Source organism: Rhipicephalus microplus, chromosome 3 (genome assembly GCF_043290135.1).
Source record: "Rhipicephalus microplus isolate Deutch F79 chromosome 3, USDA_Rmic, whole genome shotgun sequence".
NCBI classification, from domain to species: domain Eukaryota; kingdom Metazoa; phylum Arthropoda; class Arachnida; order Ixodida; family Ixodidae; genus Rhipicephalus; species Rhipicephalus microplus.
Window position 1 is genome coordinate 23,200,189 of NC_134702.1, and position 142,940 is coordinate 23,343,128.

General features: G+C 45.1%; 7 protein-coding genes across 9 annotated transcripts in view; 4 read left to right on the plus strand and 3 right to left on the minus strand.

The window, feature by feature from the left end:
* Positions 1–1,174: 1,174 nt before the first annotated feature.
* Positions 1,175–8,566, minus strand: LOC119180567 (NECAP-like protein CG9132). Of its 2 annotated transcripts, none has more exons than XM_037431674.2 (7): positions 8,408–8,566; positions 6,913–7,013; positions 6,095–6,199; positions 5,128–5,209; positions 4,387–4,498; positions 2,885–3,267; positions 1,175–1,503 (listed from the first exon to the last, which is right to left on the minus strand). In XM_037431674.2, exons 1-7 carry the CDS (start codon positions 8,491–8,493, stop codon positions 1,437–1,439), a joined length of 936 nt encoding a protein of 311 aa, XP_037287571.1. In that variant the 5' UTR covers positions 8,494–8,566; the 3' UTR covers positions 1,175–1,436. The 2 variants fall into 2 exon arrangements, with proteins under 2 accessions (XP_037287571.1, XP_037287566.1); XM_037431669.2 differs by having other exon boundaries at positions 2,885–3,270.
* A 3,371-nt stretch (positions 8,567–11,937) lies between these two features.
* LOC119163440 (innexin shaking-B) lies at positions 11,938–13,190 on the plus strand. Its single transcript, XM_037415437.2, has one exon. It carries the CDS (start codon positions 11,951–11,953, stop codon positions 13,073–13,075), a length of 1,125 nt encoding a protein of 374 aa, XP_037271334.2. The 5' UTR covers positions 11,938–11,950; the 3' UTR covers positions 13,076–13,190.
* A 12,593-nt stretch (positions 13,191–25,783) lies between these two features.
* LOC119163430 (carbonic anhydrase 2) lies at positions 25,784–41,913 on the minus strand. The gene is made up of 7 exons (XM_075889082.1): positions 41,466–41,913; positions 39,802–39,843; positions 30,317–30,496; positions 29,532–29,683; positions 28,498–28,590; positions 27,595–27,825; positions 25,784–25,982 (listed from the first exon to the last, which is right to left on the minus strand). The coding sequence occupies exons 1-7, from the start codon at positions 41,545–41,547 to the stop codon at positions 25,818–25,820; spliced, it is 945 nt and encodes a 314-aa protein (XP_075745197.1). The 5' UTR covers positions 41,548–41,913; the 3' UTR covers positions 25,784–25,817.
* Positions 41,914–60,618: 18,705 nt separating this feature from the next.
* Positions 60,619–86,660, plus strand: Ypel (Yippee-like). Its single transcript, XM_037431660.2, has 5 exons — positions 60,619–60,759; positions 71,086–71,379; positions 75,721–75,764; positions 76,278–76,386; positions 86,200–86,660. The coding sequence occupies exons 2-5, from the start codon at positions 71,278–71,280 to the stop codon at positions 86,287–86,289; spliced, it is 345 nt and encodes a 114-aa protein (XP_037287557.1). The 5' UTR covers positions 60,619–60,759; positions 71,086–71,277; the 3' UTR covers positions 86,290–86,660.
* Positions 86,661–95,578: 8,918 nt separating this feature from the next.
* AP-1-2beta (adaptor protein complex 1/2, beta subunit) lies at positions 95,579–122,138 on the plus strand. The gene is made up of 19 exons (XM_037431649.2): positions 95,579–95,794; positions 95,924–95,989; positions 96,253–96,358; positions 97,985–98,120; positions 99,186–99,431; positions 100,851–101,111; positions 102,262–102,416; positions 102,536–102,676; positions 104,139–104,304; positions 104,714–104,802; positions 105,081–105,183; positions 105,278–105,355; positions 106,303–106,583; positions 111,854–112,055; positions 113,438–113,581; positions 115,690–115,835; positions 116,511–116,640; positions 119,579–119,905; positions 121,701–122,138. The coding sequence occupies exons 2-19, from the start codon at positions 95,953–95,955 to the stop codon at positions 121,773–121,775; spliced, it is 2,823 nt and encodes a 940-aa protein (XP_037287546.1). The 5' UTR covers positions 95,579–95,794; positions 95,924–95,952; the 3' UTR covers positions 121,776–122,138.
* A 6,030-nt stretch (positions 122,139–128,168) lies between these two features.
* PIG-S (phosphatidylinositol glycan anchor biosynthesis class S) lies at positions 128,169–140,110 on the minus strand. Its single transcript, XM_075889084.1, has 14 exons — positions 139,954–140,110; positions 139,005–139,141; positions 138,215–138,407; positions 137,672–137,809; positions 136,827–136,936; positions 135,867–135,987; positions 135,154–135,215; positions 134,739–134,853; positions 133,661–133,750; positions 132,330–132,559; positions 131,397–131,525; positions 129,064–129,166; positions 128,874–128,931; positions 128,169–128,382 (listed from the first exon to the last, which is right to left on the minus strand). Exons 1-14 carry the CDS (start codon positions 140,006–140,008, stop codon positions 128,265–128,267), a joined length of 1,659 nt encoding a protein of 552 aa, XP_075745199.1. The 5' UTR covers positions 140,009–140,110; the 3' UTR covers positions 128,169–128,264.
* Positions 140,111–140,470: 360 nt separating this feature from the next.
* Zdhhc8 (zinc finger DHHC-type containing 8) overlaps positions 140,471–142,940 on the plus strand; it is a 27,633-nt gene continuing 25,163 nt past the window's right edge. For both annotated transcript variants that reach the window (XM_037431640.2, XM_075889083.1), the window contains exon 1: positions 140,471–140,860. In XM_037431640.2, coding sequence (XP_037287537.2) covers positions 140,769–140,860 — 92 coding nt within the window. In that variant the 5' untranslated portion in view covers positions 140,471–140,768. The remainder of the gene's footprint in view (positions 140,861–142,940) is intronic.

Here is a 142,940-nt window from a genome sequence, read left to right on the forward strand (position 1 = left end):
CACCATAAAGCCATGCTGTGAAGCCAACTTGCACACAGAAATTTGCATACAAGCTGCATTCAGACCTAAGCTCCAAATTTTCTTTATATTTCAAGCAGGTTATACGCAAGATAAGTGGTATTTGTGTCCAGGGTGTAGGGGGTCTTGATGTTTAGTAAAAAAGTTACGATGGCTCTTATTTTGCTCCCTTTTTCCCTCCCCCCACACCACATAAAGCCCTGCTCCCTTAAAGGTTGCAGAAGTAAGAATAAAAGGCTGAAATCAATATTTCTATCCAGAGTGGTTCAAACCTTCAAAAGTGCTCTATGTTGGTACATCACCTCAAGACACTCAAATATAAAGTGCATCTTGTTAAAACTATCTCCCTCAAGTTTGTATCAAACATACCAACGCTTCTAAGTCAAAACTATGGTTGTCCCCTTTGGCCTGCCTGCGATTTTGGCAACTGACAACTGAAGATACCTTGTTTGCTATACGCTACATCTTGCTTGATGTGCATACTTTTCAAAATGCCCTGTGAGCTTGCAGCTACATTAAGTGAAATTTTTACCTTGCACCAAAGCGTTCACCAAATGATCAAATGGCCACATTATCTCTGCCCAATGTGCTTGTACCCATATAACGTCTAACAATACGTGACATTCTCTTCAACAATTTCAGTGCGACTACATCAGTGAGAGTTTGGTTGGTTTTGGACCCCCGAAACAAACATTTTGAAGTAAATGACACACGAGACTTCTCGTTTACAAACATTTACTTCTCGTTGCACTCAAGTTGCCACTTACATGCGCGGCATACACGCAAAAACTGGGTTTCCTCTCTAAGCAATAGCTTTTTTTTTCTTAAGCCAGGCACAAACATGAATTCCGTTGTCTAACACGTGGTACACCTATCTAAGTACAGAGGACAATTTTTCTTTTCTTTTAAGCACAGGGAGGAAATAACGAACAAACATTTTGAGTGTAAAGACCCCTCTTTCAAAATGAACGAACAAGAAAAAAAAAACTGCACCATCAAGGCATGAGCTAGGCTTCCCACAACCCTTCTGGCCAGACATATCACATTTCCTTTTTTTTTCTAACAATAAGAGTAGGAAAATAACTCCTATATCTAGACTTCAAGGAAAAGCTAATAAGCAGCACGCGAGTTTTGTATACACCACAATATGTATATATATTTTTTATAAATATTTATAACTTATGTACAACAAACAACCATCCACAGATGGACTGGGTAGCAGGGAAGGAAGGGGGTTCTTTTTTTTTCTTTCTCTCCCTCTCTTTACAGTCTTAGCTGAACACTTGAGACGGGAAAACTGTTTGAAAGGAAGGAGACGACGTGGCCAAGACGGGGAGGAAAAATGGAATGTGCCTTGTAACTGCGGGTTCATTCGCATTCGCTGAAGGGTCGCCTTTAGTGGGCGTCGTGATGGCTCCTCAAAATTGAATCCAGGCCCCTTGACTTGGCGACTGCTGCGATGGCACGCTGCTGTTTGCCGGCGGTCTGCAAGTTGTGAGAAAGCGAAGAGAGGGTCATGTGAAAAGAGGGTTCTTAATGGTTAAATATTGCAATCGTGTAGTCAGCTTGACTGCAGTGTAGGTGGTAGCACCGACGAACCTCTACATAGTTCCCAAGAGATGCAAAGCAAGCTTGTTGGTGGCACACCTTCAGTAAGTTTCTTTGTAGTGCTCATACATTACAGGACAAAATGAAGGAACATATAGACGCATTGAGCGCTGTGTCCATCGATACGTGCCTTTATTTTGTCCTGTGTCGAATGTGTGCGACAAGCAAACTCTACAGTGATTACAAGTACGTTGAACACAAGTCTATTCAACTGTTGTACACATCAAACTGTGTAACACCACCTTGCAGAGCCGATGTACAGCAATATACAAAGCGTCTATTGAAAACTTTCACTATAACTATAAATATATCTTCTCAGAAAACTTTATGCGGCATAATCATAAAGTAACTGATGTCCCGGCAAAAGTCCTACAGTCTGTTTTATTGAACTTTTAGTGTGAATAACCATTTCTTGTGTTATATTCAATATACGTGTTTATTGTTACTAATATTGGTGGGAAGAGGATTGCTTTCTCTATGAATTAGTGTAATACACTTTATAAGACACAATATTAATTATAGCTAACATACAATGGTGTCAAGGAAAGAATAGGGGATATTATTATCATCATTAGTCTGTTCTAACTACTGTCATGTCAAACAACGAAATACATGCCCTAAAATTTCCACTTCTTTTCTACTACTACAAACTTTAGAGTGCCGCATGCTCTGCTAATAGGAGATAAAAAGAAATAATATTTATTTGGACCATCCCAAAAATGGCTAACTTATCACAGATATCAAAGTGTTAGTAAGTTTCCCTGCAATACTCTCGTATTGTGGTAAAGGATGCCAATACCATATACGTGCAGTAGCTTGAGGTTTTTATATGTAATTATTAATTACCATACAACAACCTGCTTTGTGATATATTTCAGGCATAACAGTGACGTCACCATGCCAAGTGCACTTGCGCGAGCGTAACATCAGAATAAATATTCACCTCTAATTTGGTCATGCAGATCTATATATTGCAGATTTTTGGATGAAACATTAATGCACTGGCATACTTTACAGGCTTGACCATCATATAAAGGTTCTGCCAAAGAGAGTATTTTTTGGCTAGAAAAAACGAAAATGCCAACAAGCGTAGGATTAATACCAGCACAGCAAAAAGCAATCAAGCATTGGGCACACTTGAGCTGGCTCTCTTACAGAGGTGAATGACAGATGCACCGCGGTGTTCCTGGCAAGGCTTGTACAAAACTATAAAGCTGTCACCACGTTTGAATCGCAAGTGAAGAAACAGCTTGCTTACGTGACGGGAGCACTGGCAAAGTCGCCCCAGGGGTCGGCTGAGGTGACTGCTGCCGGTGCTACCGATGCCGCATTGCCGGACGGACCGTCCCCGGACAGAAGCGGAGGGGCACTCTCCTTCGGTGGACTCAGGTCCAACAGGTTCCCCACTCCTCCGGCTGCTGCAGGCTGGGACGACGAGGAGGCGGGCGAGCAGGGGTTGCTGTTGCCCTCGGGCGTCTGAGCCGTGGCCGGACTCGACGGAGGCGGTCGGAGGCCACTGCTGAGCTGCGAGGTCGGCGGAGGCAATTTGACGCCTCCCGGTGGCGGCGGAAGCAAGCCAATGCCTCCTCCACCGCTGCCAGATGTGGGTGCCCTTGGTCTGCTCTTTCCCGAGCCGGATTTCTGCTAGGCATCAAGAAAAAACAAAGACGATGTGACTAGCTTCAAAGTCTGGCTTCAACTGCTAGTGCTCAAGGCCTTATCAAATTTCAGTATCTCTACAAATCCTCCGATTCAGTAAAGGGCGCTCAGACATCTGAAAACTTTCATGTTTAGGTTCTATCACAAACCAGACTGTAAGAAACATGACTGAAACATTAAGAGCCCTCCCACTGCCGTGAATTTGGATGCCAGCAAAATAAGCAACAGCTGCTTCACATAGTTTTCGTAGCCATTTGCACTTCTGTTTGCAATTTGAGTTTGAAACTGTTGAATTTTCAATTCCTTCTATTCTTCCTCCGAGTGAATGGCGCGCATTCACCCCATAGCAAGTCCAAAGGGCAACTGCTGATAGTAGTGCTAGCGCGATATCTAAGCCAAAAGGCACAATGATCGGTGAGAAATGTTGCTGCCGTGTATCCCAACACTAGCAAAAGAGGCATCAGCAGTGATGAGGGGTACAGCAAAACAATTGTTCCAAGCGTAGTTTTGTCTGCGGATGCAATCTGCCAGAACTTAAGTCATATACAGCTTTGCTGTAAAACGAAACGAGAAGTGCAGATACATGTTTAGCGTTATAATGGGAAAGTAACAGTCTCTTGATGTTGTTGTATAAGTTTTAACAGAGAACAAGGGGTCCACCATGGCTACAGCACCCATAGGCTATGCGCAACAGCCATGCAGGGACTAGCAGGGCGAGAATAAATGATAATTATGCCTATCGAGATCACAGACAGAAGTTTTAATTACTCAACAATCAATTATTTATAGTGGTATACCGTATTGAGAATCTTCTCACAATAAATAAATTAGCCAATAGCTGCTTCAGTATAGGAATGTGTTAACGCTTCAATCTGTTCCTCTGTGTTAGTCTGAGATTACTGCAGTTGCAAATCTGCACATGCTAAGGTACAGTGCGAGACGAAGGTGAAAGCTAATGTTACAGGCAAAGAAGTCAAACACAGCAAGCGCAAGAACCCAGATCATTACTACCATATAGCTAAATAAGAAGTTTGCTATCCGTGCCGGCAGCCAGATACCGCTCTCGCTCTTCCTCATGTAACTGAAGTGCCCGCAACTTACACCAATGTTCATGTTGATCTTGATTGTTTGGCCTTCCTTGAAGCTGAGGTCCAAATGCGGCTGAGCGGGATCACTGCCGCCTTTCTCCAATTCCTCAGTCTTCTCCAGCCACCTGAGTTATTCAACAATATGCCTATATGATGCACGATAGAACAAGCACCCTTTTAAAAAATTTTCATACTTCAAGTGCACTAAATGAAAGTTGGAAATCTTATTCAGAAAGAGTGTCTTTTTTTTTTCTGATTCTAAATATATATACACTCACTGAATGGTAAGCAGCTGTATCATGAAAATATTTTTTAGCACATACATTCAGTTTATCTCCTAAGGGGCACCTCACTAATTTCGCTTCTTCGAACGCAAAAATAAAGGACATGGCCAGACTTCCAGACAGTTGTTATCCTCAATGAAATATTCATTTTTCCATAATCTTGTTCACCAAATTAGAATTTACTGAAACTACAATTAGTAATGAGCCAAAATATTTGCTAAGTTCAGATTTCCTTATTTTACACCGAAATATATTGAACATAAACACTCTGGCAATCTGATTCTGTCCTTTCTTTTTGCACATGTGAAAGCAAAGTTACTGATAAGCTTCGTAAGCCTCAAATATGTGTATAAAAAAAACTATCTGGTGCAGCTGCCTAAAAACCTCCTTACTGTGGCATTAGGAAATGGTATATCACATATATGTGACAGGAATTTTTTAATAACACATGACAGATGAACACTACGTACTTGAAGTGGTCTTGAAGGGCAACATTCAGGTCGAAGGAATCGCCGCGGTCCGCGAAACCAATACCAATGAATGCTGCACGGCCTGCAAAGAGAAAGATCATCAATTAATTGGAGTACTTAAAATGCCATGTACAGCCTGAACCTTGCAGCAAATTCAATATGCCTGTGCCCAATAGCAAGCACAAGAGAAGCCCACATATGAAGGGCCGTATCATCTGTGTCAAGACAATCCATGTCTTATAGGCAATCCATGCACTCTTAAATATGCTGCAGTAATGTACCCCCTCCCGTAAGTTTGTGAAACGTGAGATTGCCGAGAAAGCTATTTTCTTGCTATGTCTGAGAATATAGCCTCCGAATATATGCCACAGCTTGTAATAGTTATTGGGACCTACCCATACATGGCATAGCGTAAACTTTTGTGGTCGGGTGTACACCAGGACGTAATTCTGACTCTGAAGAGAGGCTGAAAAATATTCATGCACCACTCTTGTTTTCTTCATTGAAAATTTTTGCTGTCCTTTTAACAACGCTGTAATACTGGAATTCCTCAAGACACAAGATATCAATTACGTCATCTTTCAGGTTGTCAATTACATAATGCATGCCAAATGGTATCATTCTAGTGTAATTGCACATGTGAATTGAATTAAATGAAAGCATTGCAGAAGCTGTTTGCTGATAGCTTTATTTTTGTGCAATGTATGTGCTTCATAAAGACTGGAAATAAACAATTGCAATGACATAGCACCAGACAATGCCGTGAGTTGCACCAACTTCCATTTCTCCAGAGTACTGAAAAATTTCTTTCACCTTTCAAAAAATTGTCACAGGAGCATCGTACAACTTTCAGGATGTAGTATGAATGATAGCGGTTGCTCAAACTTTTCTTACGAAAGCACAATTTTAAATCAAGCAATACAGCTGTGAAACTGTTTTTCAAATACATCCAAAGAAAGTAGCGTACCGTTGTCATCTTGCAGCCTAATGACAAAGTAGCGGCTTGAATCCATCACCGCCTCTACTGCAATACCTGGGTACTTGTCTATTGGGCACTTGGCAAACAGTTCACCTGCGAGAGGATTGTTTTTGGCATGATGAGAAAAGAACGTCACCCGCAACAGCAAGTGAGTGTGGACTTCTTTGCATTTTCGATTGTTGCTTGTGTAACCGCTGGGAGAAAAAAAAGTGAACGCAAAGAAGAGAAGGTTTACCAAAGCATGGTTCTATTCAAATCACAACTGTTGTTGAGAACAAAATATCACAGACAATGCAATGACTGAGAGCTTTTTCAAAGGACTTCATTCAATTGTGGCTAAAGATATAATTACAGCTATATTACTGGATTGATGTAAATAGCATCTCACACAAAAATAAGTTTGTTCCTTATAAAGCTTTATTTTTAACACTAAATCTATTGCAAGACTATTTTTTATTGACTTCATTGTAGCCAATATTTCGTTATATCCGGGTTCTTTATATCGAGGTTTGAGTATATACGAGAGCACCCATTTGGGCTTTAAATAAGCAATATAGAGCGTAACATCCATCTTGCCCTCCTTGTACGTGTTGCGTTGGATTGACCAGAGGTTAATCAGCTTATCCGAATAAGACTTGCTGATAAACTAAGTCATGAATGCTCACCCGAGTGCTCAGATTTGGGTGCACGTTAAAGAACCCCAGGTGGTCGAAATTTCCGGAGCCCTCCACTACAGCGTCTCTCATAATCATATGGTGGTTTTGGGACGTTAAACCCCACATATCAATCAATCAATCAATGCTCACCCGAAATCTTGTCCTCGAGCTTCAGAATGCACTCCTTTCCTTTCACAACTAATCTCATTCGCCCTTTCCATTCTGGAGCGTCAAGTTTCCAGTCTGCAGCCCTGTGTGAAGTGAGATAATAAGTTTAAGGTCAGTGCATCAAACAAGGGCTTCTGAAGAAAACACACACACGGCACTGACTTTGAGCAACATTTAACAGTGAAGTTATAACCATATACATATGGTACAGAGGCATGCATTGAAGTGGGTGGTCTTGTCAAAGACTATAAAACACAGACAACTGTGTCAAAGACTATAAAATCACAAATCACTTACTGCGTAGTCACTGAGCTCGAAGACAGTACAAAATTTAAAATTCATTGGGACACGCGATCTCTAGTGCGTGCAATATGCAATGTTTGCCTTAATCAAACATCCAATCTCGCTTTTTGCCACTCGTTAATATTGAAACTGTGCCTTCCCAGAACATGCACTGAGCTTGAAATCATATGGCTTTCTTTTGTGTAAAACAGAATTTTCTCTTCCATTTTTCTAGTACACTGAATTTGGGTCAACATGCAATTTGAAAAAATTTTAGCTTGATTTTGGAAGTTATCCAACAGAGGTGTAAGTGAAAGAACACTGAAGCCTTCTTTTCTTTTTCCACTGCACGTGAAAAGACCACGATATGATACGAGATGCGCGGTATCAGACGGCTGCGGTTGTATTTTGACAACCTGGTGTTCTTCACCGTGCGCCAGCACATTCAGCTGCATCTGCAAGTGCTGTGCACATAACTCAAGCAACGCTCCGATCTTTTCTTTTACAACTTTTCCGCGACACTTTGCGATTGCTGTACAGCGGATTCTCCTGCACCTAGTGCCGCAAGGTGAGATTATGTTTCCTCCAATCCACGCTTTCGCGGGGCAATTTTAGAGGGCACAGTGCGACATTAATGCTCAGGCATACGCATTGCGGAGTTGTGCTCCTGATTTTCAGTAAACAAACAAACACACGCATCCGGTGGGCGGATCGGAAATGTCAGCACGCCGTCTTCCCCCCCTCTACCGCCTGGCATTGTTCGGAATAGGCAAGTAGTTCAACACACAAGGTCCACAAGCTATACACGGACAGGGCGGTGCCACAACAAGGAAAGACTTCAACCAAAAGAGCTTCTTTCTGGAAAAATAATTTGCGGGCGGCTGGAGTACCGCATAACCGACGCAATGCCTGCAGTGTGGCAGTTTAGTGAACTTCCAGAGAACAGCGACGAAGTGCTTCGTTAATTCGCATTTCGTTCTGAATCGCACAATATGTGAACGAAGCCACAATAGCGAGCAACCGTTTCTATTGAACGAGCACACTTATTGCAAAACATATATCTGTCCACGAAGCAGAAAAAAAATACACCCACAAGTGCTGCCCGCAACTAGGCGTGCTGACAGCGCGCTCTCACTTATCAAGCTCAGTCCGTCACGAAACGGACGTGCGTGACTAAAGGATGCGCTAAACTGACCTGTAACCTCTGTTTGTCGTCCTTGGTGGTATTTTGTAGACGAAAACTTCGTTTTTAACGAGCAAGACGCTTTCGTAGTCTTCCATACTGTCAGCGATGGCAGTGGCGCCTGGCGGTGCGTCATGCGTACTATGTGGAACGAGAAAAGCGGCAAATTGAGAACCGCGTGAGTACGCGGGGAACTACAACGCTAGGCACCCTAACAACGATGTGAGTCGTTCATTCTTGGGCACCAAAAGTATTTGTTCCGCTGATCACCCGACAGATACAAATACTGATAGATGCATTCACCGGAGAAAGAGGGAGGGAGTATTTTGTTTTACAAAAATCGTGAAAGTTTCGCGCGTGCCGCAAGGGTGACTCAATGAATACGGCAGCAACAAATTGGATAAATCACGTTGTCGGGCTAGTTGATTTGGAAGTTGCTGGAAAATACCACCTAGGACAACAAACAGAGGTTATATGTCAATTTCGCGCATCCAACATATGCACGTTCTTTAAGTAACGGACTCCGCACGATAAGTTGCGATAAGTGAGAGTGCGCTGTGAGCACGGCCAGTTGCGGACAGTGCGTGCGGTGCGTTCGTTGTGGTCTCCTCGTACGAACGAACGCTCAAGCACCGTCCGCAATAAAAGGGGCATGCGAGAGGTTAGCGATGTGCAGTGATAGAAAACCGTAACGCAAATAGTAAGCGCGACATATGGACATGAACACATTGCTACCCCCCCCCCCCCCCACCTTTTTTTTTTCGACGTCGTTCCTTGTCAAGTCGGGCTTACACATGTTTTTTTTTATTATTGAACAGCTGTGGGAGTTTTTCTGTATCTCGTTGACTACTTCTCTACGTGTCTATAAAATTTTCTCTCTTTCTATTTCTTTCTTTCTCCTTCGCTCGATCTCCTTTTTTCTCTCTCTGTACTTGTTCTCTAGCCACTGTACTTGTTCTCTCGCTTCGCTTTTTATTTCTTTCCTTTCTCTATCCCTCACTGCCTCTATTTGTAGCTTTGTCTTGCTATCTTTTTTTCTTTTTTTCCCTTACTTTTTCTCACTCCCCTTCTCGTTGTATCGCCTTCTGTCTTTGCTCTCTTTCGTTATCCCTATTTCTTTCCCTCTCTGTTCTTTCTCTCTCCATTAAGAGTTATTGCATTCACCGCCGGACAAGTCGGCGCACTTGTTCCAGGAGCGAATCTGAAGAGGATGCAGATGAGAAAAAGGGCGAGGAGACCGCGTTCCGGTTTATGATGCTGATGATAGTTTTCGGATTCAGCAGACGCGCATTGCGCTCGGCCTGAACAGCTCCGCTGTAAAATAAATATAGGAATGCTATACAAGCTCAGGCTAGCAGGGATCGATTGATTCCCTGTAGGATCTGATCAGCCGTAACTCTTGACACAAAACGTTCGCGTGAATGCGGCCGCTCCAGTGAGCGAAGTGGTTTTTGCGCTCTGTCGCTTCAAGACGAAGCGGACAGCACTGCATCTACAGGGGTATGGCTTCCAACCATCCCGGTAAGCGGCGGAAAGGCTAAACTTTACCGCGACCACCCAGTTGGCCTAGGCCCGGTCGCTAATCTGCAGGTTTTAAATAAGTTTTGTCCATCCATCCATCCATAACACTTCCACTCATCTCAGCTGATATGGTGCGCGCAACCGTGTCGTTTTGATCAGATAGCATTGGCTGCCCGGGCAACGCGGCTGGCGCTAGCCTACCTTTGCGCGAGCCTACCTTTGCGCTAGCCTACCGGCGTGTTTCACATCCGCTTGAACCGCGCCCGTCTGCTGCCTTCGCAAGCTTTCGCTCACATATAGAACATATGACGCGCGGGGCGATGTTACCTATTTGTACTTTAAACGGAACATGACGGCAACGACAAAAAATGAGCCTCGAGTATCCCCGTTTTTGATATCGCAGTAAGAAGAGCAATAAACTTTATTTAAAATGAGCCGATGACGGAGTCGACCAAGGCATGGTCGGCTTCTATAACAATTCGTGGGCCTTAGCTGATAGCTTGGCCCTGTTCACCAGACGTCATATTTAAGGAACTCCCATCGTCATGTTGGAGTGTACTTGATGTTCACTATTCGTGAGAATACCTTTCTCTAAACAGATCCTCCATTGCGGGAACGGGACGGCATTATGCTCTCCCATAGTAGAGTACCAACTACTCTAAATCGTTAACCACTTTTTCTGAACACACTCTCATTCCGATCTTGGAGCGACTGTACACACAGCTGATATCTGTTTTCTCGAAGGAACTCTTGTTTCCCGGTGAGGAGGAATTCTTTTGGCACTGGTCCTGCCCTTTTGTGTTCGTCTGTGACGTGTGAAGCTTGTTTTCAGGCCTGCCTGGTTCTGGTAGGCTGATGTTTGTTTAGTACTGGCACAAATACCTTGTATATACCACGAAAATACGTAACATGTAAATACTTACGCTTAATTTGTGTGTTCTTCGTTTTCCATGTAATGTACATGTGTAATCATATCTTTTTGTAACAATATTTGGTGTGTATGTGCATGTTCTGTTCTGTCGCGATGTTCTGTTGCATTGTAATTGATGTTCACTGATCGTGAGAATACTTTTCTCTAGACGTATGTCCACGCATGGTCGTGGCGTAATTTTTGTCGACACGTCCTCCTGAAACGTGAGGCACACGGGACGGCTTTACACTCTCCCGTAGTAGAGTACCTAGTACTCTAATTTGTTACCCACTTTTCTGAACACAGGTTCCTCCACTGTGTCCACATTGCTACGGTGTACTAGAATAACCTTGCGCCGCATGTCATATGGCGTGGCAACGTGTTGGGTGTGCAAGAGCGTGCGCTCATTAGACTGAAATTTCATCAAATGCCACCATTGCCTTGTCACTGTGACTGAAAATTGAATACGCAGGTCTTTGAGAGCTTCAAAGCACGTGTTATATATCCCCGGCTTTCGATATTTCAAGCGAGAATCTCAAACATCTTATCAATTTATCGCCGTTCCCACCTTTGCACCAGGGCAAAAAATACACACGCGCACTCCCCGTTCCGACGCGTTGACTTTATTTCGGGAGGTCTCCGACCTTTCTTTGTGCGCTTGTGTTGCGTGTGTATATGTACTATCATGCACATGTGCAAACTGCTAAAGCGCCGAGAAAAAAAAAAGGGGGGGGGGGCATTCCCAAATCTCTTTTCTAATGTATTTACCTCGGTTGAGTGCTGACTGCTATGTATGTGCAATTATGATGTTTATCTTACTCTAATCTTGTGTGGAGAGCTTCGTTCGTAAATGGTATCCACGCTATGATCACAGCGTTGTGAAACCCAACGCGGCCAGTGCTCGAGCGCTGTCCATTTCTCGATGCGCGGTCGGCGTTCGTGCTGGCAAATGAACGGTAGCGTTGCACCGCGCGCGAGGGTGCTCTCTCTGGCGACGCGTTGATGCATGTGCTCAGTCACGTGGCGGTACTTCAATCGCTCGCGAACACGAGCCGATATACGCAGCAGTTCTTGCCTTCGACACCCTTTCTGCGCCGATCGAGAACTTCTGACTGTTTCGAAACATGCTCCACATCCTCGAAAACTTGAAGAAGCTCTTCAGGGTTAGGAAGGTACACACGGACGGCAATGTCTTCCGTCTTCACACCGTCGTCACGGTCGCCTTCCTGATGGCCTTCGGCACGATCCTCACCACGAAGGAGTACGTGGGGACGCCCATCGACTGTCACTGCCCGATGGTTCCCAAGAGCGTGGTCGACTCGTTTTGCTGGGTGGAGTCCACTTTTAGCTTTCGTGCGCTCTTCAACGCGTCTTTCAACGCGAGCGTCATCTACCCCGGCGCCGGTCACAAGCCTCCCAGGAGCGGACTCAGAGACCGGAAGTACCACACGTACTACCATTGGATCTGCTTCCTCATGTTCGCCCAGGCGCTGTGCTTCTACGCGCCTCGGTGGCTGTGGAAGGCCTGGGAAGGCGGCAAGGTTTCCGCCATCGTCGCCGCACTTGACATCCGTTCGGCTATGACGCAGAACAGCGCTGAGCTTTGGTCCCAGATGGTGGACTTTCTCGTGCTCAACATGAACCACAATCGCTACTTCCTGGTCAAGTACCTCCTGTGCGAGCTTCTCAGCGTCGCCAACGTCATAGCCCAAGTGACCTTCACCGACTACGTTCTCGGAGGAGGGTTTCTGACCTACGGCTGGGACCTGGTACGCTGGCATCGCGCTGAGGACCACCGGGAGTTCGTGAGTCCGGCCGTGATGGCCTTCCCACGCATCGCCATGTGCACTTTCCTCAAGTACGGTCAGTCCGGGACGATCGAGAACCTCGAGGCCATCTGCGTCCTCCCGCTCAACATCATCAACGAGAAGGTGTTCGCATTCCTGTGGTTCTGGTACGCGACCGTGCTGTCCGCTGGCGTCTTGGCCGTGTCCTACCGCGCGTTGCTGATAGTGAACGTGCCGCTCAGGCGTCGTCTGCTCAGCTGGCGTTATCCGGACAGCCAGCGTATCCCGGCCCTCGTGTCGTCCATGTCGGCCGGCGACGTCTTCCTGCTCAGTCTGGTGGGGCAGAACGTGGACTCGCTCGTCTTCAGCCAGTTGGTGACGGAACTGTGGCGCAGGACGATCAACTCGATCAACGGGGCGCCCGTTGCCGTCGTGGTGCCCACCGCTCCTGTGCCGCGCTGAAGACAGAAGTGAAATGTTTTTTGTCTGATTCTCATCTCTCCCGTAAGGTTGTACCGTGAGAGTACACGTGTCTTTCATTGTATGTTCTGGAGTGACTTTTCCCGCTTTACTTTCAGTTCCAGCTTTAAATTTTTTGCACCATTTTTCATGTGGTTGTGTTGGTATTACTGTGCGAGACAGCGAACGTCTCATCGGCATTTCGCGGCGGTGTGCGTTGGCTTCTCGAGCCCTCTGTGCCCACAAAAAATATTTTAAAAATGCATGACGTGGTAGAGGGGAGAGAAAGCCGGAGTCTACATAGACTCCCGGCACTGCCTCTGGATTCTGGTCATTCGGCCTATTTTCTCTATCCACCAGGCAATCGGAAAGGGCTACCAGGCAAAGGCTTGGGCAGGAGTAGTTGATATATTTCGTTTCAAATGCGAATGCAGTGCTTGTGAAGACTGCAGGCAGGCAGACAGACAGACCAATTTAACGGTGACCGGCCGCGGTGGTATAGTGGCTAAGGTACTCGGTCGCTGATCCGCAGGTCGCGTGATCGAATCTCGGGTGCATTTTCGATGGAGGCGAAAATGCTGTAGGCCCGTGTGCTCAGATTTGGGTGCACGTTAAAAAACCTCACGTGTTCAAAATTGCCGGAGCTCTCAATTCATTATCATATGGTGGTTTTAGGATGTTAAACCCCTTATATCAATCAATCAAATCGATTTAAGGGTGTCACCCCGCCGTGGTGGTCTAGTGGCTAAGGTACTCGGCTACTGACCCGCAGGTCGCGGGTTCGTATCCCGGCTGCGGCGGCTGCATTTCCGATGGAGGCGGAAATGTTGTACGCCCGTGTGCTCAGATTTGGGTGCACGTAAAGAACCCCAGGTGGTCGAAATTTCCGGAGCCCTCCACTACGGCGTCTCTCATAATCATATGGTGGTTTTGGGACGTTAAACCCAACATATCAAATCAAATTTAATGGTGTCATCCATTGGCGGATTCGCAGCGACGGACGAACCCTGCGCCGAAGCACTCCGACCACTCTGGTGGAGGGCAACTGAACGGAATCTACCAGTGGAGTACACGCTCTCCCTCTGGAGCAAATGGAAGGGTCAGAATGTATTGCGATGCGGGCTCCTCCCTTTTTTCATCAGTGTGCACACTGGACACGGCGACACATGCGTTAAAAAAACGCAAGCGCTGTAGATATAGTTCGACGTGAGGCGCGACAACGGTGTGGGCGCGACCGACGCGACCAGCGTCCGTTGGCGCGCCCACTGTAGGCACCATTTTAGGGCACGGGACGCTGGCGACTACGGTTGAATACGCCGCTTCTCGTGGAGCACAAAAAAAATGCCCCCACCTCCCCGAAGGCCGGAGTGGCCAATGGGCACTGGTTCGGCGGGCACGGGACGCAGCAGCGGGTGTTATAGCTCTGGACTGAGATTTCACCCGACATTTTACTATGATCGAAAAAAAAAAAGTTTCTCTCTCTCCCCGAAGCAAATCGTGAGTAAATGCGAAGGCATAGCGTAGCGTCCGTAGCGGTGTTTCGCACGTGAGAATTCACACAGCGTTAGACGAATAATGTTTTCTTTTATTTTTCTTAAACCGTGCAGCCAATAGCGCCGTTCGCCGCACGTGGCGTTTTTCTGTCGTGAGAAACGCGGTATGCGTTTCCAGCTCTAGTAGCTATAGTGTGCACGGTAAAAAACAAACCACGGTTAAGTGTACGGTTAAGTGAACAAACCAAACAGCGTTCTCGGCTCGGCGAGGGCATTTCACAGCGGTGTCTCGAGCACACATTTTCGGATGTTCTTAAGAGGCACTCAGCCAGCGAACGGTCGAGACTCGAGAGTGAAGTGCGAGTGGACGGGAAAGTGGGGCGCACGGAGGAGAGAGTGAACGGCGAGAGAAGGAGTGGCGAAGCACTAGACCTACCTTCTCCTACACTCTCGCAACACATGCTCCGGTTGCTAGGGGCGAGGATAAGCGCGCGAGCAACGCCGACTAAATTTCAAGGCCGAAAGGCTGCCGCAGTGACGTCAGAGGGTGGGGCCCAGTTACGCCACGAACGTGGCGGAAAGCCTGTGTTTTGTTCACGTTTTAGGAGAACCAACGCTCCCGCTTTCGCAGGTGCTGCGGCTTGATTGGGCCGAATAAAAGATGTGGAAAAAAAAAGTCTTACTGAGCATGCTCAGTTGGGCAACTGGGCCCCGAACCTCTGACGTCACTGCGGCAGCCTTTCGGCCTTGAAATTTAGTCGGCGTTGCTGTTGCTTGGGGGCTGCTGTTGCTTGGGAGAGGGCAGTGGACGGATCCCGATGGACGCCTGACATAGCCCGACTAAGAAATGCATTCGAATTTAAAAGTTGCTCCGTAAAGTAGATCTCGCGGCGTAGCTGCTCTGGATCTTTCAATGGAACATACCGGAAGCACTATCAATCCGCGTCTCGAACGGAGTTGCTCCGCGTGGCGCAGAAAAAGCGCTATCGGAAGTTCTCCAAAGCTGTCAATGGATGACATCAGCGCCGTTACGATAGAATCCCAAGTAAATGCGGTCACACTAATGCCGTGCCCTTCCTCTGAGGTTCAGAAGGACGCAAACGAAGTAATGATCTTGCAACTGTGAAATATTTGCGGTAATTGGAAGTTGTCCGTGAGAAAGCCGTTGTTTCTTTGTCCACCGAGTCTGCGCAGTCGTTGCAACTGTAACGAACGAAAAGAAGAAAACTCAGAACTATTGTTCAACCCCTTATTATAAAGATGTGGGAACATTCAGGCGATAGCCTTGGATGCTGCATCATCGCGAAAATTGGCCGTCAGTGACGTCAACACGAGTAAGGCGAAAGATATTGTTGTGACGTCACCATGACGTCACAGAGTGACAAAATTTGTGGCGTCGTCACATGACAACGTCGCTTGGTGAAAGGTGAGCTGTTCATGGAGGCAGTGCAAAAGCTGCGTTACGTGCAGAAGAACTTTTGGACGGGGGCGGTGGGAGGATCAGTACTTCGACTGGGAAGATAAAGAAGATTGCTTTCGCTTTCGAATCGTCTTAGGCGAATGCATAAAAGGACCTGTTAGTTTTTCCTTGACATGGTACGAAAAACTCAAAGAGATGAAATTCATTTGTTCTATCTCCATGCGTAGTTGTGTGTAGGGTTCTACACTATGTGTGAACAGGGCAGGGGGGGGGGGCAATGTAGGAGTAAGTGGAGTTTCACTAAAGCACCCCCTCCTCCCTTCCCAGCCCCCTTCCAGTAAAACCCTTACTATCACGATGCTGTGCAAGGATGAAGTACTTGAGAGGAAGGGGGGGTGGCTGTACAGCGTCTTTTGGATGGTCGCGTAGACAAGCTTGCTCAATTACCAGTGCCTCCGAGATGAACGCGTTCCTGCTGAATATGGTCCAGCGCATGGACTCCGTGTATGGCAGCGTTGAGAGTGAGCCGCGGTACGTGTAGAACTTCTACAGGTCCCCTTGAGGCATCAGGCTGTTCTGCGTCAGACCCGCAGTCCGCCAGGCGGCGCACCATGCATGGGAGTAAGCGCTGAAACCTCCTTGGTATCAACCCATTCCTTGTTCTCCTAACAGGTTTTCATCATGACACATTTCGCTTACTCGCGTATTGTCCTTGGCCGTTCTGTTTCGAACGGCCAAGTACCTACCAGCAACACACACACACACACACACACACACACACACACACACACACACACACACACACACACACACAAGCACGCACGCACAGAGAGACAGACAGACAGACAGAGTGAGAGAGGGTGGGGTTGAATATTATTTCGGAGGGTGGGATCTGGGTAGGAGTTGGGCCCTCACTTCTGGCTACGCCGATGGTTTCCATATGGCGCTTCGAAAGCTGTCCGCGCGGGCATTGAGCGTCCCCGGCATCCGCCAGAGCTGGCTTACCCGCAGTGAAAGATACTATGCGAAAAAGCCCACCTCAGCGTTCATTTACGTCTTGCAAGTTGCATCAGTGTCAAGTGGTCGCTTTTAAATCGCGATCGTGCCTGGTTCGGATGCATTTCTCAGTCGTGATTTTCTCCTTCGAGCAAGCTGAATATCCTCTGTTCAAAAAATATTACCTCGATCGGGTTCAATCGCGATCGCCAGCTCATCGTGGGACATCGGTATCACACGTATACGCAGTTCAGAACCTTGACGATAGAGTGTACGGGAATCAGAGCATCATTCATTGAATGAAATGGTCGCTTCCCTTAGAATACTTAGGGACGCTTTCTTCTGTCAGAAGTTATTTGAATGAAAAGCATGATAAGTTCGTGGAGATTCGTCGTTATAGCAGCAGCATAGCAATAATAATAATAATAATAATAAGAAGAAGAAGAAGAAGAAGAAGAAGAAGAAGAAGAAGAAGAAGAAGAAGAAGAAGAAGAAGAAGAAGAAGAAGAAGAAGAAGAAGAAGAAGAAGAAGAAGAAGAAGAAGAAGAAGAAGAAGAAGAAGAAGAAGAAGAAGAAGAAGAAGAAGAATTGCTGAATTTAGTAAGTTTTGCAGGTTGTGCAGATTATTTCATTGATCAGACACAATTATCTGCTGTAAAGGAGTTAACAGTACACATGAACAATAAACACAGCTTGCCAAGCCATGTTGCACAATTATTTCCGCAACAGAAGCTTTCATTGCAACGGCGTTCGACAGCACACAATTCTTGCTTGCCTTGAGGCCCCAAATGCCACAGCGTAACTTAAAAAAAAAAAAAGGGTTTAGCCGCTTCAGTGCACTAGAGATATTTAAATATGTGCTCGCGATAAGAAACGTGTGCGGATGGAGGAAGCCATAACAGCCATGCAGCGCGCATCGTTCAGTAGGGAAAAAGATAATAACGAAGCGTAGACGAAATGACAAGGCGGAAGGAAAATTTCTGCATACGTGTGGCTGGTCGACCAGAGAATATTATGAAAGACAATGCGGAAATCAATGCGTAGTTTGCACTATACGAAAGTTCAAACCTGCGAAGCTATATATAGATCTGATTCAACGCTACAGATGTAAAATTTATGTTTGCAAACAAAGACGTAATGCAGTAGAGAAAAGCGAGTGACTGAGCCAACTGTGTGCATAATATATTTTGCGATCTCTATACGTCTTTCTTGTGCGACGTTCTTCAGGTAAATTCTAGAGTATACTATGTATATTGCATACTGAGCAATATGAACAGACGATCATCATCATCATCATCATCATCATCATCATCATCATCATCATCAGCCTGACTACGTCCACTGCAGGACAAAGGCCTCTCCCATGTTCCGCCAGTTAACCCGGTCCTGTGCTTGCTGCTGCCAATTTATACCCGCAAACTTCTTGATCTCATCTGCCCACCTAACCTTCTGTCTCCCCCTAACCCGCTTTTCTTCTCTGGGAATCCAGTTAGTTACCCTTAATGACCAGCGGTTATCCTGTCTACGAACAGACGATAGTGCAATGCAAAACTGACAGCACAAGGGACCAGCATCGTTCAGCACTGGTGCACATACCGTGGACTGGATGTGTCTGCATATTGCATACTGAGCAATATGAACAGACGACAGTGCAATGCAAAGCTGACAGCACAAGTGACCAGCATCCTTCAGCACTGGTGTACATTCCGTGGACTGGATGTGTCACTATAGTGTTGTTCACTGGGTAGCCTGGGATCATTTTGTAAATGTCACTCAAAAAAAAAAAACACTTAAGGTGACGCGTCACTCGTTCGCCTGTGATGACAGCTGCCATCCACCAACTAGCAAGTCGGGCCGAAAAGCTGGTCTGGCAACTGTCCTCCTGCGCAGAACAAGTACGGACGGACTGCACTGGACGTACTATAGACTCGGTTACGACCTATATTGTAAGCTCTATCCGCAGAACCACGGCGCTCCTGCCCTATCATGTGTGGAAGACGGTCGTGCTTGCTTCTTCCCGCTTGCACCGTAGAGAGAGAGAGGGGAAACTTTATTAGAACTTGGCCGGCAGCTTGGTCTTGGTGGCCTCAGATGGCGGCGCTGAGTCCCTGAACTCGGGCGGCATCTTCGGCCTGCCGGACAGCCCAGAGCTGGTCGTTGAGCTCCGAGCTTCTGAGCGCCGCCTCCCAGCGGCGGCGTCGCCGACGGAGAAGGTCCCCCGCGGCTCCCGCAGACGGGACGGCGGCGGGAACGAGTGAGCTCGAGGCTTCCTGTTGCCTGGTATTGGCAGCCGCCATAGGCGCATCGCGAACGGCGGCCGTTTCTCGACCATTGTTGCAGCGTAACTAATTTTTTTCTTGGCTAATGTAAACACCACGCACGTTGACAGGTCCACCCTTATTAATTAAACTGTTACGGTTGGTGGTGCAACGATTACAGAATCCCTAACGAAATTTTCCAGGACGAAGTGTCCGACTTATAAAATCTAGCGGTACAAACGCATGCATGTACTTGAAAGTCAACTATTTGAAAAAAAAAACAACCTTGAGATGTGCGTGACGTCAAGAAAATGACTGCGCATCATTTGAGCACTTAAGGTTTTTTTCTATGGGAGGCAGAGTTGCCAGATGCTAACGAGCTAACAAGTTAATAATAATCACAAAAGAAGCGCAACTCTAATAAAGTTTCAATTCTTGAATATGACGCAGGATCCGAACCTGTGACCTTCGCAGGTTCGGATCCTGCCCACGGCAAGTTATCTTTTCACCCACTTTTCTTTCTTCTCATTTACCTTACAATTGGCCTAATAACTTCCCCTATACCTTCCTTGGCATTATTGTCTGTTAGATCTCATAAATATTGTGTAAAACATGAAAAACGAGCCCTTAAGTATACACTTGTTTCCCTTATATATATATATATATATATATTTAGTGAACAACAAACGTGCTATTGGTGAACGCCTTGATCATTAAAGTAACTATTTGCTGGAAATATGTCAGTAAGCCCCCAAAAACTCTCCAAGCGAGGGGAAAATTTTGCAAGCGACTCGGTGAAAAAAGAATCTCGTAGATACGCTTCTGTAAGCGGAACTGGCAACATCTTATGGGAGGGACGGCGACGGCTGAGGACAGAAATAACATTTTTTTCTTGGTTTGTTGGCGAGCATAGTGTGACAAAAAATGATGTGTCGCGCAATATAAACTGTTCACAATTTTCTTATACAGGGTGTCCCAGGTAACTTTAGCCAGAGTTTAAAAATATGCCGGCAAACGCGATTACGACGCGACCAAATTCATGGTGCTCACCGTTGCCTGGCCCTAGTCTGACTATTTTTTTGTGTTCTGAAATTTGGTTTAACTAGATATGTTTAAATAACTAACTTTTCAAGAAACGAAGATAGATAAAAAAATTAAGTGAGAAAGCTGTAGAATGGTTTGCAAACGTCCAATTGGACAGTTTTGAACTGTATATCTGTTAGGTTCTGCTAAATTACAAATGCCCGCGAAATACAAAAAAAAAATACCACGTGACAAACCCGCTCGTGCGCCAGTGCGCACAATGATTCTAGTGCTACCTAACGTTCCGCGTACGAACGACCAAAGCATTTGCCCCATTGTGCTGTCCCGGCAGGGCGGCAACGATGGTTGCTATCGTCCTGCTATCGGCAACAATAACGATAACCGCTGTGACTGCTTATCGCTGTCATAAACCTGTGCGAGGGAAGCGTGCCGTTCGTAAGCGGAACATTAGGGAGCCCTAGAACCATCGTGCGCACTGACGCGCGAGCTAGTTTGTCACGTGGTATTTTTTTTTTATTTCGCGGGCATTTGTAATTAGCATAAAAACACTAATAACCAACAGATATAAAGTTCAAAACTATCTATCTAGACGTTTTGCAAACCGATCTACAACTTTCTAATTGAAACTCTTTATCCATCTTCGTTCCTTCGAAAGTTAGTTAATTAAACAAATCTAATTAAACAATACTTGAAAACACGAGAAATAGTCTGATTAACTCCATGCAAAGGTGAGCAACATACATTTTGTTGCGTCGTAGTTACGTCTTCCGGCATATTTTTGAACTCTGGCTAAAGTTACGTGGGACACCCTGTATATCAACGTTATTATCACCGATGAATGAACTTCATACAATTATTTTTTTTCACTGAAATAATTAAAGAAAAAAGTTGCTGCTCTAAGTAAGAGAAAAAAAAAGTCAGGACATTGCATGCAAAAGCTTGAGATGACCTTCTGAATCGTCTGCAGATATGACATCTACTTGTCTGACAGCACATATCTTTTGAATATAAAAGTATGGCAGCTGTACAACAGAAACACGGGTTTATATTCTTCATCTGCTTACAATGATGATTCAGAACGAGCGAAGTGTACTCCATTCAGTCGCACAAGAAGACTGGACGTTTTCTCTTTTTCGTCCATATTAACTTCCTAGTTTATAGCTATACTTACATGCAGCCCATGCGGCTCTTTCTTATTTGCTACCTGTATTCTTTCACGAAGCTTGCGAACAGGTAAATATTAATTTTGCCTCTGCCAACGACAATGCCTTTTGTTCCTCAGAGCCACGCGAGATAAAGCTGCATAACCGCAAATGATAAATATAGATGGCACCTGAAAGCGGCGAAGGAGCGAGCATTTTCGTGAGCGGCTATTGTCGACGAAGAAGTTGTCACGCTCACTCTATAGGCTGCTTTTGATCACACGGAAGCCGTCGTTGACGCTGCGTCGTAGGCTGTGTACATATATATACCAATGGTTGCAACCACTTTAAGGGATGTCATGAAGCACAGGTTGCCGACAAATGATGACAGTGATGATAATGAGGGTGATTATGGTGATGATATTCTTTGAAATATTGGCACCTGCAAAGTCACCTGTTCACTCAGATTGATCGGCGAAAATTTCGGTGGACCGTTATATAGTCTGAAATATTTTAAACGCTAATAGAGGTTAGTGTCAATTAAAACGAAGAGTCCGCTGATGTTGATGGTGGCGGTGGTGATGGCGATGACGATTCTTGAAGACGCGGCACGCAAACACTATGAGGGATGAACCATCGAATAAGCAGTGGTGCACCGTGCCATTAGCTTTGTTGTTGCAGTTGTTACTTCTCTATAGCTGCGGTTTCGGTATGAGGTCTGATTCATTATTGATATGTGGGGTTTAACGTCCCAAAACCACTATATGATTATGAGAGACGCCGTAGTGGAGGACTCCGGAAATTTAGACCACCTGGGGTTCTTTAACGTGCATCCAAATCTGAGCACACGGGCCTACAACATTTCCGCCTCCATCGAAAATGAGCTGCCGCAGCCGGTATTCGAACCAGCGCCCTGCGGGTCAGCAGCCGAGTATGTTAGCCCGTAGACCTCCGCGGCGGGGCGTATGAGGCCTGTACCAGTGACCAAGCTTCTAATTTTTCGTATATCATTATGAAGGTCACAACGAGTTTATAAAATATGGTTCAATACGATAAGCGCGTAGTGTCAGACGAGATTGATTGGCGATTGAATATTTCGTGAGCTGTAAAAGAATACCCTCTTGTAGTGAGGAAAAGGAAGACGACGAGTCCGCTGTGGTTGCTGCTGTGCACCGGAGATCTGCGTTTCCGTCAGGTCGGCGCTACCGTGACTCAAAATCGTTGCTGCGTTCACAATAAATCGTCTTACGACATTTGGTGGAGGTGGTGTGTCGACATCCTTGCGAGTGATCCTATTGACCCGACGATAATCTACAAAGAAGCGTATACTGACCTGTCCTTGCATACCATCGCGACAGGAGACGCCTAAGGGCCATTACACCGCGCCGCAGCATATCCTCGATTTGCTGGCTAATTACCCGTCGCTTGGCAGCCGACACGGGATACGGGCGCTGGTGTAATGGAGGATGAAAACCCGTATGTCAATGGTGAAGCTAAGACTTTCGCCACTAGCTGCTAATCCAGCCTTCGTGGCGTGTAGGTCAGATGAAGATGAGCATATTTTTTTTTCTTGTCAACATTATGAAAGAGATGGTGAAGAATACTGCTAAATGCTCAAAACGTAGCGCATAAACTTGAGATAGATCGGCCACTCGCTGATAAACTGGTGCAAATAACGGTGTAAAAAAGAAAGCAAGTTGGTGTACATGCGCTTCTTGCCTTCTACCGCGGCCAACAAAGGTAGCTGGTATTGAGAGCTTTGTTTTGCTGCTGATTACACTTGTTCTTTTTTTTCTAACTCTCCACCCGCCATTCTTGATGTAATCCCCCTGTCGGCTTCTCTACGGGGTGCCACTATCAGGTCAAACCTGGTTGTCAGTCGTGGTAGCTGCAATCTTTTCAGGTGCACACCAGCAAGAACAAAGTATTACCGTTTTTTTTTTTATAACTCAATCGCCACTTTTCAATTGATGTGCTTCAACTCCTTTTTGGAGACTCTTACACTTTCTTCGGAATCTTGTTCCGAAGAAACACACACGTGCACGCACGCATCCGCACCCATACAAAAAAAAAAAAAAAACACCAGTGAACAGACATTCACAACAGAGGCGTAGCCAGGCCCCGCCGCGGTGGTCTAGTGGCTAAGGTACTCGGCTGCTGACCCGCAGGTCGCGGGTTCGATTCCCGGCTGCGGCGGCTGCATTTCCGATGGAGGCGGAAATGTTGTAGGCCCGTGTGCTCAGATTTGGGCGCACGTTAAAGAACCCCAGGTGGTCGAAATTTCCGGAGCCCTCCACTACGGCGTCTCTCATAATCATATGGTGGTTTTGGGACGTTAAACCCCACAAATCAATCAATCAGAGGCGTAGCCAGGGGGTGACATACCGTGCCCGTGCCCCCCCCCCCGACCATTTTTTTTCGCCATGGCAGCGAAAAAATGATCATTTCAAAAGTGGTGACCTCCCCCCCCCCCCAAAAAAAAAAAACATTTCTGGCTACGCTCCTGATTGACACATCAATAATTCAGTGAATACCACAGAAGACACAACATACATTTATTTATTCATGTACAACGAACAGTGAAATCACATTGACCTCGTAAAAGGAACTCTATCAGTACAGTATGGTAACGCGCTCACAAATGCCGAACATGCGTACATGTCGAAGTTTTGCACAACTGCGGAGAAAAAAAAAAAACGAAGTGCACATGGTTTTACTAACAAGTCGTGTGATTTTTCGGAAGAGCACAGCGTCCAGTTTATCAGCGTTGGCAGGATGAACCGCGTGGAAGCAGTTTCGAAGTACTTTTTCAACTTTACGCATCGGTGTCATTTGTGTCAGCGGGTGTTATTAATCCCATACCAAGACATTTCCCGTGGAAACCTTAGAATGACACTAAAGGAAAAGTGATATTTTTCGCATATTTCTCTTTGAAAGTACGAAACTGCATGATACTTGAGGCAGCATAAAAGCAAAACAAAAAAGAATAGTTTCAATGACAACTTCAAAGTTTTACAAGTGTTCGTGGCATCTTCCCTAAATGATTCATTGAGGCCGTACTTTCCCGCATAAACGTACAAAGAGGGCCTGTACGCAAACACTTAATTCTCGAGGTTTTCCTAAAAAAAAAAAATAGCGAAACTAGGAGAAACATTACATAATATCGAGCAATGATGCCGTTGGTGTGGCGCTTAATGGTGAAGCACAATATCAATTTCAGTCAAGGTGTATACAAATGTACACGCCAACTTCAATAGCACGTCATGCACCGCGTGTTTCATCAAATGGCTTAAAACTTAGCGTGCGAATTCGCGCAGGAATCCCTGAGTGGAGAACTGGTTATCATTTAACTTCATTATGCTGCGTATTGCTGCAGAGAATCACTTTGCTCGATACACTACCATGTTAGACTATTGTTTGATGTGACGCATTCCAGGACCGATGCGAAAAGTATTTTTTTTCCTTCGCTAGAAACAAATACAACAAAAAACGAACTGTGCATGCATTTCGGACGTAATAGTGGATACTTTTTATGCAAGTACTGATGCTGACTGGTGGCAAAAGAATTCGATAATTAGTCACACCCGCAGTAACTTTAATTACTAAAACTGACCCAAAGCAACGCTTCCTTTAATTTTATTACTTGGAATGTTATATTGAGTGCTTTAGAGTTATGCACGCGAATTCGACGCGTTTCTGACAGAGCATCATAATTCGTGACTGCAGCGCAGTATGGTGAGCTTCTCCTTTGTTTGACTCTACAATCAAACACGACTATATCGAACTCGGGTAAATTGAATATTCCTTTATATAGAACGATTAGTGAACACGAAACTGCTTTATTGTAGGGCTGCATCCAACAAGAACAGCCGGAACACTTCGCACATCGAACATCAGTCAGTGCGGAACTGAAGAAGTTGGCTTTTTCTCAGAAAAATATATTTTTTCTTTTTTTTTTCGGGGAAGAGGGCTCAGAAGCGCGAGCGGTGCCACAATGGGCTAAAAACTTCCGGCGCCCGACGTATATACAAAGCTCCGTATAGAAATATTTTCCAACCGCAAAGCGAAAAAAAAAAGAGAGAAAGAAAACGAAGGTTAAATTTGGAAAAATTCCCGCGTATTGCTGTGAAACAGCCTTCCTTGCAGTATCGTGAAGCAGGGCCGGGAAGCCAACTAAGCCATCGACATTCGCAATTGATTATACAGTAAAATCATTAAAAGTTGTGTATGAAGTTATACGACATATTGAACTACTTCCCGTTATTAATATCTTTCTTTCTTGCGAGTTCGATATATGTGTGTTTGACTGCAGCAAGTTACAATTCTTTCCAATGCGTCAGGGCTTGAGGCTACGATGATTTACCGATTAATGGCGTATTTTATTGTTCCTAATCATTGATTTGCCTTGACCACTCCTTTGGAATAGTCCGGGATGATGAGAAAGTTTCTGCTGACGTGTCGCCCGTGCAGTGGCATAGTTGGCCGGAAGTTGTTCACCAGAGGCTCGTAGTCTCCTTTGACCGCACTTTCAACTTCTAATTGACGAAATGCCTTCAACTGCAAAAAAATGAATAAATAAAAAAGGAATATTAAGTAACGCATCTATGTCGCAGGAAGGTATGTGGTCGGATAGTAGTGCTGTCTGATGCTTTTCATTTCATTTCATTTCATTTCAACCTTAAGGGCCCGAAGGCATTACATAAGGGGGGGGGGGGGGTCGTACATCCAGGTTGCAAGTTTCTAAGCAAGGTAACAATATGAGGGTGCACACAGATTACAATGAATAAGCGAATAAAGAACACAAGCGGAAATAACACGCATAACAAAACAAAAAGTATGATAGGCGATAAATAAACTCTGGGAGTACAGTAAAACAACTATAAACGCAAGAGTTAATGTGCTGTTAGGACACCGCATTTGGCTTCTACGCGCCTTTGCGTGTCCGTGTTTCCTTGTGCGTGACATCAAGATTACTGTGGTTGAAACTCACTTCCTGAAGGCGTGGCGGTGCGTTTTCACGGAGGAGTCATGACATATCACTTTGAGTTCTTCGAAACGTTTTAGTGCAGAAATAGTCTGTAAGGTTATTGAAAGAGCCCTGCACAACTTTTTTTTTCAAGTAGCCATGGAATGGATTCGGTGAAGGAGCTTATTGTTTCACGAATTCTCCACCGCAAGAATTTTCAGAATCCGTCCAGTACGAGCGGAGTTACAAGGATTTGTCGCACGCTGCAATCGCATTCTCTCTCCTCTCGTCCCGACGAGAGCGCTGGAAGCTAATCAGGGAGCGATGGCAAGGGGAAAGGAGATACGTCGCGTGCGCCTCGTGACCTGGAGCACTTTTTCTTTTTTTTTTCTTTTTCTTCGAACGCATGGCTTGTCATGTATGGCTCTATATCCATCATACATGGGTCTCGCGTTCGCGGGATGATCGACTACAAAAGCGCAGCGCAGCGCAGCGTTTTCTGGCCATGTCCGAACGCCCGGTGTCACCGAGCGTGCTCAAATGCGGCCCTGGAAGGTCTGCCGTTGACGTGCGAATTCATATGTGCCATTTTTCGATAATTAGTGGCTTTCTCGATCAGGGGTTCATCGACGATCGGCCGTTATTAAAATGGTTATCTGGTTCTTTATTGAGGCATTTTTTTTTGCATTGCTCGCTGGATACGATCGCGTGGCCTTCGATGTTCGCATGGCATTTGAATAACTAAAGTGTTGCGATGCTAAGGCACGTGAACGTGTAATTTCCGGCATAGTGGAAAGGAACAGTTAGGAAGGAGCACTGCATAATGCGATTGCCTGAAAAAGAAAGAAAGAAAGAAAGAAAGAAAGAAAGAAAGAAAGAAAGAAAGAAAGAAAGAAAGAAAGAAAGAAAGAAAGAAAGAAAGAAAGAAAGAAAGAAAGAAAGAAAGAAAGAAGAATGTAAAGAAGCCAGGGAGGCGCCAAATTTCGCTTGCCCCATTTTCCCGTAAAGGAATCGCTCCTGATTTTTTAAACAAAACCTCTTTACACGGCGTGCTGTGACTTCCAACGTGCTCACAAAAATGGGAACTGGAGTTACCTGATAGGCCTTTCAAGAATGTCGATATCATGGACACGATCAAGCAAGCGTAGTAGTTTGTCGTCTGCTTGTAGTGCGTAATGATGAGATTCGATCTATTGCACTTGCCTGTGTTTCGCTTATTTTCCCCTGACGCTTGAGAATAACCCACGTGACCGCCTCAGCGCAGGGCGGCGTTGTGAGGGAGCCCCGGTAGAAGTAGGCCTGCCTCGGGTTCCCCGGGAGTAGGTCCGCCAGCGAGATGGCCTTGGACAGCTTCGCTCGGTTGATGCGCTGCTTGAGCATGAAGTCCAGCGAGTGCACGACGCTGTTCAACGCCCGGTTGTCTTGTCGAGAGACCTGCGAAGACGCCGACTCTCTTGATCACACCTTCTCGTTGCACATTGTCGAATCTATCTATCTATCTATCTATCTATCTATCTATCTATCTATCTATCTATCTATCTATCTATCTATCTATCTATCTATCTATCTATCTATCTATCTATCTATCTATCTATCTATCTATCTATCTATCTATCTATCTATCTATCTATCTGCACATCAATGTTTGCCAGAAAGTAGAGCGGCAGATATGTTAAGGTAGGTTGTCACACACGCCCGTAGGAGACCTGGCCAATATTTTAATCCTTGTTTAATGTGCAAGATGCCCAGAAAGTGAGTACGGTCTGAGAACCACCTAAGCCAACACACACACACACACACACACACACACACACACACACAGGCGCGCGCGCGCGCCTGTGTGTGTATCTGTACGCGGTTGCATGCGCGTGTAGATGTACACGTGCGAAATATGACAGCTTCTGGGAGATCGGAGATGGTGAACCCCCTTTTATAACCCTCACGACAACGTACTATCCTTCTGTTTTGTCTTGCCAAGTGGACTTAGTATTGCCCCATAATAATAAAGTAAAGAAACACGTATACCTAGCTGACGAAGTGGCACCAATATATAGGTTCTGCTTATGAAACAGTAACGACAGCCAAGTATCACTTATGACGGCATACCGCGAAAAGCACGCCGATAACCAGGAGACCATCAGAATGTCTGTAGGCTTCCTCAGCCGTGGCGTATTTCTTGTTAGTGTGCACCAGATGCATCTGAAAAAACACAGGAGGTAAGCATCCATCTTGAACGATGACATACGTCTTGACAGATATATCTGAACTGGAACAGTGACAAAACGCCAACATGATGCAGTGCTTAAGCAAAGGCGTCTGAATATTGACTGTACAGAGTATCAACATTCGCGTAATTTATGCCACCATCTTAAGGCACTATAGCACGTCGAGAAGCTGTATTAAAGGAAAAACGTGAAAGCAGCTAGTACAGGCGTGTAAATTGTGCTAACCAACTTCCAACGTGAAACGCAAAGCGACGCACACGTGATGGTTTTGTGTAGTGAGGTTTCCATGGTCGCCATGTTTGGGTATACTATATATAGCATAATGGGCGGGTACTTCCGTGACATTACTTGCGATATATCCAGAGCTTGTAGTAAACAGTGATCGGAGGAAAGTCGAAACAGAACTAAATGGACAAAGGTACATACACACAAAATAAATCATTCAGTGGCTTTGATCGAAATTCCAAGTTTATTGATGCAAATGATGTTCATACGAGTGGTACCCTGCATGTACCTGCAGTAAATTCGGCCAGTATTTTGTTGGTTTTTTTATTTATTATTTATTTATTTATCTATTTATTTCTGTATCTCCAGGGCCCGAAGGCGTTAAAGAAGGGAGTGTATAAGAGTATATATAATAAGAAAAATAAGAGTGATCAAAGAAAAATGCTGCTAAGGGTAAACATCGCATTCAACAGCAGCCTTAAAAGCAGTGACATCGGTCAATTGGGCAACAGAGGAGGGTTTCAGTTTCAGCAGTTCACAGTTTTTTTTTTTGTTTTTTTTTTTTGCGGATATTGGGAGGTGTGGGCAGGGAGTTTCGCCGTTACATCGGGCAGTTCCAGGGGAGGGAAAGAAGAGGTCACACTTGGTCCCTGCCCCGAAAAGTAGTTGACGCCTGTGTGTAAAGCTCACCTCCATGGCATGGGCTTCGCCATCAATGTGGTGTTCGGTGCCGACGGTATCGTCGGCCCCCCAGTGGAAGTGGAACTGATTGAAGCTGTAGACTCCTGGTAGGCCTCTCCCAGTCACCGTTGCGCTGCTATTTCCCTTCGGGGACACCATCACTATGTTTATATTTTGAAAGAAGAAGACCACAATCGCCATTACAAGCACCGTCGTTATAGAGAACACGAGGCCTGCATGATTCGGTGCACGTCACGAAACTTCATCGACCGATAAAGGCAGGCTAAGAATTGCAACAATCGGGACGTTTTTAAACTGGGAAATTATGCTGTTTCAGAAGTCTATTGCTATTCAGTCTGCGGTTTAATCAGCAGTCAATACAGGTCGAACAAGGTCAAACGATGGGGTAAATTTTCTTCCCCGAATTTCGCACCAAAACCTGACCGCCGTCGCATCTGGGTGACGCCAAGAATATTTAGATGGACTTATCTTGTGTTTGGGGCATTTTTGTCACTCAAAAAATGTTAGAAAAACGTGCTTGGTTGAGTGTTTTTTTTCAATATGCACCCGTCAAACAACGGGCCTCGCGCTAAGCCCGAGGTCGACGTTTCCATCCCAAAACGAAGTTCCGGAGAGTTTTCTCATCAGTGGTAACAATAACGCTGCCAAAACTCACTATGTCCCGTAGAACAACGTACAGACCGGTAATAGATTCGTACTAGACTAATAAGCAGATCGCAACGACGTCGCACACTGCGTATATATAGGGCTTGACATATCGCATATATAAATACCTGTGTGGCCGTTATTCAAAACGTAGGCGTTCTGCAGCTTTTTATCATAGTTGGAGTACCGAAGAAGGCCCAGCGAGACGTTGTAGGTTGTCTCGTGCGTTTTGATGTCGATGGGCGACTGGTATTTGCCGCCGCACTGGTTCTTCACGCCCATGCGAAGCTCGGGCCACTCGTCAGTCCCTGCGGATCGATGGCTGTTAGACACGTACGAGACGGTATTCAATACGAAAGGGGCACTGCAACAGGTTTCCGAGTAGCCATTGAATGGGTTCACTGAAGGACCTTATTGCCTCACGAATTGACGGCCGCATTAATTTTTATAGTCCGTCTATGTATGAGTGGAGTGACAAGAAGTTTTCGCACGTTGCAACGACGAATTCTCGCTTCTCTCGTCCCGACGAAAGTGCTGGAAGCTACGGGGGAATAAGGTACATCACGCCGGCCTCTTAAGCTTGAATACGTATGCCTATAGTATTTCGTTTTTTTTTTTTTATTCCGAACGCGTGGCTTTTCAGCTCGAGCTCACGTTCGTGCACCCCAGTAATTCCCGAGCGCGCCGTGCTGAAATCAGCCAATCGCGTGATACTTTGGCTTATGACGCAATGATTCCATGGTATAAAGCGTCACATCTCGAGAAAAGATAACGCAATTTTTAACTGACTTTGAGCATTTATTTCAAGTTCCGGGCCGTGTGTCGCGCTATGACGTTTGGCTCGCGTGTTCGGGAACGTCGAGTACCGATGGGAAGCGTTTTGCGACCATTCTCCAAGTGTTGCAGGGCCCCCTTTTATGGAGAAAGCTCTAAATGCCCCACCAAGCAGCAAAGTTGATCGCCGGTATCGGTGGCATCAACACAAGTGATACTAAACGGCACCACGCGTGCAGACATCGCCATATGACGTCATCATAACGTCACAGATTGCCAGAACATGTGATGTCACTATGACGTCACATGACGGGACATTAAATGACGACGTCGTCACGTTGTTAAAAGGTGAGCCGATCACGGAGGGAGTGCAAACCAGGTGAGATGCAGAAAGCTTGCAGTGCCACCGCTCTTTAAGGCAGTGCAAAATTACATTAGCCGCCGCGGACAACTTTCGGATGGTTGAGGTGGAGGATCAACACATCGACTGGGAAAAAAAAGAAAAACATGGCTTTTGCCTAGGAGTCGTCTTAGGCAGTGACGTAGCCAGGGAGTGGAACGCAAGGCCCATGCCTCCCACCCCTTTCCAACCGATTTTTTGTCACGGCATACACAGCACATTTAAGCTGAGATTAGACCACATCTGCCTGCCCGGCCCCTACGTCACATCAAAGAAGTGTGTGTGTCTCCCCCCCCCCCCCCGCGAGATAAATGTCTGCTTACACGTACCCCTGGTCTTAGGCGATGCATAAGGGACCCTGTAGGCTTTTTTTTTTTTTGTCAGATCCCACTCAGCAGGATGTGTTTAAACGGCGAGAGAGAAGCTGTTTAATGAATAGTGGTGAGGTTCAATGAGGGCTGGAGAGCATAAGACCCCCGGTATACCGGACATGCTTATGGCGCACGTGCACGTGTTTCTACTTTCTTCCCCGTCTGACCATCACAGCCATAGTCGTCATGCATGCTCCATCTTACTCGCATATTAATCAGAGTGGCTGAGTACACAACTGCGAGTCGCTTGCAGTTTCATGTAGCACTTCTCTGACAACGGCATAGGGAGAACGTGGCGGGCCACAACAGCAGCTTTTAGCCCAAAATTCTAGCACCGACGAGTGAAAATGCGTCAGCGGCACTTCAAACGCTTGGTTACATAGCTTTAATAAACAGTATACGGTGATATGAACTCTTGAAAGCCTGCTGCATACAACCACAGTTACACCGCAAGGGCGAAGCAATTAATCCAATAGTAGCAATATGTAATGTTCTGTGAAGTAAGTCTAGCAGCGAAGGCTCTTGGATCCAATATCGCGTAACTCTACAAAACGCTGGTATAAGATAATGTGCCATAATGTACTGCACAAAAAAAATTGCCCGCAGCTTCCCTCGGGGGAACACTGAGGAGGATGCGGACCATATAATTGGTTAACGGGGTGTTAAAGTGCGACTTACTTGGGTCGATGGCTAAATTGGTTAACGTGGTTGTGAAATGGGGTGTTAAATTGCGACTTACTTGGGTCGATGGCTAAATTGGTTAACGTGGTTGTAGGAGGGGGTGTTAAATGAGTGAACACGTACACACGTATGCGAAAGGGCGGCGCTGGTCGAAGGGACGTCGATCATTGTGTTTGTGGATTCGTTGGAATTCATTTCACCGCGACCTTGGACGTCGACGCGCCGTACAAACCAACCGACGAGCGGCAACTGAGCGAGCGAGCGCCGACCTTGAGTATATATACAGCACGACGGCGCATGCACTGTCAGCTGTTGAATGTTCTCGAAGCGCGACGCCACATGCGCGTCCACTGGAGAATCAGGAGAATTGTAGATGTCGAACGCGGTGTGTAGAGGAGGAAGGGTGCACAGATGGTGGAGGAGTGAAGCGCGCGCGGTGTGTAGAGGAGGAAGGGATGCACAGATGGTGGAAGAGTGGGCGACGGCGCGACGGCGCATGCGCGCGCCTCAGCTGTCGAATGTTCGAGAAGCGGTGCGGACGGCGCACTACAAGGCGCGAGTATAAGATGCTCCGCATCTAAAAAAAAAAACGGACGAAAACACGAAGTAGAGAAAAAGGACAGACAAGCGCGTCTTGTCTGTCCTTTTTAAATGCGAAACATTTCGTAGCGAACTTCGGTGGTTTTGAGCGTATCTATCTATCTATCTATCTATCTATCTATCTATCTATCTATCTATCTATCTATCTATCTATCTATCTATCTATCTATCTATCTATCTATCTATCTATCTATCTAGCCGCTTTCGACATTCAGCTATCCTGGCCGTTTCTATAATGGTATCGATACCAAACTTGGTATGGCATAACATGACTGTAGGAAGAACATATTTGACAAGTCATAACATGAAAATCATGACATGTATGTCATAAATGTCATGATTTACATTTCATGGTCCTGCAGCTCTCGCGCTGGTTTCGTTCACATGTAGCAAAACTGGTATGGTATGACATGATTGCATGGTGAACACAAGCGACAGACCCTAACATAAAAATCACGGCATGCGTGTCATGTAACAACATGACCACATGCCACCCACCCTCATGATGCGCTCACGGCCGTTTCGCTAGCGTCACATATACCAAATTTGGTATTACGCTACGTGAATGAATGATAAAGGTATGTGACTGGTGCAAACATGATAATCATGTGATGCGTGTCATGTAACAACATGACTACATGCCACGCTCATGATGCGCTGGCGGCCGTTTCGCTAGCTTCACCTATACCAAATCTGTTATTACGGGATGTGTATGGAGGACAAAGGTCTGATATGGTGCAAACATGATAAACATGAGATGCGTGTCATGTAACAGCATGACTACATGCTACACTCATGATAAGCTCGCGGCCTTTTCGCTAGCTTCACATGTACCAAACTCGGTATTACGTGACGCGAACGGATGACATAGGTAAATGACAGACCCAAACATGATAATCACGATATGCGTGTCATATAACAACACGGCTACGTGCTACACTAATGATGCACTTGCGGCCGTTTCGCTATCTTCACATATGCCCAATTTGGTATTACGTGATGTGAATGGATGACGAAGGTATGTGACTTGTGCAAACATGATAATCATGAGATGCGTGTCATGTGAGAACATAACTACATGCCACAGTCAAGGGACCAATACATTTCGACATGACGTGGTGCGCGTGCTTGCCGGCGCGTTCATTTCGTTGCGTCACGCCGGCGTTGCCACGCCAGGCGCCGGTCCTGCAATAAACTCGGAGGCGCGCGCCGCGCTGCATTGCTTTGACGCATGCGCGTTTCAGCATGTCCAGCGTCCCTTCGTCAATAAAAAAGGGAGACGCAGTGTTGTCTGGGTAACGCATCGCCACGAAATGCAGCATGTCGCATTTCGCGCCGGTTGCAGTCGGGCCACGCCAACGGATGCTCGTCGCGCCGGTCGCCCCTGGCGTCAGACCAAAGAGTGCTCGCGTTTTGCTTACGAAGCGGCGCTGTGCCCAGCGTGCGCGCGCGTCAGTGCTACATTGGAGTATATTGGGCCCTTCATGATGTGCTCGCGGCCGTTTTGCTAGGTCCACATATGCCCAATTCGGTGTTACGTGACATCAATGGATGACGAATGTATATGACTGATGCAAACATGGTAACGCTGACAAGCGTGCCTTTAAGAAAATGACAACATACCACGCTCACAGCGTGCTCATGGCCGTTTCGCTAGCTCCACATATACTAAATTTAGTATCACGTGACGTGAATAGATGACGAAGGTAAACGACACATCCAAACATCACGACATGGAAGTCATGTACGGTATCGTTTACCTCCACCTCGTAACGTTGTGCTGATTTTAAAGTGACATATCAACCTTTCTCATTTGTGCTTCGCATGTCATCGATATCCACTGTACGTGGAATCTGCCGATTTTTCCATCTGGCCCCACATGTACATTTGGTATGCAGTTTTGTTATTTAAGCATGGATTATGGCCAATAAATGTTTCATTTTACAGTCAGCGCTTCCCCTGTGTAGCGCCCCCTCTACCTTTTTTTGTCTTTCGTTTTCCGCGCTTTTTATTAGACGCGAAGCAGCTTATGGCGGGGGTTGTGCCCGTCCCTCCCGCGGTGTCCACCACCCACTGCGCATGTGCGTTTCCTCCTCCTCTCCAGCGCTCCACCATCACTCTCCCGAGTTGGCGCTGAAGGCAATCCGAAACGCTTCCTCAGTAGTGCGGCGTCCACACCACCACTGTGCATGCGCATCCTCCTCTTCCTCTCTCCTCCTCTACGCTCTCCCTCTCTCTCCCCAGTCGGCGGCGAAGGCAACGAAACGTTTCCTCAGTACACATGATCATTTCGTATAGGCTAATCGTCGGTCTTGCGGCGTTTCACGTTTCCGTGAGACAGGGCGCGTCTGCATTGATCGTGGTTCAGTTCGTGGCCGTTGATCGGTCTGTTTTGCGGAATTCCACGACTTCATTAGATAGAGCGAGTCTGCTTTGGTTAGTACGGGACCACGTTCGATTTCTCTGGTGTGTGCTTTCAGGGACTGGCTGTTTAGCAACTATAGCCCAGCTTATGACTCTTTTTTAACTTTAACCAAATGAAGTGTTATTAATCGCAACAGCCGAGTAAATAATGTGAGTACAACTTCGCAAATTCATAAATATATTATTGCTCCTGAAGCTGCGGGCCGCTAGCGAGACGTCGGTGGGCCACGTGTTTGGGATCCCTGCTCTAGGCGGACACAATTTTAGAAGCCGTAACATTTCCTCCTCGAAGGCGGATGCACCCATGAATGCACCAAGGGGCGCGCACTCCAGACTGACGTCAGACGTTACAACCCGTACTGTCGGGAACACCGCCTTCGGAGAATATTGCCGCGTGTATGAGAATTGGACTATATGTATACTTCTTTAGTCGCAGAGGCGATCGGCTGCTGCGCTTCGGTCGTCTGGATGACACCTCTCCGGAATCAAGTTGTATGCGACTATAGCATGCAGTTCTTGGCGTCACGATAATGAGTAAGCGCTATTTGGTGGGGACATCTATACAATTTCTCAGTGGCAGGGTTGGTGGGGCTGTGGGCGGAGCTGACATTTTTAGAGGTGATGAAGCTCCTTATGGTCTTGGGCAGTCCATCCTTCCGGTGTAGCCAGCGCAGCATATCCACAGACAGACAGACAGACAGACAGACAGACAGACAGACAGACAGACAGACAGACAGACAGACAGACAGACAGACGGACGGACGGACGGACGGACGGACGGACGGACGGACGGACGGACAGACAGACAGACAGACAGACAGACAGACAGACAGACAGACAGACAGACAGGCGGACGGACGGACGGACGGACGGACGGACGGACGGACGGATGGATGGATGGATGGATGGATGGATGGACGCTTCGCCCTACTCATCGTCATTCACTCCATGGATATGCTGTGATTATATCTTAGCTTGTAACCTGCAGCAGTATAGGAACAATAATAATGAAAAAATAACAACGATGATGGCGAATAGCAACAGCACCGTAATGAAAAAAAATCCGTCTGCTACTCGGCCGATCCCCCTGTATTTGTTGTGAGCCGTGGTCAGATGACAACAACGACGAAAACAACCCAGCTAACCTGCTTCTTAGCGTATATAGTTTCACAACAGCTGACAATACTGCGTGCCCGTGAAAACGGCCTCTATGGCAGACAAAAACAAAAGGAGCTCGCAGCATTGTGATGTGTATCTGCGGACGCTTTATTTTTACGTCGCAAGGGGACATCTGCCTGCTCGAGTATACCCTCTGGTCGATCAATCACGCACACTCACGCACAAGAAAAGTCTACCGGCGAGTTTCGAGACATATATCGGCAGCCGTTAAGTTGGTTTAGAAACGAATACAAAGAAATCTGCAGCTACTGGCTCCGCACGAAATATACTAAAATATTTCAGTTGCGACTTTTTAGCGATAAATGGGGTGCTAAGTAGGATTGGCAATTGGGCGAGTGTGTATGGATTAACTTTCTAAACGGATCGTGATAAATATTTTGACATTTTTATTGTCATTATTTTTGTAGTGTTTGGGATGACAGTACCCACATGTCACATACGTGCAGAGTCAACGCCATCTATATCTTTTTTCCCCTTTCTCTTTCGTTGCACCCTCAAGTATTTAGGTGCATGAAATAGCTGCGGCAATAAAACTGTGCTGTAAGACAGCGCCGGTTTTACAGGGTGGCCAGTTTTACTAACACAATCTGTCCTCCGTCTTTCAGTACATCTGATGTTACCTGATCCTCACCAGCAGCTTTGCCTCTTTGCATTCCCCCCGACGCTTTTCTAACTACTTCTACCATTACTGTTCGAATGGCATCTGGGTTACTACTATAGTTCTTACATCACGGTCATGGTTGTCCCGGCTACTGTACAGATCTCTGTAAAACTCCTTCGGTATACTTTAACTACCCCATCCATATCGGTAGTTACTTTGCCTTCATTATGCCTTAGTGCATACATCTAGTTTTTGCCTATCTCAAGTTACTTCTTCACCGCTTTGACGCTTCCTCTTTTCTTTAGAGCATGTTCAATTCTCTCCGTAATATACCTTATTACATCGGATACCTTACGGTTATTATTCAACTTCGAAAGCTCTGCCAGTTCTATTTTGTCTGTTGTACTAGGAACTTTCACGCTCTGACGCTTTTTAATGAGGTTCTTCGTCTCCTTGGACAGCTTGCCAGTGTCCTGTCTGACTACGTTACCTCCAACTCCCACTGTACACTCCGTATTGATACTCATCAGGTTATCATTCGTTGCGTCAACGCTAAAGCCGGTTTCCTCAATAGCAGCTGAGTATCTGTTCTGAAGCGGGACTTTGAATTCCTATACTTTCCTCTCAGTGCTAGCTCATTGATTGGCTTCTTGCACATAAGTTTCTGTCGTTCCTTCATCACGTCTAGGCGAATTCGACACGTTACCATTCTATGGTCACTGCATCGTATCAAGACCTTGCCAAGTACTACAACATCATGCCCGATGCCTGGGTGGGCACTCACTATATAAAGTCTATTTCGCTTACTTTCGCTATTAAGGCTCCTCCATGTTCACTTACGGTTCACTCGTTTCCGGTAGAAAATAATAAAGATCCGTAAATTATTGCATTCTGCAAACTCTACCTATAACTCCCCTCTGGTATTTCTAATACCGATTCCATAAACCCCTACTACCTGGTCTCCAGCCTGTTTCTTCCCTGCCTTGACATTGAAGTCGCCCATCAGTATAATACACTGAGTTTTTACCTTACTCATTGCCGATTCCACGTCTTCATAGAAGCTTTCAACTAATATGCATGGCAGGATGTAGGCGCGTAGGCCTGTACCACCTTCATCTTGTATGTCTTATTGAGTTTAATCACGATACCTGCCACCCTTTCATTAATGATATAGTGTTCCTCTATGTTACCAGTTATATTTCCGTGGATAAAGAACCCCACCCCCAGTTTTCTTCTGTCAGCTAAGCCATGATAGCAAAGGACGGGCCCATTCTGTAGTACAACATAGGCCTCATCTGTCCTCATAACCTAACTGAGCTCTATTACACCCCATTTAACACCCTCTATTTGGCGAATAGCAGAGCTAGAGTTGCCCCACTAGATAATTTTCTAGCGTTAGACGTTGCCAAGTTCAGGTCCCAATTTGCCAAGAATGCCAAGATTGTCACTATCAAGAGGAAGACATGTGACAGCTGCGTCCTAAAGTATACTTACATACGGAGAAGGAAAGAGGGTTCAACTTAAATTGAAGACGACGCAGCAAGCAATGGAAAGGAAAATTATAGATGTAACCCTAAGGGACAAGAAGACAGCAAGCAGAGCATATCAGGGAACAAACGGGTGCTAAGAACATCATAGTCGAAATAAAAAAGAAATGGCCATAGGCAGGGCACGTAGAGCGAAGGCAAGACAATTAACTGCTGGTCATTAAGGATCACAGACTGGATTACAAAAGAAGGCGAGTGGGTGAGGGGAAGACAGGAATTAGGTGGGCAGATGAGATTAGGAAGTTCGTGGGTGTGAAGTGGCAGCAGCGAACACAGGACCAAGCTGACCGGCGGTACATGGGAGAGGCCTTAATCCTGCAGTGGGTGTAGTCATATTATATAGAGAGCAAGACTCGGTCTGTTCACTTTGTGATCGACGTAGCTTTCTACTCCCTCTTCTAGCCTTTCACTTAGGAATGAAACAGGGCAACAACCTCTCTCACGCCCCGCCGCGGTGGTCTAGTGGCTAAGGTACTCGGCTGCTGACCCGCAGGGCGCGGGTTCGAATCCCGGCTGCGGCGGCTGCATTTCCGATGGAGGCGGAAATGTTGTAGGCCCGTGTGCTCAGATTTGGGTGCACGTTAAAGAACCCCAGGTGGTCTAAATTTCCGGAGCCCTCCACTACGGCGTCTCTCATAATCATATAGTGGTTTTGGGACGTTAAACCCCACATATCAATCAACAACCTCTCTCACATACATGGTATACCTTGATTGGCACCGTTTCTGAATCATCCGATGCGCGCTCTAGCCCCGCCGCGGTGGTCTAGTGGCTAAGGTACTCGGCTGCTGACCCGCAGGGCGCGGGTTCGAATCCCGGCTGCGGCGGCTGCATTTCCGATGGAGGCGGAAATGTTGTAGGCCCGTGTGCTCAGATTTGGGTGCACGTTAAAGAACCCCAGGTCGTCTAAATTTCCGGAGCCCTCCACTACGGCGTCTCTCATAATCATATAGTGGTTTTGGGACGTTAAACCCCACATATCAATCAATCAATCCGATGCGCGCTCAACAGAGACCAGAAGCTATAGTGCACTTACCTTGTTTCCCGTAATGCCAGTGTTCCCCTTTGTGACTTCCCACTGCCAAAGGGTATAAGGGAAAACGTGTAAGCACGCAACAAAAGAAATCAAGGAAGGAGGGACAGAATATTTTTCATCTCACTTTAGGGTATGTTCATTAATGTGGGGGCGTCAGTCAGCGCCGCCTGTATATAGCCATGACGGCTACAGATACCGTCATGGCGTCGGACGCATTATTTGGGGGGGGGGGGGACGCATTATTTGGGGGGACGCATGGCGTCAGCCACTCATTTGGGGGGGGGGGCGATCGCTTAAACCGGAGAGGGGGTGTGGTCATTACTTTTTTGTTTTTATTAGCACAAAAAACTCTATCGTAGCATAAATACTGTTAATGTGTGCTCAAAGAGATCCCACTCATTTGTCCTAATGGGTGATAGCAGGTGGAGGGCAAGCACTGAAGAGATGGGGAGGGGGAGCTCACCGGTTTTGGAAGAGGCGATCACCCCTTCCAAAACTGGTTATCGCATTCCCGATGGAGGCGAAAATGCTTAGGCCCACGTACCCAGATTTTTAAGTGCACGTTAACAAGCTCCGGATGGTTGAAATTGTTGGAGGCTTGCACTACGGTGTATCTATATTGTGGTTTTGTGACGTTATACCCCGACAATTGTTATTATTAACTAACTAGCGACCTAGGCTACGTAGTGGCTGGTCTACATAATGTCAAAAATCTCTTTAAACAATAAGGTATACACCCCGCCGTGGTGGTCTAGTGGCTAAGGTACTCGGCAGGCTGACCCTCAGATCGAGGGATTGAATCACGGCTGCGGCGGCTGCATTTTTGATGGAGGCGAAAATGCTGTAGGCCCGTGTGCTCAGATTTGGGTGCACGTTAAAAAAACCTCAGGGGATCAAAATTTCCGGAGCCCTCAACTAGGGCGTCTCTCATAATCACATGTTGGTTTTGGGACGTTAAACCCCACATATCAAACAATAAGGCCTACATAATGTATGCCTAGTGATTTCCTTCAGCGAAACTTCTCCCATGTTTATAAACACCTATAATAAATGCTATGATGACAACATGCTGAAAATCAAGGCCGCAGGCAGGAATTTTTTTTTTTAACCGTAAGTACTTTTTTTTGCTGAAGTGTCTGTACTACGCATATTAGTAATTAGAAGTTCGCTGCCCCTACCTAAACTACTACGCTTCGTTTGAGAAGCGATTTAAAATATTTTTTGAAATTCGCCAGGAAATTCATTTTAGGGGGAAAAAAACTGTGGACACATTAGGACGTTTCTGTATTGTAAAGTGGCGCACTTAACACACGAAAAATCTAAAATTTTTTATCTCTCTGGTTTAGTTGCTCTTGCTGTATAAGCGAAGTTAAGTATTCCTACGGGACGGCTATGCTCTCCCATAGTAGAGTACGAAGTACTCAAAATCGTTTAACACTTTTTGTAAACACACGGCTATCTGCTTTCCCACAGTAGAGTACCAATTACTCTGAATAGTTCAAAAACTTCAAAACACACTCGTAAAACACTTTATATAAACACAGAACTATTCTTCTTTTTTTGTTTTTTGTAAAATGAACGGCTTACTGTTTTCCCGTAGTTGAGTACATACAGTAATCCTAATATTTCAATTCTTATTTCTAAACAGAAACAATTGTACTCACATGCGCCGGCAACAAGGAAACACCAGCAGCAGCAAGAAATCCACGCAGTCAAACCCTTCCGTTCGTTAGCAGGTAAAGCCATGACAGTGTTACTCGTTCGTCACGACACACAACTCCGCACGCAGCAAAAGTTAGAGTGGAGGGCTGTCTTCCGCCAGCGAGCAAGGAAGGACGGAGCTGGCCGTGTTTTGGTCTCGAATCTTTTCTTTCTTATCTTCCCTATTTCAACGAAGACGGCGATTTCAACGCATTCACGCGAATCGGAGCGGTGAACTAGTCTGCCGTGCGAGGCGAAAACAATAAAAAAAAACCGATTCTGACCGCAAAGTAGCGCGCGATAACACCCGAGTGACAGCACCCCTGTTGGATCAGTCGCACTGCAGTTTCTTCCGCGCCTCTATACGCCCCTGTAGAAAAATAAGGGAGCCCGTAGAAAGGAACTGGTAGAAATACAATAATAGACACGCTGTTTGCCTCTGCGCGTCGAACAGGTGTGCAGTGCGGAGGCACTTGTCAACTCCTTTCCATCACACACGGGGCAGAGCCGCTCTCAAACGACGTTTTCGAAAGGAGCCCGGCGAGCCCCCGCGTCTCCGATGCAGTTGCGTGCAGCGGCTGAAGCGCGCTCGCGCGTACCATGTATGCCGTTTTGAACGGGACAGGAAGTATATACTTCTCACATTCGGTCATCCGTAGCTTAATGCAACCTTTCCCGTGATTTTTTTTTTTTTTTGCAGCTCAGAGCACGCCTGGTCCTGTCACGGTTTTTAACTTCAGACCGAAAACCAAGCCAACGTGAGGTTCAGGTCCTGACGTATAGTTGTTCAATCTGCGGGGAGCTCAATAAAAACATAGTTTTGCCTACGGTGCAAAAATGTCCTATATATACTGCACTGGCTGTGTTAAAGCACGTTTCCGAGGGTCTTTACGCATGCGCCATGCCGAAGAAGCTGTTTAATGTACACATTAACAGCGTGAATAACCTGCATGTATCCGTGATTCATGACGCTCTCATTGCTTTGTGCGTTTCTTTTCAATGCTGATTAACCATAGTCAGTGATGCTAACGTTATAAGGTGCACACAACTATGCTCGAACAGACGTTCGGCCGCCCTACTTTCGTACTTCCTATTTTTACACTCAGACCGGTCGTATAAGTTGTTGCCGATGCCTTTGTTTCGAGACGCGGTCAGTCTATGCGCACAATTCCAGCTCGACTGCGCATTCTTCTTTCTGTTCGCAGGGCACGAGTTAAGCGAGACGTTCGAGGTTTCGCATGTACATCGTTTCACGTGTACACACGTGCGGGTTGGTGCTTGTTAGGCATCCTTCTTTGGGCGCCTGTGAAGTATTAACGCCCAATAAACCTGATCGTGGACATATAAAAACTCGCAGGGTCCCTTCACATTCGTTGGTTCGTTAATTACTATAAATATGGCTCAACCCACCAAGAGGGATCAGCTATGAGTCTTGCGGCAGTATGTGCTATAGAATTTGGGGGGAAGGAGGGGTTTAATCCCGAAAAGGTAATTTTTTAGTACCAAACAGTAGTATCAGTGGTGTTTACAGTTTCTTTTCTTTACTGTATGTTAAAAGAGTTCCATAAAGGCCATTTATTCTTATGGCCAGATATGTATTCAGATGGTAGAATAGTGGTATTATAAGAAAAAAGTTCTTCTAATATTCAGCAATGAAGAATAAATAGCATTATTAGCACAGTTTTTTATGTCCTTGCTGAGTCCTCAAGCCATCAACAAGTTGCAAATAAATTAAAAATATATGTAAATTTCCTGTGCCTGCGTAGTATGCATATATGTATAATATAGAGTAGTTGAGAAAGAGTAAGATTGTAGGGCTGGAATCTCCCTGTAAAATCGGGAGATTCCAGCCAGCCACTCAGTAAGAACATTGATCGTAGAAGCAGCTCGTGCTAGAAGTCGTGGACCGAAAAATGCAAATCCAGCTTCAAGTAGCCTTGTACCTGGTTTAACAGGACCAGTCCAGCTTTATTTTGTTGAAGAGCTCTGTTTTTTGTTTGTTTTTTTTTGTCAAATTAACACGTACGCGTTGTAGCGTGGCGTCGCGCCCTCTCCCCATTTAGAGAGAGGGCGCGAAGCTACACGAGGCTGGTGACAATGGGTATACTCTAATGGACATCACTATTATTTATGGTGCAATTAGCCACGAAGCTGCACGCCCTTTCCCTAAATAGGGAGAGGGCGCGTCAAATTAGGGAAACCCGACGTTTCGAAGCCGATCCGGTTTCTTCCACAAGGGTGCGAAAACCCGTCGGGTATTCCTAACATCATTTTTTGGTTGCATTTTTCTCATCCATTCACGTTCTATCCCAACCGGGCAGACTTCTCTCAAATGATCACCTTTGAGCCCCTCCGCGGTGGCCTAGTGGCTAAGGTACTCGGCTGCTGACCCGCAGGTCGCGGGATCAAATCCCGGCTGTGGCGGCTGCATTTCCGATGGAGGCGGAAATGTTGTAGGCCCGTGTACTCAGATTTGGGTGCACGTTAAAGAACCCCAGGTGGTCGAAATTTCCGGAGCCCTCCACTACGGCGTCTCTCATAATCATATGGTGGTTTTGGTATGTTAAACCCCACAAACCAATCAATCAATCAATCAATCAATGATCACCTTTGATTCCCGTCAAAAAGCGACGCGCCGACACGCTGTGACGCTCACGTGTGGTCAAGCCTCTGAGAAACTGGCTCGATAGCGTCAGCATCGATGGCGCGCAGCGTTAGCAGCTTGCAAGCCACCATAGTTTTCCAGCACCCACACAACATCGTCACTTCGATATTAGCCCAAATGTGCAATTAATACCGATAATTGTTGGGGTATTACCATAAGCGTTTGCACCAGAGAAGTCAGGGCCAGTGGTTGCCCCCCCCCCTCCCCAGTTACATGCAATCTTCCCCATACATGCTGCGACAAACCTTCACCCCCCGCCCTCTGAAGGGGAGTACGTGCACGCTTATAGATATTGCGTTCGAAAAAAAAAACGATATTGTTACGGTGAGATGCCTTTATTTACAAGAGATGATGAATGCGAGAGTCCAGGGATCTGGCCGATCACCGCTCGTGCCAACCTCGTTCTCCTCTTCTTCCACGCGTCCCCTCAGTATCCTAGCAATTCCCCCTTTGCAGACGATGCCCACCGGGCGAGTTTGGCTTCGTTGCGATGATGAAAGCGTTTTAAACGGGCGACATGAACGACGTTGGTCTTGCTTGAGCGGTGGTCAGTTGACAACAGCCGAGATATCACGTACGTGACATCACTGAGACGTTCCAATATGATCATGAGACGCCGTATAACGGAGGGCGCCGAAAATTCGACCATCTGGTGTAACTTAACGTGCACCTGGCTAAATCTAACTACATGGGTCTCCTTTGCATTTCGCTTCCCTCGACAAGTGGCCGCAAGTAGAATCCACGCCCTCGAGCTTAGAAAAAAAAGAAGTCCCCGTTTTGCGAAAAGGGCGAAGCAATGAATGCGATAGCAATATTTGACTGTTTAGGAAGCAAGGCTAGCATTTTCAGGAGCAATATTTTTTGTAGTGTTACCACCGTCATCATTATTGAAGTTTTGCGGCCTTTGTGAACGGGACGAAAATATTTCGACGCATTCAAAACCAGGGTGTGCCGTCAAGACGGGTTGAATTTCTTTCGGCAAAACCTGAACGAGGTGTTCGGGACTGGTTCGCGCAAAGGAACCCCACAAGCCAAGAGAGGCCATTGTGAGCTCGACTTAAGAAAGGCCATTGTGTTTGCTGCGAGCAAGGCTTTCGAGGCAGACAAGGAGGCAGCTGGGCCATTTTCGAGGTCACTGGGGATCTGGAAATCTCGGAACCAGCATGGTATTTGCAGTTCAGGCTGCAAGCTAAAGCCAAACTGGTTGTGGTTGCATCTTGTGAGGAAGCCCCGGGATATGTGCAGCTAAGCCACAGCTTCTAGCAAACAACCAGGAATGGAATGTGGGGGTGAAGAAAAGGATAATGCACTATCTGCTGCGGCCCTCGCCGGAGCCCACCTCGGCTATGAGAGATTAGTTGACTATTCATTCCCCCCTTTCTCCATAGAATCGGCTGAATAGGGTGGCATATTTTGACGATATGCTGGCGCACCACTACATTGTCCTACCCGAAGAGTCAGGCAAGTTTGACACGTGTACTGGCAGCCGGTTTTTCGAACCTCACCCAGCTGCCAGAAGAATCTTGGAAACCAAAATCATCGGACGTGCGCGAAACTTGGTGACGTGTGCGAAAACGTCGGTGCAGTGCTTTGGTGACCATACTTGGGCATCGTGTGGACTGTGCCCCCTCCACATGCATTGTGTGGTGTCTTTCCTCTCCTTCGTGGGTGGAGCACTGTTATGCCAGCGAGTCCTCGTCAAACGTCCGTGCCTCTGAAAAAGGCAATCTGGGTCAAGGCCAGCCCGCAGTCCGCCTGGCGCGAACAACTCGACGGCGTGAACACGCGCGGCGCATCTCTGGCCCACGTGCATTGAGTCAGCTGCGCATGTGACAGCGAGCCGGCGTCCTCGTGTCTGGTGGTCTGACGCATGGCGCGGCGACCCCATTGGAGGAATCTGCCTTGACGACCAGCGGCGCTTCTGATTGGACATTTTGGTTGGACCCGGTGCAAATAAAAGAAGCCCTGCGGCGCGTCGCGATCGGCGGTCCTATGAGAGAGGGGTCCCCATGTCGGAGAGCCGACATGTGTGTGAGTCAGCGGTCTTAGGCGAAAGGCTGATCTATGTGTTAGAGAGGAGAGCTCGGCTCTTCGAGTCTCTGTCGGCCCCAGTGCCGAAATTGTAACGCCTCTGTATATATGCTGTACATAAACCTTGTTTAACGCACCGTCGTCTCGTCCGCTCGTCTTATCAGCTCTGCGCAGAAGCAGTCGCGGGCTGAGAAACATACGCTACCAAAAGGCTGGTGACCTTCCCGGCGGAGTTGAAAGCAGTGGCGCCTTCGAGGCCGTGTTGGCGTCGCCGTCTTTCGCAACAGTGGTGGCTTCGGCGGGATCGGTCCGTCATTCGCAACAGTGGTGGCAGCGTTCGCAACAGTGGTGGCAGCGGTGGGATCCACGGAGGCAGATTCGCAACAGTGGTTGGCAGCTGCGGGATCGGCCGGCGTCAGCGACATCGATGCGGTGAGTGCCTGATGTTTTCCCCTCAGTTCACCAGACTACTCTAGCTCAGGTTGTAGTAGTTTAGAGAAGGGCTGTGTGAAGCATTAGAGTGAGCTTTGATCGTTTCAAGCAAAGTCGAAGTGCTTTGAAACCAAAGTTAATGCGGAGGGGGTAAACACGGGAGAGTGAAAAATTGCTTGCGCGTCTTGCTAGTTGACTTATAGTGGGTACGGCAAGTAAATTGTTAACAGGGGCAAACAGCAAGAGGCTAGTGTGAACGATGGAGAACCTTAAAGTGAAGGAACTCATCGAAATTTGTGAGGAACTCGGCATTACTTTGGGCCGTGCGAAACGAAAGCAAGCGATCCTTGAGATCATGAAGGATGAGGGAGTGTCGGCTGAGGAAGTCGATGAGGCCTGGGTGGATATTAAAGCACGCCGTGAGGAGGCTGAAAGGCGAGAAGTAGAACGTCGCGAGCGCGAGGAGGCCGAGAGACAGGAGCGCCTTGAGATGAAACGACTAGAATTGGCAATCCTACAGTGTTCGCAGGCGCCTAGCGTAGCTTCTCCGACGATTCAGGTCAGCGGTTTTAGAATTCGGGACCAACTGCCACCGTTCGTAGTAGGCGAGGACATGGCGAAGTATCTCGTCAAGTTTGAACACGTCTGTGAGCGAAACGCTTTGGAGCGGCCTCTTTGGGCGCGGAACCTGCTAGCTCTTCTTCCCGGCGAAGTGTCCGACGCGATAACTTGCTTATCGAGGGAAGCGTTTGAGAGCTATGACGAGGTTAAGGAAGTGCTCTTGAGACGTTATAAGTTGTCACCCGAGGCTTTCAGGCAAAGGTTCCGGTATGCTAAAAAGGGGAATGAGTCACACGTTGACTTCGCGTTTCGTCTTAAAGCCGATTTGATTGAATGGCTCAAGGGCGAAGGGGTTTATGACGACCGCGATAAAGTGGTGGAATGCGTTGCATTGGAGCAATTCTACCGCTGCATCGAGGAGGATGTCAAACTTTGGCTGCAGGACAGACTTGGGGAAGTACAGTTAAATAAGGCAGCTGAGTTAGCTGAGGAGTATTATGCTCGCCGAAAGTTGCATAGCAGGGCAGTGCGCGTTGAAAAGGATGAAAGGAAAGAGGGCTTTTCAAGGAAACCTGATCAACGGAAACCCGTTCCGCACCGTAATTTCAAAAAGGACCCGTCTCTTACGAAGGACAGTGTAGGGGAAGGGCAAACAGAAGCGGAGAAATCGAGTGAGGTTTCTACCACACAGGCATTTGAATCGGAAAACAAACGGAAGCCGCTAATCTGCTACAACTGTAAAAAGGAAGGGCACATCGCTAGAAACTGTCAGGAAAAGTTTGCCTTCGCAACGATCCGAGAATCAGAAAAAAACATGCGGTTGTTGGAGCCGTATCTCCAAGAAATTAGGGTGAATGAGAAAACGTGCCGAGCACTTAGAGACTCAGCGGCAACCATGGATGTTGTCCATCCTTCATTGGTGTCTCCGGATGACTTCACAGGAGAATGCGCGTGGATCAGGCAGGTCGCCGAGGAGCAGAGTGTTCGCTTACCAATCGCCACGGTTGTCATTAAAGGCCCGTTCGGTGAGCTTCGCACCGAAGCGGCTGTGTCTGCCGCGCTAAATGATCGTTTTCCTTATCTTTTCTCCAACAACTCGGAGCAGCTTCTCAAAGAGCAGGGCAAATCGTTCTTCCCCAACTTAGCGTGCATGGCTCTCACGCGATCGCAAGCGCGGAAGCTATCGCGGCAGCTTGATCTGGTTCCATGCGGTGAACTCTCAAGTGACCTTGTCGGCGGGTCGACGGAACCTCAGAAAGGAAAGTTTCCGCATGAGTCATGGGAGCAGTCACGCGAGCGGCCCGTCGTCGAACCGACCGGCGCGGTTTCCGTAGAAAGGGGAGACGACATGGCGCCATTGAGTCAGAGCGAGGGGGTTGCAACGCTCTCGCCTGTAGCGGAAAGTTGGAGCGAGCTGCCGAGAGTTGATCGAGAGACGCTCATTCGAGAGCAGCGTGAGGATCTCTCGATTGAAGCACTAGTGGAAAGCCAAATTGAAGCGCTAGTGGAAAGCCAAATTGAAGCGCTAGTGGAAAGCCAAATTGAAGCGCTAGTGGAAAGCCAAATTGAAGCGCTAGTGGAAAGCCAGAAAAACGCGGCAAAAGTGCTGTCGAAGGAGCACTACGGGGAATCGGTGAAGAAGCGTGCTTTTGAAGTAGGGAGTCAGGTAATGCTGCTGCAGCCGTTCAAAAAGAACAAGCTTGAGGTTGATTGGAAAGGGCCCGCCACAGTATTATCGAAGCCTTGCAATTCAAATTATGAAGTGAAATTAGGAAGGCGGCCGGACAAAATTTACAACTTGATGAAACCATACGTTCAACATCAAGCGGTCGTAAATCTGTTGTTGAATGCTTCCGAGGAAGAGGATGCAGAAAATTTGAGTTCTAGTGAGGTAATCGAAGGGGGATCGAAAGTAATCCGGGAGCAGATAAACCTAGAGCCTAGCTTAAGTGAAGGAGGACCTGAGAAAGAGGACCTGAGAAAGATCGGTTCCGAGTTTGAAGACGTGTTTTCGGACCGCCCCGGAAACATGAGGGTGATCGAACACGATATCGAGCTAAGCGGTGAGGAGTCAATCCGTAGCAAGCCGTATCGTTGTTCCCCTGTGCAACGTCGAAAGTGTGAGCCGCTCTTGGTGCCGCATAGGTATCGTCGCCTAAAAGTGGCCGGTTACTGAGGTGGAGCATGTTGCTCCACAGCGCAACTTTGACGTTCGCTATCAAAAAAAAAAGGGAAAGCTAAACGCTAATGCAGGTGCATTGAGCAGTGCGTTCTAGCTAGTACCTTCTCAACCTTTCGGTTTCTGGCTGGCGATTCGGGGCAAAAATTTTGACCTCATCACGACCTTAGCTGAGCGCTCTCGTTTAGAGTGATCTCAAGGGGCCAGCTTTATGTGGTATTCTAATCCGTTACGTTGTTGTAAGTGTGAAAAATTCAAGTTCTTACTTTAAGAGTCTTGTGTCCCACATGTGCCTCTTGATGTAGAGGGAACAAAATTCCAATAGACACGTAGATAGGTAAATGTTGTACTATACTTTGTCTTGTGTTCTGTCGGGTGACCGAGGGCACTTGCTTGTGTCGTGTGTTGTCTGTTGTAGAACCGTTCTTAGCAAGTTGCAGAACCATCGACAAGTGCTGAAACCGAAGATGGTCAGAAGAGACGAGTGAAGCTGGTCGACAAGTTGTGGCGACAAGCCAGTGGAGCTGGGATCCGTCGTCAAAAATGGGATGTGTTCCCGGAACAGTCTGGAGCTGTATTCTCCCCATGGCCCTGGAGGCGAACCTGGAGGGACCTGGCGAACGAGCGCACCTGACATCCGAGCCCCGTGGAAGCAGCTCGTCTTTCCGGTGCATTGTCTGGCGGCGGGGGTGCTGTTATGCCAGCGAGTCCTCGTCAAACGTCCGTGCCTCTGAAAAAGGCAATCTGGGTCAAGGCCAGCCCGCAGTCCGCCTGGCGCGAACAACTCGACGGCGTGAACACGCGCGGCGCATCTCTGGCCCACGTGCATTGAGTCAGCTGCGCACGTGACAGCGAGCCGGCGTCCTCGTGTCTGGTGGTCCGACGCATGGCGCGGCGACCCCATTGGAGGAATCTGCCTTGACGACCAGCGGCGCTTCTGATTGGACATTTTGGTTGGACCCGGTGCAAATAAAAGAAGCCCTGCGGCGCGTCGCGATCGGCGGTCCTATGAGAGAGGGGTCCCCATGTCGGAGAGCCGACATGTGTGTGAGTCAGCGGTCTTAGGCGAAAGGCTGATCTATGTGTTAGAGAGGAGAGCTCGGCTCTTCGAGTCTCTGTCGGCCCCAGTGCCGAAATTGTAACGCCTCTGTATATATGCTGTACATAAACCTTGTTTAACGCACCGTCGTCTCGTCCGCTCGTCTTATCAGCTCTGCGCAGAAGCAGTCGCGGGCTGAGAAACATACGCTACCAAAAGGCTGGTGATTTTCCCGGCGGAGTTGAAAGCAGTGGCGCTTTCGAGGCCGTGTTGGCGTCGCCGTCTTTCGCAACAGTGGTGGCTTCGGCGGGATCGGTCCGTCATTCGCAACAGTGGTGGCAGCGTTCGCAACAGCACCTAGACCATGGAGCGCCCTGTTGGCGGAAGCCGCGGACAATGTGCCCAGGTTTGGCAACGAGGCGCTATATAGGCCGAAGACTTTCGTGTATTTGAGTTCTATAGTTCAACAGTTCCCATGTACAGTTCTGATTACTTGATCACCTCTTTTCTAACTCTCAGTTACTAATCATGTAAATCAATTGTTTTCGTTTTTACGAGCGCCTCATCTGACTTGTTCGACGATTGGTCCTAGGACGGGGGCCCGCTACCAAACTGAGACCCGCGGGACCCGGAGTCGCAACAGTACTAAACATGCGCTTGCTAAGTAACCGAATTTCCTGCAACGCGGCCACAGTATATATAGATGACCACAACAAGGTTCGCGCATTTAAGACGGCATCGATGAGAGGCGCCTCCCGTGGGCAGCGCATGCTGGTACCAAGTGAGTCGGGTGTCGCTGCTGGTGGCAGTTTGTTATGTGTAGAGTGCATCTATATGTGGGGAGGCCCTCCCTCGGGTGTGCTCGGAATGACAGTAATGCAAGACCAACATGGCGGAATAAATTATGTATTTACTCGTGTGTATGAATTAAAGGCAGCAAATATAGTATTCGACAGAAACACTGGTGAATATAAATGAAACACAGTTCACTCGATGACAGTGACAACCACCTTGTGGTCGCTGAAGTATGTTGGCAATGGCACGCAGTGCAGTCGTGACGCAACACTCTTTTCGAAAACAATATCTAGACACGTGTTGTTGCGTGTAGCTCTGTGACGTCAGACAGGAGGTGAAGACATAGGTTTAATAACGTGTATATATAATTGAGTCAGAAGACTGTGCGGTCTCGGAATGATGCGTGCTCTCGGAACGAACGGACACAGTGGACACGTACGGTCGGACTGAACCAAAGCAACACATCTCTTTAACTGCCTCTAGATCGACGATGTCGTCAGCCAAATTCATACACATCGATCGTGATCAAGACGCTAAGACAACCTTACACGATATTACCATACACTTAATAACATGACAAACACTAGGTAGCGCGAAGGCGGCGCTGCCAACGCTCGACTCGCCACGAGGAACCACGGGAGACGACCCGCGATGCCCTGCTACAGTGTACTAGTACACTGTAGCCCTGCTTCACAGATGCGCCGCAAGGGACTACCGTTTGCGCCAACCCAAAGAACACCTAACCGCCATTGGATTGGATAAACTTTTAATTGGTCCTCCAAAACACAGATCACTGTGTTGCGGGCAGCTCCCACGTGGGGACTGAGATGCCAAGCTCCTCAGCCGCCTCGCGGGCTTGGTGGACAGCCCAGAGCTGATCTGCCAAGGACGAGCTGCGGATTGCCGCCTCCCATCTGGCAGAGGTGATGTTCGATAAATGAGCGAATTTGGTGCACTGCCAGAGCATGTGTTCTAATGAAGCTATTTCCCCACAATGTAGACAAAGATTACTTGGGTATAGGTCAGGGTACATGATGTGTAACATTTTCAAAGTAGGGTACATCCGCGTTTGCAAAAGCCTTAATGTAAGTGCTTGGGGCCGGGTTAGATTTTTGTGAGGTGGAGGGAAAATCCTTCTAGACAGGTAGAAATGTTTAGTGAGCTCGTTATATGTTGTAAGAATTTCCCGGTTATCCCCTTCACCGGTAGAACGCATCCCCGGGGAGGCGCGGTTGGAGAGTTCTCGCGCCGCCTCGTGTGCTGCTTCATTGAGATTGGGAAGGGAATCGTTGATTTGCCCAAGGTGAGCTGGGAACCAACTCAGAAGATGATGCGTTATGTTCTTGCCTTGCAGTATTCTCAGCGTTAGTTCAGAGACCGTCCCCTTGGCGAACGCCCGTAGTGCTGCCATGCGCAAAAAAAAAAAAAACCGCTTGTCTCTCACGTACCGCGACCCCACGACGCAGGCTTGCCGCCTGTCGTCACTGCCAGCACTACCGCCCTCACCTTGATGATGATGGTGGTAATAATGGATGGATGGATGGATGTATGTGACTGTACCCTTTAAACCGGGCGGCGGCTAACGCCACCTAGCCGTAATACTTGGACTAACCACTAGATTTATGTTTTTTTTTTCTTTAATAGTAAAGTTGGATGGGTACTTTGCAGTGAAGGGTTTATTAATTTTCACTCGTGCCTTGACTTTAGCCACCAATCAGATAACCGCCTCCTAGTTAATTCTACTCGCTTAAAGTCTATTTTGCCCTCCCTGTCCCTAAACCCCAGTGCTTTGAAAAACTCTGCGCCATCATCCTGAACTATAGGGTGAAGCCCTTTACAGAACATTATCAAGTATTCGGCAGTTTCTTCTTCCTCTCCACATGCACTGCATACTGTGTCTACCCCTTCGTACTTGGCCCGATATGTCTTTGTTCGCAATACTCCCGTCCCGGCCTCAAACAGTAGAGAACTACCCCGAGTATTATCATAGATCCTTTCCTTGGCTATTTCCTGCTTAAAAGTTCGATAGATCTCTAGTGCGGACTTCTTAATCATGCCAATTCTCCACATACCGGTCTCAGCTTCCTTCACCTTTTTCTTAACCGATAATTCTTTTTAGTTTGGCCAAAAACGCTCGCGAGCACAGCGCCACCTGCCGCTCGACAGTTGTAAACACCAAATGCGGCCTAAGCGCGAAACACGTGCGCCACGAGGTGCAAACGACTTTACAGAGGGTGTTAGTACCCCTTCTCCCCCCCCCCCCCCCCCACAAGACAAATACGCTATAGTAATCTGTCGCGTGCAATGCCCACAGCGATGGCAGCAGTGCTCATGGCAACAGGAAGAAGCCCTTGTTGGTTTCTTACTGTGTGTTTAGAAAAAGTGGTTAACGATTTAGAGTACTTAGTACTCTACTATGAGAGAGCCGCCCCGTGGCTGCACTTCAGACAACCTTCTTTCTGCAAAATGGCGTTGTTTGCCATGGTGTATGCATGCAGTAGTGTTACGGGGCTCGTCTGCCTACCCTAAAGTCGCGGTTTCGAAGAGGCGCATAATGCTAGAGACACGCGTGTACAGCGTTACATGATGGAAAAATCCGTAGCCCTCCGCTACGGCATGCCTTATAGTCATATTGTGGTTTTGGCACGCGAAACTCCCGAAATTATACATGTCAGTTGGAAATGAGAGCAGTGTGAGGCCTTCAGCTTTGTTATACGGTCCATCCAAGGCTACGGATGACGTCAGTACACGTGCCGGTTCCATGTCGCTGTTTTTTTCAAACTGCATTCCTCATGTGAAACTAAGCACTCCAAATGACGAAAGGGAAACCTAAGGCCTGAAATGGAAAATCCAGCGCCGTTTGACTGGCGCACAGCTCTGATAACGTCTTCCGCCATCGTGTATCGCTCGTCACTGTCGTTGCAGCCGATAAAGGACACTGAAGGGATAAGCGCTAAATTGTACGGCGTTCACACACACAGGCTTGGGATATCGCGTTCAAAGCGGATTAAACACGTCGAAAACACATTGCTTCTACGAGGCGACTTTATAATGCCGTGAGATAGTTCTACCTGAATAGAGATTAAAACAAAGTGCTCAGTTAATACGCATTTCCACAGCTAGAGAACAACTGCGAGCTTGGACGCTGGTTTTTATTGAGCTCACTAAGGTCGTGTGGCGGTTTAGAAAAATTTATTGTATCACGTAACAGTCCACGTCAGTAACAATTTGCTCGCGCCGCATTTTTCGAGATCAGCGCATGATGGTGAGGTGCAGTTAACCTTAATCTCCTGACAAACACCACCACACCAATAATCACAGCAACCGTGTTAACACTCAGGGGGTATGTGTCGGGCACTGGTGACTCCATGAATTCAGGTGCAGGTGCTATTCCCGGTCACGCGTTCGAATTTCGATGGGGACGAACTGCGAAAACACCTTTAATATATATATATATATATATAAGGGAAAGAAGTGTATACCTAAGGGCTCGTTTTTCCGTGTTTTAACACAATATTAATGAGATCTAACAGACAGTAATGCCAAAGAATGTACAGGGAAGTTATTAGAACCAATGGAATGTAAATCAGAAGAAAGAAAAGTGGATGAAAAAATAACCAGCCTGCTCACGGCTCACGGCTGGTATATATATATATATATATATATATATATATATATATATATATATATATATATATATATATATTGATTTTAATAACTTCCCCTGTACATTCCTTGGCATTACTGTCTGTTATATCTCATTATATATATATATATATATATATATATATATATATATATATATATATATATATATATATATATATATATATGTATATATATATATATATATATATATATATATATATATATATATATATATATATATATATATATATATATATATATATATATATATATATATATAATGAGATATAACAGACAGTAATGCCAAGGAATGTACAGGGGAAGTTATTAAAATCAATGGAATATAAATAAGAAGAAAGAAAAGTGGATGAAAAAATTACCAACTGTGAGCAGGAATCGAACCTACGACCTCGTAGGTTCGATTCCTGCTCACAGTTGGTAATTTTTTCATCCACTTTTCTTTCTTCTTATTTATATTCCATTGATTTTAATAACTTCCCCTGTACATTCCTTGGCATACCTGTCTGTTATATCTCATTATTATTGTGTTAAAAACACGGAAAAACGAGCCCTTAGGTATACACTTCTTTCCCTTATATATATATATATATATATATATATATATATATATATATATATATATATATATATATATATATATATATATATATATATATATATATATATATATATATATATATATATATATATATATATATATATATATATATATATATATATATATGAAACACTTCCTAAGCACAGATGGCTAACCACGCTGATACGTGCGTCCCCACTGTTAAGCACGGGTTTAATGCTGACAGAACACTGCAGTCTTTCTCAACTACATTGTTTACATCTCTTCAGTAATTTTAAGCAGTACCTGAACACCATGTGCTCCCTTCTTCATTCTTAGTCGATCAGGTAGTGGGGTTTGTCCAATTTCTGTGGTACACCAATGCCGAATGTCTTTGCGTACATAGGGTGAACAAACAATAATTTCGCTTAGCGCTGATATAGCCTTATGGAACTTCGCTGCAAATATGGTTTTGGGGCGTTCACCTAACGCTTCGATGAGTCGATGGAGCTTTCAGAATGATCGTGGCTTTACATATTATAGGTTCGTCTCTAGTATCCCTCTTCTGTCGTTGTGTTTGGTGCTTTTAAGGGAATAACACCATAGATCAATGGATGGATGTATGTGGCTGTACCCTTTAGATAGGGCGGCGGCTAACGCCACCTAGCCGGAATACGTTGTGAACTAACCACTAGATTTATCTTTTTTTTTTCTTTAAATAGTAAAGTTGGACGGGTACTTTGCAGTGAAGGGTTTAATTTTCACTCGTGCCTTGACTTTAGCCACCAATCAGGTAACCTCCTTCTAGTTGAGTCTACCCGCTTAAAGTCTATTTTGCCCTCCCTGTCCCTAAACCCCAGTGCTTTGAAAAACTCTGCACCATCATCCTGAACTATAGGGTGAAGCCCTTTACAGAACATTAGCAAGTGTTCGGCAGTTTCTTCTTCCTCTCCACACGCACTGCATACTGTGTCTACCCCTTCGCATTTGGACTGATATGTCTTGGTTCGCAATACTCCCGTCCTGGCCTCAAACAGTAGAGAACTACCCCGAGTATTATCATAGATCCTTTCTTTGGCAATTTCCTGCTTAAAAGTTCAATAGATCTCTTGTGCGGACTTCTTAATCATGCCAATTCTCCACATATCGGTCTCCGTTTTCTTCACTTTCTTCCTAACCGATAGTTCTTTTTGGTTTGGCCACCTGCTGTTTTCTAAGTATTTACCAGTCAATTTCCTGGTTCGCTTCCTCCATTTTGTATCGACATTCTTCATGTATAAGTAGCTGAAAACCTTCCTAGCCCAACGCTTCTCCCCAATTACTCTCAATCGCTTCTCAAATTTTATCTTGCTGCTAGCTTCCCTGCCTTCAAATGATGTCCATCCCATATCACCTTGTACTCCCTGATTTGGTGTATTCCAGTGAGCTCCTAAAGCAAGCCTACCTATTCCACGTTGCTTAATTTCTAATCTTGCTTGAACTTCTGACCTCATGCACAAGACCGCATTGCCGAACGTCAGCCCAAGAACCATGACACCTTTCCATATTCCTCTCAGAACATCATACCTATTGTAATTCCAGTGCGCTATTTTTCATCACTGCTGCATTCCTGTTACCTTTAGTCGTCACATATATTTCGTGTTCCCTTAGGTACTCAGTCCCATTGCTTATCCATACGCCCAGATATTTGTATTTATCTGTTATCTCTAGCGTGACTTCCTGTATTCTAAGCTCACTACTTTCGTTATCATTAAAAATCATGACTGCTGATTTTTCCTTACTGAATCTAAAATCTAACCTATCTCCCTCGTTACCGCAGATGTCCATCAATCTCTGCAAATCTTCCTTGTTGTCGGCCATCAGCACTATATTATCTGCGTACATTAATGTTGGATGCTGGTAGTACCTGATCAATGAGTTTTCCTTGTTTGACTAAAGAGAGGTTGAAGCCAAGTCCACTTCCCTCTAATATGGCCTCTAATCCTTGTAGGTACATCATGAATAACAAGGGTGACAGTGGACACCCCTGCCTAAGTCCCCGTTTCACCTCTGTGGGCTTGGATACCTGTTTTTCCCACTTTATAACTACCTTGTTACTTTTATAGATTTCTTTTAAAAAATTAGTGACTCCATCTTCCACACCCAGTTTGTTTAGTATTCCCCACAAGTCCTCTTGAACCACGCTATCGTATGCTCCCTTGATATCCAAAAATGCTAGCCACAGGGGCCTAAGTTCTTTTTCTGCTATTTCTATGCACTGCGTCAGTGAGAACAGATTGTCTTCCAACCTCCTGTGTTTCCGAAACCCATTCTTCTGTTCTCCCAGCACCCCCTCATCCTCTATCCATGCCTGCAGTTTTTCTTTTATAATCTGCATCGCCAGCCTGTAGACCACTGATGTCACTGTTATGGGACGGTAGTTGTTTATGTCATCTTTGTCCCCCTTTCCTTTATAAATCATGCTCATCCTGCTAAGTTTCCATCCATCAGGGACTTCACCATCAATTATAGTTCTGCTCACTGCCTCTCTCAAAGCCTGTTTAGATTTTGGACCCAATGTCTTTATCAGCATAATTGGAATGCCATCTGGGCCTGTTGATGTGCTACTTGGAACCCTCTTCTCAGCCCTTTCCCACTCTCGTTGTGAAAATAGAGCCATTGTGTCACTTGATCCATCCCTGTTTATTGTGGTGCATAAGGCACTTCTTTGTTGAAATTTTTCTGTCACCCTTGTTCTTATATATTCAATAGCTTCGTCCCCTTCTATCCTAACACCTTGAGCTGTAGTTATAAACCTCTGCTCTAGATTTGTTTGATTTCTTAGGGAGTTTAGATGGTTCCAAAATTTCGCAGCTGCCTTTCTGTCCTTTTTATGTACTTCTGTCAGCCACTGAGCACCCTTTCTTCTAATCTTTTCATTGATCAGGGGGGATGCTTCGCTTCTAGAGCTTAGAAAGATTTCCCATTTTCTTTCACCATTTTTGAGGCAGCGCTGCCATCTGTGTCACCGAAACTGAAACTAGATCTAACACAGCACACTAAAATTTTGGCTTGAGTAGAAAATTACTCTAATGTATTGTGCAAAGGCAATATTTTATTTAAATCAATGTTTAAAATTTAGGCTTTTTGTGATTTTGGTAGATTAAGTGACGTTCACTCTGCAAATTTTCAGCGACGACTCTCTCAAAGTCGCAATGCCCAGCTTAATAAAAACCAGTCTCGAAGGCCAGTTTTTGTAACCTAAATGAGTAAAAACAGTTAGAATATTAGATAATAGATGGCGGCACCATGCTACGCGCCTTTAAGCTTTAGATTTAATGCGTTTCGAAATGAATGGAGCAGACGACGCAACAGTACTATTCCGGCCGAAAATCAGTGGTTGCAGTTTGGAGCGTGACGCGAATGATTTTGTTTTGGCATTATACAAATAAGAGCACCCCACTGCACCTCAGTTGCACTGCTAAACAAACTGCGAGCAAAGTTTAAAGGGCTGCTCCATGCCCGATTCGCCACTGAGCGAGCTCCACGTGCGCACGAAACAAAGGCCGATGTTTCAATGTCGTAACAACGTAATTCGTTCGTGACACCCTCGTGTCGCAGGACGACGTTAGCCGCAGCGGACGCAATCGGTTCAGCACTCAGCTGGGGAACGATTTACGCAAAGGTTGCAGCGTGGGGTTCTTGCACAAGGAGGGGGCTTTCTCAGAAAAAAGATGATAAAACGATTACGATAGGGCATGAGGAAACGAAAGAGAGATACCACCCGGGTTGGCTGCTCAATGAAAGAAACGCCGTTGATGGGCGCCTAAAAAAATGCAAAAAAAAAGAATCATAACTTGGGAACGGCTACACGGGTTTTTGTGAATGGCACCGTGCACAAGCACGGCCGTGCGGGCAACGCAACGCGCTTCCAAAGAACGGTTTCTTTTCTTGTTACCCTCTGCGGCGTGCACCTACCTATGCACCCCGCTCCCATACTTGGTCTTGCATTGAGTGCGCTCCGACAAAAGAGGAAGTGCGCGCAAGGCGATTCACGGTTCGTGAAGCGGTCGCGGCCGGGTGGGTTGCCAGAAAGAAGGCGGGAAAGAGGGTGGGGGATAAGATGTAGCGGAAGAAAGAGGAAATGCGTACAGCCACTACAGTGTACTCGAGCCTCGAGCCCGGGACTCAAGGGTGCAGTTCGCGGGCTCTTTTTTTTTTTTTCACCGTACTTGGAAACCAGGAGGGCGAAGAGAGGATGAGGCGAACCTATTATAGAAACAAGTGACACGAAGAATATAGCCGAAGAGAAAGCAATTATGTATAGGGGGGGACTTCTCGCGTTGGCAACCAAAGAGCGACCAGCACGCCCACCCCTGGTTTCTGTTCTTTCTTCTTTTAACGCTGTTCGAACACGCGGTAGGCGCGAACGTTGAACTCTGCTCCTGGAGACGGAAGAGGGTATTTCCCGAAACTGCATGCACATACACACACACGCGCGCACACACACGATGGACATGCAAGTTCAACCCCACAACAGCGAGAGCGCGGCTTTTTGGGAGGGCATTCTCCCCACTGCATTAGACGCATAGGAGGGTCTTTTTTTCGCGAATCATGACTCGTCGTGTGGTTCGTTCCCCTTTAATGCTAACCGCTCTCGAATGAAAACAACTTGTTTGAATTCTCCGAAAAATCGGGCGCTCCTAGCCAGGCGATCGGAGCTCACGGAGCTCCGGAACCCTTTTACTTTGCATCAGTTGCGCTAGTACGCGCACTCAATTGCTTCAAAAACAGACAATGTTAAAGCTCTAAACGTGAGTATTTTTAATTTTTGCGTTACCTACCAGTTTAAAAAATAAGCAACTGTGCAAACTTTTGTGTTCAAGATTGCGTTAATCAGTTTATTTGTTGACACATAGATGGCAGCACACTACGTTGGCGTTTTTCAGAGAGTCAAAAAAACGAGTGGAGTTGTGAAGTTGTGTTTCGCGACTAGCGGGCGCGATTTCCCGCGCGGGCAAGGCGGCTGCCCCGCGAAAGCGGCCCTTTCGCCCGAGGGCCAATGCCCTGCTCTGCGACGGCACGAGAGTTCTCAGCGGCCGCTCCGATTGGCTGCTCCCGCCCGTAGCGTTGCCGAGGTCGCTGTTTGTTGCCTGCGCCGAGCGGTCTCTCTTTTGACACGCATCTGCGCAATCGCTCCTCGCGTAAGGAACAGCTGGTTGTCGCCTCGCGACCAAAACAACGCAGTGTGTCTCGCTCCAAGTAAAACGGTCTTTGTCAGTGCCCAAATCGCCTGGATACGCCGAATCGCCCAGCGACCACTCATGGATTTACACTCGGACGAGTGGCTGGTAAGCAAGAGTTACTCGCTCGGCGAGCCGAGCGATCTCTGTTTACGCGATGGATCCAAGTGCCACCAGCACGGGGCCCTTTGTTTGGCTTTGCTGCTGACCTTTGTCTCGAGGGTTCGAACTGCCTCATCGGTGGACGTTGCGATCGAGTGGCCGAGTTCGAAAGCTGTGCAGTCACCCGGGGTGCCCGAGTAACGCCGCATTTCGGGCCCACCGTCGCTCGAGTCTCGCAGGCGAAAAAGACTGCACACTGCGAAGGATGGCCGTTTCGCTTTTTTATTCGTTTTGTGATGCCTGCAGTCTGCCCTTTTGCTGTATTGTATTCTATGCCCGGGCCGCGCACGACGATTGGGGAGGGAACCCGTTTGGCCAGACTGCGAGGTTCCGTACGACGGCTCCCCCAACGCGCAGCAGTGCTTTGTTGGGGTTCCCTACATCTGCGTATTATGCAAACGTAATTACGCGCCCGCCGTATACGTGAGCCTTTACATATAGCTGGTCGATTTCGAGACGGATTTCGGAGGTACGGTTCCGTATGTGACCACTCGGCCAAACGACACGTTTCCGCGTTGGAAACTCGAGTCTAATTTTGGTCTTCAGTTGGCGCGAAGCACATGAAAGGATGTCGCCGTCTCGCGAAGAAGGATCCAGCGTGGCTGTCCTTAGTGCGACGCAAATTTTTGCCGAGCCCGATCGAGGTCCACCACAAATCCGCGACGCACATCGTGTATCAGCCTTTGCTAATAGCGGCGAGATGTGTTTTGTCTTCTTGCTTTCTGGGCAGCGCTTTTTGCCCGATAGATAAGCAGCGATTTCCGTTTTCGGAGACTGTTTCCTTCCCGTGAACGCTGGCGCGTTGTGCTAGCGCGCCTTTGTTGCTAAGTGCATTTGCTTTTCGTGACTGCCCATTTGTGGCGATGTCGGAGAAAACATAACCACGTAGCCCGAGCGTGTCGTGATTCAGGCTGGCTCCTTCGGCGGCCGATCTTGAAGGTGTGCTCATTTCCGATCGGTGCCCGAGTCGAGGCGGAAACGCTCGCCTTCGTCCGTCAGCTGACGCTCGCGAGAGTGGGCTTCGCTGCCTTGCGGTGTGCTAGCCTTCTTTGTGAAGGCGCTCTCATTGTGTCACCTGGCAGCCGATACCTGTGCGAGTCGGCCGGCGTTCGGAGGTGACAGAATAAACACGGGAAGTCGTCGCAACGATTCGCTGAGCCCGAGCGACGTAGCGTGAAGTCTGGATCTGAATACGCGTTTTGTTGTTGTCGGCCGATGCTGTGCCGAGCATCGCTTCCCGCTTTGGCGGGCGATAAACTCCGCGCGTCGCAGTTTCCGCTCGACGAAAGGTGGCCTGTGTTCTCGTTACATTCGCTAGGATGCCCACGCCGCTCTCAGCCCAATAAAAAAAAAAAAAACAGTAAAAACTGCGTTGCAACACTCGGTTTCTCGTATTTATTTTTACGTGCACTGTTGCCTAGGCCTAATGGTTTCGCTCGTGCTACTTCTTGCAGACAGGTAGCATGCAACGCGCGCGCTTTTTCGTTTTGCGTCTCGGCCTTGTTTTTTACCCAGAATCGGGTTGCACCTGATGCCAGAGGTTGTGACATGACGAAGTGCTCAGCGTATTGCGGCACTGCGTGGATGGTGACGGCGAGCCTGCCCGCATGCTGTGGTGCAGGCTCGACCGAGACGCGATTACTTTTATTTCTTTTTTTTTTTGCTTTCGGTGGTTTAGTAGCGCCGCCCGCCAACATGCACGGCGCGTCAACCCTTTCCCTAAACTACTACTACTGTTGCGAACTGCGTCCGTGATGTAACCTTCGGCGAATTTATAAGCTCGCTGCCAAGGGGAAAGCTTATTACCGTTATGCCTTTGGTTACCGCGTTTCGGTCGTCGTTTTGTCGAAGGGCAACTGCTAGATCGCACGTTATAAGTTTCGCGACACGCGCAATACTGTACAAATGCGCACATTTGGCGCGTCGTGCCCGCAAGCCGAGCAGCTGACGTGGGAGGAGGGGGGGCAGACCCCTTGGGCGGTCTTTTGTTGCCCCGAGAACCGAAGACGGCAACGCTCCTCCCCAGTGCGTTGCACGTTATCGCGCACACGTGGGCCTCGGAAGCAAGCACGAGGGGGCATGACGGTGGGGAAGAGAGCTCGTAGCAACAAAAACCTTGTGCAACAACGGGGGTTTTTAGCTGGAGCGCTCGTTTACTGAGCACGTGGTACCGAGTGCTCGTGCGTCAGCCCTGGCGTGCCACCACTGCAGCGGTGGGGTCCCGGGCGCCGTTTCCTGGGAAGCGACGAGTTTGCCTCGTGTTTACCTTATAGGAGCATCGCGACCGTAAACCCGCTACTATCGACGGACCTGCACGCCATGTGGTTACGCAGAAATGTCCCGTGTCTGAGCGGTTCCCATGGCAGCTGCTTGCATCTCAATGACCTGGCCAACCGGCACCTGTGCAATGTCGAGAACGTCGTTAAATACGACCTGTCGTTTAATTCGACAGTGCATTGACTATCGTGCATACGATGCTTTCTGTACAATTTTTTTTTTGTTTCGGTATCGTTCAGGTCGTTACCAAACTGATTAATAATGTTTTAATTTCTTTAGGGCGTCTAGGCCAAATGGTGTCAGTTTATATCTATATTAGGTAACTAGAGTTCTGAAAAAATTAAACCATGATTTCATCCTATAAAGGTTCAATAAAATGTGTGCTTGGGCTCGTTGCAAAGATACCCCAGTAGTGCACGGTCGTTGGTAGATTCTCGCGCTGTTTCCCGAGTATCACCGTTTGTGAAATCGGGCCACGTGGTAAGATTTGTCGCGTTTTCGTCCCCAAAATCACATGCGGAGCACTTTCTCCGGGAGCTTTTGTGAGTGCCTGCCTACCTTGGCGTAATTCGGTGCCATTGGTACTTCCGGGTTCGTGCAACCGCTTATCAAAACGCGTGACGGTTTCACGAATTAACTTCGCCATCGATGAGAAATCGCGCAAGGTGAACCGATACGTGCATTTAGGTTGAAATCTTAGAAAAACGAAGTGAATGAAATGAAATGAAACTGTGTAGCCAAAGATATTATTGGTTGCCACAACTAACCTTTAGTTTTCGAAATGCGTGGCACTTATATAGATAGCACCGAAAAAGTACTTGTAAAAGAAGATCGGCTCCTACTCGCTACTATGTCGCGTGGCGCGCCACGGTGTTGCGGGTGGTGCTTGTACTTTTTCTTACGTTGTATAACGGACAATGTGGTGTCATGTGTATTAGTAGCTCGTAGGATTATCGGTAGGTCCCTTTTGTTCCATCATCAAGGTCGTGAAGATTGGCGAAGCTGATAACGTCGGTGACAACCGCATCGCACTTCCTGCATCGCAGTCATGGCCTTGGTATACTGTTTGGCCATTTTTCATGCCAGCTCTGGTCGTCGTCATATGTGCATCACGAGAAAACATGCCAAGAGAAAGGCCTTGAAATCGGCGCGCTAAAGCTAGCCCGTCTTATAAACAGAAGTTGTTTATATTGGCTAAAGACGGCAGTTCGGGAACAGGCTGGCTGTCTTCATTCTCTTTCTCCACCAGAGCCTGTGACCGATCTCTAACACTGTCCATCGTCTTTTTGAGTTGGAAGACCCCAGCCCTTTTTGGCAGTGTTCGAGTCCTTTATTCTCTGACTGGGTGCAGACAGCACGTAGAACTTGCTTCCTCCCTGAATGAAGGAGGTCTTTCTTGATAAACTTGACTGGGCTGATTTTGCATTGTTCCACAGAACAAACACTAATGTTTGGTCTACAACTCTGCTTGTTGAATATCAGCTTTGTCTGCAGTCCTCTGGCTAGTATACGTATTCTTGGGTGGAGTGTATACGCTGAAGTTGCATCATCAATGCGTGCTACACAATGCTACTGGGACATGCAAGATGATGTGCACAGGGGAGGCAGGGGGGCTTCTGCTAATATAATATTGAATATTGAACACTTACATGTACAATCAGACAAAAGTAATCAAACCAACATGGTACGGAATACACCCCAGAAAAGTCACCCATCTCAGGTTTTCTGTTGAGAAACCACCTATTTTTATGAAAAGCAGTACAGAGTCACTATTTTTTGGTTGTATGATTGCTCAATTCTATGTCAATCTTGTCATCAGCCGCTTATGGCGTTAACATTGTGAGCAGACCGCCGATTTCACTGCCGGCCAAGCACAAAAATGGCATGAAAATTTTCAGTTGGGGGTTCATATATAATATGAATGAATTTTAATAATGAATTAGCATCATTAAAATTCACTGCTACAATATATGGATCCCCGACTGGGACTTCCTGGCCCGAACAATTTAATTCCCGATTTCGGTAACTTCAGAACCCGGTGCAGGGCTTTTTGTGATTGTGTGGCTTATGTGATCTATTCCCATCCTATGACTTTTAAACTAAGAATTTTACTGCTAACCTGCAAGTTGGATTTGCCCTCACAAGGGTGTAGGTGTAAAATTTTGGGGGCAGGTTTCATTCAACAACCCATTATGCAGGTCTCTGCATGTGTTATGCAGAATTCGAAAAAGTTTTGGGAGTGGGGAGGTGGAGGGTTGTACTTGGCTACACCAATGGCCACCAGTTTTCAAATGATTCAGTGTTAAAAATAGTTTTGCCATATGCATTGCACCTGCACTTTCATTGAAAAAATGCAACAGTGGAGTAGGTTTAAAATGCAGAATTTTTCAGCAAGTCGCTTCTAAAGCTTTTCTACTGCAAATGTATAGTACTGGTCAGAATGAGAAACTGTTTTATGAGGCTGCATTAACATCGAAGCAAATGGTAATTTGCCAATCTTGTTAACATTTATGAGAAACAGTTGGCTCTCTTAGTATTTTTGTTTGTTATGCATACAATGAAGGAATTATTGCAGGGATATTTAATTACATCCGAAAATTGGCTTATTGTTCTGAAATATTATGTATATTAAATTGGCATAATGTTGAAATATCGAATCATTCACCCATTTATCTATTAATTTCAGTATTCTCGTGGCCTAAAGGTAGTTACAGAGTTGGCCTGAGGGTACAATGGGTCATAGAAACGTAAGATAAAAAATTAGTTGCACTGTAAATCAGTCTTACAGAACAGGTTTTAGCAGAAGTGTCACAAGTCCTGCACATTTAAAATAGTATATGTGCAATTCCTGTTTATTTGTAGAAGTTTTTGTTGATGTGTACACTGCCTAAAAATGGGAAGTAGACTCGCTTTGCTGTTTAAGTTCGCATTAATTTCTTCTGAAGCTCATCTTCATTACAAGTTAGGTTTGGCAGAAAGTTTCATCGAAAACAAGTGAGAGAGCATGCATTGCGCCAAAGGCACCAGTTCGAAAACAAGTCTTCGAGGGGTTCAAAGATCTCGTCAACATTGAGCACTGGGCAACGTGCTTCTTACATACTGTCCCTACCATCTTTGTCTTGCGACATGTGCTTAGCTGGGAGAGATTTCGCATGGACCTTGGAACTTCTTAATCTCTGACAGCTGATTGGTCCTCTCTTTTTTTATCTTGACCATGTCTACCAGGCAGAATGCCGACACCTTCTTTGGTGCAGTGAACGAGTCACGTTCATTTTTCAGAGAGAACTTAGTGTCTGATGTGGTTAGCAGGGCATGCTGCTGCACTTTTGCAGACTTGGGTAGCCCTTCTTTGCCCTTAGTAGGTATAGCAGACGTGCAGAGCATCTTTAGAGTTCCATGGTAAGTATGCGTATTTATTGGTCCTTTACAGGGTCGTCGTGCTCAAGAAACGTAAAAAGTCTGTGCTTCCAGCCATTTTCTTGACTTATTCTTATTCTGTCACCTGGAATGAGAGTGTTAAAAAGAAGTCCTCTCTTATTTTTCTTTTAAAATGTTTACCTATTAGTAATATCGTCTGTTAAATGCACAAGAAAAGGGAACATCTGAAGGCACTTGTCATCATCAAACCTTTTTATCGTGTGTCGTGTTTGATTGCATGCTCGAATTGTAAGATGTGTAGTCAGCTTGCTCAGATTCACATCTCACCCATTTTCAAATTTCAGTCCTTCAGTCGTCACTCAGTTTCCCATACTCGCAAAGGGCCAGCATGGGTGTTTATTGTGGACCTAATGATAGTAATAAAACCAGGAGATAAACAGTGCTTAATTGAGTTTGCAGGCTTCAAGTGCCTGAGAAACAAAGTCATTGGACTACTTATAGATAGCCAGACCAGCCACTCATGTGTTCGTTTGCCCAAGGGGCTTGCTTGAAAATCATCATGTTACTGCTCTGTTCACTGATGACACATACAAAACATTTTTCTGGTCAAACTGTGTTGCAGAACACTGCATTGGACACAGTAAATTAAGTGAATGGTGTCAAACATTATGCAGGAACTGTTGGGAATACTGTCTGCAGGTATAATTTTTGAGCTTGTTATTTTTATGCCGTAGCTGCTGTGCATCTATATGACTTAATTTTACGAACCATGCGGACCAAACTACATGTCCCCGCATTTCCTGAGACTGTTTTTCTGGACTGCTAATGGCTGATGTAAGCGACCATTTATCAATTTTTTGTTTACTGCCAAATATGGAAGTCAAACGCGAAACCTCGTGGAAGCCTTATCTCGCAGCATTAGTGCTGCAGGCTTGGAAGTGTTTCGCTCACATATTCAATCAGTCGATTGGACATGCGTGTTTGAGAAAAGAAATCCGAATGCAGAATACGAGGCATTTTTCGAAAAACTTAGACTATGTTATAATCAAGCATTTCCAATGACCTTGCGAAAACCAAAACCCAAACGTGCAAGGAAGCCGTGGATTGATGAAAAGCTATTGAAAATGAGTAAAACAAAAAATAAAATGTATCACACATTTGTTCGGTCACGGAACTTGGAGGCATAGTCAGAGTTTAAAAAAATACCGAAATAGGTTGAACACCGACTTAAAGCATGCGAGGGAAACATATTATGAAAAGTTATTTACGAAAATAAAAAATGACTCTAGCAAGGTGTGGGACGAGGTTAAGAATTTAATGTCAGAGAAAAAAGAGCCGCCACCGCTATGTTTTCATACTAATGCAGGTACCTTATCTGATAGTGACGCAGCGAATAAGATGATTACTTTGTCACCAGTGCAGAATATAAAAACGATAGCAATATAGCTCCCTGTGTTACATTAAAAGAGTGTGGGCTTATAAACTCTGTGTCACTATCCCCAGTGACATCAGAGGAAGATATACAATTGATAAACCAGATTAAAAATAACGTAGCCACTGGCTTTGATGAGATCAAGGCAACTCCGCTAAAATACGTAGCTGATATTATAGCTCCAATGGTTGTTTATATAATAAATAGAATGTTCGAAACTGGTATTTTCCCAGACAGCCTAAAAATAGCGAGAGTGTGCCCCGTCTTCAAGGGTGGTGATAAACGGCTATTCACAAACTACAGGCCAATATCTGTTCTTCCTGTTTTATCTAAGGTATTTGAGAATGCAATAAACGTACGCTTGTACAAATTTTTTGACTAGTACAATGTGATCAGTGAGGCTCAGTATGGTTTTCAAAAAAATAAATCTTGTGAAGCAGCTTTGCTTAATATTAAACATGAACTGATCACAAACATCGAACATAGATGGTACTCACTAGGTTTGTTCATAGACTTTAGAAAGGCGTTTGATTCGGTATGTCATGAAGTACTAACGGCTAAACTTAGCAAGTATGGTGTATGTGGTGTGGTTCTTGAGTTAATGAAAAACTAACAAACCGCCATCAATATGTTTGCATAAACAAAAGTGCGTCTACTTAAACATAACAAGAGGAGTACCACAAGGGTCAATTCTTGGTCCTCTATTGTTCATAATTTATATAAACGACCTGTGTGATATCCCATGTTCTCCCAAGTTGATAATGTATGCAGATGACGCTAACATATTCTTTAGCGGCACATCCATTCTAGTTCTTGAACACCAGATTAATAACTACCTACGAAAGTTGTCCCCGTATCTTAGTTTGAATAAACTGCTACTAAATGTTAGTAAAACAAAATACATTATCTTTGCCCCACCTAATAAGCCGCGTAACTATAGTTCAACTGTTTTATTTGAGGGCAAAGAGATAAAGCAAGTCACTAGCCAGAAGTTCCTAGGTGTATGGTTTTCTGAGGGATTGGCATGGAACACACATATAAAAAAACTAACGGTAGAACTCAGTAAAACCGTTGGATGTTTATATGAGCTCAGCCCAGTCTTACCAAAATGGTTACAAATAGAATTATACTATTGCCCTTTTCTACTCTAAAATGACATATGGTATCTTGGTATGGGGTACTACTACACAAACTATCAAAAATTACTAGTTCTGCAAAAAAGAGTTTTGTGAGCATTCGAGCAATACCATGGTATTATCAGGAACTTGAAAACCAAACAACTCTTTGAAAAATACGCATTACTAACAATAACAAAACTGTATCATTTCAAACTTCTGCAGTGGATTAAACAAAACAAGCCACAGTGTCTTCAGAACCCGCCTGACAACACTCATTATACTATGCGTCAGCAACGCCGGAAAATCCCAGCAATAAGGACAAGTTATGGCAAGCAACACGTTCAGTATCAAATACCCACAATGTTAAATCGTTTACACGGTCTCATAGATTTTAATTCCGTACCTTCGAACACCATCATCAAGTCCATCCTAATGAACCATGATATTGAGTATGCTTATTAAAGTTTCTGTACTTCATTTGTTACATCCTATCTATCAATTTGAGTTGCGTGTTGTTGCTTTTCTTATGCTTTATTTTACATTCTGTATTGAAGTTTCTTTTCAGATGACGCTTTTGTGATAAAGTGATTTTTCTAATGTTTTTCCCTGAAATAGTGTGACAAGACCATGCTAAATTTTGTTGTGTTATGGTTTATTTATTGTGTTATTTATTTATTTCTGTGTGTTATTTGTTGCATTATATATTTATTTCTGAAAACATATGCGACAGATTGAGCAGCCTGCGTGCCAAACTGTATTTAGTAGCAGAGGCCCCATGACAGGCTATATAATATAGCCTTTAGCCTCTGCTCCCGATCCTGTAAGAATTTCGGGACAAATAAACTTCAATTCAATTCCATTTGTGTGCAGCTCAGCAAATTCCACGTCTTGTAGGTTTATAAGCCATTTTACCGAAACGAGCACTTTGCATGATGTGTAACTAGTGTTTCTCTGATAAAAATGCCTGCATACTCAATTTTCGTGCACATTAAAGGATTGCTGGATGACGTCGGGAAATTTTCATGCAAAAGAGAAAGTCACGTACAGTCATGAATACATAGAAGTTGTTTGATGGTATTCTTGCCTTGAGCATTTATAAAGGGAACAATAAATAAAATTGGTGCTACTTTGATGCAGAGTGTCTGTTGCAGCAGCGGGAAGCCTATTGTGAAGTGTGTTTCAATAACTGTACTTCTAAATAAAAAAAACAGTATGTAGCGTTTAAAATTCGAGCTTACAAAATACTTTTACACATCATGTCTGTGTCCAAGCAAAGTTGTTTTAAAACAAAGAGGCTTGAAGGGAAGACAACTTTTTGTCTATACACATTTACCTTTTATTATCTGTTGAGGTATATATAATTACAATAAAGGTGTATGCATGTGGTTGGGTCATGCATAACTGTTAGCAACAAGACTCGATTAGAAATGCATTTACTGTCTCTAGATTAGGAAATATACGCAAAGACGAAGGAGACAGAATGTTAGTAATTGGTAGCATAAGGGCAAACTGGTCAACAGCTCAAGGCCGAATGGATACTTCACAACCTAGGGAACACCCCCTAGCTTGAAAATTTGAAATTAGCTGTAAGTTTGCTTTTCCTCAAAAATGTTTTACCCACTAAACCTCCTGTTTTGCCAGACTGCTTTTTTGTCTTGAAGCACATTAACCCCTCCACACTCCAATGAAAGTGCGGAAGCACCACTAAAGCTTTAGAAAACGCTGAAAGAATGTCATGCCTCAGTGTGTGTCCCCCCCCCCCCCCTCTCTGTATAAAGATAAAGGGAGAAACAAAAGGAAGCAAAGGCACAGGTTAGTGGTCAAGGGAAAAATGATTTGCCTGCTAGTCTATTGTGGAAGCTGTCCATGCGGAAAACAAACTTGCTCGGGCATGCACAGTAACCATTTTGCAAGCTGTCAGTTTTTCTTCTACCAGAGGTTTTCTCTTACAGATTTTGTGGTGGCTTGTGACGTCATCGTCAATTCAATCATTCCTTTCATAAAGCTTAGATGAACAGGAGTAACGGGGACGTAATGTCTGCTGGGCGCTGTCACAATCTGTCACAGATACACTAGCCCCGGTGTGGCCCCCGCCGCGGTTCTGTGGAGCCCTGGCCGTGGGAAAGCGTGCCGCTAGCAGCATCTGCTCAGAGAAGCAGCGCAGCGCCAACGCGGAAGCACCCATTGGCCATCAGGGAGGGCGGTGGTGGTGGGAGAGTCTTGTGGCCGCAACAGTGCCGTGCAGCTGACTAGAGCAGCATGGTGAAGACTTTCCAGGCGTACTTGCCGACCTGCCACCGCACCTACAGTTGCATTCACTGCAGGGCCCACCTGGCCAACCACGACGAGCTCATCTCCAAGGTACTGATCGCATCACCGCTCGGCGTGTTTCTTTTTTCCTCTCCCTGCTGCGAATTGGGATATTCGAGATAGAATCATGTAAATATGCGGGTGCCAAAAGCGAATCGAGCCTGACATTGATATTTCTCCGATTACTATTGTGGCAAGAGGCATCAATACCCTGCACTTCCATTAAAGTCAGGGGTATTGTACAAGGCATGATGCTTGCCTATTGTGGGTATCAAAACCAAGAAAGGGCTTTTATAAGTGCATGTTATGTGTGGCTCTGTTTGCACCATCTACCTTACCATAGTCTGTGTGCTATTGCATTGCACCTGCATGTAGTAAGGATTTGAAAGCTCTTCAAACATCAATCACTTGTTTGTGAGTCTCTTGTAGCTGTGTGTCGCATCTGGTTGTAGTGGTGTGTGTCACTATTGGCTATTACAGCATGGCTTGTTTGCCATTTTAATAAGGTAAACTGTTAGGCTAGTTTAAATATAAAGGAATGAATGTGAAATTGTGACGTGTTACGCTTTGAATGAAAGAACATGTGCTGTGGGAAGGGAAATGCAAAGCTGTTCTTACTCATTTATTTTGAGTATGTAAAAAATAAAGAGGAGCTAACCACTTTCTTTGACAAGCAAAAGTTCTTTGCTTGCTTTAAAGGCCTCTAATGCAAGAATAAACGTGTCAAGCATTGTTGCAACCATTTATGTAAACCTGCCAGTGAGAACACTTGAGAGCGCACATAAAGAAGGTGTTTACTTCTGAGTTGCTTTGATACGCTCGCCTGCAAAAGGGCCAGAAAAAAAGCCGTTGCCTGTTGTGGCAGTGGCCTCTATAATTAAAACTAAAACAGGTTCCTTAGTGGGTCACTGGCTTTCGAGGGTAGCGGCTTCTCCCTCGCCTAATTGCAGACACATGTGCGGAGTCTTCCGTGCGCGCTCTTTAATGTTGGAGGAAGTTGGAGATTAAGAGATTGTGGGGAGATGCATATCTGGGAGGGCAAAACCGCGTGGGGATGATTGTTTTTATTGTCTCTCATTCGTTCTGCTTCTTTCCTTTTGTTCTCCCAGTCGTTACGATTCGCGAGCCAATTAGGGCAGAGAATGGGTGTCCATTATTAATCATGCCAGAGCTCTTCCTGGTCGCATTTTGAGTGTTGTTACATAATGACAGGGTAATAGCCGCCTTGTTAAAGTCACGGGACTACAGCAGTCGGCATGTGTTGTTTTTTTTTTCTTCTTTTTTTCCCATTTTTTTTCTTTCAGGGTGTTTAATAAAATATCACCAAGGAGGAAGAGCAGCTGCAGTATTTCATGTAGCCAGTAGTTAGTAGTGTTTCCGTGAGATGTCTTGCTAAAGACTCAGGCTCTGTATATAAATTTTGGAGCGCACTCTTTTGCACTGCCTGTAATGAAAGTATTTCTTTGCAAGGCTGTGCATGTAACTTGTTTAAGGAACATTAAAATAAAGTGTGTGTTCAATGTGCATGCTTAGTTTTAGGAGAGAGTTTTTTTGCGTGTGACGGTTGTTTCTTCGCAGTTTGTTTTTTATCATACAATTTCAAGCAGCATAATTATGCCTACTTGTTTATTAGCTATAATGTTTAGTAATGCTTAATAATGCATGCTTAACTCTCCTAGCAATTTTTGAGAAACCAGCATGTGAAATGAAGTTGTATGTTGATTGAACCAATGCATTCAGTTAACGAAAAACTCCCCTGGACTTGTTTGCGCCAGAGTTGTCAGGTGTGGAATATCTGGAGCATTGAATTAGTATTTATTTTGACACCTTAACATTTAGAATTTAACGGGAAATTAATGCCTTTGTCGTCTGCTTTGATACAGTTCTTCTAGCTATGAGGCTACTGTTACAAAGGCTGACTCACAATTGTGACTACACGTAACTCTTTGATTAAACATCTGACTGTGGGTGGTTGTTTAATTCTGCACTCTAGAGACGTTGAAATCATGCAAGACTGTCAAGCTCTCGTGTAAGGTGGAACTGGCATGAAGGCATGCAATTATAGCTGAAAGGGACTCATTAAGAGTTCCTCAAGAGAAATTTTGTGCAGTGGAAGAAGAATTCATAATTACAGCATATATCGTCCAGGTCAAGTAATAAAAACTGGCGTGCTGTCTCTGTGGAGCAATTGATAATAGAAAAATCAGTTGAGAAAGTTGGCAGCAAGCTATGAAATGTTCATCTTGGACCATTATCTTTTTTCACCACCAATCTTTGCCATGCTTCTTCTCATTTTTGTTCATAATTGGTGATCTTATTCCAAGCTGAATGAATTGACTGCCTTTTGACAATTCTATTTCTTCTGTCCAACTTTTATCCCAAAGAGTGCTCTTAAAGTTTAATTTGTATTTTAGTGTGCTCCATACAGGCGGACGAAAAATTTCCATTTTCGGGAACTTGGTTTCCCTGTTTCATCTGTTGATTGCAGGCACATCACACGCACTTAAAAAAAGTCCAAGCATGGCCTTCGAGTATGTCAAGCTGTATGTTCTAAAACGGTACTATGCATGGCATGGCTAAATAAAATAACAGAGTGAGCTCAAGGGCAAATGAAGACAAATATACCTTTATGCCTAAGCTCTAGTTCACAATTAGGTTACACTGTCACATTTGCTATCACACGCAATCGGCTAGCTCAATCATTGATTTTAATAAGCATGAGGGCTACTTGTTTCGTGCAGCTTCAGAATGGCTTCCCTCATTTTCTTTACACATGCTGCACCATCTTCAGGGACTGGTATCAACTTGTCTCATCATCGACAGTGTGTTCTCTGGCCCGTGATCCAGAATTAAGGCCGAGTGTGAGAGGCCATGAGCTTGAGCCCTGATTAAGGTCAAGTGCCACTTTAGGGCTATCGCAGAGGAGGAGGAGGCCTCCACATGTCTCACAGATTGGAAGAAGAGAGCGCTAGCTGAGCCGTGCAGCATCCAGAAATGCATGCCAACTCTTGAAGCTGTATTCATTTGCCAGAATCTTATTGAAGGCGCATGATTTCCCTCGTCGCGAAGTGCGTAGGACAAACATTTGGTGCAACTGGTGGTGGTGCGAAGGCGATTGCAACTCTGGATTTGCAGCAGATTGGTGTTGTTAAATGAGGTAGTTAGCAGGGGAGGCATTAGTTACACTGTTGACATTGGACTGAAGCAATTTTAAATTTGTGAGTTGCCATTGCCTTGCAGTGTGATTGAAAAGGATATCGAAATAAATGTTTATTGTTTCAGTTTCACGTTCATTCTGCCAAAAAAAGCTCCATTTTGTTTCTGTTGCGAAATGAAAAAAAGAAGTTTTATAATGGCTTTTATTTGTATTGAAATATTTTGAAATTAATGTAACAGTATTTATTTTTCCTAATAAGCGAAATACAAATTCTCAAAGCACGCTGAATGCTTTGAATCAAGGGTGTGAGCACGATCTCAGAATCAGCACGTCATAGAATGGTATGTGAGATCGCTGTTGGGATAGAACAAACCTCAGCGCTAAGAAAGTCCTCTTCATGTTAGCCTGTGTGGCTTGCACACCAAGGACCACTCTTGTTTTTACAGCTCTGGTTGTCGCAGTTTTTGTTAGTCTCAAAATTTCAACGCATCTTTAATTTTGAATACCTGCCTGAAATGTGCATTAATTCTCACATTGCATAACATACAGTTTTTGCGGATTGCCGAACCTTCTCTTTAACCAAAAACTGATGAAAAAAATTTTTGTTTACGGTCCAAAACAAAGTAATAGTTAGGTAACATTTCAGTTACATTCCTGTTCCGAACGAAAATGTCATTTTTTTTAATCACTTTTTGTTAGTTCTCACACACTGGTTTGAAATATGATTAAGCACTCGTTGACCTTCTTGGTAAATCTCTCAGTCCAGTGCACTTACTTTGATAATAGCAGAAGCGGGTGAGAATGCTGGCACTCTACTGCATAGCAACTATGACGAAAGAAAAGAGCATGCATGGACAAGCGCATGCAAAGGTGCTAAATGATGAACTCTATCCAACTAGGCCAAGTAGCACTTTTGCTGTTATATGACTAGCACATATTAAAAAAAAGAATACAGAAAAAAGGAAAAGGCGAAGGATTCACATTATAAGTGGTAATAATTAAGTGTTGCTTCTAACAGCTTTGGCACATTTTGTGGCTGACTTGCCTGATTTAATTGACACTACACTTTAGTGGGAATCAACGAGCTGTGAGACCAGTACTGTGGGAGAATACAGATGGTTCCAGTGACCTTTGGCCCTTAGACTTGCTTGCTTGTTTGCTGACATTGGGTAAGAGATTCATTACAGGATTATGCTTCATTGTCGTAATTTGTTTTTGCTTGTTTTCCTATGCAGTCATTCCAAGGAAGCCAAGGAAGGGCTTACCTCTTCAACTCAGTGTGAGTATTGCCTGCTTGCTTGTTCTTAAATGTTGCATCTTGTCTCTTTCTGAAATGGTATTGTACCTGAGTGATATTACACCCAGTCTTGCTGTGAAATCATATTACTTCAATTGTCGTAACGATTTGGTATTGCACCCAATAATGTTCTGAAATAATGTCCCGTCCAACCTCATTCTGAATATTGATGCTCGACCTATTTCTGGAGTAGTATTACACCCAATCTCGTTCTGAATTCATATTACATCCCGTCTCTTTCATGAATGGTATTGCACCTAATTTCATTTGAAAATCATTTCACGCCCAGTCTTGTTCAGCATTAATATTCCACCCAATCTTGTTCTGAAATAATATTACGTCGCATCTCTTTCCAGACTATATTGCAGCTAATATTGTTGTCAGATAATATTACACCCAGTCTCATTCTGTAGTAATATTGCACGAAATGTTGTACTAAAATAATGTTACATGGCATTTAATTCTGAAGCGATGTTGCACCCAATCTTGTTGCAGGGTGAATGTCGGATGTGGGCCTGCAGAGGAGCGTTACTTACTCACGGGCCTCCATGCGGTGGCCGACATCTACTGCGAATGCTGCAAAACCACACTTGGCTGGAAATATGTGAGTCATGGCACTGTGATGTTGTGTTTTATTTGCCTGATATATTTATATATATAGGCAGTTGTCATTTCATTTTGATTCTATACTTCATATACAGCCTTCCTCAGAGATGTATAACTCATTGCTTGTTTAACAAACACGATATTATCAAGCTTGTCACGCAGTTTATTCACGTACAAACCTACTGGAAGGCCGAGGAACGCCAGAAGAGCGAGGAACGCCAACAGGCCGAAAATACAAAACAAACGCAAGCTCGGGTCGCGCGTGCACCAACGCTGTGGCTTGCCGTTTCATGCTGCTTCGTCGTCGTTCGCATAGTTCCCTACATTGGCCCCCGGTGAATAGCGTAGCCAACCTGGCGACTTAAGGCGTAGTCACTATAGCGGGGTCGTAATATGGCTTCAGGCGACTCACATGCACAATTTCTCGGCTACGACGGCGTAAGTCATGAGACTGTGTCAATGGCTCAATCTCATAATTGACGGGTGACGTACGGGCGAGAATGCGGTAGGGCCCGTGGTATCGTGCGAGTAATTTCGACGAAAGGCCAGGAGTGCTCGGTGGAACCCAGAGCCAAACGAGAGCACCAGTCGTGAAAGTAGAGAGATGTCGGCCGGTGTCAAGCCGTAGCTTCTGGTGGCCTTGGTCCTCGGTTGTCAGAGAACGGGCCAATCGTCTGCAATCTTCTGCGTACCTGGCAACATCAAAAATTGCAGTGTACTCAGAGGAGTTGGGCGTGTATGGGAGGATAGTGTCCAGCGTGCACGATGGTTCGCGTCCGTACAACAGAAAGAAAGGGGAGAATCCTGTTGTCGCGTGCGTAGCGGTGTTATACGCATACGTGACGAATGGAAGGACAGTGTCCCAATTAGTCTGGTCTGAAGCTGTGTACATCGTCAACATATCACCGAGAGTGCGATTAAATCGTTCTGTGAGGCCATTCGTCTGCGGGTGATATGCTGTCGTCAGGCGATGAACCATCTTGCACTGCGCGAGCAACGCTTGAATGGCGTCAGACAAGAAAACACGCCCCCGGTCGCTCAAAAGTTCGCGGGGAGCACCATGGCGAAGAACAAAGTTGCGCAAGATGAAAAACGCAACTTCCCTCGCGGTTGCTGCGGGTAGTGCTGCTGTCTCCGCGTAACGCGTGAGGTGGTCCACGCCGACAATTATCCACCTATTTCCAGAAGACGACGTGGGAAGTGGTCCGTATAAGTCGATACCGACGCGGTCAAACGGACGCGCTGGACAAGGCAGAGGCTGAAGTGTACCGGTAGGGCGTTGAGGTGGGACTTTACGTCGCTGGCATGCAGTACAAGCACGTACGTACTTGCGGACAAATGTGTACATGCCGCGCCAGTAGTACCGCTGACGTAGATGGTTGTACGTTTTGAGAGCGCCAGCGTGAGCGCTTTGCGGGTCGTTGTGGAAAGCAGTACAGATTTCCGAGCGCATGTGGTTGGGTATCACTAACAGCCACTTCCTACCTTCAGACGTGTAATTCCGCCGATAGAGTAGGTCGTCTCGAATAGCGAAATGTGTGGCTTGACTGCGGATAGTTCTTGACACTAAATTAGCTAACGGATCAGTCAAAAAGGCGAGGAGTTGGGAAATCCACACATCTTTGCGTTGTTCCGATGCCATGTCTGTGAAGTCGATTGGTGTTATGACAGCTGAAGAAGGTGACGAGGAGGCTGGGTCAGCCGGTAGCGGCGAGCGGGATAGCGCATCAGCGTCGGAGTGCTTGCGGCCGGATCGGTATACAACACGAATGTCGTATTCCTGTAGGCGAAGCGCCCAACAACCAAGGCGCCCCGACGGGTCTTTGAGCGATGATAGCCAGCATAGAGCGTGGTGGTCCGTAACGACTTCGAAAGGGCGGCCATAAAGATATGGGCGGAACTTCGTCAAAGCCCAGACAATTGCGAGGCACTCTTTCTCCGTGACAAAATAATTACACTCGGCTTTCTTGAGGGTTCGACTCGCGTAAGCGACCACGTATTCTTGGTGCCCTGGTTTTCGTTGAGCCAATACAGCACCAAGACCGACACCACTGGCATCGGTGTGGACCTCCGTAGGCGCATCAGGGTCAAAATGTCGTAGAATTGGAGGTGATAATAATAACCGCCGAAGCGCGGTGAAGGATTCGTCGCACTCTTTTGACCAAGCAGAAATGCCTTTGAAAGTTGTCAACAGGTTGGTAAGAGGTGCGATGATGGAAGAGAAGTTGCGCACAAATCGACGAAAGTATGAGCACAGGCCGATAAAACTTCGAAGCGTCTTGATGGAATTGGGCTTCGGATAGTCGGCCACGGCGCGGAGTTTCGCCGGATTCGGGAGAACACCCTCTTTGCAGACGACGTGACCCAGTATGGTGAGCTGACGTGCGGCAAAATGGCACTTCTTGATGTTAAGTTGAAGGCCAGCAGAGGTGAGACACGTGAGAATAGCACGAAGACGAACAAGGTGAGTGGAAAAGTCGCGAGAAAAAACGACGATATCGTCTAGGTAGCAAAGGCACGTGTTCCACTTGTAGCCGCGAAGGATGGTGTCCATCATCCGTTCGAAGGTAGCTGGGGCGTTGCAGAGTCCAAACGGCATGACGTTAAACTCATACAGCCCATCAGGTGTTACAAATGCAGTCTTCGATCGGTCAGGATCAGCCATTGGAACTTGCCGATATCCTGAGCGTAAATCTAAGGAGGAGAAATATTCTGCCCCTTGCAAGCAATCGAGAGCGTCGTCGATGCGTGGCAACGGGTACACATCCTTCCGAGTTATCTTATTGAGCCGGCGGTAGTCGACACAGAATCGGATAGACCCATCCTTTTTGCGCACAAGTACAACAGGGGACGACCAAGGGCTCTGCGATGGCTGGATGACACCATGCTTGAGCATATTGTCGACTTGTTCGTTGATAATACGGCGCTCTTCCGCTGAAACTCGATATGGTCGTTGGCGTAAGGGAGCATGAGTACCGGTGTCAATGTGGTGCGTGATGTTCGCTGTGCGACCCAAAGATGGTTGAGCGCAATCGAAGACAGAACGAAACTCTCGAAGAAGGGACAAGAGTTCGCTTCTTTGTGTCGGCGATAGCTCAGCGGCAACAGAGGGCTGGAATGAGTCTGGCGCGGGCACTGTGGCCACAGGTGGCGTCATAGCATTGAGCTGGAGGTGAGGTGCGTGTTCGGCGAACTCTAGAGGGCGCAAGAGGTCAACGTCTTGTATGTTACCCAAACATTCTCCGCGAAGTAAGGTAACTGGCGACGATAGCGAGTTCGCGACGAGCATGGCGGTAGCACCGGATTCCACGGTGAGTACGGCAAAGGGCAGGTGTAGGCTACGGCGGCGGGTAAATACGTCAGACGGAGTGAACAAAACAGTTCCGGCAGGAGCGGCCGTACAGGTCAGGGCTACAAGGGCGGATGTTCTCGGTGCTATTTCCGTGTCTGCAACAACGACAAGTTTGTAAGGTTCAGGAAGAGAATCCACAAAACAAGAGGTTGGCAGCGGTGTAAGGGCAACTTCTGCACGTGAGCAGTCTATGATGGCCCGATGACGCGAAAGAAAGTCCCATCCAAGAATGACTTCGTGGGAGCAGGATGCCAGCACAAAAAATTCAATGGCATAAAGTTCACCTTGGATAATGACACGTGCAGTGCACACAGCTGTAGGTTCTATGCACTGCGAGTTGGCCGTGTGGAGCATCAGGCCCGAAAGAGGCGTCGTCACCTTTTTCAACTTGCGGCATAAGGGCTCACATATTATGGAAACGGCGGCCCCTGTGTCGATAAGCGCTTGTGCGGCGGTCCCCTCAACATTGACGTCAATAACGTTTTGCGGCGAGAAAGATGGAGGCCTTAAGCAGTTCGAATTGTATGCAGCTGTTGCCTCCGGAGCTGCAGCGATCAGTTTCCCTCTTCCGTAGCAGGTCGGCGACGCATAGGTGACAGGGAGCGTCGTCGTGCCGATGGTGACCGATGGTTTGCGTAGGGTCGAGGACCGTCAGTGGTGTACCTTGATGGTGTCCTAGACGACGACGCCATTGGCCGGCCCACGGCGTCGACTGGAGGGGGATCTCGGCGACAGTGGCGGGCGACGTGTCCAACGATACCACAGGCGAAACAGATGGGCCTATTATCTGGCATCCTCCAAGCGTCTGAGCGACGGTAAAATGGAGCTGGAGATCTCGCGTAGGGATACGGCGCCGCAATTGGGGTTGTAGGCACGACATAGGGTGGCGTGGCAGGTTGAGCATACGGCATACGCTGTTGCGTAGGCCGAGCAGCGACGGCGGCGTACGTGAGAGGCGTTGTGACTGGTGGTTGCTGATGCACCGGCGGAAGGGCTTCAGCGACTTGGGTCCGAATGACGTGTTGGAGGTCCGGTGCCAAAGCTTGCGTGGGCTCATGTGTCAGTGGCAGCAGCGACAGCTGGCGCGCTACCTCTTCGCGGACGAAGTCCTTGATTGTCGAAAGCAGCGGCTGCTAGTCGGTAGGATGGGCAGCTAGGTGCAAGCTCGCGAGCGTGTCTGGCGTCGTGATGGCTTGACGAGCAATTGCGCGCTGCCTACGCAATTCATCGAAGCTTTGACAGAGGGAAACGAGGACAGCAATGGTGGGGGGATTTCTCGCGAGCAACATCTGAAAGGCGCCGTCGTCAATGCCTTTCAATATGTGCCTGATTTTTTCTTCCTCAGGCATGGTAGAGTTGATGCGGTTGCATAGATGCAACACATCTTCAATGTAGCCCGTGTAAATCTCGCCTGGTTGCTGCGCACGGTGACGTAAACAGTGCTCGGCTTGAAGCTTGCGTGCCGCAGGTCGTCCAAAGACGTCCGTAATAGCCGTCTTGAATGCAGACCACGTAGTAATGTCAGCTGCGTGGTTATTAAACCACAGTTGCGCTGTGTCCGCAAGGTAGAATGTGACGTAGCCAAGCTTACTTGGGTCGTCCCATTTGTTACTTGCGCCGACTTTGTCGTACCTCGCCAACCAATCTTCGACGTCCGACTAAGTGGAGCCCGTGAAGATAAGAGGGTCTCGTTGAGGATACACGGCACCGCAAGTGACATGGACGGTCGAAGGTCCCACCTGGAGAGGCGTCTCGGTGGCCATGTTCGTGTCACGTAGAGGGGGAAGCTTACGGGAGCGAAGTTCCAGGTTTGTACGGGAGTCCACACACCTCCACCAGATGTCACGCAGTTTATTCACGTACAGACCTACTGGAAGGCTGAGGAACGCCAACAGGCCGAAAATACAAAACAAAACGCAAGCTTGGGTCGCGCGTGCACCAACGCTGTGGCTTGCCGTTTCATGCTGCTTCGTCGTCGTTCGCATAGTTCCCTACAAGCTATACATTTACAAGCTTTTACACCTATATGATCGAACAAATAGAAACATTTATCGACTATGAAAGATGTAGCTTGTGTAAAACGTTATCAACCAAAATACCCACATCGTCATCAACCACCTTTGATGCTTTCTTGTACAAGAAATAAATATGGAACAAAAAATTGCTTATCAGTTACTGTTGCAATTCAACAGATTATATTTCAGATATTCACATGGCAGATAGCACCCTTTCTCAACTTTGCCATATTTAACTAACACTCCTGGCATGAAAACCTTTTCTTTGAACTTTCTGGCCAAAATTAAAGATAAAAAATTACGGCATATTCACGGGTGAATGATGATGAATGGGCGAAGCTCCGGAGGGATTCATCGGTAAACTGTGAATCTTCCGTGTAATTCGCCCAGTCGATCATCATGTAAAGACGTGAGAAACGCTGTGTGTGTATATACACAAATCAACTTTTATTTGTTCTTAGACGATGGATGGCTTGCGATGTCCCTTGCCTCGCGCGCTCGCACATCGGGATTCTGTCTGCGAGCGCGCGCTGCTGCCGCCTTGCGCTCTCTCCGCTGTGCAGCCTTATCCATCCGGCGACTCCGAGCGCACGCCAACAGCGAACGGATTTTATTTCAACGCTCCCCCTAGCGTACGTCGCCGCACTAAATCGAACGATTGCCTTCAACCAATGACACGCACCATATGTGACATCATTCCTATTTTATAAGATCTCGCGTCTTTCATCAACTACAAGTACCGCTTTCTAGTTTATAACATCTTGCATCTTCTCATCATCAGCTACAAGTACAACCATCTAGTAAACACTACAAGAACTAAACGAGAGGTGGCTACATACAGGGGACGGTACCGCCATCTAGTGAACACTGCAAGAACTAAACTAGAGGTGGCTACATACAGGGGACGGTACCGCCATCTAGTGAACACTGCAAGAACTAAACTAGAGGTGGCTACATACAGGCTACAGGGGACGCACAGCCCACGCCTTAAGGAGCTTCGCCCCTAAAAAGAGTAAACAAAAGAGAGGATGATAATACAACCACTGCTGTGTGTATATCTCGTGTTTGGTGTATTTGTGGTTTATATATTAAGTCTTCTGATTTGTGCTTGTATATATACTCATATCATTGCATTTTTTTTCCAGTGCCGCCATCTGCAGCGTGTTTAAAAGCTGTGTAGTTTCTAATATTGTTTCTTCCAAATGCGGCTAAGTCTAATTATGCAAGCGACATCCTTCTGCTGATTAACCATCTAATCTAGCCACCACCGCTGCAAATAAAACTGGCAACGTCTACTTTGGCAGTGTAATGGAGCATTCATTGCACCACCACATCTAGTACTTTTAATAGGAAAATGTATATTTAGGCTGAAAATCTAACCTTCTTTTGTTTCTTATTTTGCTTAGGCTTGTGCGAATGGTGAATATTAGGTTCGAAGCGAATAGTGATTTTGGTCGAATAATTTGGAATGAAATTCGAATAGTATATATTAAATATTGTAAAGAATAATCTACATAGTTCGCATGACCCAACAACCTTCACAATATTTTTTTCTATTAAGCCACTGTGCTCAGCCGGAATGCTTTACAATTATATTTCTGGACACTTGACAATAGATGTTCATAGTTTTTATATACTGAAAGCGTATGAAAGAAACATAATATGAATATTTTTCATGCTATCCGGTACACGGTAGTGTGCCCCAAAGTAATTAAGCTTAAAACGCTGGATAAAAGTGGTTTCTACTAGCATGGTGACGCGCTCCTCGTAACTTTATTGAAGAGGCTGCAAAAGTATAAATCTTTAAAAGTGGCATTCAAATTTCTTGATACTCCTATATATATATATATATATATATATAATGAGTGGCTTATATCTAAAGCAGTGATTCTCAAATAGGTGTCCGAAGCCATTTCTATGATCCGCGAAACCCTCACTCGCATTTTTCTTTAGATGTCACTGTGCCACGTATTGATGAACTGTCCAAAATGAAGGGATGTGGCACGTTTGTTTGACGTTTTTGGTAGCAATAAAAGGCACCTGTTTCACGTTCAAGTTGTGTTAATTTACCTATGTACCCCCCCTCCCTCCCCTCTGCTGCAAGGGGTCCCCCATCACCTTCCACCAGTCCACAAGGGGTCGCCGACACATTCATAGCTGAGAACCACTGATCTAGAGCAATGACGCTGACAATAATAGGCCTCGATTCTCGGAACAAAATCATGAAACTGCAGGGATAAACTCAAGCTATATTTATTTATGCGCAACATTCATTTCCTCGGTGTGTGTGTGTGTATGTATGTATGTATGTATGTATATATATATAAGGGAAAGAAGTGTATACTTAAGGGCTCGTTTTTCTGTGCTTTGACACAATAATAATGAGATCCAACGGAGAATAATGATGAGGAAAGTATAAGGGAAGTTATTAGACCGAATTGTAATGTAAATATGAAGAAAGAAAAGTGGGTGAAAAGATAACTTGCCGTGTGTAGAAACCGAACCTGGGACCTTCGAATAACGCGTTCGATGCTCTGCCACTGAGCTACCAAGGCGGCTATCCTCCCAGCCACTTTATTAGGTATATAAGTGAATTTAAACATGGGAGTGTCTGTCGGCGCCATCTGTAGCCATGGCGGCAAGTGGGGCACACTCTTTATAAGCCTGTGTGGCGTCACGTAGCACATGAACTTATTACGAGCTGGTAGCTGACCAATAGTCCCTCGTATACAACCTAAGGCACCAAGTCTGCCAGTATGAGACCCTCGTTAATAAATAAGGGAAATAAGTGTATACTTATGGGCTTGTTTTTCCATGTTTTGACAGACACAATGTTAATGAGTTCTAAAAGACAATAATGTAAAGGAAAGTATAGGAGAAGTTATTAGACCGAATTGTAATGTAAATATGAAGGAAGAAAAGTGGATGAAAAAATAACTTGCCGTGGGCAGTAACCGAACCTGCGACCTTCGAATAACGCGTTCGATGCTCTACCACGGCGGCTATCATCCCAGCCACTATATTGGGTATATATGTGAATTTGAACGTGGGAGTGTCTGTCAGCATCATCTGTAGCCATGGCGTTGATGAATTTCAGGGAACACGAAATATATGTAACGTCTAAAGGTAACAGGAATACAGCGGTGATGAAAAATAGGGCTCTGAGGAATTACAATAGGTATGATGATGTGAGAGGAACATGAAAAGGGATCAAGGATCCTGGTCTGACATTCGGCAATGCGGTCTTGTGCATGATATCAGAGGTTCAAGCAAGATTAGAAATTAAGCGACCTGGAATAGGTAGGCTTGCTTTAGGAGCTAACGGGAATACGCCAAATCAGGGAGTACAAGGTCATATGGGATGGACATCATTTGAGGGCAGGGAAGCTAGCAGCAAGATGAAACTTGAGAAGCGATCGAGAGAAATGGGCAAGGAGCGTTGGGCTAGGAAGGTTTTCAGCTACTTGTACATGAGGAATGTCGATACGAAATGGAGGAAGCGAACCAGGAAGTTGACTGGTAAATACTTAGAAAACAGCAGGTGGCCAAACCAAAAAGAACTCTAGGTTAATAAGAAAGTGAAGGAAACGGAGACTGACATGTGGAGAATTGGCATTATAAGAAGTCTGCACTGGACATCTATCGAACTTTTAAGCATGAAATAGCCAAGGAAAGGATCTATGATAATACTCGTGGTAGTTCTCTACTGTTTGAGGCCAGGACGGGAGTATTGCGAACCAAGACATATCGAGCCAAATACGAAGGGGTAGACACAGTATGCAGTGCGTGTGGAGAGGAAGAAGAAACTGCCGAACACCTGATAATGTTCTGTAAAGGGCTTCACCCTATAGTTCAAGATGATGGCGCAGAGTTTTTCAAAGCACTGAGGTTTAGGGACAGCGAGGGCAAAATAGACTTTAAGCTGGTCGAAATAACTAGAAGGAGGTTATCTGATTGGTGGCTAAAATCAAGGCACGAGTGAAAATTAAATTCTTCACTGCAAAGTACCCGAACTCAACTTCAGTATTCAAAGGGGAAAAAAAGGTAAATCTAGTAGTTGGTTCACTAAGTGTTACGGCTAGGAGGCGTTAGCCACCGCCCGATCTAAAGGGTACAGCTATATCCATCCATCCATCCATCGCAGCATCACCATGCGTTGCTTTGGCTTCTTATGGGCAAACACGACACGGTGTTTGCGCAGACTGTCTCCATCTGCGGCAGTGGCTTGACAGCTACTGTTCAATGGTGCTTGCGTGGCTAGGGTTTAACTCTAGCTACGCAAGGGTTTAACCTCACCCACTTCTGCACCACTGCTCATCAATAACCAAGCAGTGGCTTGGTTAATGATGAGCAGTGGTGCAGAAGGTTTCCTTGTGTGCACCCAACATCTTACGTTGAGGTTTCGCATCAACATTTTTTTCTTTTCTGCCTTCCGAAACTGCAGGAACATGCCTTTGAGTCGAGCCAGAAGTACAAGGAGGGCAAGTACATCATCGAGCTGGCTCACATGATCAAGGAGAATGGTTGGGATTGACAACACGCCCCCGTGGAGGAAGAGGATGCGCCGCCGCCGCCCCAGTCGTCGTCGGCCCCTTCCTCCCCTGTGGTGGCCCTGTTTCGCAATGGCCACCCACCGCCACAGTACTTCCCGCCCTTCTGAAGGGTGGTGCCGCATTGCCACAGCCAAAGTGGGACGGCCTTCTTTGGACACACCGGCCGTTGCCAACGATGCCACAGGAGTCAAGTATGCTCGCTTGCGAGCGTAGCAGTGTTCTGCCTGTTCCGCGACCAGTCGTTTTTTCGTTTTCAAAAAGGCGCGTTTCTCGAGGGCACGCCCTTCCATTCGCTAGCCCATTTTCGAAAAAGACAGGATGCTCTTCAAGACTCTGTGAGGTGCTCGTCAGTAAGTGCCTGTACGAATTAGTCCGAATAGGGCCGGTGTCTCTTGCTTTTATTTATTTATTTATTTATTTTTGACAAAAGCGAGGTCTAGAGTTAGGTTGCACATTTCTATTGTACCAGTGCCAGTAACAAAGGTGCATCATGGGTAATTGCGGTCAATCAATCATCGCTCAAAGCTGCATGCTCAACTTTCTAGATATCATTGTCGGTGCGTTGAGGCGATGCTGTATCACGGCAGTCACGTGTTGCTCATGCCATTATTAGGTACTTCCAAGGCATGCGTGATATAATCCAGCCATTTTGGCACAAAGACTTAATCCATGGTTGATACATTCGCATACCTGGCCACTAACAAAACTGGTGCAAAAGAGCAAGCTCCAAGACGTTTGATGAACAATAGCATGTTTTTTTTCATCTTTTTCATTCACCTTTTTCTTATGTTTTTATATGAGGCATTATTTGCGGTAGTTTATATCAGATTGGTGGTTGGAAAAAGAAACTGCACCTTTTGAGGAAAATGTTTAATGTGAGACAGTACCCCTGTACTTCAGATAGGCACATGGAACTTTTTTTTCTGGCACACTGGTTCTTTCTGCTTTAGAATAATTTGAGGAATAAACTAATTGTATCTAAAAGCCTGAACACATTTTCGCTACTGAGCTAGGTTTGGAAAGAGCAAAACTGAATGGCAGCATGCATAGTGTCCTGCTGGGATGTGTGCAATGAAAGTAATCACCCCTATAAGGGGTTGGTTCTTCAGCTCTTTACACGTGTGGTCATTGGACGAATGGTTGAAATTGGGAAAGTTGATTGGCTCTCTGAAAGTGCAGTTGATATTGGAAGCTTGTTTTTGTTGAGTGCATACCATTGCTGTGTAACGATCAGTCGGGGACAGGCAGAAAGGTGTGCGGAAGCGTTGTGCGAGGCAAGAAACTAAAAGAAAAAAAAGAAAAACTAATAGTGCTGTGTTCATAACGTCGAGTTGGGCCCTTCCTCGGTGACGAACTGCTTTCTATGAGAGAACTCTGCGGGGGACTGTGTTGTCATGTGATCATTACAAGACTTGTGTTGGAAAAAAAAAAAAACGCGCAATCTTTCGTGTGTGTGTTCAACGCTCGGTGTCATTTGTGTGGTGGTGACGCCATTACGGCATTGCAGTGAAGCCAGCTGCATAGCCAGCTGCGAAGGACAAATATGCCATTGTATCTTCATCTAGGCATGGTCAGGTACCGCGGGACCTAGGGCTTATTGTTGTCAAGGTTTTTTTACTCATTATATATATATTTGAGGATTTTAGAATGTGTGCGTGTGTGGAGGTGTTCAAGGGCAAGGGGTTATGAAAGTAACACACTCATCTGTATGGGTATGTTGCGTGCATGCGTGTGTATTTGCAAATAATTTAAATCATTATCTACGAATGTATGGAAATGCAATGCCTGTTTTGGTGTGAATGCTGATGTAAAGTGTGATGGACACTGTTTATGGCCCTGAGTGGGTTGGCGTTGTTTTATCTGGGTCACAACATGTGTATGCTGCTAGTGTGATGTGTTGTCTGTTTTGAACGATCACAAGTGTGTAGTTTGGCGTGGTGTGTGGGCGTGTTTTTATTGAGGCTTCACCAGCACAGTGTCATGTGTTAGCATTTGTCCCTCTTAAGTGAATGTTTTTCTCTCTGCATCTTCTAGTCTGCAGTTGTTTTGTTTTATTTGTTTGTTTGTCTTGACACTTGCTGTGAGCGCTTCTTGCAATGGAAACAAAGTTTTATCTGTGATTATATTTCTGTTGCACTTTGCTATTATTTTTCCTTCAACATTAGCATGATTGCAGCTCGTAAAGACAGGCTGTGGAGAATATTTGGCCTGTGCTCGTGGAATGACAAACTTTGCCGTTAAGGAGATTTATGACGAAAGTGTGTCACGCCACGCATCTCCCTAGTTTTTGGCCTGTCCCTGTCCAAAACTTATCTTGCCACATTTTGGATTCTCCTTTTTCCTTGTTGCTTCTTTCTTTTTTTCCCCCTACTTAACGAGCACCACAGATGATGTGCTCATTCACTCGTAGCAGGTAATTGTTGACATTCGCCACTCAAGGCAACTGTGTTAGGCAAAGTCAGAATAAACGCATTCTTTCACCGGTTTGCCAAAATTGTTAGCTGTTGTAGCCGGGGCATTTTTCGACAATCCTTGAGCATTTGCCCATGTAAGCTGTTGTATAATCCTCGCGGTAAATTGGCAAGCGCACACTTTCTCTGAACTGCAGCGAAATTTCACATGTGGGAAGGGAGAGGGGCCGCTCTGCCAGCAGTATTCAAAACATTTTGTTGGTTTGGAAGTGCAGAATATCTTTCACCGTTTCGAGTGTCTTGGATGGCCAGGGTAGAGGTAAATGAAGTCATTGCAAGAATTGCGTGTTCAACAGCACACAGCTCTGGGAAGCTAGCGATGTTTGCCAGTTTGCATTATATATGGAACGTTTGTTTTCTGAGGTGACTTGTAATATTACAGTTATTTTCTTGGTGTTGCATACAGGGTGAGCTGCTGTGAAAGGGAACAGTGTAAAAGGTATTCAAGACAACAATAGATTGTCTGGGGAAGCGCTGACCAAGTTGGCTTTTTTGCAACGTTGCTGAAAAAACGTGTCTGCAAGCAACTGGTAGATCTGCCATCAGAGAACCTACTCCTTTATACTCTCTTACTATGATGCCTTAGAAGATGAATCAAGTGTTCGCTTGCATATTGGTTTTGCGCATATGGGCAAGGGGTCTGATCGTCTTGTGTTAATGTTGTATCTAGCATGCTCAGACTACGAAGAAAGGATGCAGACATTGTAGTCTGTACATATCTTTTGTAAGCTAAGCTTGTTTGGCAACCTGTGTATTGGATTATCTAAGTCTTGGTCGCTGTTTCCTTAGCAATGGCTAAGATATTAGATAGAGTCTCGACACATAAGAATGGCTCTCAGGTTTATCACGCTAGCTACCATGACAAGGACTATGAAAGGATTCTAGAAAGCATCTCGAAATAGGAGTATTAAAAGTATGCGTTGCTGGGCATGTGGTTCATAATCTTAATACTTGGAAGCACAAAATCGAGGATGGGAAGAAACACAGTGCCCTAGAAGGAACACAGTACCCTGCTATATCTGTGTTGCTTCCTTTCATCGTTAATTTTGCACTTCTAAGTATTAAATAGCGACTATTCGTCATTGTGATGCATACAAGCACAGGAATGTTATTTCTATTGTTGCCAGTCATTGGCCGAGCCCTCTCACAGCTGCCAGGTGGTGTTTATTAAGCAAGCCGGTTTCTCAAAAATTTTCCCAGTCGAGGGAGTACTCTGAGATGTCTGCACATTTGTAAGTTCGTGTGGGAATTGTAAAAAGCACTGGTGGTTGTCCACATGCAGACTTGAGACATGAGTAATTGAAATTTTCGTCACTGTGAATAAGCACGCTGAAAATTTCTTTCCAACCCTTTTCTGATGAGCTTTAAGAAAACTCGCCACTGCACGACGTACACTTTACACTGCCTTAACGACCAAGAAAGGCACTGACGTTCCAAGCACGAGTTATCTGGTTCAGATATTATGCTTTCGACCACAATGCGCTAATGTGTTGTTACTTAGTTGCAAATTTTTTCTCTTTGCTGCATGGATAGCAATTCTGTTGTTTGCTATGCCCAATTGTAGGAAGGTTGCTTGGAACTTGGATGAGATAATCCAGCCAAAGCTTATTCTTAGTCTTACAGTGCGGTGTAAACCGGGAACAGACATGCAGTCTGTGGCATAACGTCGTTACACTGGAGCACGTGGCCTTTCCGTGTCAGCTTTTTAAACACCAAATGCTGTTGCAAGGAATATTGATTCATCCTAAATGTCACATTGTTGATACACACGAAGGGGTAGAAAATGGAACTGCTTTGGGTGATGCTGGAAGCTAAGTACTTATCTCTAGCACAAACAGGGTACAGTATTTGTGCATCTTCGTTCTCAAGAATTGCTCATTTTTTGGAACAAGGCAAGCCCTTGTTTATTGATAAGTAAGTTGTAGTTGTGTTGCATACGGAGACGTGATCTCACCAAGGCTTTTTATTTTAATCGACAAGTGTTTTTACCACAGGCCAACTGGCATTCACGAATAACCCTCTGAACATCGTCAAATGCGGAAATTATCTACTTGTATGTCACGTAGTCTGTGGCTCCTGTAGATGCTAACCATAAAGCTTTTTCGGCATTGATGACAAATGTTTTAATTCGGTGTACTCAACCAAAAGTTCATCCCGTTTAGTGGCATCATTTTTAAGCAAAAAAGACCTTTGCACCAGCTCGATCTTGGCAGAGGCTGTCGCAGCTCATTGAAAGCCTCATGAAATATTTTTTGGCCAGAGTTCTTATTATCTAGAGATGCAAACCCTTTCCTCATAAAATTCTTTTCGTCTCTGAGTGTCTTGGAGCTACCGGTTTAAGCTGTCGACTAGTTTTCCAGATGCTGGCACTACATAATCTATATCACTAAAGGAACTTCGGCCTTTGCATTAAGAAGCTGCATTGCAAGCTTTTTACCTATCGTGGCCCCAAGAGAGTTTTATGGCGGTAGCTTGAACTGCAATGACTATATATGAGGTAGTAAAATGCCAACTGTTAAGGACTTAAAAAAAAAAAAAACACTATCAATGATGTGAGGTGTGCTGGCTGGTACAGTGGGGATTCTTTAGGAGGCTGCACTAGTTACAGTTCTGTCTTATATACTTGCTCCACCAAAAGCTTTCCGTAATGTTGGTCCCGACTATGGCAATGAATGAAAAATGTTTCGGATAGTATGCATGTATGGGAGAGGCTTTGAGCGCTAAATACCCTTTCTCACATGGTAGATTTAATTCATAGTCTTTTCTACATTGAACCTTATTCTGACTGCTGACATTGTTTAAAGTGCAGTTGGGGCAGCACAAAACTGGCTTAAAATGCACTTGAATATGTTGCATGCCATAGCTGGCTTACAAAGATATCAATTTGTATTGACTTGAGAATGCATTCAAGCACTTGTGTAAAAATCAAGGGATGTTTGCTCCTTTCTGATTTGATCATCGAGCATACAGAATTAAGAACTAGGGCCGGAATTTTATTTGACAACCCCTGCAAGATGCTTAAAAGACTTCTGCACTTAGCAAGACATTCCACAAGATTTGGGCAGACAGGGGATGAATACTAGATTTTTCATTTTGCTCTCTCCAAGTTTCGGCAGAAGTGCTTCGTGCTTATTTCTGTGCAATTTAATTATTTAGTATGCTTTTCATTACCTGATAGTCTTGTAATTGCTGGCACGTAAATAGTGAAAGATGATCGCATAGGCTCTACGATGCAAGAATGTGACGAACGAAAACTGGAAACTTGACGCAGCACTTGAGTGCAGTATTGTGTTGATGTTTCGGCTTGCCTTTGTGCACTGCTTTTCTTTTACACATATCTTGTTCAAGCTCCTTTGTTGATTACCAAATTTTAAAGCAGGTTTTGAGAGTTTTACTCTCATGGGTTCTTTTACAATTTTGTCCCTTGTTTTAGTATTGTGCTGCATGTCCATCCTCCAGCTTATGCAGGAAGAATTTTTTTTTGTGACCAAATAGCAGCGTTTTTGTTCACTATGACCCAAGTTTTGGAGTCTATAATTTGATTTTCTTCTTGTAGCGACAATTGGGGCTATATTTTTTTAGCTCCGACTTCAATTTGTTAAGTGTGTTGCGCATTGGCAGCAATTGTGTTGTAATGTTTGATGGGCTTTCAGTCTCTCAGTGTTCAGATTGTCTTGCCTTCTATGGATCTGTCTTGTCGAAATGCCTTTCCAGCTCTATCATCTTCAGTACACTTTTGGTTCTTGTGTCACGCTGGCCGTTCAACCCGTTATGTTCAACTCTAGTTGGCTGGAGTTTGTGATGTTTGTTGATGAAAGTTATGGTTTTTCTGCATCAAATAATTATCTACTGTTACTGCTGACTATTTAAGCCAAACGTTTACGCATTAAGAAGGCTTCTAGCTTTCAGATTGGATGACTAAAAACGTTGAAGCTTGCTGGTTACCAGGCACTGTGGGCACGGACTTTCCTTTTTGTAGTAACAAATGAATTTTCTATTGCTGTCTGTCGGCTGTTGTAAGCACAATGAGGCATCTCCGCTGATATTTCTTCTCTGCAGATACAATGCACTTTAGTCGCACACAAAAAAGCTTTTATATATATATATATATTTATATTGTATTGAGGGAATAGCACTGTATTTCCTTCACTTCTTTTCTATTTTAAATCGTTTTCGCACATTATGCTGTAGTTATCAAAGTTGGGTGCAGCTGATTGGAGCCCTCCAGTATTGGAACTGAGAGATTAGTGAATGGACTTTTTTAGTGCTACGGGGAGCCACCAGTTCATGAGCTTCCGCCACTATCTTTCGCAGCTTTTTAAGTTACCTGTGCAATGCACGTGCAGAATGCCATCTTTTAGTGCACATTTAGTCTCCCAGAAAAATGCTGAATCTCCCTGCGACTGCACTCTTTACTCTTGGAATATGATGCCTTCCAGGGTGTACTTTTTTACCACTACACCCTTTACAGTGCACCTGTTTGCTGCTCCAAAATGATTGTCGTCGGAGCGCATTTCTTGCCCTACACTTGCGCGACATGAGGTAGGATCCTGATAATTCACTTCCGTCACTATCTCTTCAGAGAACATTTCTGCTTAATGTTTTGCAGCGCAGGCATTACTGTTGAAATAGTAGGTGCACCTTATCTATGATGTCAGTATAATCACAGGGCACAAGTAGCATTAAGGAAAACAACTTGGGCAAAACTGACTACAGTTACAGACAGTACAGGACAAGACTTTTTTTTATCCAAACAGAGTGCACTGGAAAAGGTGCAAAATGTTAAATGCAGAAAAGCTCTTGTAAATGTGTAAGATCTTTCAACAGAGTACACTTCAGGTTAAAATTCTATAGAGTGCTGCTTCCTTGTTTGTGGGTGCAGAGTTTCATCGTATATCATCGTGCATGAGGACTTATTCTGTCTTTGCATGCTTCAGAGGTCATCCTGGAACGACCAAACTCGCTCTTGGTAAGCACCAGCAACAGCACGAGCTGAAAATTTTTTCGTACCAGGGAAAGAAAGAGTGTGCTTGCTGTTTGTCATTTGAGCGTGATTTGCCAACTAGTCCGAGGTGCATACATTCCTCGGGGAGTGTAGGCAGTTGTATCGAAGTCTCCATTTCATGGGGAGCATTACTTGTAACCAGTTTTTAGAAAATGGCTTGTTAATTGTAGGAGCTGTTCCAATTAAACTGTGGTACATTCAGCAGATTGAGGCAGTACAGTAGCATGCGCGGTTGTCACATGTCTGTTGTCTTGGTGCCTGTGGTCATGCAACAGACACTTGCGTATAGTGGCTCCAGAACTATTTGTATACACAAATGCTAAGCTTTCTTTTTTGTATTACGTTTTTTTTTTCCTTGGGAAGTGACTAGCATTTTGTTATATCATCCTGTGAAGCTTGGTGTTACAACTACTGCTGTAATGTGCGGGACGTGCATATTTTATATAGACACATCAACCATTGCGCACGAGTCACTTGTGCTTTGTTTACTCCATACCGTGTGTCGCCTCATGTGCTCTACAAATGAGTTGCCTTCAGCCATCATCACTGTCATTGGGAAGTGTGTACACATAGGAGAAGACCGACCGAAGAGAGCCTTCAAGTCTGGAGTGTGACTAAGCATATTCTGATGTTCCAGTCATGTGTCTTCAACTTTTTTTGCATAAAGCAGAGCTGCTGTCCCTGTACTTGTTTTGTCATTCATGTGCATGGCACAGAACATAAAACAATTGCAAATCACTTCCTGCATGGTAAGTGGCAGATGACCATGTCAGTCACTTGTAAATTTCACCAAATTGTATATGCTTAGCAAACAAAAGTTCGTCATTCTACTTCAGTTGAAAGCCTACACTTGCTTAAAATGTTGTAGTGCTACATTTGATGAGGACAAGACGAAGGCGTAGGTGACAGGTGCTGACTGTTCTCTACTTCTCAGTCTTGCCCTCGTTAAACGTAGCTCAATAACATTTTAGGCAAAAATGTTTCACCACTTAGCCCCACAAGTGTTTTTAGCATTTCTGGTAAAATGGAGTTGGCTGGATGGCGAGGTAAGCCGCGCCTGTTGCAAGACCCTACAAAAGGTAGCGTTGCTATCAGCGGAGTACAGTGGCGGTGGTGTTTGATCACATCTCGGTTGGCAAATTACGATTTCGTTTCCTGCGTCCCATGTGTTGCGTCGGGTGTGCTGGCCCGGTCATGAGTCAGTCAGTCAGTCAAAGAACTTTATTTGGTCCTGAGAAGACGAGAATGTCCCCGTCAGGGGGTACCGTCTGGGGGCCCCGCCCACGATGGCACCGGGAGGCTCTCGGCGACTTCGCGGGCTCTCTGGACAGCCCTTAGCTGCTGGTCCTTTGCGGAGCTGGTGATAAGCTGGAGCCAATCTTCCTCATGGTAGAATGTAATATAATTCTAGTACACTCCAATTTGTTCTAGTCATGGTGCAGCTAACACGCGGGACTGCCGAGAGTTGCGAGTAAGGGCATGCAGTTCGCAGTACCTAATGTAGATGAAATAATTCTTCTAGCTTTAGCGCTCTACTGCAAATATGTGCACTGAATGAGCGAAGACTCGGAACATGCAAAAACTCTTCCAATATCTAGCATTGCAGACTTGGAATGAACTATAAATCTAGTACACTCTAGCCAATGCCGTTGCTCTAGCAGAGTGACGCTGCGACGCTGTCGCTAGGAGACTGAAAGAGAGAAAAAAAAAATGTTGGATAGCAGCGCCGCGCGCCGGCTCAAATGCGAGTTTCGCCGTGGCTTGCGCAGCACAGCATAAGCAATAATCGGGAGTGTTTCCTTCAGGGGCGTATATGCACTTTATGCCAGGCAAGTGTCCAAGCGATTTGGTGCATTGAAGAGACGCTTTTTTTGCCAAAGCAGCCCCGTTAGTTATCCAGTATCGAGGCTGGTTGGATATGGTGCCGCCGGCCCAGTGAACACAGCGCCTATTCACACGCGAACCGCTCAGAGAGGGGAGCTGAACTACGCCTAAATCACGTTCTTTTCGGTGAGTCTCGGTGCATCTGATGAGCTTTCGCACCTCGCTGTCGCGGTTATTACGCGCGATTCGGGGAGGTGCATTGCGTTCGTCTCTTCCCTGACATGTGTTCTCCATTCTTCTCTTCATATTCGCCAGAATACCGTGCACCGCTACTTTAGCCAATCATGACTGACGCAAAGTACTTCACGACGACCAAGAAAGGTTAGTTTGAGAATACTTTTCTTCTCGTTTTCCTTAACCATATGTGAACGTAGCCGACGAGGAGTGAACGTGCGTTCCGTCGAAGCCCTCGTTCAATGGCATGAAACAAATTTCGTTCCTTATCCGTTCCTAAACCGTGGCTATGCGCCCCTCGCTGTGAAGGGGGCGGGAACGCCGACCGGCTCATGTTCTCGCTCATTTGCTCTTGACGGGCAAATTTTTGCACGCGTGGCCGTCGGCTGACCATTGCTGGTTGATTCCAGGTGAAATATTCGAGCTGAAGAGTGAACTGAACAGCGACAAAAAAGAGAAGAAACGCGAAGCAGTCAAGAAAGTGATCGCTTCGATGACAGTCGGCAAGGATGTCAGGTGGGTTTCGTCGGCGTAGCATGGCCGCCTTTTTTTGACACTATTGCATGTTTACAGGCAGCACACTGTGTTTCCGTTGATGCTGACGAACTTTGGAATTGGCTTAGAGCCTACAGACATCCGATGTACCAGACCAAAGGTTTTGAGCTCGCAGTTTCGTGTATGTTAGCCGATTTCGATCGCACATTACACCCCCGTTTAAGTGGAGCAACTACATTCCAGCTGCCGTGCGTGAGCAGGGTTCGCAGTTCCTAGAAAAGTTCGTTCTGTCTAACTACACCTTTGCGCAGCAAGGAAAGTACGAGACCGCCGAAGCGCGGGGTTTTTGCGGCAATGCCGCGCCAATTGACGATCATGTTTGTTCCTAAAATAATGTGTAACTTGACTGCGAAAGCTGCCACATAAAATTTGAGTATTTCGGCAAAATTCGAAATGGTCAGTGTAAAAATCTTGCTGCTAGTAGGGCTAATCGATCAGTGTCGCTACAGAAATTGTGCGTGTCTAATATTTGTATTGGAAGCAACGTTAGATTTGCCATAATTTTGTTGTTCAGAGATTTCACTTGCTAACATGATGCCATACGCATCGGTGGCAGTTTATCTATCTGATGCCTGTGAGATTGGAAAAAGTGGGATTCATTAATTACACTTGGGATGAAGTATACAGAAGAATCAGATTGCATGGACAACAGCTGACCATTTCCTCTAGTTACTAGTTGGTTTTCAGCACTGCTAGGCCACGTTTCACAGGGCTTGTTGCAGTCGCATGAATAGAAACTTTTGAGACGAAATCTACAAGTGCCACAAGCGAATGGCGTCTCTATCTTTAGCCTCTTGCAGACCAGATTAACTACAAACGTTCATGTTGTCCACATGTTACAATAGTTGCTTATCAAGAGTAAAAATGTGGCATTATCAGCACACTGGGGACATTCACTGGGGCTAATATCTGTGCTTCAGCTATCAGTCTAGTTCCCTAAGCAGTGTAGCATGTTCCACTGTGCACGCTCTTGTGCTTCGTCTGTTAAGGTGAAGAGATATTTTCTATATTCACTCTTGATTTTATGCTTAGTTGTACACAGCTGGTGCTTACTGTATTTGTGCGAACACCTATGGCTGATACTTAACAGCTGCGATTTTGTTGTTACGCTATTCTCAGTAAGTAAAATTAACCTATACAAGCTAAGGAAAGAGGCTTTAGAAATAGGTCGAGACGTATTCAGTGTGATCTTCAGCTTGCTTAACATCCCATCAGTGCCCCGCGGCGGTGGTATAGTGGCTAAGGTACTCGGCTGCCGTCCCGCAGGTCGCGGGATCGAATCCCGGCTGCAGCGGCTGCATTTGCGTTGGAAGTGAAAATTCGGTAGGGTCTTCTCAGATTTGGGTGCATGTTAAAGAACCCCGGGTGGTCGAAATGAGTCCTCCACTACGGCGTCTCTCATAATCATATGGGGGTTTTGGGACGTTAAACCACACATATAGGTAGAACATCCAATCAGTTATGGCATGAGAGGGGTCTGAAGATGAGCATTGTGACTGCCCTATAATTACATGACCCCCGAGTGAGTTGATGTCTGGGCTAATTTAGTGCTAAACCAGCTCATTGAAACTTTATGCTTTCTTGCAGTGCCCTGTTTCCAGATGTGGTGAACTGCATGCAGACAGACAACCTAGAACTGAAGAAACTTGTCTACCTCTACCTGATGAATTATGCTAAGAGTCAACCTGATATGGCTATAATGGCTGTGAATACATTTGTAAAAGTGAGTAGTCACTGTTCTTTGTATTGACTTTTTCTTTGAGTGTTGAAATATTTAGACCCATTGGAGAGTAATGTGCTCGCATTGGTTTGTGTAATAGTAATTCAGTAGTGGTTATGAGAATGTTATCACAACTGCCCCCATGCCCTTTAGATTGCCAGTGCCTCATGTGTTCCATGGCTGCAGCACAAGCAACGGCATACCTTTTCAGGAAATTGTGTCGTATTTTGTCATTCTTATTCATCTATCTGTATTGGAGAAATGCTTCTGTAGGTAGCAGTCGTACCTTGTTAAGTGTGGCAAATAACAATTCCGCGCAAGTCCGCAAAATGGAGGGAGTATGGGCACCATGTCTCTATGATATACAGCCGTAATGTATTAGATGCTGCATGGCTTGAATTCAACTTATGAGAAAGGATGAGAATCATTGGGGGAGGAGTTGGTGGAGTTACAACATGCCAATTTTTATTTTGTTTGTGTGCGTGCATGTGCATGTGTGTGTTGAAGAGCCACTCCTCTTCTCCTTAAATCCTCGCAACACTCTTGGAAGGGGCAGATCTGGGGTAACATCAACAGGTGTCCAGCCCCACCTCTACTTCAACAAAGCGATGAATTGGGGACGTGGCTAGGCACTGCTTCTGGTTTCACTAGTTTTAAAAAGTATGTTGAAAGCTTGTACTGTCTTCTAGAGAGTATCTAAACAAAACATAAAAATTCATGGCTTCTTTAGTCGGACTTCAGTGATCACAAATGCAGCTTTCAGCTGCCACAGTCTTGTTGGAATGAATGCAGAAACTCATGTTCTTACTGGAAGATAAGGATGCATGCTTGAGAACCCTGCATGGTCAGTTCAAAGCATTTGTTCGCAATGTTTCTCGCAACTTGTGCACGTCTGCAGTAGAAATAAGTTGGTCATTATTGTTGTTTTATGTGTTTATTTATGTACATTGCCCATTTCACTATACCTTTCTCTTGTCTGAAATGATTAACAATGATGAAATGATCTGTGGTAGGGATACAGTACCACAGTACTTGACATTTGTCCTTGTGGTTTGCGTGTTCTCTCAGGACTGTGAGGACGGCAACCCCCTGATCCGGGCGCTGGCGGTGCGCACCATGGGTTGCATCCGCGTGGACAAGATTACGGAGTACCTATGCGAACCCCTGCGGAAGTGCTTAAAAGACGAGGACCCCTACGTGCGAAAGACGGCTGCCGTGTGCGTCGCCAAGTTGCATGACATCAATGCCCCCCTCGTGGAGGACCAGGGCTTTTTGGATCAGCTGCGAGATCTTCTCTCTGATTCCAACCCCATGGTGGGCTCCTCCTTCTCACTTGTTCAGTGAAATTGAATTATGTTGAATTCTAATGGCAGAGTCAAAGCAGCCAATGGACTCTGTGAGTGTCGCTGTCACTTTTGTATAAACTGGTCGTGCAGGAACTGGATCTTACTGACTCGAGCTGTTGCTGTCAATTCCGCTTGATTTGCCCCAGTTGGACATGTTGTCCGTCATTACTGCCTAAACATGTGACAGCTGCAGCACCCGCAAGCGGGCGAATGCATAAAGGGAGTACGTCACGCCAAGTTCCAGTCTACTCCGCAGATTTCGGCAGAGCTGCTTTTGCTGCTCCTCTGAGTCTCTCCCACTCTGAATCCAACTCTTGACTCTCTCATTGAAGCACTTTACTCCCACTCTCACTCTGCCATTAAAAACCCTTGCTCCGAAAGGAGCTGAGAAATTTGCTCCTACTCCGCCATTCGAATTCATCAATTTTAGCAGTGGCCTTAGGCAGGCCATATGGTTATATGCCTTACTTGTGTAGACTTATCAAGACTTTTGAATAGGCTTCTGGAAATGACCATGTTTCACATCTTGGAATTTTTATTTGTAAGCCATTATTGTGCAGGACTAAGGCAATATGAACAGTGCGCTGGGAATCCAGTAAACATTTAAGCGTGCCATGTGCTAAAGCAGCTAGAAGGCTAATTTGCAGTTTTGCCCCATGTTCTTGCATCCTATCTTTCTGGTGCAAAGCATGTTACTCACGCCCTACCTTCTTAAAGGGCGTATTGCTTATCATAGCCGCATGTTGTCATGATCGAGTCTTATAGGTCCTATCGGTTGATAGTCAACAAAGTCCTCCTTAAATATTACGTTTCTATTTCTTCTTGAGTTCTGCTGCAAGTACTTTGGTACCATCTTGTACTAACTGTTTTTGGTGTAGTGTATTTGCTACTGAAAAGTTGCTGAATGTTTCACATGCTAAGCTCGCCTGCTCTGGTCTGTGACAGCAAATTGCAACAGTTACATAGAATGTTTGCATTGTTCTGAAGAAACCTATGGCATGTTCAACTGCTCTATATTAGCTTCTGCAAAGTGTTTTTTTAAAACAACACTGATCAATGATTTGTTTGCAGAACAATAGTCAATTGAAACATCTCTAGCATATCAAAAATAGTGTACTGTAGGCTACTGTAGTTTCCAGTACTTAAATTTGATCATAATATTGAGAATTAAAATTCGAGGTGCATAGTATATAACGACACATCTCCCATTTGCATACACTTTTGTCCCCTTCTTTGTCGCTTAATTGTTTTAAGCTTTTAGGATACATTAGGCATTGCTGGGCATGGGGGAGCGTGGGAGAGCTTTTTTCACAGTATGGTACAGCTACGCACCGATGGAAACAGTTCCACATTCTTGCCAATTTCGTGCTGTGGTTGTGACACGCAGGTAGTGGCCAATGCTGTGGCAGCGCTGTCAGAGATGAATGAGGCATCGAGCAGTGGCCAGCCACTGTCCGAGATGAGCGGGCCCACCATCAATAAGCTGCTGACTGCACTGAACGAGTGCACCGAGTGGGGTCAAGTGTTCATCCTTGATTCGTTGTCAAACTACTCGCCCAAGGACGAACGCGAGGCCCAGAGCATCTGCGAGCGGGTCACTCCTCGCCTGGCACACGCCAATGCGGCTGTGGTGCTGTCGGCAGTCAAGGTCAGTGCGAGCTTCATCCGATCTTTCTTGCAATGTTTGTTGGCTCAGCCACATGGCTCGAACGATTTGAAACTCAATGTGACAATACCTTGCGTGAGTTTAAACAGACCCTGAAACAGTTTTTTGAAGTTTTGTCAGCGTTTAGGCTAGAGTGTCATCGAACAATTCGCACGACAAATTTAGTGACACACCGTGTACCGAGGCCACTATGGACATTCATATCATACCCTCCTCACCTCTTCCTGGCGACTGCAGAGCGCTCATGAGTGCGCTAGACGTTTTGAGCTTTTACCAGTTTAGACAACCTCAGAGACTGCACGCCGACTGGTTGGGCACAGTCTCGGAGGTCATCACATAGTGCACCTGGCAGCACGCACGCAGTCTGGCAACAGACGAAAATCGCGGAGTGGTTCATATCTGATCAGACAGGTGCCCCCACCCTACCAGCCAGTCTTACTTCTGCGCGTTCTACAGCCTGTGACAGCCAATCAGATCAGCAGCCACGGTGACATGGCTGCTGACTTGCTTTGGCCTCATCAAACGCGTGTTTGGCTGAGTTGCAACGATCTGCAGCGATGGGCAGCTTTAAAGCTTCATAATAAATTACAGAGTTTATGCAGAGAGCTGTAATTGGTCTCTAAATAACCCTTGGGACTTGTTCTACTGGCCCAATGTGGTCGTACAAAACACCAAGGTCGTTTCAGGGTCCCCTTAAAGTCGCCGGTAAACTTGATCAACAGACGTGTTGTATTGGCTGTGACATTCTGCTGCTGAGCATGTCTTCACGAGTTCAGTTTTGGGCCTTGGGGGCATTTCGGTGAAGGCAGAAGGATAAAAGGCTTTATCAGTTGCTCTAATGCACATGCTAAGAAACTACTTTCCTCATAAAAGACTGTATGCCTTTTTGAATACATTTTCTTTGTCTCCAGCTGGGCAGTACAAAGTTCTGGTAATCTCAGTGTTGGCTTGCAAAGCTCCATATACATACAACACCACTGCTTGTAATATTGTGTATGTGCAGTGAACGCCCTGCTTCCTCACTGCGCGATATTCCTGCAAAGGGCCATTTCATGCAGGAATCGCATTTGATGCCTGCTTTTATTGTGAGTTACGATGGACAGGAGTTTACGAACGCCCCTTGCTGCTTCAGGTGTTGATGAAGTTCATGGAGATGATGAGCAGCGACTCCGACTTCGTCACCACCCTGACAAAGAAGCTGGCCCCTCCTCTGGTCACATTGCTGTCCAGTGAACCAGAGGTGCAGTACGTGGCACTCAGGAACATCAACCTTATCGTGCAGAAAAGGTGAGGCTCAGTTTTCTGTGCTTCCAAATTGTCTATAGTGTGATTACTTGTATAGTGTGAAAATGTGTGGTCGTACAGGCAGCGCAACGGAAACCGCGTCCTTCTCTCTTTCTTTGCAGGCCCGACATCCTGAAACACGAAATGAAGGTCTTCTTTGTCAAGTACAACGACCCAATATACGTGAAGTTGGAGAAATTGGACATAATGATACGCCTTGCATCCCAAGCAAACATTGCTCAAGTCTTGGCCGAGCTGAAAGAGTGAGTCCCATCAACGGGCATTTCTTTTTACATCACCTCTTCTGAGATCACGAGAATCGCTGTAGTGCACTTAGACCTATGTGCGGGCTATTCAGTAAACATTTAGTTTTAACCTGACATTGGATACCAATTCGTATAAGCAAGTGAGGTGTGCTGCACTCTGCATGACCTGGAGAACTTGCATGGTTATTGCATGAATACCTGAGGGGCAGGGGTGTTCTGCTTGGTCTCCCAAGAAAAGTTTTACTGTGAATAGCAGCTGTAAGTTAAGCATAAGACATAACGAGAATGACTCTAAGGTATGCTATTTCCCCCTGCTCTGTTTCCTTTACATTGGATAGTTTTACTTGGCTGAGCGCTGCTAAACTCTGGTGATATTTATTGAAAGATCGATCGCTGAGAAACTATCAATCTATTGTGTAGTATTGATTAGGAAGGTGGTGTATAATGGTGATGCTGTGGAGAAAGACGAATGACATTCACTTCCGAATCACTCGCTTGGAGCTTTCTAGTCTCGTAGTCTTGCTGAGCTATATGCTGATGTCGACCTATATGCTGATTGTCGGAATTCGAAAAATGTCATTAGACTTTATAGCAGTGAGTGAGCGAATTCTATAAATTTCTCTTCATAGCATGTTAATGTAACTTGTTTTGCAAATAGGCTTCTGCTCAGCTAGATCCCGGCTCTGTTACTGTCAAACCTCGTTAGTGCGTACCCACATTAAGCGTACCAACGGTTAAAACGTAGTTGCGACGAATCCCCGACAGTCGTATTAATGCATTCGCGGACCACTCAAGCCATAGTGTTCGGCTTATGCCTACCGGTTAGTGCGTACTACGACAACATTTTGCCGCATGACATTTTACTGCGCCGCTGAACTTTCAGTCACCACAATGTACCAGGAACGGTTTTCCGTCATGTTGATAAGTGCGAAGATCAGCTGATGAAGTTTTCAGACTTCCGCGTCATTGCGGCGATGACATTGTGAGTAATCGGGGAAAAAACGAAGGCGAGGTGGCGACCACTTACAATCGCGCCAGTGTGACTTATCACCGGCGAGAAGCCTGATCACAGTAAGCATCCCCGGTTATCTGCTCGGGCACGCGTGTGGCGTAGCGTTGCTTTAGGCCTACTGTACGCCTTTAGTAGGCGACTGCCTGAACACACTGGGCCGCCTATCGCTGCCGCTTTGTTGTGCAGGACCGTGTTCAAGTGCGCACCGCTTTACAGAATTGCTGCGCACTGTTTTACAGAAACGAAAGCAGCTCGCTGACGTGGACTTCAGCGTTGCGGGTCGCAGGCACTGAGAAACCTTGCTGTATTATGCTAACACGCGCGCCGTACAAGCTACACCAATGGGGTTTCACTTCATAACAATACAGTTTAGTACATGGCGTTTTTTAATAGACTTCAGCTAAAATTGAGGCTGAGCTCAAATCTTTCGCACTTTCTCTTGTGAAGGTATGCCACGGAAGTCGATGTGGACTTTGTGCGCAAGGCTGTGCGTGCCATTGGCCGCTGTGCCATCAAGGTGGAGCAGTCAGCCGAGAGGTGTGTCAGCACTCTGCTCGACCTCATTCAAACCAAGGTTAACTATGTTGTTCAAGAGGCCATCGTTGTCATCAAGGTGAGCTTCCTACAATGCACTTCTCGGGGCTTTGACAGGATGATGGAGCACTTTGGACATAAACTGTGCTCACTGAAGCGAGTTATAATCAACTGACATGCTAATTAGTAGTGTCTAAAAGTGCTTTGGTGCGGGACCCAATAAATAGAACTGTTAGCGCTGCATGTTAGCTAAACTTGATAGCAGTTTTCCTTGAGCCCCAGGCTACTGTGACAACAGAGTAGGATACTGGTTTTGGACGCATCGATATCTGCAAATTCATGGCTAGATTTGGACACAAAGTAGGGCATACTACTTTCTTTTGCTTTTTGTTATTCCTTAGTTTATGCACAGAAGCATTATTTCATGCGACAACTGATTCTTAGAGCCCAGCATTTTAAATTTTGTATGCCTAACCTTTCTAATGCAGGACATCTTTAGGAAGTACCCAAACAAGTATGAAAGCATTATATCAACACTGTGTGAAAACCTGGACACACTGGATGAACCAGAAGCAAGGTAACACATGCTTCTTTCTCCCAGAAAAGCAAAATTAAAGGTGCCCAAGTTTAGCTTCGACTTGTACCCGATTTTCAGCTTAACCATAACTGTAGTGCTCATATGCTGGAATAAGAATGACTTCACTTGAAGCAGCTGCTTCTCTCTGATACTGTGCATCAGTTTCATGAGAAATAATGGCATGCAACACCAGCTTTAGTGTTTCCGCGTGTTCTCTGTACTTAATTTGTAAGAGCTCCAAGCGTCTGTACGATTTCGCTTTGTTTTTCTTTGCTCAGAGCCTCTATGATTTGGATCATAGGAGAGTATGCTGAGCGCATTGACAATGCAGATGAACTCCTGGAAAGCTTTCTGGAAGGATTTCACGATGAGAATACTCAAGTGAGCCTGTGTTACCATTATCTTCTGACGACTCGCCTGGCTGTTGTGCTATGGTACAGCAAGTTCGAGATATATTTCTTCGTTTCTCGCACAGGTTCAACTTCAGCTGCTTACAGCCATAGTCAAGCTGTTTTTGAAACGACCCACCGAGACCCAAGAACTTGTGCAGCAGGTAATTGTTACACTATTTGCATTTTCAAGTATACATTGCCCATTTTTTTTTATTCTCTTAAAAATGAATTGTAATGTACTGTCTGTAATTGCATCTAACTCTCGCAACATAATTACCAAGGCATCCGATATTACATTCCAAGAGAAAAAATGTGTTTTTTTGTGTGTGTGTTTTGGTAATTATAATCAGTTTGCAATTTAACCATTATCATGCAGTCAGTCGGGTCCCATTTTTTATGTAAAAAGAGCGGAATGATTGGCTTAGAATGCGTTCACACTCTTTTTTTTTTGGGGGAGTATAGATTTCGAACAAAGAAAAACACTTTTGATGTCCATTCTGAAAACGTGACACATCGAATGACCCGTCAAATATCACGGTACAGTGGACTTTGAGCAAACAAAACTTTGAAATGAAATTGCTACTTCTATGGAACTGCCTTTAGTATAATTGGTTTCATATCTAAGTGTGTCAACCCAGTTCATCTCTTTGTAAATGAAACTGCTGTTTAACAGAAGATATTTTAATAGTCCTTCATGTTCCATTTAATGAGTCCACTGTACCTTCACTAAAGTGATTGGCTACAGTCGTACGCCACCCACTATGGTTAAGCCAAGATGCATCCTCTGTGTAGAAGGCATAATCCATCTTATGCGCTATATATCCTGCTCTTCCTTAAGTGCCAGTAAAGAAACCCGTCAAAAACAAGATGTGTTCACATATGCTGAACTTTATTTCGCATCTGTATGAGGTAAGGGTAGAAGAATGTAGACAGTCTCATATTGGCTTGACTAAGTCTGCGTCCCTTACTGTTTCCCTGGTGTGGTCATTGCATATCTAGCAGATGTGTTTGTGATGCTTCGAGTACATGGCACTGCACGCCATTCTTAAAACCTTGCATACATTGCTGATGACCGTGCCTTATAATTCATGCAATCTTCACCTCGCAGGTTTTAAGTCTGGCCACCCAGGACAGTGACAATCCTGACCTCAGGGACCGGGGTTTCATCTACTGGCGGCTGCTCTCGACAGATCCTGCCGCAGCCAAAGAGGTTGTGCTGGCTGAGAAGCCACTCATCTCCGAAGAGACTGACTTGCTCGAGCCCAGCCTGCTCGACGAGCTCATCTGTCACATTGGAAGCCTTGCCTCGGTCTACCACAAGCCCCCTTCGGCCTTCGTAGAGGGATCACGTGCCGGCCTTCGCCGTGCCCTGCCCCCAAGGCACAACTCGTAAGTGCCCTGTCTCATCTTCCCACATTTGTCACACAGGCTGCTTTAAAGGGGAATTAAAAAGAAAAAAATCATTTTTTTCTTTATCAATAAACTTAAAGTACAATTCCACAATCCCAACAACGCAACTCTTACCGGGAGACAATGCTTGGTAAGCGAGCAAATGCGCAAAAAGAAAATGCAAGTCGAAACACTGCTTTGAAATTCCCGCACCAAATACCTTGATTTCATAGATTTGACGGCGTCTACCAGGTCCTACAAAGTTGCTGGTCAGTTAAAATGAAATACTGTAAACCCTCGTTACAATAAAACCTCCTTATTCGAATTATTGCTTTTATCGAAGTGTCATGCAGTTCCGACCCCAATACATGTATTTTAGACCAAATTACTCAAAGCATGTCGATATCTTGTTCTGCTTAGATCGAAGTACCCTATTTACTTCATTCTACCGCGCCCTCGATTGTAACGCGCACCCGATTTCCACGACGAAAAAAAAAAAAGGTAAGACATCGATTGCAACACGCACCCATTTTTATCGTTGGCCCGCACGATCACACCACTCATGAAAACGACTCCTTTCGGGAGCGTCTTCCGTTTAAATATCAGGTATGGGGCCTATCTGACGTGCAACGGAGCATTGCCGTCACTCTAGTTTTACCGTGGCCCGATGTCAGCACACGAACTTGCTTCGCCCCTTTCTTCTCGACAGTTGTGGTGCCAGGCATATCGAAGTAAAGAGGTGTCTGATCGGCATTCCCGATTTGCCAAAGCAGTTAGTTTGTGCCGCAAGTTTAGGACGAACCTCTGAAAACTGTGCTTTTCTTCGTACTCCTCCGGCAACTTTTGGCATACGCCCGTTCGCCTTCGGAGGGAAAAGCCTTTCCTCTTCATAAAGTTAGTTAGCCAGCACATGCTCGCTTTAAACTGGCTCCGCATTAGCCCTTTTTCTAAGGCTAACTGTATAGCCTGCACTTGGAGCAGCTCTGTCGTCACAGGCCGCTGTGCCGCTCAGTGCTCAATCACATACTCACCGAGCAGCTCTTCAATTTGCGGAAATCAACCCTGCTGTGGTCCACTGAAGCCTTCGCGTGAATCTTTGCTGTCGACAGTATTCTGCATTTGTTTCTGCCAGTCCCGCACGCAAGTTTCGGGAACTCCGAACGACCGTGATGCGGCCCGATTTCCGTCCGTTTGGGCACACGCGATGACTTTTCTTTTAAAAGCGGTATCGTGGTGCATCGTCGAGTTTTTGGAGTTGGCCCTTTTATGCCGTCGATGCTAATGCACTACAAGATGACGAACTCCTCAGTACACGTACGAAGTGCCGCACATGGGAAACACATAGGCAGAAATGGCCGACGCACCATGCCGACGCACGAAGAGGGTGGCCATTGTGGAAATGCCGATGGCAATAGAACGACCGTATTCATTTTTTTTCGTTCTGGATTTTAACACGCATGCGATTTATGAACTCGCTTAACCGGAAAAAAGGTGCGCGTTAGATTCGAGTAATTACGGTAATAAGTTGCAGATCCGTAGTAACAGTGGCGCACAGAGCGGGTGAGTGATCGCCCATGTTGCTGAAGTGCCTGCGTACTTTTTTCATCTACGTCCTGCGCCGAGCGGCCTTATCTGTGCTGAGCGAGCGATAATTGCACTAGGGTCGCCATGCTCAAGGTGCAGACTGGTGTAGCAGCTTTAAACAGGCGCAGACTGGTGCAGACGCCGTGAGAGTCTCCGTGGCGCGAATTTTACCCTCCCTTTCGGTCCTTACTCTGGTACCGAAGCGACTTTCGGAGGCGCTCGCTAACATGCCGGCTGCTCACTGCTGTTCACCGCTACGCCGGTGGTGTCACGTGACCTGTACGGAGTTTTAGCGTGCTTCCTGGCCCGTGGATTCTTTCTATTCGTGTTTGGCAGAAGCACGTGTGTTGTGCAGTCTGTTTGAACCCGTGACATTCGGTGTGCACGTTGTGTGCGTTTAGTGACAGTCAAGTGAAAATGGCATCGTCGGTGCCCGAACTAAAGTGTCTGACGTAAGAGCAGAAAGTTCAACTGATACGCGAGGTGGAAAGAGGAGGCCGGCAGAAATCTGAAATAGCAAAACAATTCGAAATACTGCCGCCAACATGATCAACTGTTCTGAAGAATAAGGATGCTGTACTGGGCCGCTTCGAGACATGTTTTTTAGCCAAACGAAAGCACAAGCGTGTTTCTATTTATAGTGAGGTGGAATTGCTAAAAAACGCTAAATGTGCACACCTTTTAGTGAATGGACCTGCATTGACTGCAAAATTCGAAGCCCTAGCCGCCCAAATGGGCTAGCAAGATTTTAAGAGAAGCAACGGCTGGCTTGAACATTTGAAAAGACGGCACGGCGTGTCTTCAAGATTGATCGTTGGTGTAAGTGCAGACATGGACCACAATGTTGTGGACGGATAGCGCAAGCATTGGCTGAGGACCCTACTTCAGCAGTATGAAAATAGACATTTACGACTTGGACGAGGCAGCATTTTTATAAACTGTTGCTGAAGCACCGATACACTACATTGGGCAGAACCTCACCAGGATGTAAACAAAGTAAAGAATGCATTGCAATGCTGTTCAGTGCTAACGCGAAGGGGCGGGGGAGGGCAAGCTTCCTTTGCTGATACTGTGGAAGGCGGCAAAGCCCTGGTGGCAAAGCCCTGGACTATCCGACCGAAATAGTAGACCTGCTTGGAGGTCCTAATAAGAAAGATGAGCAGCTAGATGAACAGCCTCGCGAAATACAGTGGCACGAACTCAGGAGAGCCTTCATCTGATGCAAAATAGAGTGGGGTGCACGGGCGGCAACCACGACCTTATCTGCCTGAACAAACTGGAGCAGACACTCCTCGTGCCCAGCCGAAGCACCCAACAAAGCCAGCTGACTGACTTTTTTTGTGCATGAATAAAGGTTTGTTTCACTGAATACCACTTCTGGGAAGTTGTCATGGCTAATTTAGGTGCACTTGCTGAGCTTTTATGGGCAGTCGCATACCGTATTTACACGATTGTAAGCAGACTCGAATGTAGGTCAGCCCCCTAAAATCGTATGGCAAAGAAATAGAAAGCTCTAGCACATTTCATCAAAAAATTTATTTACCACGTCTCCGAAAACAAATCCAGACTCCGGTGTTCCAAGTAGACTACACGGCAGTGCTCGATGTTGTGCAAACAAGCTAGCTTCGCAGGTATATGCGGGGATTTTTTTTAAAAAGGCTTTGCAACTGAAATCAGTGTTTGGTTCTAGGTCGAGCCCCTAACTGCGGATTTCAGATTAAGACAATATGGGTCGACCTACAATCGTGTAAATGTGGTATATCGAATTACTGCTTATATCGAATTTCTTTGTCGTACCACTGACTTCGTCGTAAGGAGGGTTTAATGTACATTGTCATTTGTGGAGGCCATAAGGCCTAACATACCAAGATTCAGGAAATTTCATCGAGCGAATGTAGCGAAAGTATGAAAAATACATCCTGAAAGCAGTGATTATTACAGGGCGGAGACTTCAGCACGAGATTTATAAATGAAACTGCAACCTTGAGTTTCTCTTCTAATAATGAACTTGCGATTGTGAAACATATGAGATCAGGGTTCTCAGATTCTAGTTTATCAATCTAAACCAATTCATAGTTTCACTTCAGTTTACTTTTAAAGTAGTGAATGCACAGATATGTTCACAGCTAGTATCCTCTCACTATCTGTGCGAGACAGCTCATTAGATGCAGCTAATTTGCTTACATAGCACTCTTATCTCCTTACTTTAGAGAAGTATGTTGCAATGACTTTGCTTGACTTGCAGGTCAGGTTTAACTTATACCGGTGTCATAAGGTCACTTTTGATGTGATTAGGTCGATCTGGATTAGCTTGGTTTGTCGGGATAGACTCCTTTTATGCAAACTATGAAAGGGAGCCAATACCTGCGCAGAAATTTGATCCCAGTACGGCTTTGCGATCAGTAGCGCATTGAGTGATGTTGGTGTTTAACGCTTTGAATTGCATTTCTTGTTCTTGGCAAGGGTTCTTGGTAAGGCTTAATATCAATGCTACGAAAGGCACCCTTAAAAGTCACGCTGGTGATCTATGCTGTGTTGCGCTACACTGTCAGTCCACAATCAAGGTTAGCTCGTTCTGTTCTTGTGCACACTAACTTGGTGGGCTCGTTCGTGACTCTGTGACCGTACCAGCGGTCTAGACCATACATGTGAGGTTTGGTCCGATTGGTGATAAGTGGTGAATATGATGTGGCTTTCACGCCAACCATTCACTGCCACACTTAGATTGGCTGTTATGTCCTACTAATTTCTCTTCACTGTATGTCAAACACCGAAGCAACAGTTTGATACCACAGCAATGCAGATCCTATCTATAGTAGTTGCCCAGCTCTTGGGAAACTAAAGAATGCTCTCTCCAATGAAAGCGAGGATATTTGGGAAACTTAGGTGAATGGTGCTTCCTTCACAGCTGATCTTATTGATCATAACGAGTTTAGATCAAGCTTGCTAAAAGTTACTTCTGTAAAAGAAAAAAACTAAACAGTGTTCGAACTTTAACCATATGTAGTTATTTTTGTAGGGAATGTGCATGGTTTCTCCCTATCGGTTGTGACCGGTCTGCCACATTACCAGCTCAAACTAAGAAAACCTGAAGCGAGCTAAGGCCGCGACAAAAATGTGAATTCTGGTGTGCAAGGTGACTTCACTGCAGTATGCGAGGATTTTTTTAAAGACTTTTTTTTAAAGGATTTGGCGTTCAGGATGCAGGTTATATGCAAGAAAATACTGCATGTTAAAATACATACAGTGCCTTATAAAATTTTCCAGTGTGTTTATAGTTTGCCTACAAAGCAAAATGCTAGTAAGCCTAGGTGTGGGCAATAAGCAAACTTTCTCTTGTGCTGTGGCTTCACCGCATTGCAAAATGTGCCTGAAAAGGTAGCTTCGCGGTGGTGTGGTTAGTGCTGCCGTGAGACTGCCTCTTCAAGTGTATTATGGGTGGCAAAATATTCTTATTCACTCGTCTTAAATAATCAATAATTTCTGAGTAAAATTTCAGCTGAAGTAACTCGCTATTCGTAGAGTATCGTAATATTCGATTCAATGTATGAAAACATTAAATATTCGCCCATGTTTAGTTGTTTGCTATATGGATTGCATTGCTGCTTTGCAAGGACAGTGCAACAGGCAATGATCAGGGCTCCAAACTGCTTTAACAGCTTTAAGTTTTGTTGTTCGTTCAACAGTGTGGGCTCAGCAGAAGAGGCAGGAGCGTCGGGAGCTGGGGACCAGTCAACTGTCATCCCGAGTGCTGACACCCTGATTGGTGACCTTCTGAGCATGGACATTGGTGCTCCACCTGCTGTGCCACCTGTCGCGGCCGTGCCACCGACTGCTGCTGCTCCAGCGGCTGCCATGGACATCTTTGGTGGCGGTCTGGACAGCTTGGTAAGTTGCACGGCTCTAGCTCCCAGCTTGGAAGTATTTTGCACATACTCATTCTGCCTATGTTAGGAAACTGTAATCCAATTCATACATCATGTGCAACACTGTGCTGTGCAAGAAGTTTATGCATCGAAATGTGTAGGTATGTGCATCTGGCTCCTGGATTTCGTCATTGTAAACGTGGCCTCTGCGATTGGCTTTGGCTGCATGCTACGAGAACTAATCCTGGAGGCCACAATGCGAAAGCCAATATGCTAACTGATCCAGAACTTATTGGCAAATGCACACATAATTAACGAGGTTTGTTTATTTCTAAGGCACAAAGCATCTTAATTTATATTTAGTCGAGAAAAAAAATATATTTTGCGTTACGGGTGGCAAAATATTGAAGCTTCCTCTTGGTGTGAACACATCACTGCAGGAATCCTCGCCATGTTTTGTAGCATTGCATCTTGTGTATGAATTGAATAATGTGTTGAGGGCTTCTTTGTACGAGTTATTAGTTTATTGACACCGAAACTTTTGCATTTGTATATTGCAATTTCTAAAGCACAAATCAATTCTTAGTGTGATACAGTCCCCTACTTGGACCAAGCATTTTTAAGACATACAATTGGCTTCTTCACCAGAAAGCACTGCACAATTACTGACATGCAGAGGGCTGGCCTGGAAAAATGATTATAGAGATGGAACTGCACAGAAATGGCTGACGAGGTTTTCTGATTGGACACGCTTGATGATTTAGACGTCTTCACGCGACCATCATGTGTTCTATAAAGTCAAGAATGTGATGGATCGTCTGAAATTTGGGGCACTGTCATGTTGCGGCATTCTGTCTTTCTGGCTCTTCTTGTTATTGCAAGTTAAAAATGGTGTATGAAGGCCACAACATACTGTGATGTTGATTATCTTGCCACCTTGGAGCAACACTCTTTAATGCTAATCTGCTCACAATGATAGCAGTGCAAATTTCTGCTTCACTGCAATGGCAAAGTGTTATGCAGTCAAGCATATGCAACTCTGGTATTGCATTCATGCATAAAATGAAAAGCATAAATTGCATAAATTTCATAAAAGGAAAAGAGGCCATTGCTACAGAAATGTTTTACATGAGCACCTAGAGAGTCTCCTGCAAGCATCAAGGTGCCTTAAAACGTCCTGGCCATCCTGCAGAGGTATTCTGTACATGTTTGTGAAGCATGGCAAGCTTCAGGGCAGCGGAAGGCTTGCATTAATTTTTATTGAGCTCGCAAATTTCTTGGACAGTGTCGCAGCCCCTAAGGAGTATGAAAAGTTGGTATGTGGGCTGTACAAAAAGCTGTCAAACAACTTGCCCTGCAAATGTTGAATGACTTGCAAGTTCATGAATAAACTGCTTCCCACAGTTGGGCGACCCTCTTGGCGGTGCGGGAGCTGCTCCTATCCCAGCGGCGACGCCGGCTCCACTGGGATCCACTAACACAACCGGCCTGCTGGGTGACATATTTGGCTTAGGCACCACCAGCACCTTCTACACGCCACCAAAGCAGGCAAGTGGTTTCGGAGCGGGCAAAGGTAGCTTGCCCTCTGACACCATGGCTTTGCAACCTTTTTTGTTTGTATCTACCCAGGCCATTACCGAATTGTAGCTGAAAAATTGGGAGCCTTTCTTCTGTCAGTAAAATGGAGGCAAGCAAAGTGTGGTATCATCATCTAATTATCAACCTGACTACATCCACGGTAGCACAAAGGCCTGTTCCATGTTCCAACAGTCAACTCGGTCCTGTGCTTGCTGTTGCCACTTTATACCAGCAAACTTCCTAATCTCATCTGTCCACCTAAATTTTTGTCTCCCCCTCACCCGCTTATCTTCTCTGGGAATGCAGTCCGGTACTTTTAACGACCAACGGTTATCCTTCCTGTGCACTACGTGCTTGGCCTATGTCCATTTCTTGATTTCAACTATAATATCCTTAACTCTGGTTTGTTCCCTAATCCACTCTGCTCTCTTCTTGACTCTTAAGAGTACGTCTACATAGGACGAGTAGTAACCGCGGAGCTAAACCATGAGATTGAAGTAACTAGATGAATACGAATGGGGTAGAGCACATTTAGCAAGCATTCTCGAATCATGACTGGTAGATTGCCACTATTCCTCAAGAGGAAGGTATATTACAGTTACATCTTGCCGATACTTACCTACTAAGCAGAAACCTGAAGGCTTACAAAGAGCGCTCAGCTTAAATTGAAGATGACACAGAGAGCGATGGAAAGAAAAATGATAGGTGTAGCCCTAAAAGAGAAGTGTGGTATATGCATGTCTAATCTACTACACTCAAACCTCTATATAACAAGCACTGATATAACAAATTATCGGTTATAGCAAGGTAAATAGTCTTGCAATAGACGCTGATCTTTCCATAAGTTTTCAGATATAACGAACTTATTTGTTAGATGCAGCTCTGTTCTAATAAGGTTTGAGTGTATTTGCTTTCTTTCTATTGCATTGCACAATGCTTTCTCCTGATCTCTCTGAACTTTTACTTTCTCGCATGCTTGGAAGTCAACATTCATCAACGTGCTTATCAGTGCAGCATTTCTGTAACTAGGGGCAGCAACGGTCATGCGTGAAACGGAAGTGCAGTGATGATAGGCAGCTATGAAATGTGGCAACATGAAATGACTAGCGATTTCGATAAAACATCAGAATTTCATATCAGAAATGGCTAACCGGTGACAAGCCCACGATTTAGAGGGCATCAGTTATTGGAAAACGATGTGAACAAGTAGGCATGTGAACGGCGCACCCTTGGGGGCCCATTAGTGTATGCTTTCATTTCTGTACACTGGCTAGTGCCATGTTTATGGCGAAAATATGCCGCTACCACTAAAATATGTCATTCGTAGCGACTTTGCTTGAAAATATGTTGTGCTGGAGCCCCCCTGGGTGACACTTTATAACTTCAAGGAGATGGCTAAAAGTTTTGGTAGGGACTGGTTCATAAGAACACAGGGTGATCAAACTTAGGCCCGGGTATGACATCATTTTCAGTATGCTGCTTTTAACTGCAGTACTCTCTTGGTGAGCGAAAGTCTTCAAGTGGAGCTGCTGTTTAAAAAGAACTGCCTCTAATATTATTAGTTTTTACTTAAATTCTGCACCTGTATTAGTCTTTCAGTAAATGGAACTCCTGCTAAACGGGGCTTATTTATGGTCCCTTCAGGTTCGTTTAACAAGTCTACTAAAGTAAAACTTTTTTGTACCGCATACAATGACATTTGTCCGCATTTTGATATGTGTTAAATAAATTAAAGATGTTTGTTTATCGAGGCATGTTACATGGGCTTAAAAGACTTCAGGTGTCGAGAACAGTGCCAGGTGTGCCATGCCTTCTACCCCTATTTAAGGAATTTTGAAGCACAAGTGCGCAGCTCGGGCATAAAATTTGTCAAGCTGTTAACTGACCTGACTCGTGCTCAAGGGGGTACATGGTTGCCTTTTAAGATTGCGCGTGCAAGTGCCTTCTTTGATGTGCCAAACCAACGGCTTGTGCTGTACACAATAGTACCACCACTGATGTTACCTGCACTTGAGACGCCTGCTATGTGCACATTCGTTGTCTTGCGAGGAAGTCAACTTCTGAAATCCATCTCGCAGATCTGGCTGCCTGCAGCGCGAGGAAAAGGTTTGGAGATTGCAGGCACCTTCACGCGAAGAAATGGCCAAATCTTCATGGACATGACCTTCAGCAATAAAGCAATGCAGGCCATGACTGGCTTTGCTATCCAGTTCAACAAAAACAGGTGAGCTAATGTCAGTTGCAGTTTCTCATGTTCTTGCTAGCTGCCCTTGCCTTCAGGCAGTCACTTATTTTTGGCTGCCCATCACAGTGGCTTTGTGGAAGTTGAGTACATGGCACAGAGTGTGATGGACAAATTGGACAAGAGGTGCAGCAGTGTGGCTAATTTCGCTACCATTTCATTGGCAATGCGTGGAGAAAGCTTAGATGGTATCTTTATGCAGTGCATTGTTTTTTATGTACGTACAGTACTCATGAAATGCAACAATTTAGCGGATGCTTTCAGTTCCACTGTCTTTAGCTTGTGCTGAATTGGCATATGAGAGCTAACATCACCATTAGTCGCCAGATTTTTAGCAACAGGACATGGTCAGCTTAAGGAATTGCGCATACCAGTTACTATAGTTGAAGTATTCAAATCATGTTTTAGTTCATGAGTGCTGTACATGCTGCTATAAGCTGCCATGTGGGATTTGAAGCTGAAGGATAGACAACATTGGAAATTGGGATGCTTGAATTAAGAACAGTATTCACATCGTGAAATAACAGAGAGCTGTAGGTCACTTGCTGAAAAGTGCCGCGTTGTTCCGTCATCCACTTTTCTTGTGCTGCTGTCTTCCCAATGAAGGCCTTTGGAATCTTTGCATGATACTTCAATGCATGTTACTTCTCTGTGCAGCTTTGGGCTGGCCCCTGCACAACCACTGCAGGTGCAGGCTCCCTTGCAGCCGAACTTCCCGGCAGATGCAAGCCTTCCGCTTTCCACTACTGGCCCTGTCCAGAAGATGGATCCCCTTACAAATTTGCAGGTCAGGCACCGCCACCATTTGTTAGTCTCGTGAGAGGCTTTCTTTAAAAAAAAAGGGGGGGGGGGGGAGGCATGATTGCCACAAGCCTTGTGTGGAAGATGGTGGCAATAGTTGTAGAGTTCTGCATCTCGAAAACGTGATTCAGTCGAGCCGACATATAACGACCCCACTTAAAACGAACTTTCACTTTAAACGAACAATATACGTGAAACCGTGAAAATACACATTGGTTCAATGACACAAAATCGCACTTACAACGAACGTCTTCGAGCGCCGCTGATCGGTTACAGCGAACGGAGTCAGTGGTCTGCTGTATTTCCCGGGAAACCAATTTCAACCACCGATCAGGCATCGGCGAGGTGCCCATACATTCTTATTGTTAAACGCCGACCCTGCCTCCGCGACCCTCTAGTTGCCGCTCTTCCCAACCCATGGAGGAGGGAAAGTTGTTTCCTTCCTCCATGCCCAGACTGCTCTTTGTTGCGCACCCCTCCGTCCTTTGTCCCCGCTACTCTGAGCATCCTGCATCGCCAGACGATGCCAGTGTTTTCACACTGCCACCGATTTTTCAAAGACTGGTCGGCCATCTACCCTGTTTTTGATCGCTGGTACTGTCGTTGGTGTCACCAGCCTGGAGTAACCAGACCATTTGCCAACATCGTCTGCCACAGACTGTATCCGATAGTCTACGTCTAGTGCACGCACGTACGCTACCCTACAGACTCTCATAATTTGTGATTCGTTTCACGTTTAGGACTTGTTCTCGCTCATTTCGCACTCGGCTCAGCATGCCTTCCACGCATGTGCAGAAGCGCGAAAACGACTGTTAATTTGTGCGCAACGAATCGCGAAATATCGAAGTTCTTGAGGCCATGCAACCCCGCCGGCGCAACAAAACGATTTTTTCACCACGGCTGCCGATTCTTCGAACACCGCTGGGCGCACTGATCCAGGCGGCCATACTTTGACTTCTGTGTGAGCAGGCACTCTTACCAAGTTTTTCTACGTGCGAGTTTCGCGGACCTTTCAAGCAAGCTACCCAACCTGCCTCCATCCCGTGTGTTTTGGTTTTCAAGGTTGCCCTCCCGCCGCATCTTCCATTCTCTTTATCGCAACTCCTTGACCTTCTCTCGCAAGTCTGCTCTCCTCTCTTGATCACAAACCCTTCGCCCGTCTCCACTGCTCCGCGACACCTGCCACGCTGGCTCGAATTAGTTTCGTTTTCCGACTGGAAACACGCCCAGAGCTGTTCCACGTGTGTGTGCGTCTTGCTCGCTCTTGGTGTGCGTGTGTGGTCATGATGGCTGACAGGAGGACTAGCACGCTTTTTTCTGCCGCTCAACAAAACTTCCAAAGTGTGACCGCTTAGCTTGAGCGTAGTTCGCGCGTTAGGTGCTGCATTGTGGAGCGCTTGCCCATAGCTGTTGACCAGCTGGCAGCCAACTTGTCGCTTCGGGCATACCCGGTATTCAGCTGTGGAGGTGGTGAATATTTCGTGGGCGGTGACGACTAAATGCGCACGAAACTGTTTTTGCGAGACCAACTTCGTAGACGTTGGGCCCGATGCCGAGCCTGAAGCTTCCAAACTGCGGCGGCGGCGACTGGTGGTAGCGTGTCATCGACTCCGACCTGGGAGAGCGGGTGGGACATCTGTTGCGATCGTTTAATTACGACCGGCGATGATGCCGACACTGCGAAACCGTGAACGGATTGGGGCATTGTGAATGAAATACGTGGCGAGAGCAATTTGGAGGAATCGGATTGCGAGAACGACGAAACTTTGGAGCCAGTGCCTCATGCAGCTTATGCCACGGGCCTCTGCGAACAAGGCCCTGCCATTTTAAATGAACTCGAGACCGCCCTTATCGCTTCTGCTCTTCGAAACATGTACATCATGAACTTTTTGGGGCAAAAAAAGTTTGTGTTTTCACTCGCAACTTTTTTTAAAAGCTGTGTTTCGTTTACTACGAAGTTCGAGATACAGCAAATTACGCTCAGGTTCGGAGAGATACGCTCAGGTTCGTTATAAGCGGGGCTCGACTGTATAAGGAACTCAGAGGTAGAGGGCTCGAGGAAGTTTGACCACCTTAGTTTCTTTAACATGCACCTAAATCTGCGTACAAAGAGCCTTTTGAATTTCACCTTCATCGAAATGCAGGCATTGCGGCCAGGATTTGATCAAGGGACCTTCAGGTCAGTCAGCTGTTGAGCACCAAAGCTTCTAGACTACTGTGAGGGTTGACTTGTGTGGGAGAGGTGGTGTGCACTGTCCAATTCTTATCTCTGATGGCGTGCTTGAGGCTTCAAACCCTCATTACTGTAGTGCTGAAGTGTGCTGTAGCAGCGTATCAATGTTCAAAAAGTAACAAGCCACGTGCGTTACACAAGTCGGCGAAAGTTTTGAGGCCGATGCCCTATGACATTGTGAAGCCACTGTTTTTCTCCTGCTTGTACCTGGTCATTGACGTCACTAAATATTTAAAGGAGAAAGAATGTAGTGTTGCATTTGTGCATGCAAACTGGAAGCCTTTTATGCCACCCTGTGAAGCCTAGGCATCGCTAAGCAAAATTCCCTTGTGGATAGAAGGGCAAGTTTTTCGAGGCATGCTTGTGTCTGTTAGACACAGCCAAAGGAATCTAATAGACAATTGTATCAAGGAAAGCGTTGGGGACATTAATTGTTGTTTGACTGTAGTATAGTAATTATCACATAAATTGAAATAAATGAAATTGGATGAAAAATCGCCCTTTCTGAAGTCCGAAACCACAGCCTTTGATTTATGTGTGTGGTGCTCTGCCAATTGAGCTATGTCGCCCATCCATGCCATTGTATGTTTATTTGCTCTTTTTTTGTGTTATTTCACTGCTAAAATATGTCATTAAGACGCAAGGCACTTCCCTGTAGGGCATTTGTAACTCTGCGTGGCCATTGTTTCAGGTGGCCGTCAAGAACAACGTGGACGTCTTCTACTTCAGTTGTGTGGTTCCATTGCACGTGTTGTGTGTGGAAGACGGACTGATGGACAAGCGCGTGTTTTTAGCCACCTGGAAAGACATCCCAGCCCAGAATGAGTTGCAGTTCACACTGGACGCGGGCTCCCTGTCGGCCGACCAACTGGCCCAGCGGCTGCAGCAGAACAACATCTTCACCATCGCCAAGCGGAACGTGGATGGCCAGGACATGCTGTACCAGTCGCTCAAGCTCACCAACGGCATCTGGGTGCTGGCCGAGCTGAAGGTTCAACCGGGGAACCCCAGGATTACTGTGAGTAGCATTTCACAAATCGAAGCTCAGGAGGGGATTGATGTCAAGCCTTGCGGGCTCTGAGGACGTGGCCGCGAGAAAAATGTCAGCTCTGCCCATAGCCATCGCTGTGCCTCTAGCAGAGAACTTTCATAAATGCTCCATCCAATAGCGCTTACTCATTTTTTTCAAGTCAAGCACATATGTGTTTCAGAACAGATGCACGTTTATCGTGCTAGTTTTGGATCTGAAACTGAACAGCCTGGCAAATTTCGTCGGGGATTCTGGCATTTTTTCTCAGCCACATATAAAATTTTATCTTGTAAAGCGAGCTTTTAACCAATTATTAAAGCTGTGCAAATAGCAAAATTATGATTGTGAACTCAATTCTAATATTTTTGAATACTTCCTAGTGAAGTTGCTCAAAAAAAAAGTGGGAGAAGATTGCTCAGCATATTCTTAGGAGATAGTAACATGTATGTGCTTCTTTTGGCTGGGTTGATGAAGCACTGGTGGGGTGCTGTTTTACAGTTGTCTTATCAAGAATGAGGCAGTGCAGAGGCTGAATTGTGTTTATGTACATGCTTTGGTGCAACCAAATGGTTGGCAACAACACTTTCCACATGAAAGGCAAAAATGCTGTTTCCTCAGCCTCTCCTCTTTCAGCTTATGGAACTCGTGTGCTGGACAACGGTGTGCTCTCTTCGAGTCTGTATTTCCAAATGTGCCTCGTAGACATCAATAAATATATTACATCTGAAATTTTGGTTGTTTAGAAACTTCGGCATCCGCCCAAATTTCAGGTCCAGAACAGGAATAATTGAGTCCCCACCTCTGCCACATCTATCAGCTCCATGTTGAAACGAATGTTTTTTTGAGTCAAACATTTGAGACCGTAGCAGAGCCTGAAGGGCAGCTTTGCTGCACTGTACAGGAGTGTGATGTGGTGAAGCATACTGAAAACGTGGAAAGGCCACTTTCGATCGGACGTTGACTGTATGTGTCTTCGGGAAGTTCAAATAGCAAAATTCTAGTAAGAATCGAATTGAACAGCAAATACTATTAGAAAAATATTCGAAATTTTAAATATTCCCACATCCCTATTATTAATGTGATTAGTACTGACGTTAGCAGAGAAAAAGTACTAATGTTTCGAGGGGAAACCATTTAGCATGAGTCTTTCTCAAGTGACCGGCAGACGTACCTCAATTCTGTCGGTGGAGCTTGCATCTTTTCTTAAGTTGTTGCAGAGTATAGTTCTCTATTTAAAGTCTGCAAACGGTGAACTTTGTGCACATCAAGTAATGTCACAAGCAAATTGACATATTGAAGTTGTTTGCGAGAGTTTTTGAATGTCGAGCAACAACCATTTTAGCACTTTCGTGAAATGACGCTCTCATCCTGGTAATTGTAATTCTAGAAATAAAAGCATAGATGAAGCATAACAAAGCTGGTAATAGTATTTGCATGCTCAGAACTATTCAGAAGTTCAAATTATTGTTGTATAGCTGGCAAAATTTAGAATCCCAAACACCATAGTCTACTCACTGGTGTAAGCTCCCACATTTTACGGCTAACTATGCCTTAGCGGGGAAACTTATCGTATTCTCACGGCAGTTTTGTCTGTGTGCAGTTAACATACCAGATATTTGAAAACTATTAGAAAAGTGTAGTCACAAATAACGACTATTCAGTTCAAAGGCTGCAACAAATGGGACACTATTCAATACGGTATTCAAAATGTTTAAATATTCGTATGCCCCTAGTTTTCAAACTGCTGCAACAGATGTACATTGCTCCTCCACCTTCTTTGCAGTTGTCCTTGAAGACAAGAGCGCTGGAAGTGGCACAAGGGGTGCATCAGATATACGAAATTATCCTACGCAGCTGAGAAGACTGAAAGGGAATGTTTATCAATGTCTTTTTTTTTCCTTGATGCAGTCGAGTCTGAACTTTTTTTTTTTGTTCTGTTGTGGCATGTATGCAAAGCAGAAGTGCAACATTCCTAAGTTATATCGCTGCACCTGTGCGAAAGGACTGCAAAACTTGGTGTGCTTGGTTGGCATCCAATTCGCGTGTAGAGCTGTCAAAAACATTTTTGTGAGTTTCAATCTTGTTTTGTGTACTGGACATTCCCGACCCAACCGACACTTTGGATCAGAGTGTATAGTAGTTAAAACTTCAAAAGGCCCTTATTCACTTAGTGGCTGCTGCGTAGCTCTTTAACATTTTACTCTTGCACTGTTGAAGGAAGGTCTTCAGCTCACCTTCAGATGGATGTGTGTGAATATGAATGTTTTTGTGTTGGAAGAGCATTTGAAGCTTTGTGCGTTTAGCAAAGCACGACCTCCGTAGTGAGACATTTACCTTTTTTGTTTTCGTCTCATTTTGCTCATTTGTCAAGGAATTGTGCATCACGCTTCAAGGCCTAAGGCATAGACACTTAAAAAAACCACTTGGCATGTGTTGTGTTCTCCAACCCAAGCAAAAATGTTGCACCCATAGTGAAATCTGGGCACAAACTGAGAAAAAATTTCGTGCCGAACAAGTGATGTGCAAACTAGTTTTTCCCTTGCTATTTCTTCATTTAGCGCAAGCTGACATTTCTAAAGCTACTACTTGAATTCGGAGATTCTTAGTGGTTCGGAAGTCGGAACTGAGGCGTTGACCGTGCTAATGGAGCTTCGCTGTAGAGGTTCTTAAACCTTCCTCGACTCAATGCTGATTTTGTTGCAAGAAAAAAAAAAACTTACTGGGCCACACGCTACTCTAGTGGTGAAACCACTTCAATCGTGCTTTTCGGCAAATTAAAATGCTGTGACCAGGTCATCTTGCAAGCACCAATAAAAGTCTTGCTTCGCGAGACCTCCAACCACTGGAAGCTGGTTTTGTTTTGAGATTGCCACCTTGCTAATTTAAAGATAGCGTTGAGTTGAAGCCAGTTTGTGAACAACTGTGGCTATTGTATATTCTCTGTGATGATGCGAATGACTTTAGTTGGAGATATATAACAATTGCACACCATTTGCAACATGCCAGTAGGTGCATAGATTTGCCTGCGATCTAGACCATCACAAATGCAAGGCGAAGTGCGTGAGAGTAGGGGGTATTTCGTAGAATTTTTATTTTTGAAATAGTGCTTTTCAGTATGAACTTAAGCCTCCTCAAGCATTGTCAGCTTGGGAGATGCCTCTTTGTAGAGTGTGGGCACAGGGAAACGAGGGTAAGTTGTTGGAGAAGACCACTTTTGACGACCGCAAATGAGCCACAGCTGCCAAAGTGCTCGGACTTACCATGTAGCACTTTGGTTATTGGCATGTAAGAACATTCAGTTCTCGGCTATTTCGAGCATTGTCATTCATTTTTTTTACGTAGCATTGTATCGTTAAGGATGTTGTAAAAGCCCGGTTGTTTCATTGTCAGATATAATTATTTTCAACTTATAGTAACGTTTAGAAACTGTCACTTGTTTTGCATATGGTGTACCGCGATGAAAGTGGCGTCTGAAGCCTCCCATTTATTTGCTTTATTGCCTTTCAGTGACACTGCGAGTGAAACAATAAAAAAAGAGCTAACCCTATTCCCCCTTCCCTCGAAATGTATAAACTGTAAGCTCGTTGTTTCTACTGCCGTAACAGTGGTTGTACTTTTATGCTAAGATTTTCCTTCGAGAAGAAAAATACATGTGCACGAGCATGTCCCAATGCTGTTATGAAGCACAGTGCATTGGCATGCGCGTGCATGTGTCGAGTCTGTGAAACACCCGTGTGAGTAACTTTTCATTTCGCGGCAATACGTTCGCATTGTAAACACTTGCATAAGAGAACGAAGCCAGATGTTACTCCTGCTTTGAGTGCTGTAAGAAGCTGGGCGATGTTACTTTTTCTTTGCGTTTATAAAAACTTGCCACAACAGTTATGCAGAGCATTCAGTTGTTAGCCTTTACCAGGTGTTACAGAAGGAGTTGGAACGTAAGTGTGGAAGTTGACTGTAAAATAAAAAGGAATAAAACTCAATGAAGTATTGGTGGCTGACTTCCGCTGGTTGTTCTGACTTCTTGAAACTTTGGAATTGAAAAAGTGTTGGATCATGCAAAGGTGAAATGAATGGCAGTATGTTGCCTTGACTGAAATTTGGGTAGTTGATACTATATATTCATTTTAGTGTATTTACATAGTTCAGGCAAAGCTGTTCCATTACTTATGTTGAAACTTGGCTAGTAAACTGGCTTCATTAAACATGGTTTCATTGCTAGGGAAGACACACTAGGGTTGCACAGAATGGAAGAGACCACCGAGAATGGAAATTGGGTGTTTGTTGCTGGCAGGCAGATGTGTACTGCTTTCTTAGCGCTTTAACCATTTTAACCAAATAAGGCCACCATCTTCTTATTGTTGAACCTCGGTGTAACAAAATAATAAAAGCATCGAAAAAAACGGTACATGGAAGGTTTGGTACTTAAGTTGCATTAAGTCCGTAATTCCTTAAGCTGTAAAAACATTCATTGCAAGTTATTGTGGTTGTAGGATTCCATTTATCCAGCACTTATATTACCATCTATTGAGAAGGATTTTGTGATGTAATCTAGTTCATCGTGTGGTCTATATTGAAGAAAAGCATTGCCCCTAAAAGGTATCCCAAGCTCTGTACAAAGTTTTAGACACTTCTATAAGGTGGATGCTTTTGCCGAATGCAAAACTAAAATCTGGTGACCCATTTGTTATTCCTGTCAAGCAACATTGTGAACTATGGATTGTTTTCTTTGGTTTGATCAGCATGTGGAGAAAATGTAGTTGACTGCACGATTGCTGCTCGATTTATTTGTGACGAGCAGATTGTGTTATGTAAAGTGGTCTTCACAAATTTAAGACATTTAAACGTTTGTCATAATTTAATTTTTTGAAGCAAAACAAATATGTCTTGGATCCCACCCCTTCTCGTGTGCTCCTAGGAAGAATTTTTGCATCACACCAGTGTTTTGCAACATTTAACAGCGATGCTGTTAGGCTAGCCATAATTTGTGCCACCTTTCGAGTATGTGCCACTGTGTGGCCTGTGCAAAAATCATATCTGGAATGGGTACAGGTTGCACAAATTGGGTACATCCCACTATACTAGTCGCTAGTCCACCAAGAACGGAGGCAGCAGTTAGCCTAACAAACGAGTGTGTGCCACAAATTTGTGGGGCCTGTCTGAAAGCTACTATGAATGGGTTTGTGCCTGAATAATTGGGTAAATCCTACTAGTACTTGCAAATTCCACTACGGGAAGAGGGCCACAGTTGGCTCGACAAATGGCTGCAAAGCAACAGCGGTGAGCTGAAGATCCAGACTATGTATGAGAGAATAATAGGAAACTGGAAAGGCAACCGCGGCTGCAACAAGACGCCCCAAGAGCGATGAAAGGCCAACGACAACGTGCCCATATCGTGTCTGTTACTGTCTGTGGTTTAAATAGGACCTCTCTGCACGGAGAATTGATGTAGGAACAACCTATCGCCACTTTGCTGAAGCCTGGCTACGACATAGATGCAGCCTAGAAGCAACCTAGAAGTATTCAGATTCAGTTTACTAGCTTTTAAATTTGAGAGTGAGGTTATCTATAAGTTTCTTCAGATACCTGGACGATTTTATTAGAGCTGTGCGAATAGCAAAATTTTGGGTACGAAGCAAACTGAAATATTGAAATTCGAGTGCAAGTTGAATAAAATATTTTTTAATATTATTTGAATACTTCAAAGCGAAACTCCAAAAAAATTGCAGCATATTCACGGAGTGAATGATGATGAGTGGGGCAAAGGGTTCGTTCGTGTGTCCATTCGTCAGAATGGACGCACAGACGAACTCGCCAATGGACAGACGGAAGCATGGACAGACAGGTGGATGGACGAACAGAAGCACAAACAGACGGACAGATGGATGGACAGAAGCATGCACAGACAGATGGACGGACAGAGACACGGACGGATGGACAGAAGCACGAACGGATGAACGGACGGTCAAACACATGGACGGACACTTCACCCCACTCATTATCATTCACTCCATCAATATGCTGTGAAAACCACTAACGTTGCCTGGTTATATCATCTCCAATAACATATACACACAACGCCATCTATTGAGCAAGTCATAATCTAGAGGTGGCTACATCGGAGGAAGGAACGACCCACTACCTAAGGAGCTTTGCCTCTAAAGAAAAAATGTTGAGAGAGGATTTCTAAGCATATTTTTACGAGATAGCAACTTCTGACTATGCTGAATAAGCGTTGGTGGGGTGGCATTTCATAGTTGTATTTTCGAGAATGAGGCAATGCAGAGGCTGAATTGTATTAATGTACTCATGATTTGGTGCAACTAAAGTATTGCTGACAACACTTCACATGTGAAAGGCAAAGACGCTTTTTTCTCAGCCTCTCCCCCTTTTTCTACTTCTGTGGTTGCCCAACTGATATGGTGGACAAGGGCGTCTTTCCTTTGAGTGTGGAGTTCCAAATCTGTCTCGTAGATGTCAATATACAAGAACATATGTAATTTTGGATGATAAAGCTTGAACGTTCAATTTTTAAGACCACCTACCCAAATTTCAGGTTTAAAACAGTATTATTTGAGCCCCCACCTCTGCCGCATCTATCATCGCCATGTTGGAACTAGCGTTTTTTAGAGTCAATAAATTTGCAAAAGTCAGACAGTCTGAAATGCAGCTTTGGTGCAATACTAAGATGTGATAAAGCGAAGCACATTTAAAGCCTGAAGGGGACACTTTCAATTGGATGTTGACTGTATTTGTCTTTGGGAAGTTTGAATAGTGAAATTACAGTGCTAATCGAATAGCAAACACTTCCAAAGGTATTTGAAATTTCGAATAATCGCACACCTATATACTTTATCATTCAATAAAAAAAAGATTTGGCCAAATTGTCACTTAGTCATTTTGCACTCGCCGAAATTCACTGTATTGAAACTGCGGCACTGTGATGAGTGGAGATCTCGTTTGAAGTGCGCACCTGGAAAAAGTGCATAACCGAAAAAATGAAGAATGCGGGTGAAAGGTGGCCAAGGCAGAAGACAATGATGATGAAAATGTAAAGTGCAAGAGCGCGAGGACGCGCGGCGAGACGTTAGTAAGAGAAGATCTCAAATGATAAAGGAACACATAGATTTCAAAGGCCAATCATAAGTTAATGTGGCAACCCCGCAATCTCCAATGGAAAGCCGACAAATGAATTTCGGGGACAGAAAAAGCATGAGAAGAGAAAGAGAGTTTAAAGAGGACATGGCGAGCGGAAGGCCGTCATCGTACCAAGCGCTGAAGATGGTCATCATGTGTCGGACGCGAGCCTCGAAGACTTAAACCGGCCGGGGCCTCTTGCCACCGCGTTCCCACTCGAGGGGACCATATCCGCCCGGTCCTGAACTCTTGCCCAGGGCCTGTAGACTTTGGTGCCGACAGGCAAGCTACAGCCGTCAGGCTGCGGGGTTGAGCTGGGTGTCCAGCTGCTTGCCCAGGTCAACCCTGGTTTCTCGACGCGTCGCCAGTAGCCAGCGTTTGCTCGTCATCACCAGCCAACCCACCTTCCCTCCAAGAATCAAGCATCCACATACTGGTGAGACTGAACTCTCGACTTTCTCAGTCCTGCCGCTCATCGTATTCAGACTTTAAATTTATTTTAAGTCTTCGAACTTTCATTTGTTTTGATAGAAGTGTCCTACCACATCCAGTGTACTTTTTATCAAGTGTTTCGTTGTGTGGGGATAAACATGCTTTCAAAATGTTCCTTACATCATCAACTTTAATATATTGATGTTCAACTGTATTAGACCGACCTGCTGACGCAGCTAGCTTAACTCTCTTCACTGCCCCTCTGCTTATTATTACACTCAGACCTCGATATAACGAACCCATATACAACAAAATATTGGTTATAACGAAGTAAATGAAAAATAGTCTTGCAATAGATAGGGTTAAAAATAAACCTTTATAACGAATTTTTGGATATAACAAACTTATTTTCTTGTAAAATGCAAGTTATGAAGTTTGAGTGCAATCTGATGGCAATTCTGCAGGCTATTGTGTCTAAAATTTTTGTAGAGATACAATCATACACACATATCACCTAATGAATTAGCAGTACCAGTGCAGTGAAGTTCCCTTTTTGATGACCCTGTCGCAACCTTAGCACATGTTATGCGCATATATCATCTTTATCTCGCAAGGCTGCCAATCTGTTTACTCATTTTTCAAGTAACAAGAAATAGACAATAAGCAAGCAACAACACTAATATATGGCATATACAAAAGCGTTGATTAAGCGTATATTTAACATAATTTACAGCGGCATTGAAATAACTTAATCTACGTGTTCTTTAAGCAACACCGTTTAGTATTGCTTCTCTGTCTTCCTTGTTTTTCTGTTCCTGTAATAAGTCCATAGGCCACGTATCGACATCACAACTGGTAGACTGATGGGCAGAAACAGAGGAATGTAGATGGCGTATCTGTAAGGAAAAGAAAAAGGTAGCAACAGCCACACGAATATGTATTTTTCTAATTTTTGAAATTCGCAGTACTCAGCATAAATACATAGCCAACCATGCTCTAAAAAAATAATATTTTCAGTTTTGCATGCAGAAACCACACCGCAGGCAAGGAGAAAACATTCAACAAATTAGAATTGACAAAAATGCAAGAACTGGAATCGAAACCACATTTATTTTCAGCATGCATGTCGCAAGGTTATACAATATTATTCCATAAATGTACACTTTTTTCTTTCATGTCACAAGGTTGTAATTTGAAAATGTAAAACAAGTTGAGAAAACCCATTTAAGGTCAAGAATGCCTTGTCAGCCTTCAGCAAGAGCGACATGGGGAGCGCGAGGATTTTGACATCAAGCAGCGATCTGCGACCTGTGAGCCACAGGTTGCCACCGGTTCAAAGCAGGGGCCGCAGACTCCTGCTTTAGAGTAAAAAGATGTGGCGACTTACTTTTGATCGTCGGGAAAGTACAGGAGAGCCAACAGCGAGGGATCGAAGAAGGCTTTCTCTGTAAGAAGGAGAAATGGAAGTTGGCGAGACCTAGGCACTTGTCTATATTTGATCTACAAACGTTCAACAGCAACAACAACAAGAATAACAATAATAATAATAGTAATAATAATAGTAAGTAGAGGCTTACCAGAGGCCAAGAATGCAGCTTCAGCATTTTGAAAGGCATTCTCCAAGTCTCCTTTGTTCAAGAGATCGAAACTATGCTTTGCGTGCGATACAGATGAATAAATCTACAAAAAAATGAAACCTTCAGAAGAAGCATAGTGTGGTAAAAAGAATGAAATGGACAAAAAAACTTTATACTTTTGTGCTTGTATATTAACAGCATAGTCAGAAATGTTTTTTTTAGGGGGGGGGGGGGGGGTAACAACGAAACCGCTTCTAAAATCGGCAACCAAGAGACTGTAAATAACCAACCAATAAGTAGGGCTCACTTCATCCAGATATTGTACTTCAAAATGTGGAGCTCAGCCATTAGGTGACTTTGCTAATACTTCGATTGCGAGAGGTGAGCAGAAGTTAGTACTGTAGACACCAACATGTACAAGCTGCAAGGAACCGGCAAGTTAGCATTTTACCAAAAGAATTTTCTAATTGGTTTGTTAATGATTATCAATATCATGATGCCATGAGAATAGGGCCGCCATTGGTATAGATACTCTTCCTTGCATTATCTCATGTGCCAGAGTTGAGGAAGTGTTCTAAAAAAGACTAAAGAGGTTCAAAGAAGGTGACAACAGGAGCACTGATTCAACTAAAATTTATTAAATACAAACGAATAAATACAAAGACCAACCAGATTTCAACGAAGTAACTGCACATGTGCAGTAGTCATCTGTATGATGTCAAAATGCCAGAACATGTGGAGCCTAAACGTGCATCCAGAAACAAGCAGATGAAACTAACAAAGATGCAAAGAAACCTTTTCCCACATTAGTCAAGAAGACTAGCTTAAATTCAGAAATCAAACCTTTCTTTTTTTTGCTAAAGGCAACAAACGGACGGCTTATGCACCTCTCCCCTTCAGTGCTATGTTCATTACCAGCAAAAGGGAGATGCATACGATCCGGTTATCTGTTGTCCCTAAAAAAAAAGGAAGTGTGATTCTAATATTTCAGCTTGCCTTCTTGACTAACTTGGGAAAAGGTTTCTTTGCACATTTGCGTTTGTTCCTGGACGCACGTGCATTCCCCACACGTTCTGGCATGTGCACATGTTGACTCGATCCATTGCATGCAAATTTCTATGCACCATTTCATTCTTCAACAGATGCTCTCTCGACACGCAGCCTTGTCGGTGATCACCTGTTGTTGATATGGCAATCTGATTATTTTACCGAGCTGACTAGTCATTTGACCTTGCCACATTTTATTGTTGCCTGGATATCAATCAACTCATGCCTGTCACTGTTGCCTGTATCAAATTAAGTGCCGCACGTGGGTGAAGATCAGATTTCCATCATGAAAGAAGGAAAAGCGAGGAGGGGGCATTGTGCAATGCAAAATAAAAAAAAAAGCAGTAGGTCAGCGTGTACACGCCAAGCTTTGCTTGCCTTCATTTTCCTTGTGGGGGAGCGGGTTCTTCAACGCTTTATTTTACCTCGCAGCAAATCCCCAGGGGTGGCTTTGTGCACTACACAGTGAACTGGTGTAAGCGGCTTTCGAAGCGGCGCCTGTTGTGTAAGGTATGTGTGCGTGTGACTTTTGCTCTTTTTGATGGGCTAGTGCGAATAGTGAATAGTGAATTTCAAAGCGAATAGCGATTTAGGTCAAATAATTTTGGATCGAATTCGAATAGTATATATATCACATATTATAAAAAAAAGGGGGGGGGGCACATTTGTCATGACCAAACTAACCTGCGCAAAATTTTTAAATATTGAAAGAAGGCCTCTGCAAATGCTTTTTTTTTTCATGAAAGAATGTGGAAGCAACTTTGAATATTAGCAGGAGCTGACTTTTGGTAGAGTGCACGTGATAGCCTGTAAAGTATGTCACGTTTGAAAGTTTGCTTCACACATTTGCTATACTTAGAGCATATAAGTTAGCATAACGAGGTTTCAAACTGAAAAAATGAATCCATGTGAGGGTAATATCTTTATTTAATTTTGAAGTGAGGTTTCCTGGCAGCGCGAATTTCTCCTGGGTATATGTTTCCACGGCTTCGCACCTTTTCAATGCAGTGAAACAATCTTTACAAATCTGTCATGCGGACTAACAAGCACTAATTCGTTAGTCTAGAAAACTTAGAAATTTTCAATAACTTAAACTTGATTTGAAGCGAATCCAAATGTTGCATTATTCCTTTGAATATTTCCACAAGCCTACTTTTTAAAAATGTCACCTCCTGTCTTAGCACCACCTTGAAGTTTTATAGTTTTGAGACATGATCGCCATTGAGATATTAACGCACTACGCTTGCATTTATGTAGCCCGCCATATTTGGCAAAGGAACACTCACAAGTTTCCCGATTTCGTCCTTGACTACGATATTGGAGATCTTGCTGAGCAACTCTGAGAGAGACTTCAGAGAAGAGCTTGAAGTGGACAGGTAGTCCTGCGTCCTGCGCCTAAGAAGGAATGCTACGTCCTGAAAACAAGAAGAGAAAAAAATGAAGATGTGCTACAAGGTTTAGCAGTATGGCATGGAAATACAGAAACAAGACAGTTCAGCTGTAGTACTATTAATTTGTCACATGAACCTAGGTGGCTCCATCTACAACCAAACTGTGTACAACCAAAGCAATGCCACAATTACTCTCATTTTAGCATGCCAGTACGGTAACACAGTTGACTGTTAACTTTTTTGACTGACAATCTTTACACACACATTCTTTAATTGTGCACTTCGAGCATCTACATAAGGGCACCTACGTGGTAGACGCAGGTGTGTTATGCGAGCAATTGCATACAACAAAATCTGTGCAGACACATCGCTGAAATAAAAAAAAATAACTTGTGAATACAGAGTGTTGCTGGAGCAAACGTTTTGACAAGCAATCTCATCTCCTTCAAGGCTACAACTGACTACCTTTATGATTGTATGTTTATGCTTCGTAACCTATCCTCGAACCCAAACAAAACAGGAGCAGTTTCATCTATCTTTGTGACTCGTCCACTTCAGCATGCCGGCCCCTCCTTTCTTTCCCGCCTGCTTCTGTACTTGCCCTTTCATCTTCTTTTATTTGGTTTGAAGGAGAGGCTAAAGAAGAATACACTTACATGGACTATGTTTGGCAGTTAGTTGCTTGAACATTGCTAGACTGCTTGTCAGAACATTGGCTCCAGCGACATCCCATGTTCACGAACTTTACACTTCTTTAGCCTGTCAGTTTCTTCTGAAATTCTTCCTTTCTTTGCAAAAAAAAAAAAAAAAGGTGTAACACTGGCTCACCAAATATGAAGGCACAGGGCTGTCCAAATAGTGCACTACTTTATCGTAGCTCTTGTCGGGCAGACCAACGAGAAGGCTGAGCTGGGCCAGGAACACTTGAAATACCGAGCGCATATCAATCTCTACGGGCTGAGGCAGGGCATCGCCGGGACCCGGAAACTTGGCGACGTTGTAGAACAGAACCCCACCCCACTTGGGGGACAGGAAAGAGTTGGTTTCCAACTGGTTGCCTGTCGGAGGAATGGCACGTTATGTAAATTATGAGGCCTAGGTTAACGAAAAAGGGGGGTGTATTAATCAAGGGTTTGTTTCTTTTGTTAGATATAACCTAATAAAACCAACAGACAGTAAACCTAAGGTAGATGTGGGGGGACATTACCTGTCTGCTTCAACTGCATCAGGATAATTGTGACACAAATGGAAAGGAACTTGAGTGGCAGGTAGCGAACTTTACAGCCCTCGGATAATGCGTCCTATATTCTACCAGTTAAGCTACACCAGTGGTCACTTTCCCGTCTACCTTATTGGGTATTCATGTTTGTGCAATCCCATGAGCTTTGGCCATGCTCAATGGAAACACGTAGCTTCACTTCCTTCCAATGCTAGGTCAGCTCAAAGATAAAAACTTTCTGAACAGCTACTCTGACAACTGTAAAGTTAGCCTCCGTCAAAATATCTGTGCTCTTGGTGCATTCTTTTTATTTTAATTTTATTTACTGCCACTTCTAATGCAACTTCCAGTGGCGGCAGTCACATTTCGGTGGAAACGAAACGGTAGAGGCCCATCAGGGCACGTTACAGAACACCAGATGGTCAAAAGTTCCAAAGCCCTCCACTATGGTGTCCCTCAATCATACCATGGCTTTGGTACGTAGAACTACAGTTATTGTTATTACTATTGATAGCATAGCAGGTAGACATACTGCATTAACAATGAATGTGATGTGGTTAATTGAAATATATACTGAAATGTAAGACTATTAACGTACATATTTTTACACAATGCATATTTGCCATGGCATTATTCTACAAGTACTACAAGTGTTGCCACAATCAGAAGAGACAAAGATCCTGTAAAGCATGATCAGGGAGTGTTTTCATGGTACTGTAGCATTAGCACGACTAAGGATACACATTTCTGTTCTGCTACTTAGTAACTGTCTCCCTTCCTAATTGAATACGACCCTCGGGGTAATGTACACAAAATAAATACAAAGTATTTTTCATGCTTCGACAAACACAAAATAAGACACAGTGCCAGCTTTTTCACGAGCATCGAAAACCTCTCTGGCTTCAGTAATAGCTATATCATGCAAAACACTTGTGCATACCTTGGTCGTCATATATGTAGAGTGGATAATGAGTTTGAGGCACCACGTAGACCACGAAATTGAGAACGGGATGAATTGATGCTTGAAATCCTGCAGAAAAATGGCTGAAACGCTTAGGCACCACAGTAAAATTTTTAAAAAGTCACACAGTATGTGCTGATAGCATGGCATAATTAAAAAGAAAAAAAATTGACTCGCCATCCTGGCCCTTTGGAAGTGAACATCGGCTGAAGCTGTTCAAAAGTACCAGAACAATTTCTAAAGGGGTATGCAGTGCTTCTTTGCTTTAGAGTAATTGTAGTGACAATCATCTTGTGCATGGTCGCTTTTACTTATTACAATAAGTTCTGCGACTACTATTGCGACTTTCACGACCAATAGTTAATAAAAACACAATTCATACTGCGTGGTTGGTAGACGCAAGTTTAATGTAGTCCCTCACCGGCTACAGGAATAACTCTAACTTTCATCCTTATGGGGATATCTGTCCACATATTTGTAGCTCCTGCTAAGAACACACAGCTTGTCCGCGAGCATTCTGTGCTAATCAAAGCTGTTTTTCTAAGCTATGCATGACCTTAATACCTGTTTATTAGAAACCTGGAGAAGTCCAAGTAGTACTGAATGCTAATGCTGGACGTGAGTTGCCATTCCACAACTGCACTGAAAACCACACAAAACAAGGAACAAACACCAGAACACAAGTGATGTGTTTGCATTCCTGTCTCTTGCTCCTCCCACATTTCAGCCTAGTATAATCGGGGGATACATTTAAACAAGAAAAAGACCAGACAAAAGCCACAGTAATAAATAAAATGCTAGGAAAAAGCAAACAGCACACAGTAACAGTCTTCTGCAGTGCCTCTCAATGCTCATGGTGAAACCACCACCACCAACAGCAAAAACAAGAACAACAACAAAAAATGACAGAGAGAAAAAGGAAGAGCCACAAGTGCCAATCTCCAGAGTTGTGCTAGCTAGCTAAGCTGTCAATGCCTTCATGTGATCTTTGGCATAGCCTTACCTAATGAGTTCTGTGACGACAGTTTCAAGCAATAACAGACACACATTCACTCACCGGTGCTTCCTTCGATTGGGTTTATGATCAGCGAAAGTTGGTCAGCTGTTGCCACGTATGCATTGGCGCTCTGGTTGAAGTGTCGCCTCAATTTAAGTGAAGTGAGAAACAACACCTGCGTTCACACCGAGAAAGCATTCACCAGCCATTAAAGTACGGAATAAAGATTAGGAAAGATCAATGTTCCATCTTATCAGTACGTGTCTCTGTGTTTAGTCCTTTTACTATATACAACTGAACCAACCTCTGTGAGACGAATAGGTGTGCACAAAGTACACGTTTTAATATTGTGGCTTTGCTGCACTGTGTACTGCATCCAACAGTGGAAAGCAGTTTCTCACAGCGAGATCAAACAGCCAGTTTGACAACTAAATAACCGTGCAAAAAGAAACACACTACCAAAGTGTTACAATACCTGACTTCTGACGTGCACCTTGGCAACCAGTGAGATCTTGTCCAGAAATGGCTTCAAGTACACTGCATGACAGAGTTTTTAAGGTCAGTCGCGAAATACAGGTTGCTTTAAAGGAACACTAAAGCAAAGCAATGAATTGGTCCAAATTGATAAATTGTACTCTGAGAACTCTAATGTCATAATTTTTACCACTGTATAGGTTCTTTAGTAAACAAAAAATAGAGGTCAAAGTTCCATTTTAACTTCTTGCATTGAAATCTACACATGCGAAATCGCATCACAGATTTCGAAGTGTATTTTTCGTATATTGGCGGCACTGGCTCAATTAAATTTCCTGAAGTTTTGTAATTTGAGTCTATAGATTCCTTAGAGAACAACGAACTTTATTTTTACTGATTAGGAACTAGGTAAGATGTAGTAGATGCCATCGAAATTTATGACATCAGAGGCATATGTTTTGGGAACTTTAAGGTGACATCATTAACCGCATTTTTCCTTATGCACGTTTTCTTGCCTACCAAGTGCCTCCTTGTGGCAGGCGTGGTGATTTTGTAATTGTGAAAAAAGCTCGCTAATCTGGTTAAAATCATTTTCCTTTTTGGTGTTCCTGAAAACCAAAAGAAAGACAGCCTATGCACTTTGCAACAAAATTCGGTTTATGCCTGCAGAATGGACAGCTCTTGAGCAAAACTTGAGGAAACGAGTGTGCTAACCCTCGACTGCGTCCTCTATTCGCCACGAGACATCCAGGGTCTGTGGCTCGGGAACAACAAGTGTGAACGTCACGTCAAACTCCGTGGCTGCGCTCAAGGGCCTCATGCGTTCCTTGTCAAGCTGCACACCAATGCAAACAGAAAAACTATACCCGTCTGATGTGAAAACATTGTCCGAAACAAAGTAGGGAAAGCAGGAGAAAGGTTTAGTGTTTTACTCGAGCTCTTAAAACAATGTTTTTAAAAATGCACGGGGGTGACATGTTGCCCGGCACAGCAGCAACTGCTTTTGCTAAGCAGCATCTGCACTCGCTGCTAACGGTTCTCACAACAAGACTCGTCTGAATAGAAGCACCACCACCTATGTTTCAGGAGTCACACCTCAATGATGTGTGAGATCAGACTAAAGTTTCTACATTAGTCACTATGTAGCTACTGCGCTTGGGTTGAAATCGGAGGTTGGACATCTTGTCTAGTCTAGTAACTGTCTTCTAAACATTCTATCCGTCATTTCGGCTGCCAGAACAAGGCTTTCCTGGAGTCTTACGACCATTAGAATCCTTGTTTACCAACACTAGCTAACTGCTTAGAAAGATGTTTCAAGCAGTTCTGTTTTAGTAAGGTTACCCAGGCATCTAGCATTTGGACTTGAAAGACTGCCACCAGTGCGGTTCAGGGTTTTTCTTGCAGCCTGCATAGTTCTACGAGATAATAAAATTCAATTTCTTTTCATGCTGAGCCAATATCGTGATAACCAACTTCCACATCCTCAACAAGCGATTTGGAAAAAAACTTTTATGAAGTTACTCTAAACATGTTGTTTGAAATATGCAAAAGCACTTGAAAGAATGAAAGATAAAATTCTAGTGCCTGAAGCAGCATTGCTACACAACAAAACGCTTATACGCTGTAGTGGACATGCGCTCCAATAAAGGATTTCAAGATTTGACAAATGCTTGCCTTTGCTCGTTCAGTAACCTTGTGTGATGTGTGTAATCTCTTCAGCATGCCCTCCCTGACGGCATACCGCTTCACAGCACTGACAATGTTGTTGCATAAGACACCAACATCTGGAAATGACAACAATAGTCACACCTTGCAGAGGGCTTTGTTTGTGCATTACTTGAGCCCCAACACTGAGTGAAACAGCAACTGTCAATGACTAACAAGACAATTTAGAGTGAGGGCTGCGCTACAGAGGTTACAATATCTTGCACAGTTTCAAACATACAAGAATTCATCTCTCTGGATCATTTGCACGAAGTGATGCTCTTGAACATACCCGCTTTTTTAATCCGTCTGATCGTGGAATGAACCGTGCTTTCAGAACCTTTGGCCGGTTTGCCTACATTTGGTGCTTTTTAAAATTAACTAGATGCATCTACTTACTGTGACAAAGCAGCGCTTTGACTGCAAGCATGCTATGCCGCCCAGTGCTCGCAATAATTATTTTACATTGTACCCGCTGGTCTAGTCTGCCACATGCGCGATGCAACCAGTACAACCCTCAGTTGAATATCACGGCATGGTTCACGTGAATTAATTCCTTCCAGCTCTCGTGATGTGTTTTTACTTGTTTAACGATTCTTTCTTGCCCAGGAGTTGAGAGCAAACAGAGACAAATTATGCAGCGAAACGTAAACTTTACGCAACATTGTAGACCAAGAAAACCTTTTAACAACCTAACTGATGAAGCAAGAAACGTGCTATATTTCTGCTCATCAACATTATCGAAAAAATACAGCAGAACTTGAAAACCATGTAGAATTATTTCAAAGCTTGCACATCATCACTGAATAACTCACCCTTATTTGCCTTAACGTATATGATCTGGTGCAATCCAATAGTGATCGACTCATGAGCACTTCCTTCAGGAACTATAACAACATACAGCCGGTCCTGAGACCTGAAGAGATCCGTCCTGTGGAGTATTTCATCGACATCTGCAAGACAAAAGCTTTTTTACCTCAATTTATAAGTGATTTTTTTTATGTAGTCAAAATCAGCAACACAATATGTTGCACTGCTTCCGAAAGCACACTCAAGCGAACCCTGAAGTCGAGAGTTCAACAGAAGCACGTCTGGTCGTAATGACACATGAGGCAACAGAACGAAGGATGTTGTCGAAAATAAAAACCTATAAAAGGCATTTTGGCTTCACTATGAATGCCTTGTTCACTTTAATCTCCATGTTTCTTCACATTCACTTTAATCTTTACGTTGACGGTGAAAGTGAACAGCCAGAAGTTTGGTTGGCTACCCCACGTTGGGAAAAACTGTGCCAGGCTCTATGAGCTACTCCTAAGGGAAAATAAATGCCTAGAAGGAAAAATAAGCACGAGGCTTACCAGAAAGCGGTTTTGTAAAAAGCGTTGTTTCATTCTGATGGGGTTCTCGTATGGTCCATTTATACACGAAGCTGACTTCAGGGATGTTCGCTGCATCTTGACTGCTGGCTTCCTCAAGGCGCTTGATAAATCCTTCGTGAACTGGAGAACTAGCATCACATGGCACTACTTCTATGTTTATATGATGTGCAGCCTGCACAGCAGAAAACATGTCAGCAACTTGTAAGAGTCGATTCCAGAAGTTGTACTTCACTGCAGTGAGTGGTTAAAAAGATATGAAAATGTAAAACGTACACAACTGTAGCTGAAAAAATTTTCTTTGTAATGTGGCATCACCGCGGAATGCTCCTCCAAGAGTGTGCGCGGTCGACAAATATTATCCTTGCAATAATCCGATACAAATGCAACACTATAGTGAGATTAAGTGCTTGCGATTTTGGTCAGTGAATACAGCCAACTCTGTGCACCTGTTGTTTACAGCACTGCATAAAACATCATAATGCCATACATAAAAACATCCACGCAACAACAAATGTGATGCTTTCAGATTTCTTTCAGAGTTCTACTGAGATGAATATCTAAGTAGAACAAACTGACACCACTGCATGGCTATTCCCAACTTTTGACCATAAGCAGATTCTCCCGTGTATTGTTCAGACCGCCTAAGCTTGTCTCATTCATGGAAAGTTATTCATGTTGTCAGATGGCAAAAGTCCCAGTCCCTTCCCCCCCCCCCACCCTCATAAACTGGGTATACACATTTCATTCTGACACAACATGTCATGCATACCTCCTGTGTGCTGAGTGTCTCGATTTCATCGTATGGGAGGTTCACCCTGTACACCGTTGTCGTTTTCCACCACACGGGCAAGCCCACAAAGACAAAGATCAGGATGAAGGATATGCTCGCGCTGACATGCGTCAGTCCTGAGGGGAGAAAGAAAGGAAAGCAATGTATAGTCAAGTCACCCTAATGACTGTTTTTTTTTTTTAAGTTTGTTACTCCTCGAGATCTATGGGCTTTCGTATTTTTTCTGTACTTGCTACTCCTTCATTATAAAGTGCGTTATTGTTTCCATTTATACATTTTTTTTCAAGTTTGTTATCCCTTTCAGATTAATGCGCTTTCACCGTTATACATAAATATGTAGTATACATTTCGCAAGTTTGCTACACTTACGAGATTGATGCCCGCACTCGATATCGATGCGCTCGGATTACCATCCTTCTGGACATCTCTTTTCTAGTTTTTTTTTTTACTTTTATAAAACATCACGATTTTATCAGTTGACTTAGCACTTTTTTCAAATATGTTACTTCTTCGAGATCGATGCGCTTTGGTCATCACCCTTATCACCTTTTATGAAGCTTTTTACTCCGGCATGATACGCCGCTTTTATTGTTACAATTTACACTCCCTTCAAGCTTGTTACCTTTTTCGAGATGAATGCACTTTCACCGTCGCCCTAATGTACACCTTTCTTAATTTCCTTGAAGATCGATGCACTTTCATCGATCTTGGGGAGACGTCAAAAGCCGTTACTTGAAGGAGAACTGCTACAAATCAGAGACGCTTATTGATGAACTACGAGTCTTTGCAAAACTAGTTCCACCGCGATCCCCCCATCAAAAACAGAACGCTGAACCCTTGATGCCGGAGACAACTTCTTTAAGCGGCAGCAAGGAAAACGCGAAGTGCGTATTAATTTTCTTGCCTATCGCTTCAACCGGGTTCTTACCTTTCTTTTCAGATTGTTGCAATGAGCTACCTGAAGGTGCTGAAGTGGAAGACATCAGGGAACCGCGAATCAGAAACTGGGAGGATTTGGAAAATGCAGTCGACGCACCGCCACTTCTGTTTGCATTTGACGACTGTTAGATTGGATTGTCCGGAATTGGCTCGATGTGAGCTGTAGCGCAAGAGAAGAAAAAAACCATTTTTTGTTGTTCTCTAGAACGAAAGGTGTTAAAAGAATAGAATTAAATTTATTTTAATGCTTTACAGTTTTGTTTAACATACAAAAAAACAGCAATGTCACTACGTGATGCGGTGCTTTGCATGAGAGTGGGTGCAGCTCCGCTTCTTGATAGCTACGTGATTAGTTGCACGCTGGTTTACTTGCTTAGAAATGAACGTTATTGAGCATTACTGACGAGATATAGCCTAGAAGTGTGCAACAGCGCGGCTGCTTAGGACGTTTATAGCGCAATGAGCCTGTTACGCGATACCAGCCTGGCCACAGTGGCGAGAGATTTCTGCCGGAGATGTATCGAGATGGGAGTGGATGCGACAAATCTGTGGAGCAGAAGTAGTGCAGCTGGTTCAAATGGTTTCGTGCACGGCGATTGCGTCCTTCTCTAGCCATACTCAATGTGTCCGATCCTGAGGAGACTACCATGGTCGCTCTCCGACGGCACTTCGAGGAGCTCCAACTCCAAGTGGACGCGAAGGGTCATCAGCCATGTTAACCTGAAGCTGCTCAGTGACAAGCGTCTAAACCCATGATTGACTCGTAAAAGAAACTCCGACCGGGCGGCTAAACTGTCGACAAAAATGCCCAAATGCAAGTCGAAGACGAGGTTTCTACCGGCGACATGTGCTTGGACGCTGTTGATCACGGCGACAACGTTGTTTTTCGTGTTTCCGTGAGTACTACGGCTTCTCGCTCCCTGCGTGTAGTCTCATTAAGCCTAATTTTGATGTTTGTCACTGTAATAAGTGTGTCAAGCGAGTGAGAAGCGGCCGGAAAGGATGCATCCTAGACGGGCTCATTAGAGTTGGCTGGGCGCGGTTTTTATCCACCCCACGCATCCTTGTGGCGTTGCAAAGCGGCTCCGTTCATTCTTTGTGGTCTGCGTCGCGACCCACAACCACCCGCAGTGATAGAGCCGAAAAATTTTCGAAATTTGCCGCTCGCCTTCGGTGATCTGCTGTTTTGATGCCCGGTTGCTGTACATTGCCAACTAGATCACCGGATGACCCAGGTTCGCTGCTCTTTTGACCTGGCACGCATGAGCAGTCTTGACAGTTCATTCGCCGAAGGGCGGTGCTACGGATCGTCTTGCAGTAGTGTAGAATGAGTGATCGTGCGACGTGCTTCTTTGGTCTGCTCTGTTTCACTTGTCGGAATTCGCTAGAGAGAGTGTTGATCGATTCGCGCCATGTTTTTCATTGAACGCATGTCGCGTTGCGTTCCATGGCCTGGTGTGTGGCAAACCATCACAGACGAAATGAGGATTGATGGGCATACATTGTTTTCGCGCGTTCACTTCGCCTGAAAGAAAGTCACAGGGCTTTATTCTATTCATGCAGTCTGCTTATAGCGGCTCAAGGCACGCATCGCCACGGATAACATTCGTAATGCCCGAGGAACGCTGTCCGCGATTGCTTTAGCAGAGGCTATTGTGTGCGCCGTTAACCTTTGCGATAAGACGCTTGCAGTGCTTGGTAAGCAACAGTTCCGTCTGAATGACGTCTTAGCTAGCATCATGATTGGCTGCGGACACACCGCCTCAAGCAGTAACGTTCACCATACAGGGGTGTTCCTTACCCATGTAGTACACCAATGTTTTAAAAAATGTTGCTCACGAATGCCTTTTTAAACGATAGGCAATTAGGCAAAATTTCTTGTGCAACTGAAACAGCCTAACAAGTAAAAGCAAAACATCGAGATGTTATTGATGTACTTTTGCAAAGGGACCTCGGCAATGGCAGTTTCAATCGCATTTACATGTTTGCCACAGCATTGTGTTGGCGTCCTAATAAGGCATGCATTGTGTTCTTAAGCTTGCCTACCAGCCTTCCTTGCAATCTGACCATGGCAAGAGGCCCCGCCGCGGTGGTCTAGTGGCTAAGGTACTCGGCTGCTGACCCGCAGGGCGCGGATTCGAATCCCGGCTGCGGCGGCTGCATTTCCGATGGAGGCGAAAATGTTGTAGGCCCGTGTGCTCAGATTTGGGTGCACGTTAAAGAACCCCAGGTGGTCTAAATTTCCGGAGCCCTCCACTACGGCGTCTCTCATAATCATATAGTGGTTTTGGGACGTTAAACCCCACATATCAATCAATCAATCAATCGACCATGGCAAGAGGGAAAAGAAACTGAAGTGACATCACTTGTTAAAAAAAAAATCTGATAGTTTAGGCAATTGTCATATGAAGATGGAGCCTGGTTGTTAAACTAAAGTGCAGTTTAAACTGTATGGTAATGCCTCTTGAAACACCTGCTATGAGAGGGGTTGCATAAAATGCTTTTTCACTTCTGCTACATACCGCAATACTGCATTACACAAACGAAAGCTGCTGTTAGCATTCAGCTTAACTTTCCAATAGGTGCTGGTGGTACAGACTTAGTAAACTGAATTCCACACTGTGGTGACTTGAATGTTTAAAGGATGAACACCACGAGTGGAACAATTTTGATAGCTTTCACATTACGTCAAGGACCTGGCTTCTCAATGTACTGGTACAATAACATCGTACCTGTGATGATGTCAGTGCATTGTGTTCACTTTTGAATCAATCTGATTCACTGTGATTAAGTTGCAGCCACCAGCTACTCGCCTGCAACTTTATCACCTGCTTTCAGTGTATTGGATGTAATTTACGTAACATCACGTACCCAGCTTCCTACTGGGCTGGAACTACGCCATGGTAACATCAGGGGTGCCCGTGCAAGTCACGCATGAGTGAAACTGTTGTTTGTAAATAAAGAACATGTACCAAA

Coding starts and splice junctions, on each gene's coding strand:
- LOC119180567 (XM_037431669.2), bottom strand. CDS start 8,493: ATGGAAGACTACGAAAGCGTCTTGCTCGTTAAAAACGAAGTTTTCGTC. Junction 7,014..8,407: donor ACGACAAACAGAGGTTACAG/GTCAGTTTAGCG, acceptor CACTTCACACAG/GGCTGCAGACTGGAAACTTG. Junction 5,210..6,094: donor TAGGCTGCAAGATGACAACG/GTACGCTACTTT, acceptor TTCTCTTTGCAG/GCCGTGCAGCATTCATTGGT.
- LOC119163440 (XM_037415437.2), top strand. CDS start 11,951: ATGCTCCACATCCTCGAAAACTTGAAGAAGCTCTTCAGGGTTAGGAAG.
- LOC119163430 (XM_075889082.1), bottom strand. CDS start 41,547: ATGGCTTTACCTGCTAACGAACGGAAGGGTTTGACTGCGTGGATTTCT. Junction 39,844..41,465: donor TTTCCTTGTTGCCGGCGCAT/GTGAGTACAATT, acceptor ACCCTTTGGCAG/TGGGAAGTCACAAAGGGGAA. Junction 29,684..30,316: donor TTTGAATAACGGCCACACAG/GTATTTATATAT, acceptor ATATAAACATAG/TGATGGTGTCCCCGAAGGGA.
- Ypel (XM_037431660.2), top strand. CDS start 71,278: ATGGTGAAGACTTTCCAGGCGTACTTGCCGACCTGCCACCGCACCTAC. Junction 75,765..76,277: donor GCTTACCTCTTCAACTCAGT/GTGAGTATTGCC, acceptor ATCTTGTTGCAG/GGTGAATGTCGGATGTGGGC. Junction 76,387..86,199: donor CCACACTTGGCTGGAAATAT/GTGAGTCATGGC, acceptor CCGAAACTGCAG/GAACATGCCTTTGAGTCGAG.
- AP-1-2beta (XM_037431649.2), top strand. CDS start 95,953: ATGACTGACGCAAAGTACTTCACGACGACCAAGAAAG. Junction 105,184..105,277: donor TTCACGATGAGAATACTCAA/GTGAGCCTGTGT, acceptor TTTCTCGCACAG/GTTCAACTTCAGCTGCTTAC. Junction 105,356..106,302: donor CCCAAGAACTTGTGCAGCAG/GTAATTGTTACA, acceptor TTCACCTCGCAG/GTTTTAAGTCTGGCCACCCA.
- PIG-S (XM_075889084.1), bottom strand. CDS start 140,008: ATGTCTTCCACTTCAGCACCTTCAGGTAGCTCATTGCAACAATCTGAA. Junction 137,810..138,214: donor TTTTACAAAACCGCTTTCTG/GTAAGCCTCGTG, acceptor TTTGTCTTGCAG/ATGTCGATGAAATACTCCAC. Junction 131,526..132,329: donor GCCCTGTGCCTTCATATTTG/GTGAGCCAGTGT, acceptor TCTTGTTTTCAG/GACGTAGCATTCCTTCTTAG.